Source organism: Panthera onca, chromosome C1 (assembly GCF_046562875.1).
Source record: "Panthera onca isolate mPanOnc1 chromosome C1, mPanOnc1 haplotype 2, whole genome shotgun sequence".
NCBI classification, from domain to species: Eukaryota; Metazoa; Chordata; class Mammalia; order Carnivora; family Felidae; genus Panthera; species Panthera onca.
In genome coordinates, this window is record NC_138346.1 from 110783699 (window position 1) to 110927877 (window position 144179).

Sequence of the window (144179 nt, forward strand, 5' to 3'; positions counted from 1 at the left end):
AAGAGAAAAACAAATTTAATTATATGTGTACAGGAGCCTCATAATAATAGGAGCCCTACAGGCAGTCAGGCAATTGAATATACTATGGCATCATGAGCAGAGGAGAAGGGGTAGGGATCTGGGACTTCAAAGGGAGGAGAGGAAGACAATTTATTGGAAGTTAGGAAGAACAAATGTTTGGTAAACGTATTTGCCATGTTTTGCAGAGAGGTGGGACACAGAAGAATTTGATCTCCAGGCCCTGCCAGCTTCCCCCCCAGTTTAACATGCCTACCCCATATTCTTTGTAGTGATTCCTGGTGACAGTCCTCTTCCTGAACCACACTCTCCATCTAAATTCTTCTAGGTAGTTAAAGGGGAAGTAAATAGGTCTTCCAGAGGGTCTTGATTGACTTCAGCTCAAAATAATCCACATGCCAAAGTGACAGAGTCGTGTATTCTGCTCCCCTTCAAAGGGCAGCTCCAAAAAGAATTAACACCTCTTATACTAAAATTCAGTAATTCCCTCCATTCCATTTTAGTTTTTTCACCTTTAAATTTGAGCAAAATAAAGTTTAATGCTGTTCATATAAAAAAATAGTTTGCATAGCGCAATCCATTCTATAAAAGTGTTATCTGCCTTTCATCTCAATTATCTCCCTCTTATGGTAATGTCTAGAAATATAATCACTGAATGTTAACATTAATTTTTTCCTAAATGGTAGAGTTTGGGCACATTTACTAATTTCTTCTTTATATCTCTCTGCGTGGGTTAATTAAAAACAATAATGAGAATGTATCATTTTTATATAAAAGTAAAGTCATGAGTTCAAAAATTCATCGTAAGTTTTTCAAACACCTTTAAATGGCTTTCAAAGCAATTTCGTTCTTTAATATCACTGCAATGTTGCACTTTACTAATCTTTTTCCCCAATTTTATTGAGATATAATTGAAATATAAAATTGTGTTAGTTTCGAGGATACAGCATAATGGTTTGATATATGCATATGTTGCAAAATCATGAGCACAGTAAGTCTAGTTAAACCCATCTCCTCATATAGTTCTACATTTTTTCCCTTGTGACGAAAACTTTTAAGATCTGCACTCTTAGCAACTGTACAATACAGTGTTGCTAACTGTAATCACCATGCTGTACGTTACATCCCTAAGACTCATTTATAACTGGAAGGTTTGGCCACCTACACCCATTTCTCCTACCCTTTAACACTTATTTCTGATCTAGAGGTCCCTCACCTCTGATGAAAGCAGTGAATGTTCATCGCTGTCTGAATGCCTGGCCCTGTGTTGCTGTCTTAAAGGCTTTGAATAGAATGTCCCATTTAATCATCTCATTAACACCTCAGAAATAGGAACTATGATCCTAATTTGACAGATGTGGCAATTGAGACTTCAGGATGTTAATTAGCTCATCCAGGGTACTTGAATAAACGCATCTATCTATCTATGTATCTATCTATCCATCCATCCATTCATCCATCCATCTGCTTATCTATGTATCTGAGGAGATTTATTGTAAGAATTTGCTCATGTAGTTATGGAGTCCAAGAAGTCCCACAAACTGCCATCTGCAAGCTAGGAAACCAGGAAAGCTGGTGGTATAATTTATTCTGAAGCCAAAGGCCTGGGAACCAGGGGGCTGCTGGTGTAAGTTCCAGAGTCTGAAGGTGCAAAAACCAGGCCAACGTCCAAGGGTAGGAAAAGATGGCCCAGCTCAAGATGGAGAGTGAATTCACTCTTCTTTTGACTTTTTGTTCTGTTTGGGCATTCAATGGATTGGGTGGTATGTGCCCACATTAGTGAGGGTGGATCTCTACTGAATCACGTACTTTATTCCAGAAATACTCTTATAATAGACACAATCGGAAATGTTTATCAGCTATTTGGGTATTCCTTACCCTGGTAAAGTTAACACATAAATTAACCATCACAAGTCCACCCCTTGTCAGCTATACACATCTCCTTAAACCATACTTAATCTCCAAAGAAATATAGTAACAAGGTTATAATTCTCCTTAATGTGATACTACTATCTTGTATACAACCCAAAACCTGCTAACCCCTTTCCTGGAAGAGGAGGTCAAGTCCCTGAGTGATGTTTGTTCTTCTTCTTGATATTCTGTAGCTCAAATAACATGATTTAAAATTAACAGTACCAAGCACCATGATATAAAGTCAGTATATCTCATGTTATATGAGAGAATAAGAGAAGAAAGGAAACAGAGATATTTTCTTAATATATGTATATATCTAAACAAAAGTGTATTCAATACAAAATGAAGAGGAAATACTCATAGCAATTACGGTCCTCGTTTCTGTAACCAGTCATGTGTCACAGCTGGTATTTATAACACCTTCTACTACTAAGCATTTTGTATTCACTTTGTCTTCAGCAAGTACCTCAGCTGGTTGTGGTTCTTTACCTGGTGGGATGACTCAAACCTTCATTTCTGAAGGGTCTGGGTCATTACTAGTCCTGCCTGGATTGGGTTGTTGTAGTTTTCCACCTACCTTAATCACAAGACATGGAACTTATAAGAGACGGCCTGGGGGTGTCCTGTACTCCAGACACACTCTTCTTTCCTTCCATCACGTAGTAGTCCAATTTCCCCCATGGTAGTCAGGACCAATCCGCCAGTCACTCCCTTCCTTGCCTGTTGATTCAGAGGCATGAGAAGCCCAAAGTGACTGGGAGGCAGTCTTAACTTCTGGTTCAATGGAATCACTGTTGTGTCTCTTTGTGGAGGTTTCCCTTCCTTTGGAGTTAAGACCTCTAGGCCAGCAGAGCATAAAGTCACAGGAGTAGGAAGCAAATGTGCTCGTGGGTTGCTATGGGTAGCAGTGAGTGGTTCCACTCCCTTTTCTTCCCCTTGGTTCTTGAATCCTGACTATGGAAGGAATAGCACCAGATACTAGTTGCTGTTTTATGGAACATACAGCCTAATGGAGAACCTTGTCCCAGCACTGCAAGGTACTGCCACCCAGCTCGGGGCTGTTTGTAACTGAGTCTTCAAAAGCCAGCTGCTTCAGGATGGTGGGGACATGGTAAGACAGTGAATTCTATGAGCATAAGCCCATTGCTTCACTTCTCTTGCTGTGAAGTGAATTCTTTGAACTGCAGCAATACTGTGTGGAATACCATGATGGAGGATAAAGCATTCTGTAATTCTATGGATGGTAGTTTTGGCAAAAGTTTTGTATGCAGGGAAGGAGAATCCATATCCAGAGTAAGTGCCTTTTCCAGTAAGAACAAAACACTGTCCCCTCCATGATGGAAGCAGTCCAATGTAATCAACTTGCCACCAGGTAGCTGGCTGATCACCCAGGGGAATGGTGCCATATTGGGGGCTCAGTGTTGGTCCCTGCTGCTGGCAGATTGGGCACTCAGTAGTGGCCATAGCCAGGTCAGTCCTCATGAGTGGAAGGCCATGTTGCTGAGCCCATGCATAACCACTTCTGCCATCATAGCCTCTCTGTTTATGAGCCAGTTAGGTGATGCTAGGGCTGGCTGGGGAAAGGCAGACTGATGTCTACAGAATGGGTCATCCTATCTGCTTACTTATTAACATCCTCCTCTGCTAAGATCATCATTTGGTGAACATAAGATGCAAATATACTTATGGTTTTTTTTTTTTTTTACCCAAAGAGGTCTATTCAAATACCTCTTCCCCAAATTTCTTTGTCATCAATTTTCCAACCATATTCCAAGTCCCCAATCATGAAAGCAAATCATTGGCTCAGCCATGAATCAGTATACAATTACACATCTTGCCACTTCTTCCAAGCAAAGTGGACAAGCAGGCATACTGCCTGAAGTTCTGCCCACTAGGAGGATTTTCCTTCACCACTATTCTTGAGGGATGGCCCAGAAAGGGGCTGCATGGCTACGACCATCCACTTTCAGGTGGTGCTTACATATCACGCAGAACCATCTGTAAACAAGGCCTGAGTCTTTTCTTCCTTTGTCAACTAGTCACAAAAAACTCCCTGTGAGGTGACAGGTGCAGGAACGAAGGGAGAAGACCATGCAGCGGGAGTGGAGAGCATGGGCATTTGGGCCACTTCTTCACGTAATTTACTTGCACCTTCAGGTGCCCGGGTTTGGTCACATATATACCACTTGTCATTTGATGCTGGAGTGTGGTTGTGCACGCCCAACGTTGTGGCTCGGTGGGTCAGATAACACCCAGTTCATGATAGGTAGCTGAGGTCACATGTAATTTGATGGCCCACAGCCAAGCATTCAGTCTCTTCTAGGGCCCAGTAGCAGGCCAAGAGCAATTTCTCAAAAGGAGAGTTGCTATTTGCAGAGGATGTCAGGGCCTTACTCCAAAATCTTAAAGACCTGTAATGCAATAAATCTACAGGGGCCTGTGAAAGGCTCCAGGCAGCATCCCTAGTGCCACTGACACTTCCAGTACTTCCATGGGATCTGTGGGTCACATGGCCCACGTGGCAGAGCAGCTTGCACAGCAGCCTGGAATGTTGCAGAGCCTTCTCTTGTTCTGGGCCCCACTAAAAACTAGCAGCATTTGGGGTCACTTGGCAGATGGGCCAGAGTAACACACCCAAATGAGGAGTACATTGCCTCCAAAATCCAAGGAGGTTGGAGAGTTGATGTCCTCCTGGACAGTGCAGGTGTATTGCTGGTCTTGCCACCCGAAAGCAAACTGCTTTGCTCTGCTGGGCCTTATGGACAGGTTGTGGAGAAAAAGGAATTTACCAGATCAATAGCTGCATGCCAGGCACCAGGGGATGTTAATTTGCACAAGCAACAAAGCCACAGCTGGGACAGCAGCTTCCAATCACTACCTGCTTTAGCTTGTGATAATCTGGTATCATTTCCTAAGACCCACCCGTCTTCTGCAAGGGCCACATAGGGGGGCTTAATGGGGGTGAGGGTGAGCTGGGAGTCACCTTTCACGTCCTTGCACGGATGTCTGCAGTACCTCCAGCAATGCTGAATGGCTTTTTTTTAACAAATATTTTTAAATATTTATTTTGAGAGAGAATGTGAGCAGGGGAGGAGCAGAGAGAGAGAGAGAGAGAAAGAGAGAGAATCCTAAGCAGGCTCTGCGCTGTGAGCACAGAGCTCGATGTGGGGCTCAATCTCATGAACGCTGAGACCATGACCTGAATGAAATCAAGAATCAGATGCTTAACCAACTAAGTCACCCAGGTGTCCCTGAGTTGCTTCTGATGTGCTTTCTAGGTATGCACAGTTCTAAGGGTTTCACTTGGCTTTTCCCACACTGATAGCCCTCACTCCACAGGCTGGAGGGCAAATGTGGCGATTCTGCCAGCTGCTAGCTATGTCTGTTCCATTTATGTATTCTGAACTGGGAAATCACCACAAGATGGGCTTGGGGACCCACTAGGCCCACAGTGAGATGGACCTGAGTTAAAATCTCATTGATCCTTGAGCCCCTACTCTGACCAGAGGGCCACAGTAACGTTTTGGGCTTCCTGTAGTCAATGCCTATTCACAGCCAGTGTCCAGTAATCCATGAGTGGTCTGATTGTTTCCTTTTACCCACTGCACAGTTATCCAGGTAAATGGCTGTAAAGGATCTGGTAAAGGTCAAGGGGACCCATTTCCCTGGTTCGTTCAAGGGGTTCCTGGTCTGGGAACTGGCTCAAGTCTGGGAATTGATCTATTTTATGATTTGAGTTAGACTTTTGTTCACTTGACCTAGAACTTTTCTGCTTATACAGACCAAGTAAGAATTTCATAGGCTTCCTATTTATTTCGTTTCTAGGAACACGATGATTAACCGGCTAGTGCCGTGGGTCTGTGTGAGTCAGACTATTCTGCTTGCTTTGATTCTGCAGTCCTTTGTGGTTACCACACCCACCTTCCCTTTTATGTTGTACAGCCAGAAAAACACTCCTTGGGCCTTGAAAGGGCAAGCCATCTTGAGTTCCATAGGAATGAATTCTGCCAAAAACCTGTGAGGCTGGAGGAGGATTCAGATGGGCTCCCAGCCCTGGCTGGTACCATGATTGCAGCCTTGCGAGACCCTGATCAAGGCCGTGTAGTTCTGTTATACTAGACTCCTGAAGCATGGCAACTGAAATGATAAATGTTGTTTTAACCTGCTAACTTTGCGGTAATTTGTTGTACAGCTTGGAAAACTAAGAGAATATAGGTAGGTGTAATGAGAAGAGAAAGCAGGAATGATTTGTACCCTGAAGGCAATAACTGCAGCAACCTGCTACCCCAAATCCCTGACAGTGCTTTAAAAATACCAACTGCGGGGCGCCTGGGTGGCTCAGTCGGTTAAGCGTCTGACTTCAGCTCAGGTCATGATCTCATGATTTGTGGGTTTGAGCCCCGCATTGGGCTCTGTGCTGACAGCTCAGAGCCTGCTTTGGATCCTCTATCGCCCTCTCTCTGCCCCAACTCCCCTGGTTCTCTCTCTCTCAAAATAAATAAATAAACTTAAAAAAAAATAAGCAGCATGGTACCTTAAAAAAATACCAATTTCATGCTATTGAAATGGTAAAAGTTAATTTATAAGTGAGAGTTTTTTATTAAAAAATTTTTTTTAATGTTTATTCATTCTTGAGAGACAGAGAGACAGAGCATGAGTGGGAAAGGGGCAGAGAGAGAAGGAGACACAGAATCCGAAGCAGGGTCCAGGCTCTGAGCTGTCAGCACAGAGCCCAATGCGGGGCTTGAGCCACGAACTGTGAGATCATGACCTGAGCCGAAGTTGGACGCTTAACCAACTGAGCCACCCAGGTGCCCCTCGATGAGGACTTCTTGAGAAATCTACTAGAGAGGAAGTTTCAGGCAACAAAATGACTACAGAGATATGGACATAAGACTGGTGGTAAGCATTCAATATTTTTTTTTCCCTAGAAATTAATATTAATCACGGGTTAAAAGGGAGAGTATAGTATGCTACCTGCTGTCAGTATGTTCTGACATTGTAGGTACAACACAACTATTTAAAAAGTCAGAGGAGACCCCTAAAGGAGATGGAGATTAATTCCTCACCCCCTTAATGTGAGCTATGTTTAGAGACTTGCTTCCACAGAGTCGATTATGGAAAGGAGGAGGGAGGGATAACTTGACAGTAGACGGACCTAGTAAACACTACTTAAACATGTTTGTGTATCTGTCTACTAAAAGATCCTAGCAATAATTACAAACCCAAAAGCAATGGTCATGCCACACTACCTAGATTATGCTATGAAAATACTGCTTCCTAGTAAATAAAACCAGAGATTCTTGGAAGAATGACTAAAGAGCAGGATATACATAAGATGTGTCTAGAATATCTTGCCATACCAGATAGCAAAATCATATCAGAAAGAATCAAGAGCCAACCTAAGGATGCTCCTATAAAAAGATACAATCAGACAATAAGTAACTCCTAATGAAAGAACACAATACGATAAGTAGTCTTTCAAAAAAAAATATATATATATATGAACTGACCAAGACTCTGTATCCATTGGACAGAAAACCATGTTTGAACTATAGTATTAAGTACAATCAAAAAAATCAAAATGCGGGGAACTTAAAGGATTGAGTGCTTTTACAAATAAATTGTAAGAAGGGCACCTGGGTGGCTCAGTCCATTAAGCATCTGACTTCGGCTCATGTCTATGATCTCACAGTTTGTGAGTTAGAGCCTAGCATTGGGCTCTGTGCTGACAGCTCAGAGCCTGGAGCCTACTTCAGATTCTGTGTCTCCCTCTCTCTCTGCTCTTTCCCCACTCATGCTCTGTCTTTCTCTCTCTCCTTCAAAAATAAATAAACATTAAAAAAATTTTAGAAATAAATTTTAAGAAAAAAACAAGGGCCACCTACTAAAAATTTAAAAGGTATATCAAAGACAGAGAACAGATAAGACAGACTGTAATGTTAAGAGATATACACTGGTTCTTAAAACTATGGGGAAATTTAAAAAATGTGATTACCATAACTGTCAAGATAGGGACATCCATTAATGGCAGAGTAGATTTACTAAGAGCAATCACATTCTGGGCCATAAAATACATCTTAACAAATTTAATACTGTAGAAATCAGTAACATAAAGATGGCTGGAAAATCCCAAAATATTGGGAGATTAAACCACACACTTTTAAATAGCACGTGGGTCAAAAGAGTCTCAAGAGAAGGTAAGACTTTTGAAATAAATGAAAATACAAAACTTCAAAATTTGTGGAATTCAGTGAAAGCAGTGTTTAGAAGGGAATTCATGGCTCTAAACACATATTAGTAGACAAAAAGAAAGATCTAAGATTTAAAAAAATATAAACTTCCAATTTAGGAAACCAGAGAAAGAATAGCAACTTTCTAAAGCAAGTTTCTAAAGGAATAGAAATAATTAAAATCACTGCAGAAATAAATGAAATTGACAACAGGAAATCAATGGAGAAAATCAACAGAGCCAAAATCTGGTTCTTTAAAAATATCAATCAAATTGATAAAACTCTAACTAGGCTGACCAAGGAGAAAACAGAAGTCACAAACTACTATTATCAGAAATTAAAGAGGAAACGTTAAAGTATCAACATTACAGAACTAAAAAGAATCATGAGGGAATACTAGAGGCAACTTTAATCCAAAAAATCTACTTAGAGTAAATGGATGAATTCTTAGAAACACACAAACTATCAATACTGACTCAAGAAGAAACAGATATGAATAGATCAATAGTAAGTAAGCAAACTGAGATAGCAATAAAAAAAAAAAAACTACCCACAAAGAAAATCTCAGGATCAGATGATTTCACTGATGAATTCTAATACATGTTTAAGGAAGAATTAATACAAATCCTTAAAAAAATTTTTTTTAAGTTTATTTATTTTTGACAGTGACAGAGTGTGAGCATGAGCTTGGGAGGGGCAGAGAGAGAGAGGGAGACACAGAATCTGAAGCAGGCTCCAGGCTCTGAGCTGTCAGCACAGAGCCTGACATGGGGTTCAAACTCACAAACTATGAGATCATGACCTGGGCCGAAGTCAGATGCTTAACCAACTGAGCCACACAGGCGCCCCAATACAAATCCTTTACAAACTCTTCCAAAAGTTAGGGGAGCAGAGAACCCTTCCCAATTCATTCTGAGGCCAGTAGTACCCTGATAACAATATGGACAAAGACATCACACACACACACACACACACACACACACACAAAATCTTTCATGACTATACACTAAAAAAACCCAAACAACAACAAAACCCTAAGAACCAAAATTAACAAATCAAATCCATTCACTAATAAAAAGGAGTATACATCATGATCAAATGAGATATACCCAAGGAATGCGAGGCTGATTTAACATCTGAAAATCAATTAACATAATACATCACATTAATAGGATAAAGAACAAAATCCACATGGTCATCTCAATAGATATAGATAAAGCATTTGATAAAATGCAATATTCCTTAAAAAATTGCAATATTCTTTCATGATAAAAACACTCAAGAAACGAGTAACAGAAAAGAACTTACTCAACCTCATAAAGGATATCTATGAAAAACCCATATCTAACCCATTAAGACTTAATGGGTAAATTACTAAATGCCTTTCCCTAAGTTCAGGAACAAGAGAAGGATATCCTCTCTCAACACTTTTATTCAATGTTTACTCAAAGTTACAGCTGGGACAATTAGACAAGAAAATGAAATAAAAGTTGTCCAGACTGGAAAGGAAAGAGCAAAGCTCTCTCTTTGTAGATGACATGGTCTTGTATACAGAAAATCCTAAGGAATCCATTAAAAAAAATTAGAACTAATAAACAAATTTAGCAGGTTTGCAGGACACAAGTTGACTGTACAAAAATCCACTGTAGTGACATCAGGGAAGATGTGAGTGCCAGGAATCCATCTCTCCACTGGCACGATACTCAAGGTTGGCAGGGAACCATCCGAAGCAACTATGTGGTAACTCCAGAGTATGTAGAACACTTGCAGCATCCAGCAGACACTTTGATGAAGAGGCTGGTAAATTTTGTCAGTTGCAACTTTAGTGAGAAAGGGGATACCATTTCCTATCCTTGGAGCAGGCAGCCACAGGGTCAGCAGCTGATGTTCCTAGTGTGGCTTGTTGGAGTCAGAGTAGGCAAGAATGACTCTATCCTCCAAAAGTCAGGGTTGTGCATTCTGATTGCTGTTTTTGATCAATGGGTGGCAGGCACAGAAGTTGGTAATTGTTTCAACTCCCATGGGCTGAAGTGCCTCCCAGCCATGAGAGAATTTAAAGATAGGATGTATTTCTCTCTCTCTCAGGAGCCACATATTTAAGGAAATCTTTGTCAGGTCACTGGATGACTGTAGAGACAACAGAAGGGAAACTTCAGTGAACACACACAACAAAAAAGACACACTTTGCAATAACATATGGAAAAGCCACAAAGGATGATTTCAGCCATCAACAAGCAAAACCCAGCAATCCCTCCTAAGAAGTGAGAGAATTAGATTTCCAGAATTACCACAACATGATGCTCAGAATGTCCACTTCTCAACAAAAAATTACAAAACAAAGAAATAGAAAAATATGATCCATCCACAGGAAATAAAGAGTTTGACAGAAATAATCCCTGTAGAAGCTCCGATATTGGAGCTATTTGTCAAAGATGTTACAATCAAGAGTCTTAAGCGTGTTTATTTTTTTTTAAATTTTTTTTTAACGTTTATTTATTTTTGAGACAGGGAGAGACAGAGCATGAACAAGGGAGGGTCAGAGAGAGGGAGACACAGAATCTGAAGCAGGCTCCAGGCTCTGAGCTGTCAGCACAGAGCCCGACGCGGGGCTAGAACTCACCGACCGCGAGATCATGGCCCGACCCGAAGTCGGCCGCTTAACCGACTGAGCCACCCAGGTGCCCCCTTAAGCGTGTTTAATAAGCTAAAGCAAACCATAGACAAAGAACTGAAGGAAATTAGTAAGACGACGTCTGAACAAAATAAGAATATCAGTAAGGAGATGGAAATTATAAAAAGCAACCAAAAAAAAAAAATCTGGAGCTGAAAAGTACTATAACTGAAATGAAAAACTCATTAGAGGGATTCAATAGTAGATTTAAGCAAGTAGAAGAAAGGATCACTGGACTTGAAGATTAGACATTAATTATCCAGAAGAGTAGAAAGAAAAACAAAATGAAGAAAGTGACCAGTCTAAAGAGCGTGGGACACCACCAAGCACACCATAAATTTGGGATGTTGATTGTAATCCCTAAGGTAACTCCTAGGAAAATAATATATACAGAAACTGAAAGGAGGGAATCCAAATGGTACACTGCAAAAAATACATTTCATAAAATACATGAAGACATAACAATTATAAACATATCCAGAAATAAGTACCACCAAAACTATATGAAGGAAAAATTGACAGAATTGAAGGGGAAATAGTTCAACAATAATAGTTGGAGACTACACTAGCCACTCTCAACAGTGGATAGAAACAACCAGATGGATGAATAAGGAAACCAAGAATGTGAACAACACTATAAACTGAGCTGACCTAACAGACAGATACAGAACACTTAGCAACAGGAGTTGCTACACATCCTTCTCAGGTACATGTGGAATATTCTCCAGAAGAGACCATATGTTAGGCCACAAAACAAGTCTCAATAAATTTAAGTAGCTTCAAACCATATACAATATCTTTTTCAATCGCAATAGAATTAAACTGGAAATGAATAAAAGAAATAAAACTGGACAATTTACAAACAGGTGGGAAGTAAACAAACACTCTTAACTAACCACAAGAACAACTAACAAGGGAAATTAGAAAGCACCTTGAGACAAGTGGAAACACAACACGGCAAAACTTAAAGAATGCAGCACAAGCAGTGCTCAGAGGGAAATTTATAGTTGTAAATGTATATGCTGAAAAAAGGAATATCTCAAGTCAGTAACCTTAATTGTACATCTTAAGGAGCTAGGAAAAAAAAGCGAACTAATCCCAAAGCTAGCAGAAGGAAATAAAAACAGAATAGAGATAAGAGAACAGAAAGAGAAAATCAACAAAACTAAAAGTTGGTTCTTTGAAAAGATCAACAAAATTAACAAAAACCTTTATCTAGATTGACTAAGAATAAAAGAAGATTCAAATTACTAAAATCAGAAATGATGGGGCACTTGGGTGGCTCAGTCAGTTGAGTGTCCAACTTTGGCTCAGGTCATGATCTCATGGCTCGTGAGTTTGAGTCCTGTGTCGGGCTCTGTGCTGACAGCTCGGAGCCTAGAGCCTGCTTCTGATTCTATGTCTCCCTCTCTCTACCTCTCCCCCACTCACTCTCTGTCTCTCTCTCTCTCTCTCTCTCTCTCTCAAAAACAAATAAACATTAAAAAAATTTAAAAAAAATCAGAAATGAATGTAGGGACATTACTATCAATTTTATGGAAATAAAAAGGATATTCTACCCAAACTAATGCAAGAAGAAATGGAGGTGTGCAAGGGTTGCCGTGGGAGGTGAGTGCGCGGCATTGAGGCCTGATGTGGGGAAGGTATCCTACACAATTCTATGGCCAGGTGTAGACACTTCTGTCCAAGGCAAAAACTTCAATGGGAACCTTTGTCTCTAAAGATGGAAACAGTGTGACCACCTGAACAGACACTAAAAATAGCTCTCATCTCAAAGAATCCAGCACTGTGTAACAGTATGAGAACTTAGATGCTGGGGAACAGCATTTGGTGAGTGAATCCTTCTAGCCAGAGACAGTGCTCTCTTTGGACTCATCACCTTGCATTTTTTCTTTTATAATTATTAGTTTTTTAATTTACATCCAAGCATATAGTGCAACAATGATTTCAGGAGTAGGTTCCTTAAAGCCTCTTCCCCATTTAGCCCATCCCGCCTCCCACAACTCCTGCAGTAACCCTCTGTTTGTTCTCCATATTTAAGAGTCTCTTATGTTTCGTACCCCTCCCTGTTTTTATATTGTTTTTGCTTCCCTTCCCTTATGCTCATCTATTTTGTATCTTAAAGTCCTCTTATGAGTGAAGTCATATGATTTTTGTTTTTCTCTAATTTCACTTAGCATAATACCCTCCAGTTCCATCCACGTAGTTGCAAATGGCAAGATTTCATTCTTTTTGATTGCCGAGTAATACTCCATTGTGTGTATGTGTGTGTGTGTGTGTATATATATATATATATATATATATATATATATATATCTGTATCTATCTATACCACATTTTCTTTATCCATTCATTCATCCATTATCATTCATCCATCAATGGACACTTGGGCTCTTTCCATACTTTGGCTATTGTTGATAGAGTTGCTCTAAACATTGGGGTGCATGTGTCCCTTTGAAACAGCACACCATATCCCTTGGATAAATACCTAGTAGTGCAATTTCTGGGTCATAGGGTAGTTCTACTTTTAATTTTTTGAGGAACCTCCATACTGTTTTCCAGAGTGGCTGCACTAGCTTGCATTCCCACCAACGATGCAAAAGAGATCCTCTTTCTCCACATCCTCGCCAACATCTGTTGTTGCCTGAATTGTTAATGTTAGCCATTCTGATAGGTCATCACCTTGCATTTGTAATCAGATCGGATCCCTTCCCATCATGAGGCTCCTGACAATGTTGAACAGGTTTTCAGTGATCCTTGTAGAAAGACACCCTCCCCAAAGAAATGCAGTATTTACATACAGTCCACTGGTATATACTGGATCTCCAGGAAACACCAGAATTACTAGTTAAGAATGTATTACATGGCTCAAGCGTTACAGTGCAAACTTTTCTATGGGTTCACAGTAAAACTCCTAGAAACACTTCCTGTTTCTGCATTGTTAGAGTCAACAATAGTGCAAAAAATCCACAAATGTATGCAGGGCACATTGTGAAGGTTTAACAAAAAAGAAACCCGAAGATGCATTCTGTTGTGGGGAAAACAACAATTGATCTTTACTCAAGAGACTCCTGGAATTTTTTCTTTGGACAGGCCTCTTTGACAGATGGTGTGGGAATATTCAGCTTTGCCAGGTTATGGCAGTGACTTTTTATAGCTCATGATAGGAAGAACAAAGTAAAGAGATCCAGGAAACATCAAGTGACGATTCAATTTCTGATAACTCTTCTATACCTACAGTGACTAGTATTTTGCTGCGTCAGTCTTATAAGACTTTAGTCAATGAGATTACACACAAATATGGACTGCAACGCTGTCAGGGCCTTGTATGTCTAATGTGAGGCTCCAGCCACTTAGAAAAAGCCAACTACCTCTCCTAAATCTTTGCCCCATCAGTTTGCACAAGTTGCAGTTTGCTGGTTTCAACATATTGTAGAAAGATGCAAAGTGCTGGTGAGGTGGACTGATGGTGAATCACTCCAAAACACAGTCAGGAGGATAACGTGAATTTGGCAAAACTTGAGGAAACCTTAATGGAGAAAGTGTGAGCGGGGGAGGGGCAGAGAGAGAGGGAGACACAATCAGAAGCAGGCTCCAGGCTCTGAGCTGTCAGCACAGTGTCCGACATGGGTCTCGAACTCACGAACTGTGAGATCATGACCTGAGCCGAAGTCCAAGGCTTAACCGACTAAACCACCCTGGTGCCCCAACACAGAATTTTCATATGATTCAGAAATCCCACTCCTAAATATATATCCAAAGTGAAGTAAAGCCCTTGAACAGATACTTGTATGCCAGTGTTCACTAGAACATTATTTACAATCCACGGGGAGCCTGGGTGGCTCAGTTGGTTCAGGTCTTGATCTCAGGGTTGTGAGTTCAAGCCCTGGGGATGGAGCCTACTTAAAACAAAAACAAAAACAGAAACAAAAACAAACTAGGAAGTTATTTACAATCCAAAAGGTACAAATAACAATGAAGTGTCCCTTAACAGGTAAATGGATAAAATGTGATATATACATATATATAATGCAACATATAGAAAAACACTTAATTGTACATTTTAATTTTTTTTAATGTTTATTTATTTTGAAAGGGGAGGATGGACAGAAAGGGAGGGAGAGAGAGAATCCTAAGCAGGCTCCGCACTGTCAGTGCAGAGCCCAACATGGGGCTTGATCTCATGAACCGTGAGATCATGATCTGAGCCAAGATCCAGAGTGGGAAGCTTAACCAATGAGCCACCCCAGCACCCCTCAATTGTACTTTTTAAATGGGTCAACTATACAGTGTGTGAATTATATTTCAGTCAAGCTGCTTTAATATAAATAATTAATACCATAAAAAATCAGTTGTATCTGAGTTTAACAAATGAAAAACTTTTACTCTGAATACTACCAAATACTGTTGAAAGAAATTAAATTAGTACAAATAAATGGAAAGACAGTCCATGTTTATAGATGAGAAGATTTAATATTAAGGTGGCAAAATTTCCCAAATTTATCTACAGATTCAACATAGTACCTATCAAAATCCCAGACAGCTTCTTTGCAGAAACTGAGAGGCTAATCCCAAATTGACCTGGAAATTCAAAGGACCTAGGATAGCCAGAACAATCTTGAAAAACAGTAACAAAAAGGAGAACTCACACTTCCCAAATTCAAAACTTCCTATAAAGTTTAGGTAAACAATGGAGCCCCTGGGTGGCTCAGTCAGTTAAGCGTCTGACTTCAGGCCATGATCTCATGGTTTGTGGGCTCAAGCCCTACATCGGGCTCTCTGCTGTCAGTGCAGAGCCTGCTTTGGATCCTCTGTCTCCTTCTCTCTGCTCCTCCCCCACTTGTGTGCATGCTTTCTTTCAAAAATAAATAGAAACATTGAAAACATTTTTTAAAAAGTTGAGGTAAATAAGATAGCATGCCCTAAGTTTAGACATACAGATCAAGGGAATAGAATTGAGAGATCAGGAGCGTCCGGCTGGCTCAGTGGGGTACAGCATAAAACTCTTGATCTTGGAGTTGTAAGTTCGAGCCCCACATTGGGTATAGAGATTAAAAATAAAATCTTAAGAAATAAATTGACAGTTCAGAAGTAATTCTTCACATATATAATTAACTCATCTTTGACAAACTGCCAGGACAATTCAATGAGGTGAAAGAAGCCTTTTCAATACATGGCAGGGAAGACTGGTAAGCCATAGGCAAAAGAAGGAAGTTGGACCCTTTACTTCACATCAGATGCAAAAATTAACTCAAAAATGGATTCAACTCCTAAATTGGAGTAGTGGTTCTGGGTACAGGGCTGATTTTGGGGGCAATGAAAATATTCTCAAATTGATTATGGGATGGATGCACAACTCTGAATATAGTGAAAGTCACTGAGTTATACACTTCAAGTAGGTGAACTGTATGTTATGTGAATTATAATTCAAAGTTTTAAGATTTTATTTTATTAAAAAAATTTTTTTTAATGTTTTATTTATTTTTGAGACAGAGAGAGACAGAGCATAACAGGGGAGGGTCAGCGAGAGGGAGACACAGAATCTGAAACAGGCTCCAGGCTCTGAGCTGTCAGCACAGAGCCCGACGCGGGGCTCGAACTCACGGACCGCGAGATCATGACCTGAGCCGAAGTCGGCCACCCAACCAACTGAGCCACCCAGGCGCCCTAAGATTTTATTTTTAAGTAATCTCTACACACAACATGAGGCTTGAACTCACAACCCTGAGATTGAGAGTCACATGCTCTACTGAGTAGGCCAGTCAGATGCCCCATCTCAAAAAAAAAAAAAAAAAAAAAAAATTTTTGAGAAGGGGGGTGCAGAGGGAAAGAGAGAGGATCTTAAGCAGGCTCCATGCCCAGTGCAGAACCCAACATGGTGCTCAATCCCATGACCTGAGTTGAAATCAAGAGTCAGATGCTTAACCTACTGAGCCACCCAGGCACCCCTCAAAATCCAAACAACAACAAAAAAGGAAAGGTATCACTACTGATCCCATGGACATGAAAAAGATAATAAAGGAATGCTTGGTTAGTTCAGTTGGTGGAGCATGTGACTCTTGATATCAGGATTGTGAGTTCAAGCTCCATGTTGGATGCAGAGATTACTTAAAAATAAAGCCTTATAAAAATTTTTTAGTGTTTATTTTTGAGAGACAGAGTGTCAGCAGGGGAGGGGGAGAAAGAGAGGGAGACACAGAATCCAAAGTAGGCTCTAGGCCCTGAGCTGTCAGCACAGAGCCCGACACTGGGCTTGAACTCACAAACTGTGAGATCATGAACTGAGCTGAAGTTGGATGCTTAACTGACTAAGCCACTCAGGTGCCTCTAAAAATGAAATCTTAAAACGACAAAAACAAAAACCCAAAAAACCCAAAAAGGACGTCTGCAAAAAACTCCATGCCCACAAATTTACTAACTTAGATGAAATAATGAAATTCCTTGAAAGAAATAGCCAAAACTCACACAAGGAGAAATAGGCCTATATCTATTTTAAAAATTGAATCAATAACTGGTAATTTCCAAAAAACAAAGTACCAGATCCAGATGTTTTCACCGGTGAATCTGACCAAACATTTAAGGAAGAAATTATACCAATTCTCTACACTTCTCCCCAAAAAACAGAAGCAGAGAGAACACTTCCTAAATCCTTCTAGGACATCAGCATCACCCTGACACTGATAAAGAGAAGTATAAAAAATAAATCATATGTTCTTTCATGAACATAGATGTAACTAAACGTCAGCAAGTTGAAACTAACAATGTATAAAAAGAACTATACATCATAACCAAGTGGAATTTATTCCAGGTATGCTGGTTTGATTGGCTGGTTCAGCAATTTAAAAAGTCAATTAATGTAATCTATTAAATCAACATGCTAAATAAACTCATATGATTGTACCAGTGATGCAGGAAAACATATGACAAAACCCACCATCCATTCTATGATTGAAAACTCTCAGAAAACTAGCAACAAAGAACTTCCTCAACTTAATCAAGAACTTTTAGAAAAGCCCCTTCTCTCACATCGTACTTAATGGTGAGAAACTGGACACTTTATCCCTAAGATTGGAAACAAAGAAGGATACTCCCTCTTACCACTGTTTGCTGTTGTTGTTGTTGTTTGTTTGTTTTGTTTTTTAATGGCAGAAGAAGCCAATGCAGTCTTTATTGGACCTCTTACCACTCTTATTCAACATCTTGCTGGAAGTCCTATCTACTGCAATATGACAGGAAAAAGAAAGAAAACTTATACAGATTGGGAAAGAAGAAATAAAACTGTATTTGTTTACAGATGGCACTGTTGATGTAGAAAGTCCCAAGAAGTTGGCAAAAGCACTTCTGTTAATATAGGAACACCACAGCATATAAGGTTAATAGTATATAGATGTTGATTGCTTTCTTATACACTACTAGTGAACAATTACAATTTGAAAACACAGTACCATTTATAATAGCATACACATAAAATGAAATACTTAAGTATAAATCTAATGAAATATGTACAAATGTATATGAGGAAAATTACAAAACTCTTATGAAAAAATAAAACACCTAACTAAATGGAGGTATCCGTATTTATGGACTAGAACATCCAACATTATTAGGATGCCAATTCTCTCCCAATTGGATTATAGATTCCATCCAAATTCCAGCAGAGCATTCCATACATATTAACAGATTCTATAATTTATATGAAAAGACAAAAGACCCAGAATAGCTAACACAACAGTGAAGAACCAAGTTGGAGAACCGATACTGCTCAACTTCAGGACTATAAAGCGATGGTGATTAAGGGGTGCCTGGGTGGCTCAGTCGGTTAAGCGTCTGACTCGATTTTGGCTCAGGTCATGATCTCGTGGTTCATGAATTTGAGCCCCACATTGGGGTCTGTACTGACAGCTCAGAGCCTGGAGCCTGCTTCGGATTCTGTGTCTCCCTCTCTCTCCATTCCCCCCCCTGCTCACCCTCTGTCTCTATCTGTATCTCAGAAATAAATTAATTAAAAAATTTTTTAAAAAATATAAAAATTTAAAAAAATTAAAAAAAAAAAGCTATGGTGATTGAAACAGAGCGGTGCTGGTGGTGAGATGATACACAAGTACATGAGAAGAACAGAAGAGAGGGCCCAGAAATAGTGCCACACAAATACAGTCAATTGATCTTTGACAAATGGAGCAAAGGTAATTTAATGGGGATGGTCTTTTCAACAAATGGTGCTGGGATTGGAAATACACAAGCACAAACATGTACACAGACCTTACCACTGTCACAAAAATTACCTCAAAATGGATCACAGACCTAAAATGTAAAACACAAAACTATAAAACTCCTATAACAAAATATTGGAGAAAAATCTAGATGACCTTGGGTTTGGCAGTCTTTAGATATAACCCAAAAGCATGATCCACACACACAAAAAGAAATTGATGTTGTACTTTATTAAAATTGAAAACTTCTGCTCTTCTAAAGGCACTGTTAAGTAAATGGAAAGACATGCTATAGATAGCAATAAACTATTCGCAAAATGCATACCTTTCAGAAAAAGGACTGGTATCCTAAAAATACAGAGAACTCTTAAAACTCAATCTGAAAACAACCTAATTAACATATGGGCAAAGATCTGAACAGACACCTCATCAAAAATGGTATAAAGATGGCAAATGAGCATATGACAAGTGATTATCATGTCATTATGCATAAAGGCAGGAAACCACTATTTATCTATTAGAATGGCTAAAATCCAGAAGGCAACAACACTAAACATTGGAGAGGATGCCAAGCAACAAGAACTGTCACTGATGGCTGATGATAATGTAAAATGGGACAGTCACTTTAGAAGACAGTTTGGGAGTTTCTTACAAAAATAAACAGTTTTACCTCGTGAGCCAGCAATCACATTCTTCGTTTTTTTCCCAACTGATCTGAAAATTTATTTCCACACAAAACCTGTGTGCAAATGTTTATAGCAAGCAGCTTTATTCACAATGGTCAAAAACCAGAAGCAAGCAAGATGTCCTTCAATAGGGACATGAGTAAACTTGCATATTTACACAGCAGAATACCACTCAGCAGTAAAAAGGAACGATTTATGATACGTACAACAAATGGATGAATCTCAAAATAAGACACAAAAAAGCACATACTCTATGACTGCATTTATATGAAGTCAAGGACAGACAAAACTAATCTGTGATAATGTACAGATGAGCTGTTTACCTTGGTAAGGGGCAGAGGTGTGTTGGCTACAAAGGGGTCATCTTTCTGGGGTTATGGTGATGTCACACATACCTGTATTCAGATGTTAGCTAAACGTTTATGTATTTGTCAAAATGCATAAAACTATAAAGCTAAGATTTGGGTATTTTACTCCACATAATTGTATCACAGTAACATTGGTTATTTGAAAAAGTCAAGATAGTGGCTGTTTGCGGGGAGGTAGAGGGTTGTGACTGGGATGGGGCAGTGGTGGGGCTTCTGAGGTGACCAACAGAGTTCTAGTTTTTACCCTGGGTGGTAATTTCAAAGCTGTTTTTTTAAAAAATTTATGAAGCTATACACTTGTTTCATGTAGTTTTCTTTATCTGTGTTGTATTTTACAATAAAAAAGTACCAAAAAATAATCCTTTCAAAAGGTGTCCATTTTTTCCCAGGTTGAGAATCTTTAAATAGCTTTTAAACTCTAAAATTGTGTGATTCTATATTATTACTGTGATAAAAACACTGAAAATGAAAATACTATAAGGCATATTTCTATTTAACGGGGTTTTGAAATATCTGTGTTAAAAAATATATATGAAAGATTTTCTAGACAAAGCAGATAGGTTAAAACTTTTTTTCCCCAGTTTTATGTTTCTTTGATTTTCCAATGTAGAGAACAGGAGCCAAATTCAAGCCTTACCCCAAATATATTTCCAATTCTTTCTAATCTTTAAGTTTGTGAATGATAGTTTTCTGGAACAAAAGCCTGGTCTCTGGATTATCTCTTGCTTATAAACCCCTGGAAAGCAGAAGTACTTTAATATTAAAACATATGTCCATACAAAGAAATGTACAGAACAGTTGTATCTATAATATCAAAACCTGCTAACAACTCGAAAGTCTTCCTACAGGTGAACGGATAAAACAACTTGTGAAACATCCATGCAGTGGAGAGCTTGGTACTCAGCAACAAAAAGCAATGACCTATAGAAACATGGATGAATTTCAGGAAAAATTTCCATTATGCTGAGTAAAGCACGCAGACACCCTCCCTCGAAAAAGAATATATTGTATGATTTCACTCATATACAATTCCAGAAAACACAAACGAATCCAGCGACAAGAGGGCAGACTCGTGTTTGTCTAAAGATAGGGAGGCAGGTAGGGGTGAGAGGGAAGAAATCAGAGGCATGAGGAGAAACTACTGGGTCTGATGGATATGACCTTGACTGTGGGAATGGTGAAATGGGCAAATACACGTGACAAGACTCATCCCCCTGCCTCTCCCAACTTCTGACAGTATAAGGCAAGGAAGTACTGAAAACACTATTGTTCTAACCTGCATTGACAAGCTCCTTTGACCAGGGTTAAGTTTTGTTTAAAGTGAGGTGACAATACTTTTAGACAGAACAGGTCTGTAATGCAGGATCCCAAGTACATGAATCACAGCCAGCACACCACATGAAACCATGGGGGCAATGTGTGCACAGAAGAGAAACTGAGGCAAAGGAACATGCTTCCAGCACTGGTGTCTAGCAAGCAACCAATAATACCTTTTAAAGTTGGCTCCATACCTCTAGTGGAATAGCCTTGATTATTCTGAGGGCTTCTTGGCCTAGGCTACCCAGGCCTATGTGGCCTAACCAGAAGCCTGCTTTGTTTCTTCTCCAGTGCCATAGCAGATGGGAGCTTACCATTCCAACTGGAGGAAGCTTGTTGCAGGTGAGGCAGAGTGTTAGTCCCAAAGACCAGGGCAGAACTGGCACAGACTCCCCATCTTAAATCTATTTGGGTCGGGGCAAAGAGGTGAGCTTCAGGCTCAAGTTGGCAACCCATGTCCTAAGGAAGAACATCCAGCTGGAAGGGACAGAGGTGGCGGCTGGTGCTCAAAGGAAGCAGGCCTAGCCACTACACCACTCAGGTGGCTCGGAGGAAGCAAGAGCAAATGTGTGAAGAAAATCCACCATCGTTGGCAGCCCTACCCCACTCCTGCAGCCTCAGTCCTGTAATTTGACCAATTTGTGCCTGCAATGGGACAAAACAGAGTCTTGTATTTATGACAACCAAGAGCCATTGTGACCTCTTCAAAACACCAGGATAAGAGGAACTCACTCATACGGAAGAACAAAACTTTAGCAGAGTCAACTCTCAACAATGTGTGAGAAATTACAGTAGGATACACACATGGTGGACAGCACAGCCCTGATTCACTTGATAAAAAGATGCAAACTGCTCATGTACAAAAACCTCTTTGAGTCCTTTATTAACATTGGGAGATGTGCGGTACATACAATCAACAGCATCACACCAGCTACGCGAAGTACAGATAACTGAGAGTGTACTTCAGAACAAGGATCTCAGAGCAACTTCAGATGTTGCTTGCTCGGAACCTCCACAAAAACCCAACTCTGACACACGCAGGACAGACAATATAACAATTTCACTTTGAAATGGTTCTTTAAAAAAATGACAAGAATTAATAGTTCAAACCCTTTAGAGTGTGAGATGTGGCAAGTCTCTTGGTGCCATATGACACTGCTGTAAAAGGCCAGCTCAGGCATTTGAAGGTCAGACAGGTAAGAACTGGCTGGGCTGAGGGGAAGAGGTTTGATTTTTCAGTGTAGAGAGATAACAGATGGTCCAAGTGGATACTTTCAGTCCAGGCTCAGTATGGGTCCTGCAGGAATCCGTCAGATAAATACAATTTATAAACCAGAAGGCTGAAAACTGCCAGCCACTCATTTGTGTCACTGATTCTCACTGGCAGACACCGATGCATCAGGAGTCGTTTGTGACACAGCGAGTTTAAGAGGGATATGCCTGAAAGAGAGAATGGAGTTCACTGCATCAGAACAGCTCTGATCCATTTGTGCCATTGGGTACCATGGGTCCCTCTGCTTTCTTGTGTGAATTAAGGAACACTTCCTTTTTTTCAATGTTCCATTTTGAAAAGAACCAAAACCCTCCCCCCACCCGCACCATCATTCTTCATAAAGTCTGTTTCCAAAGTCCTGATTCTTCTGGGTCTAGACTTTCTCCTTTCGCTTCAATTTTGACACCTTCTTGACAGTCCCATTCTTGTTTAGAAGCTTCAGGACACGGTCTTTATGATCTAAAACCTTAAGCATGGAGTCTCTGGCCTCACTGATCTGGTCCATCACAAGTTTACACCGCTGCATATTTCCCTGCAACAGAAGACATCATCACCAATTGGTAATCAGGAGACCACCAGGCTTTTAAATAACTTTTCACCTTTGGACTGAGGCCATTCTGAGGCTGTCATATAAAAAAACGTTTTAGTCTTTCTTGGTATTGCAGGCTGAAGTAAACAGTAGGTTTTTACTAAATAAGTTAGTGAAAGAGGTAGGGAAATGGGAGAAGTAAGACCATTGCGTAGGGATAACCCCCTAAACTGGATGGTCAGAGGGAAGGGCTCAATCAAACCTGTATCAGTTCGTTTATTCGGTGCAGATCATCATCAGTGGCCGCCTTTTTCTTTGGGATAATCCCTTCCTGTAGGTTGGTGAGTCTTTCATAAACATCATGCTCCAGATTTGTCTGCAACACACAAGAGGAAGGGCATCATGACCTCAGAGGTACTTTTCCTGAGTAACGTCAGGCAGATGCACCCACCTTGAATCACTTCTGTAAACTGGTGTGAGAACTGTGTGGGTGATAGGATCCTTTCTCCCGAGGACTAGGGCGCTAATGTAGAGCAAGGGAAACTGTTCAACAACGATTAACAGAACACTGCGTCACAGAGTCCATCTTCAAGGATAACTTTTAAATACTGCCCTGAATTCACAACTGCTCTAAAAAAAAAGTCTAAAGGTTTCAGAGAATATGCTTTTCTAAAGTACAAAAAGTAGCCACAGCACTACTTTATTTTTAGATACTCATAATAGACCATGTTCTTCACATCAGTGCTACTCCAAAGATGGAAAACTTCATGAGGTTGTTTTGACTGGTGCCCCTTCACCTTCTTGGTGAAGAAGGACTCCCGCCCTAGGGTGATGGAAATGGACACGTAATACCAGCCAACACTGGACACACATGAGATCAACAGCAGTTTACTAGTCGATATACTCACAGCCCAGGGGAGGAGGACATCACACACCATGCAGGGCCACGCAGGGGCTGCACTCAGGAACAGAGTGAACAAGCAGGGGCTGTAGGAGGCAGGCTTTGTAGTATCAAGAGGGAGAGGTGTCCCCTAGTTCCCATGGGAGGACGGGACAGCTTATTTGAACAATATTGCAAACTGGCAGGGAAATAAATCCCACTAATCAGGAAGAGGTGGGAGCTGAGCCTGGTTCCCGTGATAAGGAGCATTGTAGGCAGCAAGGGTTTACAGTCAGGTCACTCGAGGCTCTCTGTTTCAGATTCATGGCAACACAAAATACTGAAGCTTAACTGTGGGTCTTACACCCACAGTTGTTCAATATATTTTGGTTCCGGGCATCAGACTAAGATATGTTTGAACTCTATCTCTGGGATAGATATAATAATTATAATATTACGTATTATACGTAAAAACTCTGCCATCACCCAGATGGAAATGCTTCAGAATTACTCAAAAGGAAACACTATGAATACGGATGCCTCTGGCACCTGTTCCTCATGTCAGCAGGACATAACAACTTTACTAGAACTCCACCTACCAGCTGTAGCAACTGAGCGGCACAGAGGTGAACTTTCCAGCCTTGAGCACGACAGGACACCCCTTTCTGGTTAGCTATTTCCTGCAGCATAGCTTTCTTCTCTTCTGGAGCCATAAAAAAATAAAAAGTGTATTTCAATTTTTATAAAGCTAAAAGAATTCGGGTTCAAGCTGCTGAGGTGCTACTATGTTATCAAGAATGTCTTCACTTAAATATCTTTACTTAAATAACTCCTTTGCATTGAAGTCATTAGGAATAGAGGTCACAACATGAATCAAAGGTTCTCCTTTTGTTCATCCCCGAAGAATGCCATAATGACGTACTCTGCTAATCTAGAGAGTTCAAAAGAGAGCAAATTAATGTTTTAATCTCTTAAAGGAAGGGAACTGGTCTGTGGTTGCTTAGAGCCCTTGCTCATGTGTGATGCTTCCAAGCCTGTGGAGAACTGGGCATGAAGTTTTAGAAGAGTTTTGCTGTTATCTAGATGTTGGAGAAATGAAAGGAATCAAATTTGTATAACATTTCACATTTGGATAGAAAAGTCCAGTAACCAGAACTGTAGTAAAATAAATATGAAACGTATCATCTGGACTGGGGAGGGATAAACTAGGATAGAGGGGTACTTGTCAAAGATGAGTCTAGCTGTGTATGTGAAGTTTTAATTACTGTTTAGCTATAACTTAAAATGTATTTACAGATTAACAGATCATTAAAAATTATTTTAAAATATTTTAAAAATTTTACTTTATTTAAAAAAATATTCTTGAAAAGACTGTCTATGTATTTGTCAAAACCCACAGAATATAGAACACCAATACTAAGCCTTAATGTAAGTGATGAACTTTAGGTGATAATGATGTGTTCATGTATGTTCATCAAACAAACCAAATCTACCATTGTGGTGGGGATGTTGATAGTGCAGGAGGCTGTGCATGTGTGGAGCTGAGGGTACATGGGAATCCCCGTACCTTCCATTCAATTTTGTTGTGAACCTAAAACTGCTTTAAGAAGTTTATCAATTAACCACCCCCCCCCCCCCCCCCATGGCACCTGAGTGGCTCAGTGGGTTAAGCATTCAACTTTTGCTCATGATCTTGCGGTTCACAAGTTCGAGCCCGGCATTGGGCTCTGTGCTGATGGCTCAGAGCCTGGAGCCTTCTTTGGATTCTCTGTCTCCCTCTTTATCTGCCCCTTCCCCACTTGTACTCTGTCTCTTTCAAAAATAAACCTTAAAAAAAAAAAAAAACTACCTAGTAGGTAAATATTAGCGTGCATATGATTTAAAGACTTTTTAAACTTTTGAGGCAATTGGAGATTCACATGAAGTTGTAAGAAATAACACAGAGATCCTAAGTACTCTACCTGGTTTCCCCCAGTGGTAACATCTTGTAAAACCACAGTACAATGCCACAACCATGATGATGATGCAGCCTATTTAGATTTCACCAGTACTTGGGTGTACTGTACTTGGGTATTTCATTTTAGACATTAAAAAAAACTCTTTACTTTGAAATAATGATGGACTCAGAGGAAACTGCAAAGATGGTACAGGGATACATCTGATAAGAGACTTGTATGTAGAACATATGAAAAATTCTTACAACTCCATAATACAGAGATAAATCGTGTAAAAAGTCGAAGGATCCAAACAGACATTTCTCAGAAAAAGATATACAAATGGCCAATAAGTACGTTCTAGTTTCTGGCTACTCCAACAAAAGTTGCTATGAACAGCTGTGCAGATTTTTGTGTGGACACAGGTTTTCACTTTTCTGGGTAAATGCCCAGGAGTGTAAGGTCATATGGTAAGTGTATGTTCCGGTTTTTATGACACTGGCAAATTGCCTTCCTGAGCAGCTAGCTGGGCAAAGTGTGCAAGACAACTGACTTGTGGAATGACAGTGCACCACTGATCTCTCCAGTGAAAGAGAAAATTTTAGTAACTATTTAAACCTCTGGGAAGGCACATTAAGGGAAAACAGAAATGCAACTCTACTCATGCAACATATATTTAAGCACATCTGCGATAAGAACAGAGAGTGCGTGGTATCTGAATCAAGACCATTTCTCTGTTTCTCTCCCAGCTCAGTGAGGTGGATACCCCATGCAGACTGTAGCAGCCCAGAACATGGGGTTCCCTTCCCTCCAGCTACCAGGTGGAAGGCGATCTTCCCAGGAGAAGCAGGTCATCAGGATTTCCCATCCTGACCCCTGCTACCTGCTGCTGACGCTAAGTACTAGGTGTGTACAACTGAGATGCAGGGGTTCTCTTCTGTTCAATCCCTAGTCCAGAATGGAGACTGTACCCAAGGCAAGTGTGCTAAGAACACTGGGGCCCTGGGAACCCTTTTCCCGCTTTTTGAAGTGATGGTTTTATGCTAGGAGAAGCAAGCCAAGAGGACCCCAGGCTGCTCACTCCTCTTCCCTTCCACTGGATGCTCACCTCCTAGAGAAGGTTGCTCACCTTCAGAGAGAAGGTTGCCATTGTCCCCACCCCACCTCCAGAGTCCTTGCTCAGAGATTCTACCTGGGGCGGGGGGTGGGGAACAGGCCATAAAACAGGTAGTTTCTAATCTTTTTCCAAAGCAACAGGCTCCATGTGCCACAGACTATGAAGCTGAAACCTAAAGGCACTCCTAGGAACAGTGGGTTCCCATAGTATAGGAATAAATGTTATGGAGGTGTCTTGGTGGTTTAGTCTGTTAAGCGTCTGACTCTTGGTTTCTGCTCAGGTCTCATGATCTCATGCTTTGTGGGTTCTGTGCTGGCAGTGTGAAGCATGCTTAGGATTCCCTCTCTCTCTTTCTCTCTGACCTTCCCCCACTCACACTCTGTCTTTCAAAATAAACAAACAAACAAATACATTTTATGGTCATTTTCCATTCTAGGACCTAATGAAAATATTATGTCTCCTTAGCTCTTGGCTTGACAGTTTCTCAGACTGTCCTTGATTCTGATGACCTTGACAGTTTTGAAGGGTACTGGTCAAGGAATTTTGAAAGATGCCTTTCTATGTGGATCTGTCTGATGTTTCTCAGGATTAGAATGCAGTTATGAGAGGAGATACAGAGGGGAAGTGACAACGCCATCAAAGACTATGAGGGGTACACACTCCAGTATAATTAACATACAGTTATATTAGTATTAGGTGTACAATATAGTGGTTCAACAATTCTATACATTTCTCAGTGCTCATCAGAAGTGTACTCTTTTTTTTTTTTTTTAACGTTTATTTATTTCTGAGACAGAGCATGAGTGGGGGAGGGGCAGAGAGAGAGGGAGACACAGAATCTGAAGCAGGCTCCAGGCTCTGAGCTGTCAGCACAGAGCCCTACGCGGGGCTTGAACTCAGACCATGAGATCATGACCTGAGCTGAAGTCGGATGTATAACCGACTGAGCCACCCAGGCAGCCCAGAAGTGTACTCTTAATCCCCTGTACCTACTTCATCCATCCCTCCTCCCCAACTTCCCTCTAGTAACAATCTGTTTCATCAGTTTGTTCTAGAATTATAATTAAGAGTCTGTTTCTTGGTTTGTCTCTTTCTTTGTTGTTATTGTTTTTTTTAACATTTATTTATTTTTGAGAGTGAGAGAGACAGAGCATGAACGGGGGAGGGGCAGAGAGAGAGGGAGACACAGAATCTGAAGCAGGCTCCGGGCTCTGAGCTGTCAGCGCAGAGCCCAACGCGGGGCCTGAACTCACGAACTGTGAGATCACGACCTGAGCTGAAGTCAGATGCTTAACCGACTGAGCCACTCAGGCGCCCCTGTTTTGTGTTTTTAAATTCCACATGAGTGAAATCATATGGCACTTAGCATTGTCTTAGCATTATACCCTCTAGATTCATCCATGTTGTTACAAATGGCAAGCTTTCAATCATTTTTATGGCTGAGTAATATTCCCTTGGGTATATATCTCACATCTTTATCCATTCCTCTATCAATGGACACCTTGGTTGCTTCCATAATTCAGCTATTGTAAATAATGCTGCAATAAATATAGGAGTGCATAAATCTTCTCAAATTAGTGTTTTCATACTCTTTGGGTAAATACCCAATAGTGGAATTACATGATATGATAATTCTTCTAATTTTTTTTAATGTTTATTTTTGAGAGAGACAGAGTACGAGTGGAGGAGGGGCAGAGAGAGAGGGAGACACAGAATCCAAAGCAGGCTCCAGGCTCTAAGCTGTCAGCACAGAGCCCAACGCGGGGCACAAACTCTGGAACTATGAGATCATGACCTGAGATGAAGTCAGATGCCTAACTGACTGAGCCACCCAGACGCCCTATTTCTAATTAAAAAAAAAAAAAAAAAAAAAAAAGGTTTATTTATTTATTTTTGAGAGAGCAGGAGAACGAGCGAGCGTGTGTGAACAGGGGAAGGGCAGAGAGAAAGGAGAGAATCTCAAGCAGGCTCTGCACCATCAGTGCAGAGCCTGATGCAGGGCCTGAACCCACAAACCATGAGATCATGAGACTTGAGCTGAAATCAAGAGTCAGTGGCTCAACCGACTGAGCCACCCAGGTGCCCTTCTATTTTTAATTTTTTAAGGAACCTCTATACTATTTTCCACAAGGGCTACACCAGTTTGCTTTCCCAAGAACAGTGCACAAGGGTTGCTTTTTCTCCACATTCTCCCCAACATTTGCTTCTTTTGTTTTTGATTTTAGCCATTCTGACAGGCGTGAGGTGTGGTAGCTCACTGTGGTTTTGACTTGCATTTCCCTGGTGATGAGAGATGTTGAGCATCTTGCCATGTGTCTGCTGGCCACCTGGATGTCTTCTTTGGAGAAATGTCTGTTCATGTCTTCTGCTCATTTGTTGCTTACATTATTTAGGTGTTTTTGGTGTTGAGTTATAAAAGCTTTTAACCTTTTATCAGATAGGTCATTTGCAAATATCTTCTACCATCCAGTACACTGTCTTTTAGTTTTGTTGTTTCCTTCACTGTGCAGATTTTTATTTTGATAGGGTCCCATAGTTTTTGATTTTGCTTCTCTTGCCTCAGGAGACCTATCTAGAAAAATGTTGCTATGGCCCATGTCAGAGAAATTACTGCCTGTGTTCTCCTCTAGGATTTTTATGATCTCACATTTAGATCCTTAATCAATTTTGAGTTTATTTTTGTGTATGGTGTTAAGAAAGTGGCTCAGTTTCATTCCTTTTTAAAAAAAATTTTTAAAAATGTTTATTTATTTTTGAGAGAGAGAGAGAGAGACACAGTGAGTGGGGGAGGGACAGAGGGAGGGAGATACAGAATCTGAAGCAGGTTCCAGGCTCTGAGTTGTCAGCACAGAGTCTGACATGGGGCTTGAACTCCCGAACCATGAGATCATGACCTAAGCCAACGTCAGACACTTACTGAGCCACCCAGGTGCTCCAACAGTTTCATTCTTTTGCATGCAGATGTCCAGTTTTCCCAACATCATTTGTTGAATGGACTGTCTTCTTCCCATTGGATAGTCTTGCTTCCTTTGTCAAAGACTAATTGACCATATAATTATGGACTTATGTCTGGGCTATTTTGTTCCATTAATCTAGGTTTCTATTTTTATGCCAGTACCATACTGTTTTGATTACTATAGCTTTGTATTCTATCTTGAAATCTGGAATTGTGGTAACCTCTAGTTTTTCTTTTTCAAGACAGCATTGGGTATTCAGGGTCTTTTGCGATTCCATACAAATTTCAGAATTATTTGTTATAGTTGTGAAAAATGCTGTTGTATTTTGATAGATATTGCATTAAATCTGTAGACTGCCCTGGGTAGTAATGGCATTTTAACAATATTTGTTCTTCCAATCCATAAGCATCTTTCCATTTTTGTCATATTCAATTTCTCTTATTAATGTTTTATAGTTTTCAGAGTACAGGTCTTTCACCTCCTCGTTTAAGTTTATTCCTAGGTATTTTACTATTTTCGGTACACCAGTAAATGGAACTGTTTTCTTAATTTTTCTTTCTGGTATTTCATTAATAGTACATAGAAATGCAACAGATTTCTGTATAATTATTTTGTATCCTGAAAACTCACTGAATTCATTTGTTAGTTCTAATAGTTTTTTGGTGGAGTCTTTTGGGTTTTCTCTATATGCGTCATCTGCAATTAGTGAAATTTTTCCTTCTTCCTTCCCAATTTGGATGCCTTTTATTTCTTTTTCTTGTCTGACTGCTGTGGCTAGAACTGCCAGTTATATGTTAAATAAAAGTGGTGAGAGTGGACATCCTTGTCTTGTTCCTGTTCTTAGGGGAAAAACTCAGTTTTTACCACTGACTGTGATGTTAGCTATAGGTTCATATATGGCCTTTATTATGTTGAGATATGTTCCCTCTAACTTACTTTGTTGGAAGGTTTTATGATGAATGGAGGTTGCATTTTGCCAAATGCTTTTTCTACATCTATTAAAATATTCACATGGTTCTTATTCTTTCTTTTATTAAGGTGATGTATCACGTTGATTGATTTGTAAATAATGAGCCACCCTTGCAAGCCAGGAATAAATCTCACTTGATTATGGTGAATGACTTTTTAAAATATATTGTTGGATTTGGCTTGCTAGTATTTTGTTGAAGATTTTTGCGTCTATGTTCATCAGAGATACTGGCCTATCCTTTTTTTTTTTTGTGGTGTCTTTATCTGATTTTGGTATCAGGGTAATGCTGGCTTCATAGAATGAATTTGGAAGTTTTCTTCCCTCTTCTATTTTCTGGGATAGGTTGAGAATAGGTATTAACTCTTCTTTAAATGTTTGGTAGAGGGTGCCTGGCTGGCTCAGTCGGTAGGGCATGCAACTCTTGATCTCGGGGTTGTGAGTTCAAGTCCCACATTGAGCATGGAGTCTACTTAAAACTAAAAAAAATTTTTACATGTGAATGTTGAATAGAATTCACCTGTGGAGGCATCTGGTCCTGGACTTTTGTTTGTTGGCAGTTTTTTGATTACTGATTCAATTTCATTGGTGGTAACCGGTCTGTTCAAATTTTCTATTTCTTCCTGACTCAGTTTTGGGAAGTTACAGGTTTCTAGGAATTTATCCACTTCTTCTATGTTGTCCAATTTGTTAGCACATAATTTTTCATAATATTCTCTTATACTCCTTTGTATTCTTATACTCCTGTGGTGTTGGGTTATTCTTTGTCCTGTTTCATTTGTTTTTGTTTATTCAAGTCCTCTCTTTTGATGATTCTGGCTAAAGGTTTATTAATTTTGTTGACGTTTTCAAAGAACTAGCTACTGGTTTCATTAATCTGTTCTATCGTGGTTGTTTTTTTTTTTTTAGCTTCTCATTTATTTCTGCTCTAATCTTTATTTCTTCCCTTGTACTGGTTTCAGGTTTTTCTTCTTTTTCTAGCTCCTTTAGGAGTAAGACTTACTTGAGATTTTTCTTGCTTCTTGAGGTTGGCCTGTATTACTATGAGCTTCCCTCTTAGAACACCTTTTAATGCATTCCAAAGATTTTGGATTGTGTTTGTTTTCATTTTCATTTGTCTCCATGTATTTTTTGATTTCCTCTTTCATTTCTTAGTCGACCCATTCATTTTTTTAGTATTATGCTATTTAACCTCCATGTATTTATATTCTTTCCAGCTTTTTTCTTGTGGTTGATTTCTAGTTTCACAGCGCTGTGGTCAGAAGAGATACAGGGTATGACTTCAATCTTTTTTACTTTGTTGACACTTGTTTTGTGGCCCAACATGTGATCTGTTTTGAAGAATGTTCCATGTGCACTTGAAAACAATGTGTATTGTGCTGTTTTGAGATGGAATGTTCTGAATGTATCTGTTAGATCCACCTGGTCCAATGTGTCATTCAAAGCCACTGTTTCCTTGTTGATTTTCTGTTTGCACGATCCACTGATGTAAGTGGGATGAAGTCCCCTACTATTATTGTATTACTATTGACTATTTCCTTTATGTTTGTTATTAGCTGCTGTATGTATTTGTGTGCTCCCATGCAGGGTACACAAATATTTACAACTGTTATATCTTCTTATTGGATTGTTCCCTTTTACGATTATATAGTGTCCTTCTTTGTCTCTTTGTTTTAAAGTCGCTTTTGTCCAATATAAGCATTGCTACTCCGGCTTTCTTTTCACTTCCATCTGCATGATCAATGCCTTTTCAACTCTTCACTTTCAATCTGCATGTGTCTTTAGGTCTGAAATAGGTCTTGCTTTTTAATCTATTCTGTCATCCTATGTCTTTTGGTTGGAGCATTTAGTTCATTTACATTCAAAGTCATTATGGACAGGTATCTATTTGCCATTTTGTTACTTGTTCTATGGTTGTTTTTGTAGTTTTTCTCTGTTCCTTTTCTTTTGCTCTCTTCTCTCATGGTTTGCTGGCTTTCTTCAGTGATATACTTGGATTCCTATATTTGTTGCATATCTACTACTAGTTGTTGACTTGTGGTTATCATCAGTTTTATATATAACATCTAATGCATACAGCAGTCTACACTGACAGTCACTTATGTTTGAACAGAAGAGTGCATACTATTAGCACGATGTGTCATTATTCATATTGACCTTGAACACCTGACTGAGGTGGTGTTTGTAGGGTGTGTCCACTGTAAAGTTACTCTTTTCCCCACCAAAGTACACTTTGTAAGAAAGTCTCTATGTGCAGATCCCACTTAAAGACTGGAAATTTCTGTCCCCTTGAACATCTTTTTGTGCATGCCATCCGTGTTATCCTCTTTGGTAAAGTGTCTCTTCATGCCTTTGTCCATTTTCTAATTGGATTATTGTTTTTATTTACTGTTAAGTACTGAAAGTTCCTAATACATATATTCTAAATATGAACCCTTTATCAGATATGTGGTTTGCTAGTATTTTCTCCTGGTCTATACTTTATCTTTTTATCCTGACAGAGTCTTTCAGTGATAAGAAGTTTTTATTAAGTCCAATTTATTTTCCTTTCCTTTTGTGGACAGTGTTTTTGGTGTCGTGTCTAGGAGCTGTTCACCATGCCTTAGGTCCTGAAGACTTTATCCTAGGTTTTCTTCTAAAAGTTTTACAGTTTTACATTTAATATTTAAATCTATTATCCATTTTGAGTTAACTTTTGTATAAGGTGTGAGGATTAAGTTGAGGCTATTTCTCTCTTTTTTTACACTTATGGATGTCCACCACCATTTGTTAAAAATAAGAAGATTCTCCTTCCTCCACTTAATTATTTTTCCATTTGGTCAAAAATCAGTTGAGCATATTTGTATGGGTCTATTTCTGCATTTTCCATTCCATTCCAGGCACTTACATGTATATTCCTCTGCAAATACCACCCTGTTTAAACTACTATAGATAAACTATATGCTTTAATATCAGAAAAAACGATTTCTCTTTTTTTTCAAGATTTTAGCTATTCTACTTTTTATACCTTTCATGTAAAGTTGAGAATAAGATTTACTATGTCTACAAAAATCTTTCTGTGAGTCTGTTAGGAACTGTATCAAACAAACCTACTGATCTAGGGAAAACTGACATCTTATGTTGAGTTTCAAATCCATGCATGCTGCACGTCTCTTCATTTATTCAGATCATTTTTTTTTAATATTTATTTTTGGGAGAGGGCAAGTGGGGGAGGAGCAGAGAGAGGGGGCCAAAGGATCGAAAGTGGGCTCTGCGCTGAAAGGCTGACAGCAGTGAGCCCAATGTGGGGCTCAAACTCACAAACCGCAGATATTCAGATCTCTTTAGTCAGCATTTCATAGTTATCAGCAAACATGTATGTTTTGCTAGATTTATACGAGAATTACAATTTTAGTATAAAATTGTATCTAAAATTACAATTGATTTGTGTGTTGACATTGTATTCTGCGACCTTGCTGAACTCATTTACTACTTCCAGGAGTTTTTTGTATGGAATCCTTGAGATTTTCTATGTAGACAATGATGTCACTTGCAAACAGAGATAGTTTTATTTATTCTTTTCCAACCCATATAGTCTTTTTATCTCTTCCTTGACTTATGGCGTGTCTAGAACTTCCACTACTAATCGTGAGTTTGTTTCCTGTGTTGCTTATTGTTCTGTTTTTTTTTTCTTCTTCCTGTGAATTACCTGACCAATTTTCAATATTCCATCTTGATTTATGTATATGAACATGATTTTAAAGCTTGGGCAAAGTAGATCAATAAAGTTTAATAGTCAAGAGACCATCTGAATCAACACTTTCAGTGGTCAGATTACCTTTCCTGGGATAAATTTTTGCACAGCGAGTCCCAGGCAGTAGTAACAATCCTTCCATATGGCATAAATGTTATCAGGCTATACTTTACAGTACTTTCCTGCTATGACATGGAACTCCTGTGTCGTGAAGAGATGTTTATTACTGGGCCACTCCCTGCTTCCACCAAAGGCCACCACTCTGGTATCTGGAAATCGAGCCTCTTTCCAGACCTCAAAGTCCACTCATAAGAACTGCTGGACATGCAGCCACCTCTGGAGTTCCCTTCAGAGACTGAACTAACAGAAGCTTTACCCCTGCTCGCAGACATTATAGTCCATACCATCTGACTCATCTTGAGGATTCAAGGAAACCATCAGAGATGTTTCCAAGTAGAATTTATTTGAGGGAAGGGGAAATGTGATCAATTCTCTGAAAACTTACACTTCTCTGTGCCATGATTATACCGGAGATTAGTGATGCTTTTAAAGTCTACCGTCTCGTACAAATATTTGCAGATATTTGCAAGTACTATCAGCTATTTTTACTATATGTGGGTTTATGAAAAAGTAATTCTCAAGTACAACCACAACAAAACGTTTGCTGAAGGCTTGCCCTAGACCATTTCAGGAGATTCACATGTTAAACAAAAGGTGTTTTGGAAAATAAATTTCCTGGGGCTTACAATGTATCTCTCAGCATCCTAGGGACTAATGTGGACTATGTCCAATAACAATAAAGCTTTTCCATAACTACCCTGGGGGCTAAGGAGGTCACTGTGTCACCCCCTGGGTTTTCTGGAAACTAGAAAACTGTAATTCTGTCTTTCTACTCTACTATGATTACCATACAGTCAACTGAGACCAATTTCATGCATTCACAATGGATGTTTCTGGGGAAACTAACCTTTGACCCGGACATCACTGTACCGCTGAAAGTGGTGGTAAGCAGCTTTCCAAGGGTTCCGATAGTGACGGAGCAAAGTAATGGGAGGTCTTGGACGCACTGGGACATACCTCACACCTTCTTCATCTATTCAGAAGAAAAGAAAAGGAAGACATTAAATAACTTATTATATATTGTCAAGAATCCTCAAGATGTAACTTTAAGAAGGATTATGGGAACAGCCTTGGGGATGGACTCCCAACTTAAGTGGGAAAGCTTCACGTGACAATAACTAGCCCAAGTGACCATTACCAATATACTCCTTGGGTGGAGACTTGCGCTTCTCAGCCTTCACCAAAAGACTCTTGGCAGTGGACTTCTCGTCGTCAGTGCTGTTCGTCTCCATCATATCCCCTTCTTCTGTAGAAATCACGTGCTGTTGCTTTCGAGGCTTTTTCCTTGGAGAGGCACCAGGTGGTAGGTCACTTGTAGGCATGGACAGGTTGTTAGCCAGCAATGTGAGAGATGGAGACACAGTGCTGGTAGCCAGGGGGGGAACTGCTGTCATAGGAAAAAGAGCACATACATGTGTGAGAGAACCCATGCATTATGGGAAGCTTCACTGGATTTGCAACCAATGAGAATGGCTAAGACAGAAAAGAGAAGTAACATTTACTGAATCTTCCTATGTGGCTGGTAGTGTGCTAAGCACCCTACTTGTGGCAGAGGGTGCCGACTGCTCCCTAATACATCATGATTTCACCATCCTTAAATGAGGACCCTTACACCTGTAGATGGGCACTCTGCCACTCAGCTGAAAGACTATTTACTAGCCTCCTTTATAGATGGGTGTGGCCATATGAAATGAAAACAGAAGTGTTTTGTAGCATTTTTTATAAGTGTCCTTAAATGAAGGTGTGACCTTCTACTCCTTGTCTTCTGTCACCCTGGAACTCAGATACGATAGCTGGAGTTCTAGCAGCTCTCTTGAATCTAAAGCACGAGGTCAAACTAGGGGTGGTAGGACCTTGGATCTCTGACCCTATGGAGTCCAGTACTATCCCTGGACTGTCTGCTTGAACCGTCTCTGCTATGGAGGACACCAGGCATGTTCCTCAGGCCTGGAGTGCTCCTTTTCCAGATATCCGAACAGCTGGCACTTCATCTTTTTAATGCCTCTATTCAAAGATGACTTCCTCAGTGAGGCCCTCCCTTTAAAACTCTTCTTAAATTCATAGCTCTGACTTTCCCTCACATAGCCACACCTCACTTTACTGTGCTTTGCAGATACTGTGCTTTTTGAAAATTGATGGTCTGTGGCAACCCTGTGTTAAGCAAGTCTACCAGCACCGTTTTCCCAACAGCATCTGCTTGCTTTGTGTCTGTGTCACATTTTGGTAACACTTTTTCATTATTATTATATTTGTTATGGTGATCGTGATCAGTGATCATGACTCACTGAAAGCTCAGATGATGGTTAGCATTTGTTAGTAATAAGGTATTTTTAAAAAAAGTTTATTTTGAGAGAGAGAGAGAGAGAGAGAATGAGTGGGGGAAGGGCAACGGCAAAGAGACAGGGTGGACAGAGGATCCAAAGTGGGCTCCATGCTGACAGCAGAGAACCCATGTGGGGCTCGAACTCACGAATGGTGAGATCATGACCTGAGCTGGATGCTTAAATGACTGAGCCTCCCATATGCCCCAGCAATAAAGTATTTTTAAATTAAGGTATGTATATTGTTTTTAAAGACATAATGCTATCACAGGGTGCCTGGATAGCTCAGTTGGTAAAGTGTCTGGCTCTTGATTTCGGCTTGGGTCATGATCTCATGGTTTCTGGGATGGAGCCCCGTGTCAGGCTTTGCACTGACTCTGCCCCTCCCCTGCTTGTGAGTGCATGCTCCCTTAAATAAATAAACATTAAAAAAAAAAAAAAAAGACCTAATGCTATTGCACACTTATTGTGTAAACATAACTTTTACATAAAATTCATTTGACTTGATTTATTGTGATATTCATTTTACTTTATTATTATTATTTTTTAAATGTTTATTTTTGAGAGACAGTCAGAGTACAAGTGGCGGAGGGGCAGAGAGGGAGACACAGAATCTGAAGCAGGCTCCAGGCTCTGAGCTGTCAGCACAGAGCCCGACACGGGGCTTGAACCTATGAACCTCGAGATCATGAGGTTGGACACTTAACCTACTGAGCCACCTACGCGTCCCTTATTTTTTTAATCAAAAAAAATTTTTTTAGCATTTATTTCTTTGAGAGACCGTGCATGCAAGTAGGGGAGGGGCAGAGAGAGGGAGACAAAAGATTTGAAGCAGGCTCTGTGCTGTGAGCACAGAGCCTGATGTGGGGCTCGAATTCACAAACAGTGAGATCATAACCTGAACTGAAATCAAGAGTCAACCACTCAACTGACTGAGTTACCCAGGCGCCGTGATACTCACTTTACTGCAATACTTGCTTTATTGTGGTGGTCTGGAAATGAACCCACAATTTCTCTGAGGTATGCCTGTATCTGTCATTGCTTTTCTTAACTGTTTCTCTCCCCTGCTAAAACGTAAGCTCCAAGAGGATGGAGATGTACTTGTTTTGTACAAGGATGTGTCACAGTACCTGGTGTCAAGCCCTACAATTTGAGGCAGGATTACCATCAGTTTTCCAGTACAGAGAGGTAAGAGGAACTATCCAAATCAAGAGAGAACAGTAAAATGGAAAACATTTAATTTCCCATGCTGGGTTATCCACGGTGTCTTTCAACGGAGTACTGAGGCTGAATGTGGGTAAGAATAATATTGTGGGTATTATATATATAAAATAATGGGTAAGAAGAATATTTCATGGCATACTAAATACAAATAAACAGCAGGTTTAATAACTGCAGACACAGCACAACCATACCCCTTACTGAACAAACAGCATGGGGGATGGAGGCCTTTATGCCAAAATGCTAAGAGGGCAACGCCCGGTAACGGGAGTACAAAATGACTTGCCTTCCACCTGGGCTTTATCGGCATTTCATAAATACTGTACATGATATGTTATTTTTGCAGTCGGGGGAAGCAACGTTCCTCAATAAATTATTAACAAGTATACAAACAATCAGAAAACCTCCAAAGTAACCTGCATTTCACACACTGGAAGTTCAGAGTCAAGGAGAGGAGGGAAAGAAAGTAGCGAGTAATTTCAAGATTTAACTAATCACATGTAAGTTTATCAAGAGAGTATTTTCAACAACATAGATCTTACTTCACTGCATAATAAGGCAACACAAACTGGCAGGGAATAAACTGTTAGATAATTAGCCCTTGGCTTGATTTATCTTGACCCTTATTTTCTATTTTTAATTTTATTTTTTTCTATTTTTATTTTTTTAATGCTATAAATGTTTGTATTAAGAAATAAGTTCAAATAAACCTTATACCACAAGAAACTAGAAAAAAAAAGAAACTAATCTGAAATTTAGTAGAGGAAGGAGATAACAAAGAAAAATCCGAAAGAGATAAACAGTAACATTACTGAAAGTAATGATCAGTTTTTCCAAAATAAATAAATAACACTGGCAATGTTTTAACTACATTAAGAAAAAAAGAGATAAGACTCAGAAACCAAAATGAGAAATGGAAAAGAAAATACAACAGATAGCCACAGAAGCTCTAGTTCAGGATATTCTTGGAGAAATGTTAATCCTTTTCATGATTCTGTTGAAGAAAGAAAATTAGTGCTAAAAGGGAAGCAAAAATGGGTTGTTTTCAAAAGGAGCCTTGTTAGGGAGTCTTCTCTTTCTTAAAAGGAATGAAATGCAAACAGTGCACCCCAAGGGATCGGGCTCTGCGGCTGAGGGTCCCAGGAGTCCGGCCCAAGGAGTGTCATGTGCCAATGAAGAGTGCTCCGGGAATGAACCTACCAGAGACCGGCCTCATGATGTCCATTGGCTCCACTTCTTCTTTAACTTTTATCTCAGGTACCGGAGGGCCCAACACAGAGGAGAGATTGCCGGCCACAGCGGCTGATGGCGGAGGGGCAGCTGCGATGGTAGTGACAGGAGGAGTGACGGGGACCGCTCCGGGAATGGTTGAGAGGGCGACGGCTGGCTGTGATGGGGGGCTCGTGGCTGCGATCATGGTTGGGATGGTCGGTGGAGGCTGCTGAGCCGTGGGAGGGACTGCAATGGTGGGCTGGTCGTTGCTTTGACTGGACACGGTCTCCATGGACACAGTGACTGGAGTGGTCATTGATACGTGGATTTCTGACTTAGGCTTGGCACTGAAACACGAAAATGAAGATAATGTAGCAAACATCTCGGAGGATGGGTGTTTGTCCAGTTCTTTTTGTACAATGCACAGCACAACCCTAACTCTATTAGTTTGATTCTAGATATTGAACTTTAAGGTAAGTTTTAAAAATATCCCCACCTGGGCCCACCCTACCAAATTTTATAAGCAGTGATAAAATTAACTTAGAAAATAGCATTCACTTAAAGTCACATCATCAAAAGTCAAAGAACTTTTACTACATTAGTCTTTTTCTCCCCCAATTCCTTAACGCAAATGTTGCCTTATGAAGTTTTGTTTTGAAATCACAATCATACTCACTTTGTCTGTAGTTTCTTGTAAACCTATTTCTTATAGAAGAGGAAGCTCACACACATGGTAATGATTCAAAAGAACACAAATTGAAGATAATTTTCTTCCACTTCACATACCCAGCCCCTTACCCAGAGGCATCACAACTTTCCAGCTATTTTACCAGAATACTTCAGGCCTCTAATGTAGCTATACATTTAATGTTTAAAACTGTTTATCTGAGGCGCCTGGGTGGCTCTGTCGGTTAAGTGTCCGACTTCGGCTCAGTTCTCATGAGTTCGAGCCCCACAATGGGCTCTGTGCTGACAGCTTGGAGCCTGGAGCCTGCTTCAGATTCTGTGTCTCCCTCTCTCTATGCCCCTCCCCTGCTCATGCTCTGTCTCTCTTTCAAAAAATTAATAAACATTAAAAAAAAATTAGAAAAAAACTATATATCCTATTTTTTTCAGTTTTATCAGAAGTAGTTCCTCATGTCATTACAAATTCTTCTTAAACATTATTTTTTAAAGTAAAAAAAAATATTTTTAAAGACTTTATTTTTGAATAATCACTACACCCAGCATGGGGCTCGAACTCAGGATCAAGGGTCACATGCTCTACCGACAGAGCTGGCCAGGTATCCCAGTAAAATATTTCATTTAATAGCTGTAAAGGTTTACATACTAATGCTGAAAATTCAGGATATGAAAAGCAGTACTTTTCAAGGTATGAAAAGTACCCCCTCAAGTTCAAGGCCAAAAACAATTGGATTTCCATAGGCAAAAAATTCAACATCAAACCAAATCTCATACCATATACAAAATTGAATTCCACATGGATCATAAATCTGAGTTTAAAATGTAAAACTATAAAAGTTTTATAAAAATACAACTCCCTCCCCCCAGGATTTAGTCAAGAGTTCTTAGACATGATACCAAAAGTACACTCCAAAGAAAAAAATGATAAATTGAGTTTTAGCAAAGTAAAGGCTTTTGCTAAAAAAAAGAAAATAAAATTAAGACTTTTGCTTTGCTAAAGACCACTTTAAGAAGTAAAAGACAAGGCACAGACTGAAAAAAAAATATTTGTGAAACACATTATGTTGATTCCACTTACATGAGGTACCCAGAGTAGTCAAATTCACTGAAAAAAGAAAAGTACAACAGTGGCCCCCGTCGGCTGGGAGGAGGGAAAATGGAAGTGGCTGAATAATGGGCATAGAGAGTTGCAGTTCTGCATAGATCTGGAGAGGGCTGCCCGAGAGTGAGAATATGCTTAACACCGATGAAATGTACACTTAAAAATGGTTAAGACAAACAAACCAAAACACATTATTATCTATGATAAAAGAATGATATTCACAATATATAAACAACTCTGTAAACTCAATACTGGGAAAACATACAGTCTCAATAGAAGACAACATGAATAAGGAACAAACTTATATGAATAAGGAACAAACACTAGAGAAAATATCCAGGAGGCAAACAGGCACATGAAAAGATGTTCAATACCATCAGCCATTAGAGTCGTGCAAATTAAAGTCTTGATGATATCCTACCACACCCCAATCAGACGGTGAAAATAAAACTTAAGATTTTATAATAGCAAGCACAGGAAAGGATGTAGAGCAACTTGATATACCAAAAACCTCCTAGCACTAATAAATGAGGTTAGCAAGGTTTTAGGATACAAGGATCTCACATGTTGCCGGTGGAAATTTGAAACGGTACAGCCAGTCTGCAAAACAGTTAGGAAGTTCCTTATAAAATGAAAAATACATGGACCATGTAACTTAGCAACTATACTCGGGATTTTTATCCCAGAGAAGTGAAAATATATGTCTACCAAGGAAGCTGTACCTGAATGTTCATAGCAGCTTTATTTCTAATAACCCCAAACCAGAACAATCCCAATGAACCTCAATAAGCAAACGGGTAAATAAGCATACGGGTATACCCATGTGATGTAACATTACTCACCCTAAAAAGAAGAAATTATTGATATATACTACAATTTGGATGGGTCTCAAAAGTACAACATTTGGTGAAAAAATAAGCCAGCATCATTAGGTATGAAAAAATATATATATTACATATATAGAGTATATATTTAATTTGAGATTCCATTTACATAAAACTCTCAAAATGAAAAAATTCTGGTGGGGCACAGCTAAGTGGCAAGGTATTATTAGGTTTGCAGGAAAGGTATGACTGTGAATAAGGGAATATCTTGGTGGCAACAAAAGAGGTTCACAATCTGATCATGATAATGGTTATATAAATCTATTCATGGATGAGATTTCAAATATACACCAAAGGGGGGAAAAAACTGGTGACATTTTAATAAGGTCTGTAGTTGGTCAACAGCATTGTACTAATGCCAATTTTTTCACTTTGAAAAAATACGAGGGTTATGTAAGACGTAATCATTGGGGGAAGCTGGGTAAGGGTACATGGGAACTTTCTGCACTATTTTATAACTTTTTGTGAGTCTTAAATTATTTCAAAATAAGTAAATAAAGGTGGGGTACAGGAAAAGATTATTCTGGAATAAAAGAGAATTAATGTGGGAGTAATGATCTCTGAAAATTCTCTTTCATAAAAGCAACAAAAACTTGGCATTAACAATGTTTTCAGAACTCTGGAAATGAACAATGTAGCAAAATTATTCAAGAAAATCAGCCAAACCTCAGTAAGACCAATAAAGTCTGTGGTGTTTAACTTGCCCTATTTTTAACTGTTTTTTTTTTTTTTTTTTTTTTTTTTTTTAAAGAGAGAGAGAGAGAGAATGGGAGAGTGTGTAGGAGAACGTGTGCAAGCAGGGGAGGGGCAGAGGGAGAGGGGGACAGATCTGAAATGGGCTCAGTGCTGACAGTAGAGAGCCTGATACGGGGTTCAAATCCACGAACCATGAGATCATGACCTGAACTGAAGTCGGATGTTTAATCCACTGAGCCACCCAGGCACCCCTGCCCTATTTCTCTCTCTCCCTTTCCACCGCCAATGGTAGGCTTGCTAACCACCAGTCCATGCTTACAGCAAAAACCATCAGCCTGGCCGCTACCAGAGGGGCTAGAGGCCCTTCAAACCCTCTTGACCAGAGAACTATCATTATACAAACTAGCTGCTCCCATTTGCAAGACTGTCTTATCTACCAGACCTGCTCAGTGTGAACACCTTTTACTTCTAGAGTACTGGAACAAATCAGACACAAGTGATCAGCTTCCCAGCTAACTGATAGGATGGTAACAAGTGGGGCAAACAATAAGCTACCCAAAAAGCTTTAAAGGAAAAGTTGGAGAATGAAATGTCCACAGGGGCTTCAAAAAGCTCCAACGTATTTCTGGCAAATTCAGGAAGCAATATATACATGTAGGACTGTGTGCGTACCTTGGGCTGTGCAGAGCCCAGGAAAGAACCAAGAAGGACACAGGTTCTCACCTCTGGCTCTGTGTAAGCGAAAAGAAAAAAGAGATGTAAAACCGCCTGCCTCAGTGTTGATGGGCTACCCCAAGACACACAAGGCCCTTAGCAAACACAGAGACTTACTGGTTCCAGGCATTCAGGCATTCAAGGAAATCGGTTTAATCATTAGATGACTACAAAGCTAAGAGTGTATTCAGTGGCCACACTAGACAAAGACAGTGATTTTAAAGAATTATTTTACAAAAGTCCCTAAACAACCAAAACCCAACAACAAACCCCAGCAGCAACAACAAACCCCAGGGAAGTGTGGGAATCTGATTTCCAGAGTTGCCACACACCGTTTAAAATGTCAAGTTTTCAACAATAATTCTGAGGTATGTAAAGAAACAAAGCAATGTTTGAACATGGCGGGGGGAAGCAAAACGGTCACTAAGGATGCACAGGTGTTAGGCTTACTAGTCAGAGAATTTAAGTTAGCTATTGTAAATATGCTTAAAGAACTAAAGGAGATCATGGTTATAAGAACAGCCTAAAAATCATGTCTCAGCAAACTGAGATTAATAAAGAGACAGAAATTATTAAAAAAAAGACCAAAAAGCAATTCTGCACTTGAAAAATATAAGAGTTGAAAGGAAAACAGAAAATCACTAACAAGACTCAAAAGTGTATTTCTGGGGCACCCAGCTACCTCAGTTGGTACAGCATGTGACTCTTCATCTCGGGGTCATGAGTTGGAGCCCCACATTGGGCAAAGAGATTATATATACAAAAAAAAAATATATATATATATATATGTATGTATGTGTGTGTGTGTGTATGTATGTATATATATATATATATATATATATATGTTTATATATATATGTTTATATATATATATGTTATATATATATGTTTATATATATATGTTATATATATATATGTTATATATATATATATGTTATATATATATATATGTTATATATATATATATATGCTGCATCGGATTCTGTGTCTCCCTCTCTCTCTGCCCCTCTCCTCCTCATGCCCTGTCTCTCTCTCTCTCAAAAATAAATAAACATTAAAAAAAAAAAACTTAAAAAAAGGGTGGGTACACAGGAGGAAAAATAAACAGAGCCTCAGAGAACTTTGGGACAGCAATAACTGTATCAACATACACATACATAATGGGAGTCCCAGAAGCAAAGAGAGAATGGGGCAGAAACAATATCTGAAGAAACTGTGCCAAAGACTCCCCAGATTTGATGAAAAACATCAATCAACCAACTTGTGTAGGAAAAGGTGAAAAAACGTACACCTAGACACATAATTGTCAAAATGCACGAATATATATATTAAAAAAAATTTTTAAGTAGACTCCACACCCAATGTGGGACTTGAACTCATGACCCAGAGATCAAGAGTCACATGCTCTACCAACTGAGCCAGTCAAGGTACCCCCCAAGGAATTACTTAAAAGTGAAATTCTGTAATTTGATCGCACCAAAAAAGGGAATATATGGCAAAATACTAAAAGTTAAATCTAGTTGAATAATACTGTGTTCTCTATTTTGTTCTACATTTACAGGTTTTCATATTAAGAACTCCAAAAAAGAACGTTATGAGATAAAGTTGAAGATATCGTCTGCAAAGAAAAAGAGATTTTCAATTTAAACTTCTCCCAGCCATTGTATTATTTAAGAGTGTAAGCAGGAATTCTGTTTATGGAAAGATGGCCTGGACATACTTTTTCATATTCTTCCTAGTTAATTATAGCTGAAATCATGAGTATTACATATAAAACCAACAAAACAGCTGCTGAGAGATGAAGGCAGACTGGCTAGGGCGCTCAGGACCAAAGGAAGACATAGCAGTGAGTTCCCTGGGTTTCCTTTCTGACTGTGCTCCAGTCTGGGTCCTGGAAGGCCATAATACAGAAATGTCAAAGGGCACAGACAAAAATCCCAAGAAAAATCTGCTCAAGGAACCAAGACAGGAGCAGCTGAGCAAGACAGGAGACTTCTAGACAATAACTGCTCTCCCAGTGAAACACCACAGAAACGACTGTGGTCCCAATTCCCACGCTCTCCGGCAAAGGCTGTGGAGAACCTAGACTTCTACACTTGCCAGGCTGTAATGAGGCAGCGTGATTCTCTTTCCGCCATCTCACTATTGAAGTGGTGTCAAAAGAGGTCAAGCAGGGAACCTGGCCTTCAACTCTCCACTTGGCAGTGAGAAGGCAATGCTTTCCCTTCCCCAGTTGCGGCCATGTGAGAGGAGGACTGCCAAAACATTAAGCTAGAAATAAACTCCAGGGTCTTCTAAGACCATAAAGGTCCAGGTCCAAACAGAAAACCACTTGTCTAACCAAGAGCCAAGAAAATCACAACTTGAACAGGAGATGAATGATGTCGGGTAGCATCTGACAAGGACGTAGAGATCATAAAAATGCTTCAACAAGCAATGACAAATTCAAAAGATGAAAAACAAATTTAAAAGATAAAAAAAACCAGAAAAATCTCAGCAAAGCAATCAAAGTTATAAAAAGATCCAAATTTAAATTACAGAAGTGAAAAACAATAACTGACCAAATATACTCACTGGACATTCTCAGGAGCACAGTGGAGATAGAATCAGTGGGGTTGAGGACAGATCAATATAATTTACCTAATCTCAACAACAGAGAGAAAGGAGACTTAGACTCCAGAGTGATGGCTCTGCCCACTGTTAGAGTTTGGAGTTGAGGCCACTGGCTGGCCAATGAACTCACAAGTGTAGGTAGTGTGCCACATGAGGGGCAAGTCTTTTGCTACCACCACAAGGGTCCGTGGCCCAGTGAATGGAGTTTGATAGTAATTCTTGCTACAAATAAAAACAAAAAGAGTAAGGGCAGAAAAAGGACATTTCCTGATTTGCAAAGGGTCAAAAATTGACATCTTACGTACTGTTTGTCTGCTGCAAAAGAGATGCTCTAACAAATCAGAAAGTAAATCAAGAAAAAAGGAAATATACGTCACCAGGGATGAGATGAAGGGAATTCAGACTGTGAAGGACAAAGGAAACACAAGGGATAACAGCTGGGCACCGAGTCCAGAGAGCAACCAGTGAAGACTGGAGTAGGTGGAAGCAAGGCTTTAAGGAGGGAGGGATGTAAACTAGAAAAAAATGGAACTGACAGAGATCTGATAGGTCTGCCTGTATTTGGAGAATTTCTATAGGTTTCGGGGAGAGTCTGAGGATGAATTAGTACTATGTGATTTGTTTTAAAGTTCATATTTTAAATTTATTTTAACAGCTTTTGGATTTACTTTCTAAATCTGTTTTCTATTTTATAACATTAAAAAAATTTTTTTAATGTTTATTCATCTTTGAGAGAAAGAGACAGAGCATGACTGGGGGAGGGGCAGAGAGAGAAGGAGACACAGAATCCGAAGCAGGACCCAGGCGCCAAGCTGTTAGCAGAGCCAGATGCAGGGCCCGAACCCATGAACTGCAAGATCATGACCCGAGCTGAAGTTAGACGTTCAACTGACTCAGACACCCAGGTGCCTCTCTATTAAAAGAAAACTTTTTAATGTTTATTTTTGAGAGACAGAGAGACAGAGTGTGAACAGAGGAAGGGCAGAGAGAGAGGGAGACAGAATCCGAAGCAGGCTCCAGGCTCTGAGCCGACAGCACAGAGCTTGATGCGGGGCTTGAACTCAAGAACCAAGAGATCATGAGCTGAGCTGATCAGACGCTGAACTGACTGAGCCACCCAGGTGCTACCCCCTCCCCCATTTTATATTTTAATCTTCCTTAATCTTTTGGCTTGGAATTGGTAATATAGTCACGTTTCATTTTCTTTTTTTTTAAGCTCTATGTCCAATGTAGGGCTTGAACCCATAATCTTAAGATCAAGAGTCGCATGCTCTGCGCAAGCCAGCCAGGTGCCCCAGTGATACATTCATGTTTCAAAGGATGTACTGGGAACTCTTGTTCCCTCCCTTAACCCTCCACTATCTCCACACAACACCACTCTACTGCAGTGTTTCACTGAATCTAAGCTGCCAGTAATTATACACCCATGTCGTGTAGCACTTAAAAATAATTAATGACAACATTAACACATCCTTACTTTTAACTCACATATTGGTTTCTGAGATGTTGACATGTATATGTTTGATCTTGTATCATAGTATATTTTGTATGGTTTTTGTTTTATATTTATTTCTTTTAAAAATTTTGCTTTTTCGGGGCAACTGGGTGGCTCAGTTGGTTGCGTGTCCAACTTTGGCTCAGGTCATGATCTCGCAGTCTGTGAGTTTGAGCCCCGCATCAGGCTCTATGCTGACAGCTCAGAGCCTGGAGCCTGCTTCGGATTCTGTGTCTCCCTCTCTCTCTGCCCCTCCCCTGCTCATGCTCTGTCTCTCTCTGTCAAAAATAAATAAACATTAAAAAAATTTTTTTTAATTTTGCTTCTTCCATTTTTATCCTCTATGTCTACACTGTTTTCTATTTTAATTTTACCTTCATTCTGTGGTTTCTTCTAGATCTTTACTGAGTTCTATCCCTTCACATGTCATCCCTTTATGTCCTGTCACTTAGTCTGCATTTCATCCTTTGTGTGTTTTCCATCAGTGAGGTGGTGCTAACGTCATTAAGTAATTTAAATTCACAGTCAGAATTTTAAAATAAGTTTCACACTTATTCTGTAGCACTTTTCTGGTGCATGTTCTTACTGAACAAATGAGTATATTTTGTTGCTCTTTTCCTACGTTTTAATTTTAGTTATCTTCACATGAATATCCTTTTATTACTCATCAGTGAATGAGGTGGGCTATTCCTAAAAGCAGCAATTTCCATGAGATTCCTTTCACTTGGGCGTGGGAGTGTGGGGAGACTGCTCTGGTTTCAGCTAGTTATTTTTCACCGTCCAAATGCTCCCTTCTTTCAGGTGGCACAGAAACAGACTGCCCACTGCAAGGAAGGCCATCTGGGTGCCTGCATGCGCGGGGCCCTACCTCCACAATCTACCTCGGAACCATATTAAGTCTGGGAAAGACTCTGCAAATAGCCCCTGCTCACCTAAGTTTCTGCACATACAGTTGCTTACAAGGAATGTACTTTTGTATGTCACAGACGCTTCAGTTACTGTATTTTTTTCCCAGCGCTTTAAAAGTTAACTCTAGTGCTACTTAAAAAAAACAAACAAAAAAAACACTTGAAAAACAAAGATAATGTATTAAATTTGTAAAGTTCAGTATCTAATGTTGGCAACAATGTGGAGAAAATGGGAACACATTTCATGAGGATATAAACAGATACAGTGACTGGAAATCAGAATTTAATCCCCACATTTAATTTGACCCAGTAACGCTACTTCCAGAAATGTATTCCAGAGAAATGTTTGCGAAGGGGCTCAATGATAAAGATTCACTGCAGTATTTATTACAGTGATAAATGGAAATAATTTAAATGTTCATTAATGGAGGACTGATTATGGCACCAACACTTCTGAGAACATCACACAGTAAAGGAATAGGAATACAGTCTCTTTTTCTGGTTTTTCGTTTTTCTGATCTCCTAAGAGGACATGTCTGAACACGTGGTCTTTGTACCAGGTCTATTCTCTATACTCACTGTCGATGGGCTCTCTTCCACTCTCACGGTGTTAGAAACATGTATCTGCCAAAACTTAATCACCAGCATAGACCTCTATCTTCAATTCTAGGACTGTATCTACTTCAGAATTTTATATCCAACTATACATTTGATATCTCCACTTGGCTGTGTCTAACCACCTGGAGATCTCAAGAGTAAAATATTTAGAACTAAACTTAAAAAGTTTTTTCTCTCGGAGTGCCTGGGTGGCTCAGTTGGTTAAGTGTCTGACTTCGGCTCAGGTCATGATCTCACGGTTTGTGAGTTCAAACCCCGCGTCAGGCCCTGTGCTGACAGCTCAGAGCCTGGAACCTGCTTCAGATTCTGTGTCTCCCTCTATCTCTGCCCCTCCCCTGCTTACGCTCTGTCTCTGTCTCTCAATAATAAATAAACATTAAAAAAATTTTTTTAAAGAAAAAGTTTTTTCTCTCCTATTCCCATAGGCTTCCTTACTTCAGAAAGAATAATTCCTTATCTGCAGTCGCTCAGGCAAAACCTCCTAGCCGGACTTCTCCCTTTCTGTCAGAAAATTCTGTCAGCTGTACCTTCAAGATACAACCAGAATCTGAACTCTTTTGAAGACTTTTACTACCTCCACAGTGGTCCATGCCTCTATGATAGTCTAAGGTTGTATTATTTCTCACTTGGTCTCCCTGCTTCCACTCTTACTTCCTTGCAGTTTATTCCCAGCACAGTAGCCAGAGCAGTTCTTGTAAAAAAATGTCAAATCATGTCACTCCTATGCCTTAGACCTCTGATGGCTCAGTCTTACCCAGAATAAAATCGAAAGGACACTGAATGATCCACAAAGCCCTACATCATCTGGCCCTCAGTTATATCTCTGAACCATGCTGTGCAACTCTCCTCTCGTTCTAGGCTGGTTTCTCTTGCTGTTCCTTGTATATACCTAACATATAGATAGTTCTGACTTTGTGCAGTGTGTGAATCATACGTATATATGTGTAACTACATTATACCAGTCTCCCACAAATGCAGTTCAAATTTGAGCTACCACTCACTATAATATTAACTGTGAGTAGTTATATAAACTTTAAGCAATTTTATGCAAACTTTGCTGCTGCCTCCTCAGTCCATAAATCACTATGTAACTAACAGATGTGCATCAGGATCTATGACCAATCACATCACTTCCTTCGAAATTTGTCCATGAGTGGTTACTGAATCTGTTATTCAGTTTATGCGGACAGCAAAGTGTGGAGCTGTGCAGTCTCTTATTTCCCAGAGACAAACCCAGGTGAAATTTTATAATAATGGATGACAGAGAGCAAAAACTGGCCAATGCAGATAAAAATGCAGAGAAAAAAACAGTCATTCTGGAAGTGAAATTGGATGTGATTAGAAGATTTGAAACCAGCAACAGCAAAGAGAAGACAGGATGAGCGCTAGGCCTGTATGAAGATACGGCATGGACCACACAGACAGAATCCAATGAATTGGACTTTGACTTTACCGACAAAGACGGTAAAGTCGCTTATCATCTTTTAGTTTAAATTGCACTGGGCACAGAAAGCTGCTGTGGCAAAATGTAGTATTGACTTCTACTTTGGACTGAGGACTATTCAATCCTATTCAGGTCTAAGTGGTAAAGTTAGCTGGCACAATGAAAGAAAAAGGCCAATTTCAAGGAGAATGGGAAAAAAAAAAACCAACCCATGAAAACAAAACAACAAATCCTTTCCTGGCCAATAAAGGCTGGTTTACTTCAAAGTTAAGTAATTAATTAACTTTAATTTAACGAATTAATGTTAAGCTATCTGATGAAGCTGCTAGCACAGTGAAAAGATTCTGCTTTGAAATGTGCACTTGTACTCCACGTGTTAGGCAGAGGGTTTTGATAAAAAGGATGAAGATATCCCTAGAAGTGAGGCTGGCAAAAAATTTCACATTAAATGAACTCTTGGAGACAATTTGCCAACACTGAAAAGATACAGGATACAATGTCAGAAGCAGACCGAAACTTAGAAAGGAGTATGACAATTCACCAACACACGGAAGGACTGTCGCTCTGCGTCAAGTTACACAATGTGAAGGCGGCAAGCGCTGTTCAAACTACTTTTGATTAGTTTTTAGAAGACACTTTAGTTCTCAATGTTTCTCATGTTTAAATTACAGTGTACCAAGTAAGTGTTAGTTTTACTACTTTTTTCACTTCCTTATATATAACTGACAATGAGAGAGTTTTGAGTATTTTCAGTGTTTTTAAAGATCCTAGAGTAAGTACAATCCCACCCCCTACAATTATGATTATTTTTCACAGCTGCCCCTTGAATGGTTATTTGTACTTTTCTGCACTACTGCGTAAAGTAATGACCGCATGTCCTCCCACATAATTTCTGGCCCCGCTCTTTGCTCTGACTCATGCAGCTGGACATCAGGCAGCATGTGGCGCTTCCTTCCTGCCCTTCAACCTCTGCTCAGAGAAGGCTTTCTGGATGGTGTCACCTCTGCCTCCCATCGCTTTACGTTCCCTTCACACTGCCTCCTTTTCCTTCACATATTTGTTTCTCTACACCCACTAGAAAATAAGCTTAAGGAGAATGGACACTTTGTCTTAGTCACTCTTCTATATTCCCAGATTCTAAAACAGTACCTGGCACATACAAGGCATTCATAATTTTCTTCTTGAATGAAGTTTTATGAAGTACATCTAAATATATTAACATGGCAAGCTGTTACTGACAGAAGTAAAAATGGCAAGATACAGAACACTCTAATCAGCAAGATCCTGTTTTTAAGACTCAATCTATCTACCTGTGTACATAGACAAAAGATGCAGAAAGATACTTAATACTGTTACCAATCAATATTAATTCTAGCTAGTGGGACTGGCAAGGTGGGTGGGGAACAGGACAATGATTTTAACTTTACACTTTAAATGTTCTTACATTGCCTCTCTTTCCCAAAATAGTGTTACTGGTGGAATGAAGAACAAAGAAAGCAGCATGTATTAACTACTGACATGATGCCATTTTTTTTTTTTAATTTTTTTTAACGTTTATTTATTTTTGAGACAGAGAGAGACAGAGCATGAACAGGGGAGGGGCAGAGAGAGAGGGAGACACAGAATCCGAAATGGGCTCCAGGCTCTGAGCTGTCAGCACAGAGCCCGACGCGGGGCTCCAACCCACAGACCGCGAGATATGACCTGAGCCGAAGTTGGACGCTTAACCGACTGAGGCACCCAGGCACCCCAACATGATGCCATTTTTGATAGCAACGATAACTGTGTGTTTACTATGAGGCAGGCTCTGTTCTAAACACTTTAAATGCATCATTTCATTTAAATACACAAGAATCCAATGAAGCAGATATTATAAGTACGGCTATTTCATAAATAAGAATCAGAGAGGCTGAGAAATATGTCCAGGTCACAGAGCTAGAATGTGGATATAAAAAGATGCACACAGGCAAATTATGTAAAATTTGTCACATGTTAGACTCTTTCCTCCTCAACTGTGTGCAGTTGGAACCAAGAGTGATAACATTTATGTGCTCACCCTGCAGGCCTAGGTGACCCAGATGTACTCCGCATAGAGCTTTCCACTCGAGGGCTAGCCACTTCAGGAGGCTGAGGAGGAATGAGGGTTTTCCGAACTGCCATTCTGAAAGAGACCAGACAAACCCAGAAAACAACAGTCCGAGGGCATTAAAGGATAAGAAGTAAATATTTGCTAGGCATAACTATGGCAAAATAAAAACACTACATTTGCTAGGCATTTTTTAAAATGGTTTTTAAAATTTTATCCAAATACTATAGATATGTTATTGAAAATGCCGAATTGCACTAAAAAGCTTTTAACAAAACACAGGTCCCCTCCATCTCTCCCCATTTCCTGCCCATCTCTCTCCAGGAAGCAACCACTGTGACTCTTTTAGCTGCTGCTTCGACCACGCCACATCTCCTTTCTACTTATTATCAAACTTAACATCCATATTAAGTGTTCCCGATCACTGTTGTGTTTACATGTTTATGTTGACCTGAGAAAAAGTTCCTGGAAGTCAAGTGAAAGAAAGGTGACCAAGTTAGCGTCACTGTGCCATCCAGTAGAGGCCATGTGTGGCTCAGATGGGAACCAGCGGGCTCAGCAATGTGGAAGCTGTAAGCATGACATGGGCAGTGTCGGCAGAGTGCTGGAAGCAAATGCCAGATGAGTGGGCTGAGAGAAAATGGCTTGAACCAGAATACACCATTTTGCAAAGCCTAATTAACGGATCCAGACAGTGATCACCAAGTCTGCTAACATCTCAAAATGGGGGACTACCAGACATTTTAATTTATAAACTGGTCTTGCCAAAAATAAAAAATAATAAAAAAAGAATCTATTCAAGCTTTAGATTCAAGTAACAAGAGACAACGTGGTGGGGACAAGAACAGCAAAACCAAACTACAGGGGTAGTGGGCTAAATTGATATCCAAGTCCTAATCCCTGTACCTGTGAATGTAATAGAGTCTTTGTGAGTGTAATTTAGTTAGAGATCTCAAGGTTAAGATCTTTCTGGTGTGGAGGGTAGACCCTAAATCCAATGACTGGTATCCTTATCACGGAAAGGAGAGATATTTGAGACAGAGAGACACAGGAAAGGTCATGTGAATACAGAAGAAGAGACTGGCGTGATATTCCCACAGCCAAAGGATTGCCAATAGCCACCAGAAGTTAGCAAGGAGGCATGGAATGGATTCTCCCTGGTGCATACACAAGGGAACACCCTGCTGACATCCTGATTTTAGATTTCTAGCCATCAGAACTGTGAGGGTAAGTTTTTTTTTTAAAGATTTGATTTTTATTTATTTTTGAGAGAGAGAGAGAGAAAGAGACAGAAGGCACAAATGAGTGAGGGACAGAGAGAGAGAGAGAGAGAAGTGGGGCTCAAGCTCACCCAAAGTAGGGCTCAAGCTTACCCGATGTGGGACTTGAATTCATGAACCGTGAGATCATGACCTGAGCTGAAGTCAGATGCTTAATGACTGAGCCTCCCAGGCGCCCTAAAAGATTTATTTTTAAGCAATCTCTACACTCAACATGGGGCTCGAACTCACAACCCTGAGATCAAGAGTTGCATGCTCCACCGACTGAGCCAGCCAGGCACCTCTGTGAGAATAAATTTCTGTTGTTTTAAGCCACCAGATTTGTGGTAATTTGTTATAGCAGTTCTAAGAAACACAAAGGGGATGTAACTGACAAAACCCTGGGAAAGACAGGGAAGGAGAGGAAAAAGTTTACAGGACAAAAGACCAAGTTTCTTCAACAAATAAATCGCAAGGTAAAAAGAGATGAATGAAATCTATATATAGAAGAGCCTTAGGAGACATATCAACTAAATACAATGTGGGCACCTTATCAGAATACTGATTCAAATAAATTAAAACAAAAAAGTTGTGACCTCTGAGACCCCTAGAGATTTGAACTAGATATTTGATATTATGAGGTTATACTTTTTCATAAGTATCTCTCAATAGACACATGCCGAAATGTATACAAATGAGAAGATGTACTATTTAGGATTTGCTTCAAAATAATATAGTAGAAGGGGGTGGGTAGGCATCTAGATTAAACATAATTGATTGGCCATGAGGTGATAAGCTGATAACTGAAATTGAATGATGGGTATAACATTCATATGTTCAAAATTTTGTTACGTTTAAAGTTTCCCATAATAAAAAGTAAGACATAAGACCAATTCCACTAACTACCCCCGCAGAAAACGAAGAAAACAATTAAACATAGTGAGATACACCACTCTATATCCACAGACTAACCAAACTTAAAGAGTGTCAACAACAAGTGCCGGTGATGATGAATGCGATGACCCCCCTCCCTCCCTGCCTGCTTGGAGCATACGTAGGTACCTACCAGAGTTGCACATAAAGCATAGCCTACAACCCAGCCAATCCCCTCCTAGGTATGTAACAAATACATTTAGCTATGTGTCAAAGGTCATGCACAAAAATGTTCAGGATAACATATGGCCCCAAACTGGAAACAACCCAAACATCCATGGATAAACTATGGTACTGTTATTTAATGGCATCTCACATAGCAATAAAAATACTACAATCACATACAATTAACGTGGATGAACTAAACAAAGGGAAGGAAGATGGAGTCATACAAAAACACGTAATATATGAGTCAACACAAATGCCACAAGAAGCAAAGCAAGTCAACAAGGTCAAAAGATAAACTGCTTAATTCCCTTTGGGAGAAAGTATTGGTAGTATTCTGTTTCTTGCCTAGATAGTGGTTGCATGCTGTGTTCACTCGGTGCTAAATTACCCCATACCTGCATTATCTATGCAGTTTTCTATACCTCAGTGAAAACGTGGAGAGAGAAAGAAACTGGAAGAAAAAATGGAGTTAGCAAACTCCTTTATTTTCTTTGGAAATAGGAGCAAAAAAACCCGTGAGAGCATATTTTTGCTTTCTATGTGAAGGAAACACCAGCGAGAACACACTGGTAAACAGGTGAGAGGGAGGAGAGCTACAGCACTGTTCTCAGCAGGCTAGAAAGGCAGCGGTCAGGGGCTCCAGAGCGAAGGGCTAAGAGTCTGTCCACAGTAAAAGATGAGATGAGTAGAGTGTGGGATACAGATGCCGGCAGGTAGGGAGATTGAAAGCTAGAGTTGTTCTCTTTTGGGTGTTTCCATTTTTCTCAAAAAAGTAGGGATCAAGTTCATTAGCTGGTAGTGAACATGGGTAAGGAAGTGTGGGAGTTCTGAGAGGAACAGGGGGCAACTGTCCAGGAGAGTGGCTTAGGACAGCATCCTATGCTGTTCTTCAAGATCCTAGTGGAGGTCTCTGAGGTTAAGCAAGGCCAGTCAACACGGTTGTTTACCCCACCACAATGTGCTGCGCAAATTCAGCAGAAAGTTGGATTTGACTCTGGTTTTGACAAAGTGAAGAGGGGTGCAAGGAAGTGGGGGCCATATGCAAGGAAGTGATTGCAGCAGACCCCAAAAACTGAGGCAAGGAGAGGAGAGAAAGGTCATGAAAGGGGGTAGCATCAACGGGTGGAAGGCTCCCTGGTGGGTAGTGTGCTCACCACTGCTGGTGAGGTGGGAAGACAGAAGGTAGGCTGTGGGACACCGGAGGACAGAAGAAAAGGTCAAGGAAGGCTTGTGCTTGTGGGTTTGTGCTGATGGATGGGGGAAGACGGAGAGGCATTTAAGCAACTGAGAAATCAGAGACCTGGGATATCATTTCAGACAGAATGACAGCCAGATGTTAGGTACCTTCTGAAGGACATACAAACATACCCCCAAATTGAACTGGAATCTGATCTTGAGCTGCTCTGACCAACAAGGTAGTCTCTGGCCATACGGGGCTACTAAGTACTTGGAATGATGGGCAAGTGCAACCAGGAGCAAAATTTATACCGGTATTTCATTTAAATAATTTGAATTTAAAACTGATATTTGATTCAGTTATTAGAAAACTTTTCAGTGGGCCTGGAATGACTTGGCTATGTGAAAGTATACTCTTCAAGTGCAAATTTTATGAAATCTGAATACAAACTGAGTGCTTTCGAAGAGGGATGGCTTGAAAGTGGCAGTGAGGCACCAAGAGGACATGGACCCCAGCACCAGGAGGATCAGGAAGAGAGACAGCCATTACTTTGGGGAGAGTGCAGGAGTCGAGATCCTGAGGAAGAGCCAAGTTCCACTTAAAGAAGGCAGACACACTCAAAGAGGAAGGAATTCCGATGATGACAACTCAGCTATGGGGGCACAGCAGAAAGGTTAAAGGGAGGTAGCCAAGTGGAGGAGAAGGGGGCAGATCTTTTTGTCTCCAGGGTTGTGAGATTTCAACATGTTTATCTAAGTGCCAGTTTAAAAAAAGTTTTTTTTAACGTTTATTCATTTTTTGGTAGAGACAGAGAGTGAGTGGGTGAGGGGCAGAGAGAGGGAGACACAGAATCGGAAGCAGGCTCCAGACTCTGAACTGACAGCACAGAGCCCAACACGGGGCTTGAACTTACGGACCGTGAGATCATGACCTGAGCTGAAGTCAGACGCTTAACTGACTGAGCCACCCAGGCGCCCCTCTCAGTGCTGGTTTATTAACACGCACTGCATCTACTTGTGCTGGGCATGTTGCGGTTCTTTAAATCAGGAAACTCATGCCCTTTAGGTTTGGAAATTTTCTAGGAGTTATTTTTTAAGTGATCTTCCTCCTTTTCTCAGATCTCTCACTGAAACAACATTACTTGGGAGGTGGGATCTCCTGAGCTGATTCTTTGATTTTCTTGCCTTTCCTCTTCTATCTTATTTTTGTGTTCTTATTTTTCAATCTACTTTTGAGAGATTTCCTCAACTATACTTTTTAAGTTTTTTTTTTTTTTAAGTTTATTTATTTTGAGAAAGAGAGAGAACAGGGGAAAGGAAGGGCAGAGAGAGAGAGAGGGAGTGACAGAATCCCAAGCAGGCTCTGCACTGTTAGCAGAGCTGGATGAGGGGCTCGAACTCACAAACCGTGAGATCATGACCTGATCATGACCTGATAAGTCAGATGCTTAACTGACTGAGCCATCCAGGCACTCCTGTATTTTTTTTTTTCCAATTTTAAGTAGGCTCCACGCTGGGTGTGGAGCCCAAATGCAGGGCTTGAACTCACAACCCTGAGATCAAGACCTGAACTGAGATCAAGTTGGACCCTTAACGGACTTAGCCACCAAAGAGCTCCTCCTCAACTATATTTTCCAACTCCTCTGAGTTCAATTTCTGCTGTTGTAGTTTAAATTTCAGGACACACTCTTTTGTTCTCTAAATGTTCCTTTTCGATAGCACTGCCTTCTTGTTGCACAGATACATCTTTTTTTGTCCTTTGAAGACAGCATTCAGTTTTGGTCTTTATTTGCTTTCACTTTTTGTTTTTGTTCTCCTTGCCTTGCTTTATGTTCCAAGCTGCGTTTTTCAGTATGTCTAGTGGTTTGCCAGAAGGCCCTCAGAAACCTGCTTGGATGTGTGTTCATGATTAGGAACAGGGGACTAACGTTGGCTGGAAGCTCTGAGCTCATGGAAGAACTTGTCTACTTTAAATTTCACGTAAGGGGGATCTGATTCCTGACCTTAGGAAACCCCTAGTGCTGGTATCTGCATCTTTTCCCTTCGGCTGGACAAGCCCAGAAAGAAAGTGGAGTCAACATCTCACTTTTTGTCAACAGCGTTCAACTGCCAGGGTTCTGCCGGCTAAAAGGGAGAAGGGGACTGGTAAGTCTCAGCACTCTGCAAATCTGTTTCTGGTATAATACTCCTGCCCTCCCTCCTTGTGCTACTTGATCTCAGTGGACCATCTGCAGTGTTAAACTCTCCAGGTGCATGCTGGGGTTGGGAAGGGCAGTGCACTGCAAAGTATGGGTAGGGAAGGGGATGCAGGGCTCTGATCCTCTCAAACACATTTCAACCCTGCTTCTGTTTAACCCAGTCTTCTATTCTCTCCTCATTCTTGTGTGTTTATATCTTTCTAAAAAGCCTCTTTGCTAAAAGTTCTATGGGGTTTTGAGAGGATAAGAAATTTAGAAGTGCATGTTCAACCTGCCATGTTTAGTACAAGCTTTGCCCTGCATTTTCATTGATAAAGCTCCTTTGCCACAGACTGATTTATCCTTAAAAGAGAGTCTGGTCTAGGCAAAGCTCCACACGTCAGGAAACCCTGTATGGACCCAGCAGCTTATGTTCTCACTATGCTTTAACCTTTATAATCTTTTGTAGACACACATCAGCTCAGTGCAGCCACAGAAACTCTGCTCTATGAAGTGTGACTGCCCATCTCCCACCTCCCAAGTTTTCAAGTTAAGTTTCAGAGCACAGCACATACTTTCCTGCCCATCACCCACCAACTCAGGTTCTATGGCAACACAGTACACTTCTGCTGCTGAATAGGATCCTTACTTAACACACCTGGGAAACTGCTTGTCCTGAACAACAATGCATGCTGGCTGATGAGGAAAAAAAAAACAAAAATGCAGTACACATTAATGTGCTTACCTAGACAAGCCTGAAGGGTCTGTTAGAAGCGACTTAGGGAGTCTAGGATTAAACTCCACAAAATAGAGAGAACTCCTAAAGTAGTATGCAATGGCTGTTTATAAACTAACCCCCCACAGACTCCTGGATTCTTACTGTCCCACAGTCTGGGCTTGGCAAGGCTCTACTGGACAAGCCTGGGGTGAGGTTATTTTGAGAGAGATTAAAAATGTCACAGAAGATGAGAGATTTAGAGTTTGCTACCAGCACAATAGAGAGCCTAATGTTTCTACCAATTATACTCAGAACTAGAGGTGTCATGTGGCACTACTGGGTCTACCTACCCATCCGTGGCGGGCTTCTTCCGGAGGATACTTGGCCGGGGGGACGAGCCCTGGGCCGGAGCGTTGGTGCTAGCACTCTGGCTGTGGGTCTGCACCACAGTTGTTGCTGCTGGAGCAGCACTGAATGGACTGCTAATAGGGTTGGCTACAATTGTGGCTCCATCCGCCAATACCACTGCTGGAGGACAGGGAGAGGGCAGAAGAGAACAATGAAGAAAGGGAAACAAAAGCGAACATTACTAAAATGTCACGTAAGGCAAAAACAATTAGACCACCAGAATTAGAGTACCCGTGTTATAACTGATCAACTTCAAGAAAGTAAGGTTTAGAGCACAATGTTCATCTGCCTAAAAGCAGATGGCAAAGTGGGAGGTTACTAAGTCTATTGATGCATGATCAGTAACAACTTCTCTTTGCTTTGGAATCATAATTACTAATGAATCAGATAAAATACATAAAGTACATAGTAGACTTCAAGAAATGGTCTCCTACAATTCTTGTGAAATACCATTGCCTCTCAACCCCTAAAAATGATACCAACATTCCAGTCCACTTTAATTTTACAACTTTACATACAACTCGGAAGAAACAGCAGAATGAGAACACTGTGGAAAGATGAATCGGCTCTCTCAACTTTACAGAGTGCTTCCTAACATGTGCAAATGCATATTAGGCTGTTTGTATATATAGTTTCTAATGTTTACAATGACCCTGACAGATAAGTTCTAGGCAATGTTATAAGGAGGAAACTAAGGCACAGAGAAATTACTTTAAACCACCAAGCCAGCAAGAGGCAGAACCAGGATTTTAAACAATTTTTTTTTAAAGTTTATTTTTTTTTGAGAGAGACAGACAGACAGACAGACACCAACGGAGAGAGGGAGACAGAGAATCCCAAGCAGGCTCCACACTGTCAGCACAGAGCCTGATGCAGGGCTTGAACTTATGAACTGCAAGATCATGACCTGAGCTGAAACCAAGAGTTGGACACTTAACCATCTGAGCCACTGAGGTGCCCCAGAACCAGGATTTTAAACCCAGTATATCTCTTTCTTCCACACCAACCTCCCTGCAAAAAACTCAAATTACCTGAAGTCTTTCCTTCAGGCTGAGGCTGCTGAGTACCCATTGGAGCAGGCTGGAGTCCCTGTGTGCTGATTGGGGTTGCTGAGTGAATTCCCTGTGTGCCCATTGGTGCCGGCTGTATTCCTGGAGTCCCGATGGGGGCTGGCTGTATCCCCTGTGTACTGATAGGTGCTGGCTGGATCCCTTGGATATGTCGAGCATGAGAAGCATCCACGGTCATCAACTGCATGGGGTTTAGGTGGACTGTGGATGCCACCCCAACGCCAGTCTGGGCTGTAATGGCAGAGTTTGGAGCCTGAGCAGAAACTGAAAATGAGACAGAAAGTGACTATAAGAATGTTAGCTCTGATTGGACATAGTCCACATAAAGAGAAAAACACTAAAATGAAAACAGAATTTTCCACTGTAAAATTTCTAAATCCTGTTTTTTTTTTTAAAGTTTATTTATTTAGTTTGAGAAAGCAAGAGCAAATGAGGGAGGGCCAGAGAGAGAGGGAGAGAGAGAATCCCAAGCAGGCAGGGAGCTCGATCCCACAAACCCTGAGAACATGACCTGAGCCTAAATCAACAATCAGATGCTTAACTGACTAAGCCACTCAGATGCTCCCAAATTCTGTTGTTTTTTGGTTTTTTTAAAAGCACTACATAAAGCTCTATACATTGGAGTTTCCCCCCTCATTTCCTATCAATTTGATTTGATCTTGCTGCAGGTAACTACTAGAAATAGCATTAAAAGCAGGAAAGGCAATCATCCATTAAGTTCCAAACATGAGCTAGGGAACTGTGCTAAATAATTAAAATAAACCTTCTGAAATACATCTGTAGCTCCCAGGTCAAGAATCTTTGCTTTAATTGACAGAACCACCATCACAAGCATTTCTGATAAACAGTAGTTATGAATTTTAAATTCCATATATCCACTGAAGAGAGAGAAAACAAGCAAGTTTCCTTTCTTTTCTATCACGTATAATAAGAACAAACTCTGTAACATAAAAATGAAAACAACAGCATTCCCAGGAAACCACAGAGAAGGGATTTTTCACGTTTTGTGAAAAGAAAAATACAAAAGATGTTTCTTCTCTGGAGTGCCTGGGTGGCTCATGGTTGAGCATCTGACTCTTGATTTTGGCTCAGGTCATGATCTCACGGTTCGTGAGTTCAAGCTCCACACTGGGTCAGCACAGAGCCTGCTTGGGATTCTCTCTCTCCCTCTCTCTGCCCCTCCTCCCCCCACATGCCCTCTCTGTCTCAAAATAAAACATAAAAAAAAAGATGTTTCTTCTCAGTCATCAAAACAATCCCGAAAAAAATATATGCACCCTGTGTTCATTGAAACATTATTTATTATAGCCAAGATATAGAAACAAACCTAAGGTTCCATTGACAGATAAGTGGGTAAATAAAATGTGATATCTATATCTACACACACACACACACACACACACACACATACACACACAATTATTTAGCCTTAAAAAGGAATGAAACCTTGCCATCTGTGACAACATGGGTGGACCCTGAGAATATTAAGCTAAGTGAAATAAGTCAGACAAAAACAGAAAAAAACTTGCTATGATGTCACTTGCACGTGGAATCTAAAAACAAACAAAACCAAACCGAATTCACAGATATGAAGAACAGATTGGTGGTTGCCAGAGGCAGGGAATGCAGGGTGGGAGACATATGTGAAGGAGTCAAAAGTACAAACTTCCAGTTATAAAATAAATAAGTCACAAGGATGTAACGCACAGCATGGTGACTAGAGTCAATACTACGTTGTACACTGGAAGTTACTAGGAGGGTAGGTCTTTAAGTTCTCCTCACAACAAACAATAATCTGTAATTATTTGAGGTGATAGATGTTAATTAATTAGACTTATTATGGTGCTCATTTCATAAATACACAAATATCAAATCATCACATGTTGTACACCTGAAACTAAGATAATGTCATGTCAATTATACAGCAATTAAAAAAAGGAAATAATGTAATTTAAGTTCTATAAACTACAGACTGGTTAAAAAGAGATTATTATTATGAATGAGAAAATCACAGCAAAATGTTAGGACGTATAAATTTATAATCATTGCTATATTGCAATTCTTCCTTTGCTGTAAAAGAAAGAAGAAAAAATCAACACCCACCAAATTATTAGTTTCTTCTTGAGAAGTGAGTGAACCTTTGTTGTTTCTGTTCAGTGACGGCTGTGGTCTCCTGCCTGAACATGCAGTCCAGTCACCACCCCAACCCTTTCAAGGGCTGATCTCATTCCACGTGCAGCATCCTCACTCACACTACACTCCTGCCCACACCAAACCACTCTGTTCCAAGAGCATATTCTGTGCACTTTCTTCACAGACAGAAAAGTGCTTTCCCCCAGTCCCACCATGGCTCTGTGCTACTCATTCTGAGAGATGCTTTCCAAATGTCACTTCTTTTAGGAAGTCACTCCTGACCTCTAAGCCTACCCTCTCAAAGTAGAAATAACCTTAGCTCAGAAGCAGCCTGGCTTTGCTCAAGCCTTTTTTGTTGGGATTAGCACATTCTCTCCAGTAATGGTTCTTCATGTCTTATCTCCCCATGTGGCTCTAAGCTTGATCAAAGTAAGATGTTTAAGAGTCAACTTTAAAAATAGAGCCTAGAATAGGACTTTACATACAACAATAGGGTTCAATAAATATTTGTGAAATTAACGCATGAATGAATAAATGAATGAAATGGAAAACATCTCTACAACAAGTGAAATTTCGGGAACAATTTGAGATGGATCAATTACTTACAGAGTATATAGATTATGTGTATATATTCATAATTACATATTTGTATCTACACCTAATAACTAAATAACCGAAAAGATTCTATCTTTATACACAACCAGAGCCCACGAACAACTAGTCTAATCTATCATAAACTACGTATTACAGTAATCTCATATTTTGCAAGATCGGAGGCTATTATACACAAATTTTCCTGTCCTCTTTCTGATTTGGAAACATCTGCTTTATAATCATTTACAAAGGAGCCACTTGAAAACACGATATTGTAAGCTGGTTAATAAATCATTCCTTCAGCTGTGTCCATCCATGCAAAGATCCACATGTCTGAGAAATAATATATTACCCCTCCTGTGGACCAACAATGACAGCACTGATACTGGAAGAAGTAAGTGCTGTTGACTGGACTACTCATTTTTCTGTGTTTGTATCCATTAGGAGTACTGCAGTGGTAAAAGAAGACACTTGGAAAAATAATAATGTAGAGAAACAGATGGTTGGCAGGATCCCCAATACTTCTGACAGTCCTCTTCTGATGGATGTTTACAAATAAACATTTATATAAAATGATAGTGTCTGCAGAGATGGTTCTAGCTCAAGAGGGACTCTGCATGTCCTTTACAGTTGGACAGCATTCAGAAAAATACATATTGGTCATGAGTTATCTTTTCCAGAAAGGCAACCATGACTGCACTGTTACAGAAGTATCAACTGGCTGAGGTAGATGAAGAAACTTTAAGTGTTGTTACTAATGGAGACTTAAGAATTCTCAGCATTAAATGTAACACACACACACACACACACACACACACACACACACACACACGTGAAGTTTACTTAACTGTCAACGCGATTCTACCATACTTTTTGCATCCTACTTTTTTTTTTTAACGTTTGTTTTTGAGAGAGAGAGAGAAAGAGAGAAAGAACAAGCAGGGGAGGGGCAGAGAGAGAGAGGGAGACACAGAATCTGAAGCAGGCTCCAGGCTCCGAGCTATCAGCACAGAGCCTGATGTAGGGCTCAAACTCACGAACCATGAGATCATGACAGGAGCCAGTCAGACGCTTAACTGACTGAGCCACCCAGGCGCCCCTTGCATCCTACTCTGACATCAGGTAAACACGTTTTATCTTTATAGGACTGTTAATAAAGAATAGTTAGAAGTTTCTTTTGAACAGATGTTATTACTCTCTCTCCCTCTCTCTGCCCCTCCCTTGCTCGTGCTCTCTCTCAAGATAAATAAACGTTAAAAAAAAAGATGTTATTACTTTGATGTACAGCAAAATAGGAAAGAAAACTCAGAACATTTCATCAGCTACTTCCCCACATTAAAATAAGCGTTGGAGAAAGTTTCGTGGGGAAAGAAAAAAACAAACAATAAAAAACCCAAAGCAGAGACTGAGGAACCTGTTTTCAAAGCTATTTAAATTAAACCTGAGAATCTGAAAGTTTTAGACCAATGTTGTCCAATGGAGATGTTAAGTCCATTGCAACTATAAATTTTCCAGTAGCTACATTAGTAAAGTAAAAAGCAGGCCAAATTAATTTTAATGATATATTTTGTTTAAACCAATATACCCCGAATATTACGATTTCAAAATATAATCACTATAAAATAATTAATAAGCTATTTTACATTCTCTTTTCCATACTACGTTTTCAAAATTCAGGGTAAGTTTCACTTTTTAAAAAAAAATTTGTTTTTTAATCTTTATTTATTTTTGAGAGAGAGAGAAACAGAATACGAGCTGGGGGGAGGAACAGAGAGAGGGAGACACAGAATTTGAAGCAGGCTCCAGGCTCCGAGCTGTCAGCACAGAGCCCGATGAGAGGGGCTCGAACTCACGAACCATGAGATCATGACCTGAGCCGAAGTCAGACCCTTAACCGAGTGAGTCACCCAGGCACCCCAGGTAAGTTTCACTTTTTAAACATTTTTTTAAATTCAAACATTTTTATTTGAGAGAGAGAGAGAGAGAGAGAGAGAGAGAGAAAGCGTGAGAGGGGTAGAGGGGCAAAGAGAGAGAATCTTAAGCAGGTTCCACGCTCAGTATAGAGCCCAACATGGGGCTTGATCCCATGACCCCATGGATTATGACCTGAGCCAAAAGCAAGAGCCAGACACTGAACTGAAGCCATCCAGGCACCCCAGGGTATGTTTTGTTCTTAAAGCGCATCTCAAATCAGATACTGACTTCAATTTTTATCAGGTAAGTTTTTATCAAAAATATTTCATTTGTATTTTGATTCAATATAATCTACAGTTTTGAAACAGTAGTTTCATGATCACTAAATTGTTCCAAACATATTCAAAATATCTCTAATTTTCATTAAGTAAAACAGAAAAAAATCAGTTTTTCATTTGTGCTGGGTCCCCATTCAAGTGCTCAATGGCTCCATGTAGCCCTGGCTGCAGTCCCAGGTCACACAGTAGAAAGGCAACACCCACAGTCTGGTCTCTTATGCCTAAAGCAAGCTGAGGGTCTCATGCGAAAAGAAAACACAAACCCTGAGGATTAAGTATTATTTTTTCTGGATTAGCAAAAAGAACACTATTTACAAGTGAGGATGGTGAGTGTTGAGCATAACTGGACTGATATTACAAACACAACAGATATCCCACAAAACAACAGAAGCTCCATAAAAGTACAGCTTTTACCATTTTAACCATACTGCCATTTTAAGATAAACTGTTAACATAATTATCCTCAAGGTGGGATAAAACCATGCAAATATACTAATAAGCAGCAACTTTTTTATAGATCACACAGATGTGATCTAAAACCTTAAAGCCTGAGATTATCACCTTATCTGAATCTGAAAAGAGAAGGTGGAGTAAGAAAACCCATTCTAGAAATACTCACTCGGCAACTTTCACTTCATTGCTTACAAAAATCGGCAAGTTAAAAGTCCCCTAGCAGGGCTTGTACCTGGATACTGTCGGATGGTGGACACAGAGCTGGTGATTGGGGTGTACGTGTGCGCAGCCAGTGGGTATGCAGAAGGTGGGTATGTTGGCAAAAAGTACTGGAACTGAACGGGAACAGACGGTCTATAGGTGGAAGACAGATAATATGAGCCAAAATGGATCTATTTTCTTCTTCACTTTCAAATGATCCTATCCCCCAGATCATCTTCATACCCTTATATGCCATACCGACATTTCCCCAATTGTGTACCAAATAAACTGTCAGATCAAAGGACACACACCAAGAGAGTAAGATTTTTAAAAATACATGGGTACTATAAATAACCATTATCAACAAACATAAAAATGTACACAGAGTACTAATTACCAAAACTGACTCAAAAGAAAAACTCACAATCAAAGGTTTGCTCAGCTCAATTCCATTTGAAAGACTCTTAAGTTCAGACTGTTTTTACTGGAAATCTTATCAAACACACATAATACAGATAACCCCAAACTTCTACAGACTGATTCAGAGACGAGAAAAAGAAGAAACAAGATCTAACTTACTTTTTTTTAGCTTAATGTAGTCCTGATACCAAAACTGGACAGGGAGAATAGTAGAAAAGATAAACAAATCTCGCTCTCTACATCAATACAAAAATTTCTAAATAAAACTCAATAGAGTACTATGTAAAATAAAATACATCATGATCAAATAAGGTTTATCACAGGAAGAATGACCCACTATCAGAATTTCTACTACTGTTTTAGATGCTATTAAAAAATTAAGAGGACAATCATTTGAAGTATCACAAAAGATACACAAAAAATATTTAATAGAAACTAAGATAACACTAAATGTTAACTAGAATAGAATTAAAAAAATACTCCCCCTCCAAATTTTAATCGCGTTCAATACTTATTCATGATATAAATACCTAAAAAATAGGAATAGGAAAAAACTTGGTTCCTCAATCTGAAAATAGCATCTACCAAAATCTATAATGAAATTTCACAAGAATTCCCATTCAGGTGAGGAATAAGTTAAGAATGTTCACTATCTCTGCTCTATTCAACACCACATTGGAAGCTCTAGTTAATGAGAAAAAAATAGGTATGTGAAATGGAAATGAAAAAAATCCCTCATACACCTACATACGAAATCCAAGAGAATCTACCAGTTTTAGAGCTAACAGATGTGTTTAGCAAGGTGAATGGGACAGAAGACCAACATATTAAAACCTATAAAAGCATTCCTACACACAAGAACACACAGTCCTCAAACAAGAACACTTAAAAATGATCTAATTCTGAAATTACTTCATAAGTACTGTATGTACCAGCTTCTCACTGGGGAAGAAGAGATACAAATACGGAATGGCGGAAGAAATGGGGTCGAACTAGAAGTATCAAGTGTACTAAAGAGTTTTTACAACATCACATACTTCCTATTTCTGTCTGCTAAAAGGGCCTGTCATTACAATCCAGTAGCAATGAACAGAGCTACGGCCTAGATCCAGATTTCTAAATGATGAAAAGGAGCCAGGTCTCCCTGGGGAAATGGGAGATGCCAGGGCTCAGACACTATTGAGGAGCGTGGAGTATCTTGTTACAGTGGAAAGTAAGGAAGGGCTAGAATGTATGGGACATGACAAAACCCACAGGAACTGGTCTCAAGAAGCTCCCAGAGAAAATCTGAGCATCAAAACAGAGGACAGCAAAGGATTATAATAGTGAATAGTCCAAATCCATGAGCGCATGCTGATTTAAAAAAATAAGATGCACAACAAAACAAATAAATGGGTGTAAATAAGAAAAAACTTATTTACCTAAGAATGCCAACTGACAAATGTGAAAGAAATGACTTGGAAAAAGTCACTTTTTTGCAACCATCATACTGCAAGCATCAAGTGATTCAGCCAAGCATCAACAGATGCTAACACCACTGAGACGAAGTTTACTGAGGAGCAGGGTATTTACAGTCTCAAAGTATTTCCACACGGATCAGTGGTTTACAAAGGAGAAAAATATACCTTTATGGAAAAATCTGGCAACCACCACCTTCATTACATAACCAGCATTGCCATGGCTAATGGTGAGACACAAGGGCGTCATAAGCTCTCTGCTGTGGTGACAGTGAGAAGAATGCATCACCTAAGTGGTATTTGCTCCAAAAATGCATAACCTGAATCTAATGATGAAGAAAGTATCCAACAAGCCCAAACTGAAGAACGTTCTACAAAAACAACTGGCCTGTCCATAGTCTTAAAAAATGTCACTGAACGGGAATGGAAGACTAAAGAATCATTTTGGGTAATTGCACTGTGGTTATGAGAAGGTCTCTGTTCTTTGGGGCTGAAAAGGAAAGTACTTAGGGAGAAAGGGTCACGATGCTGCAATCCATATGGTCAGACTGCCTCAAAATAAATCAAACACAGAAACACACCAAACAAAAAAAGCAGATACTAGCAGAACATCTATCAAAAGGAGAATAGCTAAATAAACACAGCACATTTTCACAAAATGAAAAAATAAATTGTACAACATATTATTTTCAGGAGCAAATTTGAAAATAAGTGTATATATACTATATTGTGAGACATTTTGTTACTGAAAAATCAAACCAACTAATGACACAATGGGGCAGTGTAACCAGCACATTCCCTCCTACCTATTGTCACTTCGGGTTTCCATGGCCACAGGATTTGGAGAGGCCCGATGACCTGAAATGGGAATCAGGCTACTCCTCTCCGCAGGGTAATCAGGCTGGATCCGAGGAGAAGTGTGTGTGATCTGCTGAGGCACCACCTTAGCTACAAATGCAAAATCCAATCACATTACCTCTCATATGCTTTTATTGGCATGCCAAAACATTCTTGGCCAGCAACAATCTTAAGAATGCAAACAGTAATAAGAAGCCTGGCTTTTTAGTTTTCATAATAAAAGAAGAGGAGTACATAAAATTCAACTGAATTATTTCAATCCAATACTCCACTGATACGTTCATATATTTATTTGTCAAAAAGGGTTCAACATCATCAGTACTTTAACAAAAATACCAGTAATCAGGTCCTTTCCCCTGGACCTGGCTTCTTGGAGGCCTTTTTTTTAAAAGGAGAAAAAATTTTAATTAGGAAAAAAAAAATCAAAATTTTGAATACAGACATGGCAAAGATCTTAGCTTCTACTTAGCAGAGAGAGAGGGAGGGAGAGACAAACAGAATCCCATGCAGACTCTGCACTAACAACACAGAGCCTTGATGTGGGGCTTGAACTCACAAACCGTGAGATCATGACCTGAGCCAAAACCAAGAGTCAGATGCTCAACTGACTGAGCCACCCAAGCGCCCTGATAATCACTTTATTTCTTAGGTCCTCTGAACATCTTGTGATTTTACATAATGCTTTCGTTTTTGAAAGAAATGCATAATGCTCTCTTTTTTTGTGAGAGACAGCGCGCACACGTGAGAGAGAGAGAGAGAGAGAGAGAGAGAGAAAGAGAGAGCGAGTGAGCGAGCAGGGGAAGAGCAGAAAAAGAGGGAGAGACAGCATCCCAAGCAAGCTCCGTGCTGTCAGTATAGAGCCTGACTTGGGGCTCAAACTCACGAACCATGAGATCATGACCTGAGCCAAGACTGAGTTGGATGCTTAGTTGACTGAGCCACCCAGGCGCCCCTCCATAATGCTTTACAGCAAAATCAAGATGACTACATACGGTTTTCAAATCTAATGTGAGGCTCAAAGTTTGTTCTCCTCTAGTATTTGCAATCAAGTTTTGTTTAGACGGTACAGCTGAACTGGGACCTACTTTAGTGTTCTTACAGATCTGTTAATTCTATGTGAGGGAATTTGGAAAGGAGAGCTGCAGGCTACATCAGAGAGACAGAAGGACAGCTACCATCCGTGTGAGACCCAAGTCACAGCAGTGACTGGCACATAAACACTGGTGACGAGGATGATGCCACTACATTATCCAAAGTGCAGCGCACTGAACACCGACAGTAAGCAGCACAAACCCACCACGATCCCCAGCTATTTCCCAAGGGAGGCAGCTGGAGAAATTTCTGCAGGAGGATACTGGAATGCCCAGTTCAACCACTGATGATGACATTTAATGGCTACTGAATGGAGAAGCTGGCATGACACATCTTCCACTGGTGGTAAGGAGAGGGGGAGCAACCAAGCCTTGTTTTCCCACTGTGCCCATAAAAGGTAGGAGAAAAGAATGCTTCCAATAGGAATACAGTTGTCATTAGGCAGAGCAGCTAACCACTGGTTGGTAAACCATACACACACCCATAAATTTATTGCTGTACCTTTGTTTCTAATTAAAAAAAGCTACAAGGGCCCCTGGGAGGCTCAGTTGGTTAGGGTTCATCTTTGGCTCAGGTCATGATTTCACGGTTCATGGGTTTGAGTGCTGCATTGGGCTCTGTGCTGACAGCTCAGAGCCTGAGGCCTGCTTCAGATTCTGTGTCTCCATTCCTCTCTGCCCCTCCCCCCCCCCACTCTCTCTCAAAAATAAACATTCAAAAAATTAAAATAAGCCACATATTATCAATTATCTAAAACCCAAAACACAACAAAACAAAAAAAACACCCAAACACTTCAGGAAAAACATAATGCAAAAATCATAAGTTGAACATAATGCCACCTCCAAAGAGAATCCCTGGTTTTCTGAATGCTGTGATCATCCGATTCTGCTTTTTATAATTCCAACACCTCTGTCATATGTAGGCCAGAGCATGGAGAAAATAAAGACAGTATTCTACTGGAAATGAGCACTCCTTAAAGGCAGAAACTGTGCTCATGGTTAATTAGGCTTTTTTCCCCCTGACTCAACACATTTCTATTAGTAAAAATGGTTGAATTCAGTATTTAATCTCACCTGGAGAAAGCAAGTGTTACTTAGAAAAAGCTGCTTAAGTGATTTTAATATATCCCCTAAAACCCTACTTGAAAACCAATGCTGTAGGGTTAATATCAGGTTTCCTTTCTCAACTGAGGTACCTCTGCACAGGGATCATCTAGTAATGTAACAGGAAAGTATTTGGCTTACCGTAAAACAGGAAAAGAAAACTAGAATATGAGCCTAGTGGGACTTAGACGAAATCAGTCACATTAAGTAGCAGATGTTAAATATGGACACTTCTGTCAAATGGTTTTCTTATCTAGAATTTACGAAATGGCTAAAAATCAAAGATTAAATAGCTGGGAGATGTAGAATACTGCCCTGTAACTTAAGACAGGTAAAAAGTTAATTGTTTTAGCCAAATGAATGCACATATTTCTTTCTCCTGGTACTCTGAGTTTACTTCCACAGTGTGACCGCTTGGGAAGATACAGTGACATTAACAGGGACTTATGTCTAAATAACTCTTTACAGAAAGGATTCAAGATGAAACCAGAGAGCCCCTATAGGGGCACACTGTCCTCTCTTTACTGGTCTAACTTTCTTCGTAGCTATAGATATGCTAGTGAGGCTCTTGACTATAAAGATGGCAAGAATAAACCTGGATCTGTTGTTACAGTGCTGAGGAGACACAATCAGAAAATGGTGTGAGGTGACAATATGGAATAAGCAACGTTCTTTTCCAATAAAAGTGTGTCAATGCTAAAATCATACCCTCCGAACTTCTTTTCAAAGGAGGGAATTAAATTCAGAGGGGTGTGAAAGAAGTATGGTCTCTCCAATGCCAAGATGCAGTGAGCAGTAACGTGAGAAAGAGGCAGTAGCAGTGTTTTTTCACTGCTAAAAGCCTACTGTGGGACTTACTACCAAGTTAAGGACTGGTGTGGCCAAATTATCTAAGGGAGGGGGAAGGACTTCCTGGGTCCCACCATCATTCCGGAAAAGTGTCCTCCAAGTTTTCCCAGAGGGATGTGAAGCTGTCTGACGTGGGAAGAAAGGAAGGAATCACAGAGGGAAGGAACACTGGAATGTAGCAGTAGGGAAGCCATTCTTCCGTGTCTGCTCACCAGACTTCTGGCAGGTAAGTATGTCAGTGTGTCATCTCACAGAAAGCACTCTTCCAAAAGTTTATGAAAAACATGGCAGCTGTCCCATGTCTCTGGGAATAAACAGTAAAATGACATGCTTAATTTCATACAACCAAATCAAAGCTAACCCTGGAAACTAAACCTGGGGCAGTGCTCTGCCTCACAGGTCAGTCTCTGCTTTGGAAGCTGTGACAGTGAGACCTCAGCCCCCAGGACAGGTGTTGGCAGCCTGTGGGCAACTCCTGCCTGATGCTGGTTCTGTATGGCCCATGGGCTGTACATGGGTTCATACTTTGTCATGGTGGGGCGGGGAGGGCAGAAATCAAAAGAAGAACATTTCATGACACATGAAAATTATATGAAATCCAAATTTCTGTGTCCATAAAAAGACTGAACTATAGTCACACTCATTTATTTGTTTACATATTATCCACAACTCAGCAGTTGTGACACAGACCTATGAAGCTTGCAAAGCCTAAAATATTTATAATCTGGCGCTACACAGAAAGACGCTCGATCCTTGCTCTTAATGATTAAAGTTTGGCTGCCAGAAATGTTTCAAAGATTTTTTCTTCTTCTTTTTTAAAAATTTCTTTAATGTTTATTTTTGAGAGAAAGTGAGAAAGAGCATGAGCGGGAGAGGGACAGAGAAAGAGGGAGACACAGAATCTGAAGCAGGCTCCAGGCTCCAAGCTGTTAGCAGAGAGCCTAATGCGGAGCTCGAACCCACAAACCATGAGACTGTGACCTGAGCCAAAGTCAGACGCTTAACCGACTAAGCCACCCAGGTGTCCCTCATAGATCTGCTTCTTAATATTCAAGGCATATACAAATTTAAAAGGGGAACAAACAAAGCTTAGAAGAAATTTTATGACGGTTGTGAAGTATCTTGAGGTACCAGTCAGATGAGAACCTAAGGTAATCAACTTGAGGGTTATCACCCTTCCTGCTGTGCATCATCCAGAGATTTTTCCTAAACAATCCAGCCGTGTACAAGTTCTCTTCATTCCAGATCCGTGCTTCTTTCCTGTTTTTCCTGTGAATCTTGTCTATGTCTGTGAAGTTAACTTATTTCTTAATAGGTACACACAGAAGAGGTAAAGTCTGATGAATGAGGAAGTCAAAGTTGTGTTAAAATAATGTTTACTTTGAGCTCTCAAACATTATTATCCTCTTTTTCCCCCTTACTCTCAATGCCAAATCTGTATGACAAAGACATTTAAGAGTTAAATTCAGCATTGCCTTGAAAATCAACAACAATAATTAGAAAGAAAAAAAAAAAACCCTACCAATACTAGCCTTGTATATGAAGACCTGGTCAGAGGGGCAGAAAAATCCCTTTCAAGCTCTGTGTGAAGGTTGCAGGACACTTACCGACTGGGATGTTTGAGGTGGTCACAGCGGTAGCATGGGACGAATGTGAGGGCATTGTCATGGTAACAATTGTACTTGTGGGAGCTTGTGTGTGTGACACAGAGCCTGAAATTGGAGAAAAAAAACCTTTTCAACAATGATCTCTTTACACACATTACAGATTCTCCAAAACCTGACAAAAGGTCTTAGGAAAAGATAAGAAAATTCTTCTAGCCTATTCGTTTCCTCTGACTGAAGCTGAGAAATGAAAAATTAACTCAACACTTAAGACTCACACTTCCCTAGCAGGAGAGCAGGGCTGCCAACTTACCGGCTGTAGTCGCTGAAGGAATGGTGTTGGTTGCCAAAATAGGTGCTACTGTGGCCGCAGCCACTGGTGTACCGGTGCTGAAGATAGTTTTCTGGCGGGGGGAGATCCACAACACAGTTATAAACAAGAACAGCTCAACCTCAATGCAGTTAAAAGCAATTGCTGCCTTCCATACTGCGAGGTTCTTATCAAGTTTTGCACAACTCTGGTTTTAACCCACAGCCTACATGGGTGGTTTTGCCTCTGGTTTTACCTGAGCCATGGTGTGAAGCTGCTGTTTTGGAGTCCCTAATGCAGGATGAGATGGCAGTGTGATTCTTGTTGTTACATCCCGTGACTGGGCAGGACGCTGAATGCTAATTGCTGCAGATGGTGGATGCTGGATAGACAAAGTTGGCCGACTGAAAAGGGAAGAAAAGACATTGTGACTTCTAACTTGCCTCTAGACTTGATGCAGGCAGTCAAGGCCATTTACTGTCTTTTTTTTTTTTTAATGTTATTTTTGAGAGAGAGACAGTGTGAGCAGGGGAAGGGCAGAGAAAGAGAGGGAGACACAGAATCCAAAGCAAGCTTCAGGCTCTGAGCTGTCAGCACAGAGCCCAATGTGGGGCTGGAACTCGAATCGCCAGATCATGACCTGAGCCAAAGTTGGATGCCCAATTGACTGAGCCACCCAGGAGATTCCATTTACTATCTTGTACTAGACCACTGTCATACAGTTGTATTTTTTGTAGGTCTGTAAAGTGTACAGATGAACCTAGGACGTAAATGGCCTGTTAAGTTTCTCTCCTGAAAGTCCCATAAACCTCATTTCCAAAGGTATCAATATGCACCATGAACCAAATCAATTAATTCTTAGTCCTTCTCAGCACTCTTAGTGTAGCTAATCAACACTCTAGGACAATCTTAGGTAAGCATTATTATAATCAATACACTTCACTCTGCGGACAAAACTGGAGATACACACTAAGGTTTTCACGTTATGAGGGAGGATTACAGACAACCTCGATTAACAGCAGCCTATGTCAGGGCCCTTAAAGCACTGACCTGCTCCCAATTTTGTATTATTCCTTTCCATGTCATTCCTTAAAGTGTTAGTTATGAGTGCCTAATGATGAAAGGGATATCCACACAGAGAGCAGGTCAAATTAACTGGCAATAAGCTATTGAAATTCCAACAGTGGCAGGAGAACTTGACATTATAACAAAGTTGGCATCTCAAGTCAGAGGGGGAAGAATGGACTACTTGATAATAAATGATGCTGGGAAGACTAGGTAGCCATTTGGAAAAAATAAAATTGGATCCCTGCTTCACATATTACACCAGGATACATAGGAAAAGGATCAAAGATTTTATAAGAAATTTAAAAAAAGCATGTGAAAAAAAAAAAAGAATTCTTTCATAACTTTGGAGTGGAAGAGAGTTTTTTAACTACTAGAAGCTTTGAAAATCCAAAACTTATAAAAAGATCAATAAATTTTACTCTGTGAACAAATAAGCAAACCTACATAGAGCAAAACACACTATAAACATAGTCAAAAGAGTCATAAATGAAAGTGTGATCTTTATATACTAAGATCTCCTTGTAGTCAATGAGAAAAATAATTCCCCAAAAGAAAACAAGCAAGGGATATGCATAGCCAGTTCCGTTTCACTAACGGAAAATGCAAACGGCCCCTTAATAAAGAAAAGACGCTCGCCCCCACTCATAGGAAGAGAAATACAATTTAAAATACACTGAGACATCACTGTTCACCTATCAGAATGGCCAAAAAAATCCCCCAAATGGATACTATTGTTCAAGGTGCAAGGAAACAGACACTTCTTTTTTTCAATATATGAAGTTTATTGTCAAATTGGTTTCCATACAACACCCAGTGCTCATACCGAAAGGTGCCCTCCTCAATACCCATCACCCACCCTCCCCACCCTCCCACCCCCCATCAACCCTCAGTTTGTTCTCAGTTTTTAAGAGTCTCTTATGCTTTGGCTCTCTCCCACTCTAACCTCCTTTTTTTTTTTCCTTCCCCTCCCCCATGGGTTTCTGTTAAGTTTCTCAGGATCCACGTAAGAGTGAAACCATATGGTATCTGTCTTTCTCTGTATGGCTTATTTCACTTAGCATAATACTCTCCAGTTCCATCCATGTTGCTACAAAGGGCCATATTTCATTCTTTCTCATTGCCACGTAGTACTCCATTGTGTATATAAACCACAATTTCTTTATCCATTCATCAGTTGATGGACATTTAGGCTCTTTCCATAATTTGGCTATTGTTGAGAGTGCTGCTATAAACATTGGGGTACAAGTGCCCCTATGCATCAGCACTCCTGTATCCCTTGGGTAAATTCCTAGCAGTGCTATTGCTGGGTCATAGGGTAGGTCTATTTTTAATTTTTTGAGGAACCTCCACACTGTTTTCCAGAGTGGCTGCACCAGTTTGCATTCCCACCAACAGTGCAAGAGGGTTCCCGTTTCTCCACATCCTCTCCAGCATCTATAGTCTCCTGATTTGTTCATTTTGGCCACTCTGACTGGCGTGAGGTGATATCTGAGTGTGGTTTTGATTTGTATTTCCCTGATGAGGAGTGACGTTGAGCATCTTTTCATGTGCCTGGAAACAGACACTTCTTAAACATTCTGGATGGAGTATAAACTGGTATAAACCCTAAGGAAGGCAATTAGTAGATATCAAAATTATAACTGTATATAATTGCTGATTACTTTTGGGAATCTATCTATACTTTGGGAATATAGATATTCTTGCACACGTTATTGACTGCAGTATTACTTATGATAGGAAAAGTATTGGAAACAACCTCAAACCCATTCATACATACAATGGCTCACTATACTGCTACTAAGAGAACAATGAAACGGTCTATGAATGTGGGAAACTTTTGATGTATATTCCTATATGAAAAGAAAGAGAATCTATGAGTTAATTTTTGGTTAAAAAGGACAGAAGTAAGAACTGCATGTGAATCTGACTATATATATTTTATTTACATATTTATTTTTTGGGAGAGCGCAAGCGGGGAGGGGCAGAAAGAGGGGGCAGAGGATCTGAAGCAGGCTTTGCGCTGATAGGCTGACAGCAGCGAGCCTGATGTGGGGCTTGAACTCCTGAACTGGGAGATCATGACCTGAGCCAAAGTCGGGTGCTCAACCAACTGAGCTACCCAGGTGCCCCTGAATCTGACCATATTTAAGAAACCCTGGAAGGATAGCCAGTAAGTTATTATCAGGTAATTTAGAAAAGCAAAGGGAAAGGAACATAGGATCTTGGTGGACGGGGGACAGATGAGAGAACAACACTCCTTACTACACATCTTTTTTTATGCTTTTGTATTATGAAAACATGTGACTACAAATTAAAAAGAAGTTGGTAAGTTGAGCTGTAAGGGTAGACTTGATTGGGACTGTATATATCTAAAAAATTTTTTTTAATGTTTATTTATTTTTGAAAGAGAGAGAAAGAGAGAGAAAGAACATGAGCAGGGGAGGGACAGAGAGGGAGACACAGAATCCAAAGCAGATTCCAGGCTCTGAGCTGTCAGCACAGCTGGGGCTTGAACTCATGAATTGTGAGATTATGACCTGAGCTGAAGTCAGACACTCAACCAACTGAGCCAGCCAGGTGCCCCAGGACTGCATGTATCTAAACTAAGCAATGGTTAATTTCATCATAAGAATCCTGTCTCAAAATTCTTAAAAAACAGACATGGGGGATATTAGTGTATAAAGTGTTAAAACTGAATGAAGGATGGTTTTCTTTCTGAAAAGAAAACTAAATGCCTATCATTTGAGTTTAAAGGAAAGCTGAAAAGACTGGCCACAAACACAACTATGCAACTTGGTAGAACTCACTGAAGAGAAAGCCTACTACCGGAGACTGGATTTTCATGTTTGGATTTTTGTTTTTTCCAGGATGAGCCATTTCCCCAAACCCATTCCCTATGTTCACCCAAGATGTAAAGGACCCCAAAAGATTTCCTCTTAAGTGACTCTCATGTTCTCAAGCCAGAAAAAAAAAACTAGAAACATAAAAACCTGGATAGTCCTAAAAAGTCTTTTGGTCATTCATTTCAAGCCTTTATTATGCCTCTTCTGTTAGTCATCTAAAAAAGGGTGGGAATGAGAAATGGATGTTCTCTTGATAATTTAAATGACCACTTTGAGATTTTGTTTCTGTTTCATTTTCTCTCTCCATTATTATGGTAGAATCCAATTTTTTTTATAAGTCATAGAGCCCAAAAGTTATATCCAGAAACACAAAGAAGAAAAATACAAGCTGTGCCTATTTCACAGCCTGGTTAGTCACCACCGGAGAAATGGCACGCTGGTGGGAATATTGGACTAGATTAGCACATACATGGTAGACCAATTCTGACCAGGATGTAGAGATCCACACTGTGCAAGATACCACACTGCAAACCGAAGTACTTCTGTGGCTCCTAACATTACCAACGATGACCATTTGGACCCACTGTCCTGAGGGTCCAAATGCGGGCTGCAGGGTCAGATGTTTGGTACAATCTCTGCTGAATCTGCCTAAAGATATTATTCTTGATGCAGCAAGTGGAGACTCAGTCCTTGCTCAAATTAACAGGATTCTGAACACCACTGGTCCAGTGAATGAACAGTAATTATGACTTTGTTTTACAGCCTGGATTCTTCCCTACGTGGCTTTCACACCCTCTTCGAAGGTGACTTTAGAATAACCTGAGAAGAGCAGATATTTGGGGACACAGACCACCTGCATAAACTTGTTGCTCCAGCTATCAGGACGTCTCTGCAGCTTTATCAGGTAAAAATCCATTTGGAGACTGGATTTTTTAATGTTTACTTTTGAGAGAGAGGGGTGAGAAGCGGCAAAGAAGGAAGGAGACACAGAATCCAAAGCAGGCTCCAGGCTCTGAGCTGTCAGCTTAGAGCCTAATGTGGGGCTTAAACTCACATGACCTGAGCCGAAGTTAGACACTTAACTGAGTGAGCCACCCAGGCGCCCTGGAGACTGGATTTTTAATAGTTGACAACATAATGTGCTGAATACAGCGTCACATAAGATACCTGCTCCTAGCATTTATAATGAAAACCATTCAGAGAGATACATGTATATATAATTAAAATAAGGACAAATTTTAGGATGGATGAACTTAATTATAAAAGTATTTCTGAAAAACCTCATAACAAAGAATAACGCCAACATTTGGATAACTGGGAAAGGGTCTCCTCAATTCACCTTGAATGCATTGACATTTAAGAGGTCCAGCACATGCAAAAAATACCCAAAAAAGAATATCTGTATTAAGGATTCAAATATGGTTTTAAGTGGTTTTGAAAGCACAGACTATAGTGTATAGTAATCTTTGACTTTTCGTGTACTCTTAATAAAAAATGATAAATATTAACATTTCTATAACATATATTACATGCTAGGCATATTCTAAGTCCTTTACATGTATTAATATGATTTATTTAAAAAAATTTTTTTTAACATTTTTAATGTTTATTTTTGAGACAGAGAGAGAGAGACAGAGTGCGAGTGAGGAAGGGGCAGAGAGAGAGGGAGACACGGAATCCAAAGCAGGCTCCAGGCTCTCAGCTGTCAGCACAGAGCCCAACGTGGGGCTGTAACTCATGGACTGCGAGATCACGACCTGATCCAAAGTCATATGCTTAACTGAGCCACTCAGGTACCCCTATAATCACTTTTTATAATGATCTCTGAGGTAGCTAATATTATTGCCATTTTCTAGGTGAGGAAATTGAGGTATTAACTCTTTGACCTAGCACTCTCACTTCCACAAACAGACTTTGAAAATACACCATCTAAAACATGGAACAGCACATGTGTCAAAATGTCCAACACAACATCCATAAGATGAGGTACAATGCAGCCAAAGATAAAAGGAATGAATAAGATATCTCTAGGTACTGATTTGGAGTCCTCTCCAGAATATATTGTTAAGAGAAAAATGCAAGATACAAAACAGTATATATAAATACAACGTGCTAGATTTTCTGTAAGAAAGGAGTGGAACAAACAAACAAACAAAATGTATGGGTTTATCTATGCATATACTTACTTCATAAAAAGAAACCCTGAGACACCAAATCAGAGAGTAATAAAATGCGGACTCACCAAAGAGCAAATGGCAAGTTAGGTGTAGCCACAGACACTTAAGAGTCCATCTTTTTATATAGCTTTGACTTTTGAACCAAATAAATATTTTCCATGTTTTTTAAAAAGTTAAATCAAAAAGTAAATTCTAGGGGTGCCTGGGTGGCTTAGTCAGTTGAGCATCCAACTCTTGATTTTGGCTCAGATCATGATCTCACAGTTCGTGAAATCAAGCTTGAAGCTCACAGCACAGAGCCTGCTTGGGACTCTTTTCCTCCCTCTTTCTCTTCCCCTCCCATGCTTGCATGCATGCTCTCTCTTAAAAAAAACTAAATCCTTAAAATTAAAAAACAAATTTAAACAAACAGTCCTAACTATGTATTAAATTATAATAAACATGCACTAAAAAGATAACCAAAAAACTAGGAACAGGTTATCTTAAAAAGCAAAGGGATAGGAACATGGGAAATTGGTACCTGAGGGACAGAGAAGAGAATGATACTTCTCACTGTATACCTTTTTATATATTTACATTTTGGATATCCCACAGAGAAAATAATCAAGTGACTTTTGAACACATTCTCACTTTGTTTAGTGGGATCCAGTTTGAGGACAAAAGAACTGTGAAGAAGTCTTAAACTTCATTCAGTCTTATTGTGAGCAAATCTACAGAAAATAAGGGGTTGATTTTCGACGGTGGACTTGGGACTCTGAAGTGTTACTATGAAACTATTTTTTTAATATTATAGATCAGAAAACCCAACTAGTTATGCTAATGTCTTGAGGACACAAGGTTTTCAGTATGAAAGATGCACAAGTGTAAAATTGAGGAGGGAGTCTGGGTGGCTCAGTTGGTCAAGTGTCTGACTCTTGATTTTGGCTCAGGTCATGATCTTACAGTTTGTGAGATTGAGCCTGAGGAGGGGCTCCACGTTGACTGCGTGGAGACTGCTTGAGATATTCTCTCACCCTCTCAAAATAAATAAACTTAAAAAAACAAAAACAAAAAACAAAATATATATATATATATATATACACATATATATATACACATACACACATACATATACGTATACATGTACGTATATGTACATGTGTATATATATGTGGCGCCTGTGTGACTCAGTTGTTTAAGTGGCCAACTCTTGATTTCAGCTCAGGTTGTGATCTCACAGTTCGTGAGTTTGAGCCCCGCATCTGGCTCTGCACTCATAGCACAGAGCCTGCTTTGGATCCTCTTGTCACCCTCCCTGCCCCTTCCCCACTTGTGCTTACTCTCTCTCTCAAAAATAAATAAATGTTAGAAAAATTAAAAAAAATATATATATATGTAAAATCGAGGAAAGAAAAAATTTATAATGTTAAATTTCATTTGGAGATATCAGCATGAAGCCATGACTATGTTTACTATATTGATTACCTCTGTCCACAGAAAGAGCCCAAAAGGAATGATACCTCAAGAGCAATGTGTACCCCTAGCACCCAGATCTTGGGTTCTAATTCCCATTCTCCACTAAAGAGAACCAAGAATCTTTGCAGAAATGGCTGATTTCAAGACCAGGGAAGCAGAAAAAATAAAAAAGGGCCTCATTTATCATGTACCAGAAATAGGAAAGTATGTGAAGTCCAAAAGGAGATATCAAAATGACACTCAAGCCAGTTTGTAGGGGTTCTCACTAGCCAAATTTGGGGCAGCTAGGAAAGAAAGGGATTTTCATTAAAATACACCGAGTAAAGAAAATATCCCTGATCCATAGTAGCAACACCCTCCTATACAAAAAAAGATCAAAGAGATTAAGTAAGGTCAGCCAGCTAGAAAGTGCTCCCAAGTCTGTTGTCTTAATCACTATACTATTTCTTTTTAATGGCCTCAGAGGCAGCTCTAGGAATAGACACCCAATTTAGACAAATACAGAAAATATGTGGTTAATTTACAATGAGTAGACTAATGAGCATCCTCCAGTGTTAAACTGGATGTTTGCTTCACTTTAGAGTGAGGACAAACAAGAAGTACTGTAGGCAGAGACTGCTGGTTTGGGATTTTCTCACCTCTCAGAAAACAGTAACAAGGAAAAGAAAATGGAATTCAGTCTCCATCTTTGGCAAAACTAGGAGAGACCTGAAAACTCAAACCACAGAAGGGGTAGCAGAACGGCCAAGGCAGTGATACTCAAACATGAGCCAATACAGACAGGATTTCTGCGGCTACAATTTAAGGGACAAGATCCAGTCAAGTATAATTCTCCAAAGTGAGGAGCATACTCTGACACAGGAAACCATAATCTTTTGTTTGTAACAATCAGAGGGGTCACTGAAGCAGAACCTGGACTCGGACCAGTTCCAAGATCCAAGAATCAACGATGTAGGGTTAAACTATTAACCACACACACAAATAAGTGCCATGTGAAAAACAGGGTGTGGTGAGGGGCACCTGGCTGGCTCAGTTGGTAGAGCATGTGACCCTTCATCTCAGGGTCATGAGTTCAAGTCCCATGTTGGGTACAGAGTTTACTTTAAAAACAAACAAACAAACAAACAAACAAACAAACAAACAAACAGCATGTGGTGAGATGCAGGGAAGAGAAAAACTGCCATTTGGGACAATCTATCTTCACTAGCAGGAGAGAAGTAATGACCAAGAAAATACAAACATAGGATTCTGAGCCATTAGGAAAATCTCCCCTAATCCAGTACACAGCCCAGCCTACAACAAGAACCAATTACAAATAGATGACGCAGAATACATTCAACTCCATTCAAAGACGAGTAGTCAGAATGCAACCAGCACAGGATCTATCTCATGATGCTATAAGAAAAATGGTGGACAGAAAAAGGGAAGTTCATTAGAAATACTTTCACTAAGCAGATGAAAATTGTGCCATGAATGAAGAAACCTGATGCAATAACTGCTTCTAGAAATGAAAACACAAAACAAAGATGTAAGAGCTCACTGGACATGATTAGACAACAGAAGGGGCTAAAATAAGCATAGCTCAAGAGAAAAACAGAAGAAAATATTCAGCTGCATCAGGACTGAAAGCAAAACTAAAAAGTAGAGCATGCCAGACAATGGTAGAAACTCAGTAAGAAACAGAAGATTGTGAGAAAAGTAAGCAGAACCAAAAGGGGGAAAAGTTAATAAGGCTTAGATAAGGAAGTCATGCAAAAAAGATCCAACAAACACATAACTGGGTGCCCCTCCCACTAAAATGGAATAGAATAAAGACACAATCCAAGAAAACTGTTCATAAATATGGTGTCATGCTGCAGATTAAAAACATACACCATGTTTCAGAACAGAACAATACACAATGGTCACTACAAAACAAATCCCATTTAAATCATCGAAATTCAAAGATAGAGAGCCTTAGGGGCGCCTGAGTGGCTCAGTTGGTTGAGCTTCCAGCTCTTGGTTTCAGCTCAGGCCATGATCCTAGAGTCAAGACTGAGCCCCATACTGGGCTCAGTGCATAGGGTGGAGCTTGCTTAAGATTCTCTCTTCCCTTCCCGACCCCTTCCCCTGTTCATGCTCTCTCTCTCTCTAAAAAAACAAAACAAAAACAAAACACAACAAAACAAAAAACAAAGAAAAAAATCTTAGGCAATCAGGCAAAAATATCAAGATCCTTTTAAGGTGTTTAAAAAAAGAAATAAAGCTGGCCTTACTTCTCTACGTCATCTGGTTCTGGAAGGCAGAGAAAAAACACTTGATAAAGTACTCACAGAAAGAATACAGAAACAAAAGAATTATCAGTTAAACTACTGCTTAGGTATAGCGATAACTGCAAAATGATTCTGAACATGTGAAAACTCAAAATACTGGTCCTGTAAGTTCTTTTTGAGGAAGGTAATAGAGTTCATTCAATCAAGCAACGAACAATAAAAAATGATTTAAAAAATTGGCAGATAAGATTACTCTGTTTAACAAAAAGAATAAGACTTAAAATTTTTTTGGAACTTTCCTTTGTTTCTATGCCTTAAGCCAATTTAATTATCATTGGTTTATCTGGTCTTTGAGAGTTTGACAGAGTTCAGTGAAACCGTCTGGGCCGAGTGCTTTTCTGGGAGATGTTGCTTTGAAATTTTTTTCTATTTCTCCAATAGAAATTGGTCTATTTAAGCTTTCTGGCTTCAGGGGCACCTGGGTGGCTCAGCTGGTTGCGCATCTGGCTCTTAGCTTTGGCTCAGGTCACAATTTCACAGTTTGTGAGTTCAAGCTCTCCGTTGGGCTCTATGCTGACAGCACACAGCCTGCTTGAGATTCTCCCTCTCTCTCTCTGTGCCCCTCCCCCACTCACATGTTCTCTGTCTCTCTCAAAATAAACAAAATTAAAAAAATAAATAAACTTTCTGGCTCAATTCAAAGGGAGCTAAATATTAGAAATTTATCATTGTTATAGATTTTTTAAACTTAAAAAAAAATATTTATTTTGAAAGACAGAAATAGTGTGAGCAGGGGAGGGACAGAGAGAGAGGGTGAGAGACAGAATCTAAAGTAGGCTCTGTACTGTCAATGTATAGCTTGATGCAGGGCTTGAACTCATGAGCTATGAGATCATGATCTGAGCCGAACACTTAACTGACTGAGTCAGCCAGGTGCCCCTATCACTGTTATAGATTTAAGTAGAAAAATCATCTGGTCATTAGGGTTTTTGCCTGTTTAATTCACTGGTGTATTTCTAGCGCCCAGAGTACTGAGACTGGCAAAATGCTCAAAGTACACCTCACAAAATTCAACAACCAGTTTTTAATTAAAAATTCAATACAATGGAGGGGCGCCTGGGTAGCTCAGTTAAGCGTCCGACTTCAGCTCAGGTCACCATCTCACGGTCCGTGAGTTCGAGCCTTGCGTCGGGCTCTGGGCTGATGGCTCGGAGCCTGGAGCCTGCTTCCGATTCTGTGTCTCCCTCTCTCTCTGCCCCTCCCCTATTCATGCTCTGTCTCTCTCAGTCTCAAAAATAAATAAACATTAAAAAAAAAAAATTAAAAAAAAAATTCAATACAATGGAAAAGATACTTTGATAACATGGTTTAAAAAAAAAAAAACTCTAGTTTTCATTGTCTGCACCTTTCTAACTTTCAAATTTCCTCATACCATCTGAATATATTAACTTTTTTTTTTTTTAAGTTTATTTACTGATTTTGAGAGTAAGAGAGAAAGAGAGCGAGCAAGGAGAGGGAGAGGGAGAGAGAGTATCTCAAGCAGGCTCTGTGCTGTCAGTGCAGAGCCCAACACAGGGCTCAATCCTACGAACTGTGAAATCATGACCTGAGCTGAAATCAAGAGTTGGGACACTCAACCGACTGAGCCACCCAGGCACCCCTGAATACATTAACTTCTTCAAGGTAATACAAAATTAAAATGAACAACATATAATCTGTTTTATGTTGGGCAGTTGTGTCTCTCTATACCTCAGGCAATATTTTAAATTACCAAAAGGTAAAGTATGCTCATTTTACTGAAGAGGAAACTAAGGATCAGTAATGTTGAGAAACTTGCCTAATGCCACACAGCTAGTGAATGACAGAGCTAATGGTTAAATAGAAGTCCTAGGCACTCTTCTACATTTAAAAGTTACTTTCTTTAGAGTTCTGTTCCAGACCCTCTTCTCACTGTATTTATTCCCCCTGGTGAGACTCATACCCCCAACCTTGAACTGTAGCCCACAGGCTGATATCTTCCAAACCCATTATCTCTGGCTCTGACATCTCTTCAACCACCTGCTGACAACAGCCACTGGATTGTTCCATGGATAAACTCAGTATCCCAAAAATCAAAATTATTTCTAACATTCGCTTTCTTTCCCTTGTTTCCTTTTTACTTACTTGGTCAAACAAGGAAAAAAACCAAGGAGACATCTAGACTTCTTCCTCACCACTCTGCCCTGCCTCCAGCTGGTAATCAAGACTTACGGATGGTCTCGTCTGACTGTTTTGGTCTTCATGCCTACTACCCCTTCTTCTGTTCAGTGAATCACTTCTTGTTTATATTGCCAAAGGCAACACATAACCAAAGGTATTAATCAAGAAAGACTTCCTGGCAAGACTCACATCCCATTGTCTCCGCCCAACTTTCACAACCTTCCCACAATGCAATACAATGCAATATGCCTTGGGGATCAGGAGGACAAATACCATCATGTCTTCACCCAACGGTGTACTTCCTTAGAGGCACCCCAGATCATTCCTCATCAACCAGACTTTATCCCTGTAGGGCCCTGTTGATCTCTCCCTTTTCAGATACCCAAACCTTCCAATACAGCCTAGAGACTTACAGTCTATCTCTAGCAAATCCGCAATCTCTAATCTGAATATATCCTTTACCTCCCTGCCCTAATGAATCTCGGCTCTCCCCTGAGAATACTCCTTCCCCCTTCAGCCCTCTCACCTGGGAGACCTTTTCTCTCAAAAACCTCTTCCCCATCTATATGGTCTTCCTGAATTATCTCCTTCAGAACTCTTACCTGGACTCCAAACTCCTCTATTAACCTATCTCAACATCTCCACTTCAGTGCTCAGAAGTCAACACCATCTTCCAGTGCTCAAAACCAATCAGGGATTCCTCCCCAAAGCTAGTCCTCCCACTGTTCTTCATCACACGTTACTGCAGCATCACCTTCCTAGCCACATGATGTCACCTTCCTAGCCACATGATGTCACCTTCCTAGCCACGCAGTATTACTGCTGCGAAACCTTCCTAGCTACACAACTGGCAGGGCCAAAATCCTGACTCTTCCTATTCTCTCACTGCCCCTATATAATTCTTCAGAAGTCCTCAACCAACTTCAAACCTCTACTCTGGATCTAACCAGGTTCCACCTCCAGCAATCCTCTTTCCTGGATTCCTGACACACCCTTCTAAACCATCTCTCTGTTTCCCACTTTGCCTCTCCACAGCTGATCCACCAAAAACTTCAGATCATGCTGCTGCTCTGCTCAAAACTCTGGTAAGGCTTCCCGCTGCACCCCAGCAAAGTCTAAATCTGTAAAGGGCTTCCTAAGGCCCTAAGTGATATGGAGACCCTGTTACTTCCTAAAATAATCTCTGGCCGTTCTCCTCCCATCAGCCTCTTGCTTCTCCTTAGGCGTGGCAAACACACTACAATCTCAGGCCTTTGCACTTACTGTTCCCACTGCTTAGAATGCTCTTATCCTACACAGCCATATGGCTCACTTCATTACATCTTTCAACTGTTGGCTCCAATCTGTTCTTATCAACAGTTCTCCCGGATCATCTTACATGAAGTGGTAGGCCTGCACTGCCTACACTGTTGCTCCAAATCTCACCCTATCTAATTTTTCCCCAAAGCACTTTGCACCATCTAGGACACTTTGTTTTTGTGTGTCTCCAGCCCCTAAAAATAGAAACTCTATGAGGGCAGGAATGTCTCGTTGTTCACTGCTTTACCTCTAGTATCTAGAACACTACAGAGTTCATAGAAAAGCACTCAAGGAGTATTTACTGAGGTAAATGAAAGGATGAAGGAAAGAAAAAGGTAAAGAAGGAGGGCTAGATCTTTAAGCCCCAAATATACCTGAGTGCTGAATCAGTAGCATGTGCTGCTGTTGTAGTAATGACTGGAGATTGAGCTCTGGTGGCTGAAACAGTTGCTACCACAGCAGGAGGGATGGTATTAGAGGTGGTCACAGGTGGACGAGACTACCAAGAGAAGAGAAAAAAATATTTCATTTAAAACAAAAAGCAAAATAAAATACAATAAGCCAAACACTGTAAGTGTAATTTAAAACCTGGGCCTCCAAACAAGTATGTTGTTCAAATGAAAGGAGATTCTCACCATTCTGACTAAGGAATTCTATGTTCAGATAGGTAATTTTAAGACCAAGAGTCAGAATTACAAAAAAAATTCCCATTTTGGCTGGATAGAGTATATAAATTCCTCCTTTCCAAATATGACTAGATTCAACATTTTATCCTATGGGGAGTAGTTGGGATCCAACCCTTCAGATCTAGAGTGCCCACAGATTTGTTGTTGGTTCTGACATAGACATTCTATACTCCCACACAACCAAGTGCTTTCCACAGAGGGCTCTAAGCCGTCGGATGGAGATGCTGGCTCTCGGGCCCTCTAAGCCAGCAAACACGTGAAAACAGCATTTGCTTATGGAAGATTCAGGGTGCCCAGCTGCTCTCTGGCTGTTTTCACATGGATGTACTTCTCTTACCTTCCCTTATCTACATCTGTGTATAAAATCTTCACCAGACAAGTTCCACCCTGGGCTTCACTGGCTTGTCCACTGTCATTTCTTTCGATCATCTGAGCTCTTCTGAGTAGTCCCTTTCTTGACCCTGATACATGCAGTTCAATTCGCAAATGCTGCCCATTTGGATCTGCCTCTTATCTCCAGACCTTCGATCTGCAGTGCCTACGCCTACTGCTACAGCTTGTTTCACACCAGGTCATCACACTAGCTTTAGAACTCCCTGTTTGGGTTCTTTCTCCTGTCCTTCCTGTATACCATTTACACTCCGGGGGCCGAATGAGTCTCCAAGTGTGCTTTGTTAGCCAGCAAGCCCTCTTATTTTGTTTTAAATTGAAAACTCTAGGCTGGACATGTACTACCCAGTGTCCTACCCAGCAATCTTCCTGATTGTGTTAAACCCAGCTGTTCCATATATGTGACCAGTCTGGCCCCCAAAAGTATTTGAACATGCATCTACCCTCTGTGGTTCAGCTACATTAATCTTTCAAAGAGATTTCTGTGATCTCATATTACTATGTTCAAAAAACTTAGTGGCTCTCTGCTGTGTATAAAATCAAGTTTACACTCTGTATCTTCAAGCTCTGAATTCAGAGACATCACAGTATACCTCATAACACAGTATACTTCAGTACAATTGAGGCCATAGATTTCCTTGGAAAAAAGTTGAAAGGCACAGACTGTCTTTCTTGAAAAGCACACACACATGTATAAAAATGTGCACGAAGTATTTAGGGGCTCATACATCCCTATGTGAATTAAAACTTCTCTGTTCTGGCTCACCTTTACTAAACCCAGTATACAAGTGCCATGGTCTTCCTTGCCACTGTGCAGTCTCACTCCCTTTCGCCGCCTCTTCACTTCTCTGAATCTCCCTCTACACCCATCCCTACGACAGCTTCTCTTGGCCCCACTCTTCTAAATCTCCGTGGCTGATCATCTCACACCGTATAGAACTCAACCTTCTGGACACCTTGGCGACTATATCAAAAGTCACGTGAGGTCAAAGGACTCTCCCAGGCTCTAGCAGAGTCAAGAACTCTGAGTAGGCACTTGATACTTGCTGGCTGACTACCCACAAGCTGACATGCCTGGATAGGTTGGTGAATGATATGCTGTACTGCCGGCTGAGCTGTAGCAGTATTTGGCAACTGGGAAGTCGGCCTCAGGACCGTGGTTACTTTAGAACTGGACATCACAGCAGCAGCGGCTGCACCTGGAAAATAATTTTTGTCATTAGTATGGCTTATGGGCTCACCATTTAAATATTCCAATCATATGCCCTAGGAAAAGAGTGCAGATATGTTCTAAAACTCAGTATGTCAGTAATTTAGCTGACATGCCGTATTGTATACTTCCCTTTTGTCACATAGAAAATTTTAAAAAGTGCACTCATGGGTTGTGATTTGTTAAGATTAGTAAACTGTTTTGCTTCTTTAAGGACACTATGAAATGAAACTGTTTTCTGTTTTGTTAACTGCAAGGATACAGAAGAGAGGCACACACTGAATAGCACAGCGCGGGGCTGCTGCCTTCATTTAGGCCAAGGCTCCAGCGGTTTAACCATCAGCGAGGGTTCACCTGAACTACCTCTGCCTTTGTATTGTCAAATACAGGCAAATGACATCTTAGTATTTTCACGAAAGTACTTTCGATCTAACACAGACGCCCTTGCAATCTGTGAACTTTGCTCTGGGGACCAATGAATTACGTTATGACCAAGTAAACCTGGTTTTGTACTTGTTAGCCTGATTTTGCCAACAATGATTTTACACTCTCCAACATAAGGCTGATGAAGTAGCTGAGAAAAGTCACTGAATTTAATACTTGACAACCTATCAGAATTTAACTGTAAGAATAAATCCATCTTACAGCTGTATTGCTTGAGTTACCATTATCACTAAACCTTTAAAATATTCAGTATTCGTATCTGTGACTTTATTCTAAACATCAAGATCATTTTGGACTGTCATAGGTCTGAGGCGTTCCTCATTATAAAGGACAATCTTTAGACCCTACTAAAAATCTGAATTGTTTTAAGTTTACACCCAAAAGCATACACACATGCTTGTTGGGGTATGACGATAATTAGCACATATTTGACCATGCCAAAAATGTGTATTGCTCTAAGTTTATTTCTGCTGTCCTATAACTTTAATAAGCTGATTCTAGATACATTTTTTATTACTGTATCTCTTACCAAATGTGTATCTGCCAATGCATTTTGAGAACATAAGCAAAACGTACAGTTTTTACCTCGAGGTAAATGAGAAGCTCCAATGTGAAGAGGGGGCCCAGGAGCATTGCTGCGGATAATAGACATCTGTACATTTGTGGTCATGATATGATGCAGGTTACTGGGATGTCCCTGCAAGAAACAAGACACAATGTTATTTTCATGTGCTTGGTCTTAGCCATTGATGCTTAGCCATTGCTTCTAGGAGGTCAGCTGCCTCCAAATGTGGGTCAGGGTGTTCCTTTTAGACAGTGAGTACCCCAAGGAAAAGGATGTTTAGTTTTTTTTATGCAACATACTACATGAAGACCCATGCCCGCAAGCGTGGGGTAAGTGACTGTGAGGACACTTCAACTGCCTTGAGCCACAGTAGGTGCTAGATCTCTAACAGATGGACTCATTTGACTGCCCACTTTGGGACACTCTCATCTCCAATATTAGTCTTTCACACTTGTTCTCTCTGCGTTGGCAAAAAGCTTATTCTATTTTAGAATAAGCCAAAAGCTTACTCTATTTTATTCTTATTTCCTATTCTATTTTCTTTTTTTTTTGTTTTTTTTTTTTTTCCTATTCTATTTTCTTTACGTGCCACTGCATTCACCCACTCTTTATGTTATGCAGGACTTCTAAGTAAATGTCAATTAGCACTCAGCAGGTACTCCCATACAAGTTCCTCAACTCCTCCCCTCCTTAGAGGACCTTCCTCAGAGGCTCCCAACCCTTATGCCAGTGATACCGAAGTGGGGGTTCCAGTATTTCTGGGAGTACTCAGCAGTATGACAAGAGAAAAAACAAAAAACAAAAAACATAGTGTCTTCTTGGAATACCAATTTTTTTCTTAAAAACTGGAAGGGAAAGTTTTTAGATTCAGGTTTTTTCACTGGTCAATAATTCAAAATATTTAAATAAATCATATACATATTATAGAGTAGGAGTAGAATTTCAGCCAAAAAACATAAGCTAAAACATGAGACTACAAAATAAATGTTCATGACTGATGAGCTGCTTGAGGGCACATGCTAGGTGCCCAAGACATACACCATCATCCTCCTCAGAGAAAAATCCTAAAGAAGCATTACTGCCACGAGGCTGTTCTCCACCCCCCAAAGCTAACCAGCACAAGTGGACTCTGAGCACCTCAAGGATACGGACGGTCTTGTCTAGACTTGTATCTCACATGGACGGTGGTGCCTCACACATAGCAGATGCTCAATACATACTGGCCAAATGACAAAGACCACTGTGCATGTTGGTTTTACTCCCTGCAGATATCCTTCTCTCTCAAACCTGCTATCCTCCCCTTGCAGATACCAGTGACCATTTAATTTTTTAATTTAATACAGTGCCTAATGTACTGCTGGCATTCAATAAATAATGATCAACAGTTTGGCATCTCAGTTTGAAAATCAGCAAATTAAGAGGAGAAAAACCTGTTGTCCACTGATTGTTGCCACAGGAATGGCTGAAGCTTGAGGGATGCTACTCTCCATGGTAACGGTAACCTGCCCTGGAACCTTGGGGGGAAGTGACAAGGTAGAAGGTGGAGCAGGAGCAATGGGACGGCTAGGCATGGTGGGCTTCGGGGGCGGCTGCGAACAGAAAACCACACGAAACAATCAATAGCTTTTTACGAGTGATGCATTTCCTTCTATAGTTAAAAAAGTACACAAATCAAACCTGGAGAGGGCCAGGAAAGATCCAGAAGCCTTATATATTTTATCTCTTAGCATCACAGCTCTTCCATTCAAGTACCAGCATTTCCATTTTACAGATGAGGAAGCATACAAAGCAAGGCTATGTCACTTGCTCCAAGCCACACAGACAGTAAAAACTGGAACTGGGACTGAAGCCCAGACTTGGATGGCTCACAGCCCACATTCTTTCTTCTGTACAATGCTGTATCCCAAGTTTGGGCGGAAGTAAACAAAACTCCCAGTAACTAAAACATTGCGACAAGGTAATACACAAGGCGATATTCTCAGATACCCCCAAATTAGTGAGCTTTAAAACAAAACCTTGGAGAAGAGTGCCACTCCAAGATAAAAACTAAGTCAGCATGCCCATTAACTTGAATAAAGTCAATGTCAAAATGGATACTAGAAAAGATCCTGTGATGCCAACTGCCCAGCGGCACAAGATAGGCACTGCAGAACAGCAGAGCTCTGAGCGACAGAAAAGAGCTGAACTGATGGGTCAAAAAGAGAACGCTGTGATATCCTGGATGCGGCCTAAGACTCTGTGAATACTGTCAGGAATATGAGCCAGTCCTTAGCTGTGGTTTAATGTGAAATTTTAAACCTCTCCATTACCTTCATAAGTCCCTCCGAAAAGGAGAGTGGCACTGCTGGCGTCAGATGTGCTGGTGGGGCTGTCACTGTGACGGGTGTGCCCGATGCAACAGCATGGTGTGTAGACAACATCTGCACCTGCGGATAGGGCCTTACCACAACAGGCTCTTGCTTCTCTTCACGGGACTGGAGGGAGCCGCCGGAACCCATGTGCTCCCTGGCAGTGACTTCAGCCTCTCGACTAGATTCATCATTGACTAGTAAGGGCATTAAGGGAGAAACCACATGTCATATGCTTTCAGTGTTAAATAATACTAATGAAGTAAACAGCACATACAGCGGTCAGCTAGGCTGATAGCTCAGAACCTGGAGCCTGCTTTGCATTCCGTGTCTCCCTCTCTCTCTCTCTCTCTCTCTGCCCCTCACCCACTTACTCTCTCTCAAAAATAAGAAGGCATTAAAAAAAATAAAAAAAAAAAATGATCTCAAACAGCTGGAAGAGCAATGCAAGACAGGATGCTTTCATTTAAGGTATTTATTTAAAAAGTTATAAAAACCTAACATTAAAAAGATAACATAAATATTCTTAAGCCCAAGAACATACAGCTTTTCAAAACAAATTTCCTACAAAACAAACATGGAGATCTCTATCATTATTACAATCCTATCATCATTATGTACACCTTTTGAAACTCAACAATTCCACTTGCAGCAATGTATCCTATAAAATACATAGTACATGTGTAAAATGACTTGTGTACCTTATTTGTTTCACCATTTTTATTCCAGTAAAGGAATTTTTAAAACCTACGTATCTATCAACAGGTGACTGGATGTATAAATTCCGGTATACTCCCAGACTACCATGCAACTATAAAAATAAGACAAGGAAGCTTTTTAGGTATTCTTATTAAAAAATCGGTAATGTGCATTATGCAAAAACATATCTAAAGGAAAAAAGCAAGGTACAGAACAGTGAAAAAGTAATCATACATGCCTTTATTTTCTTATGTAGAAACATAACTCCCAAAGTATCTTGATTTCTTGATGGGAAAGAAAGTAGATTCTGAGAGAATAGGGATAGGAGAGATACTTTTTGCTATACACTCTTTCTTTGGGAATTCTGGACCGGAACAACATGTAACTATTTAAAAACAATTTAAAAATTGAGGGAATTCGAGTCCCACATTGGGTTCTATACTGACAGGGCAGAGCCTGCTTAGGATTCTCTCTCTCCCTCTCTCTCTGCCCCTCCCATGCATGCCTTCTCTCTCTCTCAAAATAAATAAATAAAATTTTTAAAAAAGCTAAATGAAATCCCATTGGATATACCATAGCTTTTTTAACCATTATATCACTGATGGGCTTTTAGGTTATTTCCAAATTTTTGCTATTATCAACAACTCTGGGATAAACATCCATATGTATTTTGAGTTCTTGTCCAGCGATTTCCTCAGGAAAAAAATCTCTGAGTACAGGTGTTACGTGAAAAGACAGATGTACATTTTACATTTTGTTAATGTTGGTTTTTCTCCCTGGTCATTCAGATTTTTTTTACTTTGATTTTTAAAACCACTCTATTGATGTACAATTTACATACAATAAAATGGCTATTCGAAGACTAGAGAGTTCAACAACAGTTTTGTTTTTTTTTTTTTACGTTCTTAACCAACAGGCTAGGAGTAGAACTGCTGGGTCAAATGGTAAGTAAATGTTTATAGGAGACTGCCAAAATACCTTCCAAAGTGGTTGTACCGTGTTACAGTCCCATCAGCCAGCGGATCAGAGTTCTAGCAGCTCCTTATCCTTACAATTCTTGATACACAGACATTCCAGTGGGTGTTTAGCAGGGTTCTCATGGTGATTTCAGTTAGCATCTCCATGATGACTAGTGATGTGCAACTTCTTTTTATGTGATCACAGGTCATTCATAAGTATCTTCCTTTGTGAAGTATATGTTTCTTTTCAAAAAAATATTTTTTTTTTACATTTATTTATTTTTGAGAGACCGATAGAGTGCGAGTGGGGAAGGGGCAGAGACAGGAGACAGAATCCGAAGCAGACTCCAGGCTCTGAGCTGTCAGCACAGAGCCCAACATGGGGCTCGAACCCACGAGCCGTGAGATCATGACCTGAGCCGATGTCGGATGCTTAACTGACTAAGCCATGCAGATGCCCCATGAAGTGTATGTTTCTATATTTTGTCCATTTTTTAGTCAGTCAGCTTTACTGAGGTATAATTTACATAGAAAATCCACTAAGCCTTTGTATAAAATTAGATGAGTTTTTGCAGGAGTATACAGTATTCTAACCACAATACAATCACGATGGAGAACATTTTCCATTACTCTTACCGGTTCATTCATGCCCCTTTGCAGTCAGTTCCCTCCCTCAGACCCTCCTACCCCTTAGAAACCATTAATTTGCTTTCTAACACTATAGCTTTGTGTTTCCTGGAATTTCATACAAATAGAATCATACAATATTTGGTCTGTTGTGTCGGTTTCTTTCTCTTAGTATAGTCAGTCCTTGAACAACATGGATTTGAATTGCACAGCTGTACTTACACGTGGCTTTTGATACAGTACAGTGCTGTAAATGATTTTTTCTTCCATATGCTGTTCTTTCTTTCTTTCTTTATTTTAGAAAGAGAGAGACCGTGCATGTGCGTAAGCAGGTTCCACACTCAGCATGGAGCCTGACACGGGCACTGATCCCACAACCCTGGAATCATGACCTGAGCAGAAATCAAGAATCACACCCTCAACCAACTGAGCCACCCAGGTGCACCTCTTCCTTAGGCTTTTCTCTGTAACATTATCTTTTCTCTAGCTTACTTCATTATAAAAATACAGTATATGATATATAAAACACAAATATGTATCCATTGTTTATGTCATCAGTAAGCCTTCTGCTCAACACTAGGCTATTAGTAAAGTTTTGGGGGAGTCAAAGTTATACTCAAATTGACTCAGAGGGCCAGTGACCCTAACCCTCAGGTTGTTCAAGGGTTAACTGTTTTTGAGGTTCATCTATGTTGTTCTATATGCTAGCAGTCTGTTCCTTTTTATTAAGTAGTTTTCCACTGTATGTATAAACCAAACTTTATCTAGTCACCAGCTGATAAATTCTGGGTTGTTTTCAGTTTATGGCTATTGCTTCTAGGAACACTGATTCTAGGAACACTGAAGTATGAACATTGCTTCTAGGAACACTGAAGTATGAGTCTTTGAACATACATTTCCATTTATCTTGGGGAAATATCTAGGAATGGGATTGCTAGGTTGTATGGTCAAGTTTATATTTAACTCTATGAAGTACTGCCAAACTGTTTCAAAAGTAGCTAGATTATCTGGCGTTCCCAACAAGAAGGTATGGATTCTACTTGCTCCATGAACACCTCAAACTTGGTATTGCTGGTATTTAATTTTAGTCAGTATAGTAGATATGTAGTATTTTCTGTGGTTTAGTTTGCATAGCCTTGAGGAAATAACACAATTGAGTATCCTTCATGTGCTTATTGGACATTCTTATAGTGTCTTTGGTGATCGGTCTATTCAAAGTTTGCCCATTAAAAAAAATCAGAGTGTCTCAAATAGCAAAAGCTATTAAGTTACAAGAGTTCTTTATATATTTAGGATATAAGTCCTCTGCAGATATATTTATCCAAATGTCTTTGTGGTTTGCATTTTTGTTAATGGTGTCTTTTGAAGAACAGGCATTTTTAATTTTGATGAAGTACAATGTATCAGTTGTTTCTTTCATAATTAGTGTTTTTTGTGACCTAAACAGTATTTGGTCACTGCAGTTTCCATGTTTTCTTTTAGAAATTTTAAGTTTTACGTTTAGGTCCATAATGATACATTGTGAGTTAATTTTCGTGTAAGGCAAAAGTAAAGGTTAAGGTTCATTTTTTCCATATGGATATTCTGGTGTTCAAGCACTATTTTGTTGAAAAGACTATCATTTCCCTATTGAATTATCTATGTACATTTGTCAGAAATCAGTTGACCATTATTATGTATGGGTCTGTTTCTGGATCCTCCACTTTCAATGATCTATATTTCTATCTTTATGCCAATACTACACTGTCTTGATTAGTGTAAGCTTACAGCAAGTCTTAAAATAACGTAGTAGAGTCCTCCAACTTTCTTTTCTTTTTAGGGGGATCAAAATTGCTTTGTCTATTGTAGATCCTTTGGTTTCTACATAAATATAGATTCAGGCTGGCAAGTTTTACAAAAGGACATGAAAGGATTTTCATCAGGATTTTTAAAAATCTACAGATCCCCTTGGGTAGAACTATTATTTTAAAAATATTGAGTGTTCCAATCCATAGGCATGATTGATCATTTCATTTATCTAGGTTAAAAAAAAATTTTTTTTAATGTTTATTTATTTTTGAGAGAGAGAGAAACAGAGTGTGAGCAGAGGAGGGGCAATGAAACAGGGAGACACAGAATCCAAAGCAGGCTCCAGGCTCTGAGCAGTCAGCACAGAGCCTGTTGAGGGGCTGGAACTCACGTACCGTGACATCATGACCTGAACAGAAGTCAGAGACTTAACTGACTGAGCCACCTAGGTGCCCCACTTTTATCTAGGTTTTTAATTATTCTCAGCCATGTTTTTCATAGGTTTTTAACCCTAAGTCTTACACACGTTTTGTTAGTTTATCCTTAAATATTTTCTGTTTTTTTTTTATGCTCTTGCAAATGACATTTTAAAAACTTCATTTTTCAAAAAAATTGCTAGTATTTAAAAATATAATTGGTTTCTATACATTGAACTTTTATCCTGAAACCTTTACTAATTTCACTTACTAGTTCTAAGAGCTTTTTTCTTTTTTTTAAAGTTTATTTATTTTGAGAGAGAGTGTATGTGCACTCATGTATGCAAGCTGGGAGAGGAAGAGAGAGAGAGAGAGAGAGAGAGAGAGAGAGAGAGAGAGAGAGAGAGAGAATCCCAAGCAGGTTCTGTGCTATCAGCACAGAGCCCGACATAGGGCTAGATTTCACTAAGTGTGAGATGAAGACCTGAGCCGAAATCAAGAGTTGGATGCTCAAGTGACTGAGCCACCTGGCTCCCCCCTTTTTTTCTTTAAAGGGCTTTACAAATTTTTTTTAAGTAATCTCTATACCCAATGTGGGCCTCAAACTTACCACCCCAAGATCAAGAGTCACATGCTATTCTGATTAAGCCAGGCAGGCACCCTAGTATTTTCTTTATATATGATGTTTTGAACCTTCCCTGTTATCCAAACAGATCTTCCCATAATTAAATTTTTGAGGGAATGGACAATTTAACAACTTTCCCCAAACCTATTTGTCCAGGAAGACTTTGATTTTTGACAATTTCATTAAGATACACTTTACTGAGCATTTCCTGTTAAGATCTTTTTGAAACCATTTATCATTTCCTTCCAGATATCTGAGTTCTTCATTTCAGCTTATTTTTACCTGAAAAGAATCCTGAAAGGGTAGTTAAGAACACTGGTTGTAGTCTACACTTCTGAAATTTGAACGTGTTTGAGATCCTGATATGCTTTTACTTCTGATAAAAGCGATAGGAAATATCAAGAAAATATTTAATTCCTCATGGAAAACTTTTGTTTCCTTCTCTGAGAGCAATAGAAGGAAAAAACACACACTATTCACAAGTAAAATTACAGACAATTTTAAGTCAATGATTTCCTCAACAAAATCTGAGGGCAATTATTCCTAAATGACACCATTTTTAATAAGCAGCATAATTCTCTGCAAATAGACATTCAAAAATACTCCCTTTAAACTATGCTCCTTTATTCATTCATTCATTCATTTATTTATTTTAAAAGAGAGAGAGAGAGAGAGAGAGAGAGAGAGAGCGCGCACGCATGCAAGTCAGGGAGGGGCAGAGAGAGGGGTGGAGAGAGAGAATCCCAAGCCAGCTCTGCACTGTCAGTGCAGCGCCTGATGCGGGGCTCAAACTCACAAACCATGAGATCGTGACCTGTGCCAAAGTTGGACACTTAACTGCCTGAGCCACCAGGTGCCCCTAAGCTATGTTTCTTTAAATTATTCTATGAATTTATATCAAAGACAAAATACTGTCAAAAATATTTATTAAAAAGCAAAGAACTTTAAGTGGCTCTGTAAGGACTTGATGACCACTACTTTGTGTCCTATGATGGAGCAAGTACAGCAAATATAAAGGTACCCAAGGTGGACGTGGTTCTAGCCCTCATTCCAGGAGGTCCAACCCCTGACTTGCGGATGGTGGAATCAGTAAACACCTCCTAGAGAAAGTGACATCTGAGATGAAACCTCAAGGAAGAACAGGAACTAACCAGATAAGTGAGTGTGAAAAGGAAGAAGGAAGATTGTGGCAAAAGGAACAGAATGTATAAAGTCTCAGAGTCAAGAAAATTGGGAACTTTTTGTCATTCATTTAGAAAATGAGTAGCTACTATTAAGCAGCAGACATAAAGTAGCTTAAAGTTATTTCAAGACTAAAGAGAACTGAAATGAATTTGTAACAAAAAAAAAGTTGGCAGGAGGGAAGCAAAGGGATAATGAGGTTGAAACACTAGACAAAGGGCCATAGCTCACAGATAAGAGAGAGAGACAAAGCAATTAAAGACGAGGCCATGTTCCTGGTTTGAGCAGACAGTGGTACCATGAGCAGACAGTGGTACCATTTACCACGATAAGGAACTTAGGAAGCAGGAGGTGAAGAAAACGGAATAGAAAAAGAAATACTCCACTTTGCAGTGCCAACTTTTTTCTTGACACATTTAGAGAAAAGACCACTTGAAGGAGTTCCTCAACTTCAGCACTACTGACTGGACTGGATACTTTGGGGCACCGGGGCAGGGGAAGCTCTAAGGCCCATTTAGCAGCATCCCTGACATTTAACTATCAGATGTCAATAGCACCCCCTAGTTGTGACAACCAAAAATGTATCCAGACATTGCCAAATTATTCCCTGGAATGCAAAATCATCCCTGCTGAGGACCACTGACCTATAGCACTCAAAGGGTATACAACCAAAAACTAAGTGCATATATGTGTGCATATTCCGTTGATCCTTGAACAATGTAGGGGTTAGGTGATGGCCACACCTGCAGTCAAAAATCTGCATATAACTTTTGATTCCCTTAAACTTAACTACTAATAGTCTATTGTTGAGTAGAAACCTTACCTGTAACAGTTGACTAATACATATTTTGTATGTTATAAGTATTATATATCATATTCTTGCAATAAATGAAGCTACAAAAAAAAATGCTAGTAAGAAAATCATAAGGAAGAGGCACCTGGGTGGCTCAGTCAGTTGAGCAGCCCAGTCTTGACTTTGCTTTAGGTCATGATCTCATGGTTGTGAGATCGAGCCCCGCTTCAGGCTCTACACTGAGTGTGGAGCCTGCTTGGGATTCTCTCTTTCCCCTCTCTCACTCTGTCCTTCCCCCACATTCACCTACCTTCTATCTCTAAAAATAAATTTTTAAAAAATTATTGAAAAAAGAAAATCATAAGGAAGACAAAATACATTTACAGTACTTTACTATTTTTTTCAGAAAAAATCCACATGTTAATGGAGTTCAAACCCATATTTTTCAAGGGTCAAATGTACTTTTTTTTTTCAAACCTTTTTCCTAGTTCATAGGCTCATAAAAGGCAAGAACTATGCCTTACATAGTTTGGACTCTCTCATGGCACTATAATACTCTGGGCATTAATTAAAGGAGAACACACTACTGTATTAAAAATATAGTTCTTGTAGGAATGCATTAACGTAGGTTTCTGGTATACTCTAGTACAAGTGAAAGAATTAAAAAAGGAATTTAAAAAGCCTTGTTTAGATTAGAATTGTAATATATCCTTTATTCAAATTTGATAACCTAGTATTTACTAAAATCCCACAAGGAATTTGCTAATTAAAAAAATTTTTTTTAAAATGTTTATTTATTTTTGAGAAAAAGAGAAACAGAGTGTGAGCAGAGGAGGAGCAGAGAGGGAAGGAGACACAGAATCGGAAGCAAGCTCCAGGCTCTGAGCTGTCAGCACAGAGCTTGATGTGGGGCTTGAACCCATGAACTGTGAGATCACGACCTGAGCTGAAATCGGATACTGAACTAACTGAGTCATCCAGGCACCCCCCCAAAACTGGCAACATTCTTAAAACAAGAAGCAATATAGGAGAACATCGCATATCTCACCTGTGGCAGCTGGGTTTATCAATCCTGCAGAACCACTGTTTGCAATCTGTGAAGGAGCCTGGCTTAGCCCAGTGGATGGGGTTCCTAACCGAGGAAACTGTTGAGAACTCATTTCCACCTGCAGTGCATACAGTCATATGGTTATTATAAATTCTCACGTTAGAATCAATAATGAGAAATTAAAGCATCTCCAGTACCTATACTTTCCTTTAGAAAAGCAAATGCAGCATCATTCACCTAGAACAATTATTTGTGATCAATATACAGTGCAGAAGTAAACTAAATTCTGTTAAGTTTTTAGTGGACATAGGTTCAATAATAAAATCATTTGTGTGGTGTTGGGGGATACTATGACACTCCATAAATACAGCTTACCACTCTAAAAAATCGACACTGAATTCTGTACAACAGCCACATGACAGGTATTAACACAATACATATACATCGGTATAAAGTTTTATGGAAAATAGCATGTCCCTTTGAAAGACTAAAGCTTACACCAAGGTGACCACAACTGTCATGTATATGTCATAGGAGGAATCTGAGGGGAGATGCCTTGTTCTAAGATATCAGAAAGCTGACATCAAGACCTACTTCAAAAGAACTCTCAAATGATTTTCTGCACAGGCTTCCGTTTACCGATTTCCTCCCCCTTTCTCTCACAGACCACCCCCACCCCCCACTAAGCCAGAGGAACCAGAGACCTTCACCACTTTCTCTAAATCGACCCCCACTTTTCCCTCAAGAGCCAAGCTCTACCGGTCTTTCGATTCGCACGCAACCCCACCCCCACCCCAAAGCCCACCGCTGAGATTGGAGAACACAGGTTTCCAGACACACTTCGGGTGTCTGAGACTCTCGGGGAAGAGGGAGGACGGCATTCTAGGGATCCCTAGCACAAGCGGCGTGCCTCTTTACCTGCAGCCGCCGCCCGCCGCCCGCACCTCCCGCTTCCATCTCGCCGGGCTGGGGGTGCCGCGGAGGGCCCATCTCGGTGGCAGCGCTGGGCTCCGGAGTCGTGGAGACGGATCCTACCGGAGCCCACTTCGGGCCCGCCGCTGTCCAGCCCAGCCGGCCCCGCTCACCCCCGCCACCCCACCGGGGCTCCGCTCCAGTACTCTGCCCCCGAACCTGCCCCTACCTCCCCCGCCCGCCCATTGGCCCCACGCCGGGCGCGTCATTCGAGGGCCCGCACCAATCCGCAGAGGCCTGAGCGCTCTGATCCCGCCCCACCCTCCCGCCGACTCCCAGCCAATCAGGCGCGAGCCTCGCCGGGGCAGCCCAAACCCCTCGAGGCTGAGCCAATGGCAGAGGAAGACAAGCGCTCCCGGCGAGAGGGGCGGAGAGGTGGGAGGCCCCGCCTCGGTCGGGGTCTGAAAGCGGCGGGCGCAGGGCCCGGATGTGGAGAGTCACTTTAAACTGCTCCAGGAGCCAAACTCCCTGGGCCGCCCGCCCGCCGGCGTTCCCCCAGCCGCTCTACTTCCCCGCCAGGGCCCACGCCCGCCACGCCCCCAAGCCCGAAACAGCCCACCCCTCCTGGAGCCTCTCTCTTCCTTGCCGCAGGACACCGGGTCCCTGCCGCCGGCCCAACTGCCAAGCCCAGCTCATGGAAAAGCGTAGATCTGAGCCGCAGGAGACGAGGCACCGCTGCCCTTCCCCAGGGACGCTCAGCGGGACGGACGCTGCAGCCCGGCTCAGCCGCCCCGCCCCCTCGTCTCCTCCCCTCTCCTCCCCTCCCCTCCCGGGCGCCCGTCCCGCCATTACCTGGGTGCTGCGCCGAGGGGCCGCCGCGCCGCCTCGAGCTCGCTCCTGTGCGCTCTCTGCTTTTGGGGCCGACGTCCTCAGGCTCTGGACCCGCCGCCACCGCCGGGGCGCTAGCACTCTGCCCCCCACCCCTCAGCCCAGCGCCGCTGCTTCCGCCGCCGTAACGAGCCTCTCATCTATTGGCTGGGGTAGACCCCTCCTCCCTCTGGGGAAGCCAGTCACCGCCCAGTATGAGCCGGAGAGCGGACGAGCCTGCCCCTCGGAGCCGCGGGGTCCTGTGGGAAATGTAGTCTCAGGTGCCAGGAGGGCGGGCCTGGGCGGGACCTCCGGGCGACCCGGCCCGTGTAACACACCCCTTTGCTGCCTAGAGTGGATTCTGCCTTTTCTCTTTGCTTAGTAAAAAGGTAGTGAATCCCACCCCTTTGCCTCAGCTGATGGCACTAGGTTGCATTTTCCCCATGGAGGTGCGGCACGGGAAAAGGGTAATGGAGACCGACTGCAGCGGGCCGAAGAGGCCGCAGGCAGGGCCGAGGGTTTTCCTGACTGTGCTCACTTCCCCGCGCGGTGTGTGGGACTTGATGTCACCACCGAAGGCCAACCACGGCTAGCAAAGCCTAAGCATCGTGGGAGAATCGGGTGCGCTGAACTGGAGCTATTCTGTGGGGTTTGCGCCGAGCGCGCCGCCTCAGGCACTGCGCACCGGGCTGGGCCGCCCCAGAGCGGTACACCCTCGGGTTGAATCAGGCCGGCTAGAGAGGGGATCCTGACGCAAGGCTCGGGCACTGTGCACTTGCTCAGTTTTTTCCAGATTACAAAGAAGCCAAGGGGGATGGTGTTGCTTTGTTGTTTTGTTTGGGGTGGAAGATTGGAGTTTGTACACCTGTAGAAGTCTTAGCGAAAACTGGGGAAGCAAAATTTGGATCTGTATTATGTTCCCCTCCTCCTTTCCCAGATGGTAATTTAGGCCTGGACTTTTGTGACAAGTTAGAAATAAGAGGGGCTTAAATCTCTCCTTTCTATCGTGCACAGTTCTGTAAGATAACTGATTGGTAGGACGATAGTAGCTCAAGGCAACAAAGATGAGCCTCAAGTACCCCTCTCCTTCCTCAAGCCATTTTCTCACTTTCTTCCCTTCTCAGATTTCTTCTGAAAGTAACTGATGTGATATACTTTAGTCTGCTCTCTCCTTAGGCAGTCTCTACCCCTTGTTGGATTCTGCTCCTGCCACTCTTCTCAAACTACTCCCCAAAAGTTGCCAGTGACCTACTTCACCCAGTGGTCCTTGCTTAGTTCTCATCTCCTCTACCTTGTTGACAGTAATTCCTCCTTAAAGTGTTCTTCCCTTGGCCTCTATAACCACGCTTTCTCCTTGTTCTACTCCTATCCTTATCAAACTCCATGGTACCTCTTCTTTCTTACAAATACAGCCTTCTCCAAGGCTCCAATCATCTTCTGATTTATACTATCTTCCTAACTGGTTTAATGCACTCTCACACTTTCAAATATCATTCTTGAAAATGACTCAAAATCTTATCTACACAATGTGACTTCTCTCATAGTTGTACACTTACAGGTCCACAAATATGTCTTACAACCCCCTGAAAAGTAACCGATAGAACACCTTTATTGATTTGTCTCATGTATGTACTCCTGATTTCTGGGTTTGATGAATGGCATCACCATCCTCTCTGCCTGTGGTTTTATTGTTGTTATTTTCCACTTTTCCATCTCCTAACATCACCATATGTACCTCTATACCCCTTTTCCAATGGTTACCATAGCCTTGGCTCAAGCTTTCACTATTTCTTGTCTGGATTAGAGCAGTGCTGTAATGAGTGCCCCCATGTGAATCTCATCCTGCCCCCAATCTGTCCTCCACAGTTATTTTTCTAAAACATTAATCTGAGTCCATTCTTCCCATCCTTGGCGTTCAGTAACTTCAGAATAAATCTCTAAATCCAGTATTCAAGGTCTTAATAATTTAATCCCTCCTACCCAAACATAGGATACTCTCTCAACAGTAGTTTCCACCAAATCTCCAAACAGCTTGACTTCCAGAGTTTTGCTCAAGACTGACATGCCTTCTATAAAGGCCTCAACCTTCAGTGATCATCCGGTAGAGTCCTGCTGATTCTACGCTACCTAACTGGAAAGAAAAGGATTTATTATCTACTACAAGCCTTCCCTGAATTCCTCTCCTCCCTTCTCCTCCACAGGATACTTCCTGGAACTTCTTCAGTACCTCTAATGTAGCACTGTCTACTCTGTATTTCTCCTGGAGTAGGCAAAGAAACCACTGATCTTTATATCTCCAATAAACAGGAAGAATTCAATAAATGTTTGCTGAGTCTAGTCACAAACAAGTCAGAGTACATGAGTGAAATCTGAGTTTTCTTTAGTTACTAGGGATAGTCTCTGCTGCTGTATTCATGCATATCTCCAATCCTTCATATCATGTACACTTGAAGGAAAATCCATGGTTGTGTTGCTAGGTTTTAGAATCCCCATCTACTGGGCTTGGTGTGCTGAAGACAACCTCCTGTTGCCCTGGCTGGGATGAATCTTCCATATATCTCAGGTATTCAAGCCCCCTATCAGTTTCAGGGACTCATTACTCTCTTGGATTCTTGAAAATGATGTTGCCCATACAAGACAGTTTTGATGGATTGAGCAGAGACACCAACAGGTATGCATCTACTAGGTGGTTATCTAAAGAAGGGGAAGTAACTACTCCCCTCTGCCAACAAAGGGCACAGGTTCTCAATGCAAGTGTCCTGTGGTGGTCAGTCAAGTGTCAGCAGGTGGCCTATACGTGTTTGTGATGTAAACAATGCCTTTGGCACTGGACCCCAATGGTTCTCAGTCTGTAAGAGCCTCAGTGGTCCAATGATACTCTTTGCAGTTCCTCTAAGTCCAGAAACTCCCATTGGCCCAGCTCTTCATACAGAGAAACCTAGTCCCTTCTTGTTTGCTCATCTGTAAAGGGAGAATACCGTTACCTATCTCAATCTTTTTGTATAGATTAAATGAACTATAGATATAAAGGATGTGATGTTTTTGAACTTTCTTATATCCATTGTCTTTATGACCTTCATCTGTTTATTACTGAGGCCAGACTCAGCATCTGTCTCCTCCTGGCACCACATTCTGTACCACTGTCCCTACCCCAAATGCATGTATGCTAGGTGTGGTGGGCAGACACTAGAATGACCTCTCATGATCCTCCTCCTGGTGTTTATTCCCTTGTATAATTCCTTTCCCTTGAGTATGAGGAGGACCCGTGATTTGTTGTAACCAATAGAATATGACAAAGGTGACGAAATGCCACTCCATGACATGTCATATTCTATGAGACTGTCTTGCTGCCACACCTGATCTAGAGGCTCCTACCTGGGCTGATGAAACAGCCAAGCGACATGGCAAGGGACTGTAGGTGGCTTGTAGGAATTGTAAGCAACCTCTAGGATTTGAGGGTGGCCTCCAGAAAACACTTGCAAGGGCTTAGACCTTCAAGCCTACACACCGAGGGAATTAATTCTGCCAACAACCTGGGTGAGCTTTGAAGCTGATTCTTACTTAGTCAAGCTTCTGGATGAGAACTTAGTCCAGCTGATACTTGTAATTGTAGACTTTGAAACTATAAGCAGAGAATGAAGCTAAGATACACCTGGGCTCCTGACCCACAGAAATTGAGATAACACATGTGTTGTTTTAAGCTGCTGAGTTTGTGGTGATTTGTTATTCAGCAATAGCTAACTAATACACTCAGAGTAGAGTGGCATCTGATCCTAGGGCATCTATTCTATAGGCTGTCCTGAAGGAATATACTGTCCAAACTAGAAGGAATGTAATTGACCAAACGTCTCAATTCTCCAGAATTTGAAAGTAGAATTTGAAATATATAGAAGAAGAGAAGGAACAGAAGCTGAAAAGCTTGAGCATCAATGAAAACCATAAGAAAACTGAGCCAGAAACAGGCTGCAGCCATAGACAGAAAAGAGCAGCATAGAGTTCCCAAGGACAACTGGAAGTAGGGAGAAACCATAGAAGCAGAAACAGATAAGGGCCAATTCATTAGGCAGTGGGTGGGAGATGGACAATTACCTCTTAGAAAGTCAGAGCAACCAGAGCACCTGGGTGGCTCAGTTGGTTAAGCGTCTGACTCTTGATTTCAGCTCAGGTCGTGATCTGACGATCATTGAGTTCAAGCCCCAGCACTGGGCTCTGTGCTGACAGGATAGAGCCTGCTTGGGATTCTCTGTGTCCTTCTCTCTCTTCCCCTCCCTGCGGTATCTCTCTCTCTCTCTCTCTCTCTCTCTCTCTCTCTCTCTCTCAAAAATAAATAAATAAACATTAAAGAAGAAAAAGAAAGCCAGAGCAACCAGCTGACTCAGTCTCTAGAACTGACCCAGAGGAGGTTTGTGTGTCTTCAACTACAGCATCTGCATATACAGATGAGCCAGAGTGAACCCATCTTCTTTACAGCCATGCCCAACCTGTTGATAAATTCACATTAACTTGAGTGAGTCTCACTGTAGCAGCCTAACCCTGTCAAGGTGAGGTGTGAACCTGAAGGCAGGCAGTTGAGAGGTGATACAGTGGCCATGCCATCTACAAAGATCCCAGTTGCTGTCTCCTGCTTTGTCAAATTTCATGATCCAAGTTGGCAGCACCAGCTCTAGCCATCTATTACTCTGGTTCCACCCCAGCTGGTCTAGTGCTAAGTGGACTGCAATTCAGTCGAGACACTAACCACCCATTAGTGTAGGCCTCCCCAGGTTGGGGGCAGAGTCCTCCCCAGACTGCCCTCACTTATTGCCCCCAGCAATAAATTTCAGGGGGTCCCCAGGCCACTCGCACCTCTAATTGGCTACAAATTTGGGGGGTTCCCACAAATTTGTTTAAAAACTCACCAGAATGACTCATGAAACTCAGGAAAGCACTGTAGTTACAATTACAGTTTTATTGTCAAGGACACACATAGGGTGAGATCTGAGAGGAAATGCAGATCTTGTATGCCCTCTTCTCACAGAATTGGGGTGCATCACCCTCCTAGCACATCAGTGTGTTCATCAGCCAGGAAACTTCTCTGAACTTCAATGTCTAGAATCTATAGTCGTATTTCACTATGTAAGCATGAGCAATGAAATCATTGGCCAGATGACTGAACTCAATCTCCAGCCCCTTTTCCAACACCAGAGCTGAAAGCCCCAGCCCTCTGCCCCATCCTAGAGCTATCTAAAGGCCCACCAGGAATCATCTCATTAACATAACAAAGTCACCCTCCTCATCCAGGAGATCCCAAACTTTTTTGAAGCTTGATGCCAGGAACCCAGCACAAAGACCAGACAAATTATTTATTGTACCACACCATCACATCTGTATTTTAGCCAGGAGTAAGGAGCAAAAAAGGCCCCATCTTTACTGGAAGCTGCACAGGACTATTCCACTAATATCTCAGTGGCTGGAACACAGACACTGTGTTGCAAAAGAGTCTGGGGACTGCAGGTGTTTTCCTTGACAGAAATGTGTCTAGCTAAAAATTGAAGACACTATTTTTAGGAAGGAAGGGAAGATTGGTCATTCAGTAGGCAACTAGTGGTATTTCACAGAACTCATGCAAAGGGTAGAGAGAAACACAAAAGGCAGAAAGAATGTTTTTTTCATTTCAGCCTCTGTGGGAGGTTGAGATGTCAAAGAACCACTAACACAGCTGTGAATAGTTTCCATAGTAACAAATGCCAATGTCATTTGTTACCCCCAACCCTGAGATCTCGCGGTGGCTGCCAGAAGCAGAGCTGTGAGTGTGCCCACATTAGAGGCTAGGTTACTGTCTGTGGTGTTACAAAGGACAAGAGAGATCACCCCGGCAGCCAGAGGAGAAGACAATGGCACATGTCCTTTGGACATGTGGACAGACAGGAAGAATGGCCTATGGAGCAGACAGGAAGAATGGGCCACTCATTCCACCGATAGACTAAGTGACAGGCACTCCACAGAGGCTAGTTACACAGAACCCAATGAAACACTTCCATCACCACCCTCAGAGAACATTATATAAATACAATAAAACTTCCCTGCAGAAGGGTAGAGGCAGAGTCACAGAACAAATAAGTGGTGACCATTATTATGACAATATCTTTACTCCCAGGCCTGTGTGACCATAGAAATCCCAGTGAAGAACCATCATTCAAACACTTTTTATAGAAGAATGTGCCTGAACACTACCAGTGAGCAACTGGTGTTTTGGCTAATCCATAGTCCTTCCTCCTAGGAAAGACTCATCTCCACAACCCCACATATGGTGATGACAATCACATGGTCCTGTCCCCTGACCACCAGGATTGGTATGGGCCCTGCTGGAAGAGTGAATTCTCTCTCATGAACTGGAAACTTATGTGGAGACATGGCAGACATTGAATGAGAATGTAGCCCAGTCATCTCATGGCACCCTTCAAGGTTCTGGTACATAGGATGCCAGAGATGTCTGGGCTCCTACCCTTTCTGGAGTCTGCTCTTTGGGCTCTTCTTTGGGTGCTGTGAACCTTTGAGTATGTATCTGAATTAGTTTTCTGTGGCTGTTATAAAAAATTACCACAAACCGAAAGAACCCACATTTATTGTCTTATTGTTTCTCAGCTCATTCGTCCAATGTAAATCTCACCTGCTGTCAGGCAGGCTGTTTTCTGGAGGCTTTCCTTGCTCATGTGCCTTGTTGGCAGAATTCAGATCCCTGCGTTTGTAGGACCAAGGTCTTCTTTTCTTGCTGCTGTCAGCTGAGGGCTCACATTTCTTGGATCTGGGCTCCTTCTTCATCTTTAAAGCCAGCAATACAAGGGTCCCGCTCATGTTTTGAATCTCTTCTTCTTCTTCCATTTCATCTCTCTGAGCAAGCCGGGAGAAGCTCTCTGCTTTTAGAGACTCATGTGATTAAACTGTACCCACCAGAATAATGCAGGATAATCTCCCCATCTCAGGATTTATAACTTTAATTACATCTGCAAATCCCCTTTTGCCATGTAAGGTTCTAGGGATCGGAGGGTGGGCATCTTTGGTAGGCCACTATTCTATGTACCATGCTACATGTCTAATTAAGTCCTGGGGTTTGGGGATCTGATTTCTACCCTGACTCTGCTTCTAGTCAGCTGTCCGACACCAGACAAGACATTTCCTATCTTTATGCTCTCAGGTCACACCAGGAGTTCATGTTCTGGTAAGCCATGTTGGCAGACCTGCCATACAGGCTGACACAGGGCAGACGGAACAGGTCAGCTCCCTGGAGGAATCAGGGTAGATCGAGTATGAGGGTAAAAGCAGAGTTGCTCCCGAGGAGCCATGGGGGCAACTGGAAAAGCCAGAGAGGAGCAGAAGCATTGGAGCTGGGGCATCTCCATGGAGGAAGGAAGAAGCTGGGGCACACCAAAAACCATAAATTACCTAGGAATAAATCCAACCAAAGTGGTGAAAAATCTATACACTGAAAATTATAGAAAGCTTATGAAAGAAATTGAAGAAGACACACACAAAAAAAGGAAAAATATTCCATGCTCTTGGATAGGAAGAACAAAGATTGTCAAAATGTCAACACTACCCAAAGCAATCTACATATTCAATGCAATCCCTGTCAAAATAACACCAGCATTCTTCATAGAGCTAGAACAAATAATCCTACAATTTGTATAGAAGCAAAAAAGACCCTGAATAGCCAAAGCAATCTTGAAAAAGAAAACCAAAGCAGGAGGCATCACAATCCCGGACTTCAAGCTGTATTACAAACCTGTAATCATCAAGACAGTATGGTACTGGCACAAAAACAGACACTCAGACTAATGGAACAGAATAGAGAACCCAGAAATGGACCCACAAATACATGGCCAACTAATTTTTGACAAAGCAGGAGATAATATCGAATGAAATAAACACAGTCTCTTCAGCAAGTGGTGCTGGGAAAACTGGACAGTGACATGCAGAAAAATGAACCTGCTCCACTTTCTTACACCATACACAAAAATAAACTCACAATGGACAAAAGACCTAAATGTAAGACAGGAAGCCATCAAAATCCTCGAGGAGATAGCAGGCAAAAACCTCTTTGACCTAGGCCGCAGCAACTTCTTACTGAACATGTCTCTGGAGGCAAGGGAAACAAAAGCAAAAATGAACTATTGGGACCTCATCAAAATGAAAAGCTTCTGCATAGAGAAGGAAACAATCAGCAGAAGTAAAAAGCAACCGACGGAATGGGAGAAGATATTTGCAAATGACATATCAGATAAAGGGTTAGTATCCAAAATCTATAAAGAAGTTATCAAACTCAACACCCAAAAAACAAATAATCCAGTGAAGAAATGGGCAAAAGACATGAATAGACACTTCTCCAAGAAGACATCCTGATGGCTGACAGACACATGAAAAAGTGCTCAACATCACTCATCATCAGGGAAAAACAAATCAAAAGCACAATGAGATACCACGTCACGCCTGTCAGAATGGCTAACATTAACAACTCAGGCAACAACAGATGTTGTCGAGGATACAGAGAAAGTGGATCTCTTTTGCACTGTTGGTGGGAATGCAAACTGGTGCAGCCACTCTGGAAAACAGTATGGAGGTTCCTCAAAAAATTAAAAATAGAACTACCCTATGACCCAGCAATTGCACTACTAAGTATTTACCTAAGGGATACAGGTGTGTTGTTTCGAAGGGACACATGCACCCCAATGCTTAGAGCAGCACTATCAACAATAGCCAAAGTATGGAAAGAGCCCAAACGTCCATCGATGGATGAATGGATAAAGAAGATGTGGTACATAGGGGCGCCTGGGTGGCGCAGTCGGTTAAGCGTCCGACTTCAGCCAGGTCACGATCTCGCGGTCCGTGAGTTCGAGCCCCGCGTCGGGCTCTGGGCTGATGGCCCAGAGCCTGGAGCCTGTTTCCGATTCTGTGTCTCCCTCTCTCTGCCCCTCCCCCGTTCATGCTCTGTCTGTCTCTCTCTGTCCCAAAAATAAATAAAAAACGTTGAAAAAAAAAAAAAAAAAAAAAAAAAAAAAAAAAAAGAAGATGTGGTACATATAGACAATGGAGTATTACTCGGCAATCAAAAAGAATGAAATCTTGCCATTTGCAACTATGTGGATGGAACTGGAGGGTATTATGCTAAGCAAAATTAGTCAGTCAGAGAAAGACAAATATCATATGACTTCACTCATAATGAGAACTTTAAGATACAAAAAAGATGAACATAAGGGAAGGGAAACAAAAATAATATAAAAACAGGGAGGGGGAAGAAACATAAGAGACTCTTAAATATAGAGAACAAAAAGAGGGTTACTGGAGGGGTTGTGGGAGGGGGGATGGGCTAAATGGGGAAGAGGCATTAAGGAATCTACTCCTGAAATCATTGTTGCACCATATGCTCACTCACTTGGATGTAAATTAAAGAATAAATTAAATTTTTAAAAAGTAAGCTATAAAACGACTTTAGTTTGATATCTATTGGCAATGATAACCCAATAAATTTTTTAAAAACCAAATTCACAAATACATATAGGAACATACCTTAGAGACATTGTGGGTTTGGTCCCAGACCACTTCAATAAAGTGAGCATCTTAATAAAAAAAAAAAAAAAAAAAAAAAAAAAAAGATGCTAGGCTACTATGCTGAGTGCCAGTACAATGTTAGTGGGAAGTCAAGCAGTATCAGGGCATAGCCATCCTGACAGTCTGCAGAATCAGATCTCATACCTACTCCCTCTCCCTAAGGCCTTTTGTGGACTCCATGGGCCTTTTTTTCAGATGCTCAGTCTGGACCCTTTTGACTCTTGGTGGCCTCAGACCCTCTGAAAAGTTGGCATATGATTCCATTCCTGGACACATTCCCTACCGCCTCTTTCACCTGCCACACAGAAGCCATGGGCCATATAAAAAAGTCCAGTGGGCACTCTCTCCAGGTGCAGAGACTTGCTCCTGCCCCTTCTACAAAGCTTTGTTTGGCAAATCCCCTGGAGTCCCCACTGCTTAACTACTTCCACTGATAATACCTTTGATCAGCTAAGCCAGTTGGAGTCCAGCCCCTTCAGGAAGGAGGTGATCCACAAAATCTACTGGGTCACTGCAGCCTCTCTTGGATCTGGAATAGGGAAAAGCACAGGTGGCTTGCCAGACCTGTCTGGGCCCTTTTTTCCTTCCTGATCCACACATCTCGAAATCACCTGGCTTTCTCTCACACTAGATTGAGCCATCTAGCTCAAAGACCTCTGTTCTAGAGCCTCTTTTTCCAGCAAGCTAGCCTTGAGAAAAACTATCTGCTTTGGTAAAAGGAACTCTTCACCATAGAGGTCACCTTTGGAGGCCTGACTCTCTGGAGTCTAGCATCCTTGTGAAGAATCCTCAGATGGCTCTAGAGCTGGCAGTCCTGCTTTTCAGCATTTGAGTATACTTTCCTATTTGCTTTTAATCATTTAAAGTTGAAAATTTTAATTCCACATAGATAATATATAGTGTTATATTGGTTTCAGGTATGCAGTATAGTGATTCAACCAGTCCATACATTACTCAGAGCTTTTCAAGATAAGTGTATTCTTGATCTCCTTCACTTATTTCATCCATCCCCCTACCCACCTCCCCTCTGATAACCATCAGTTTGTTCTCTACAGTAAGAGTCTGTGTTGGTTTGTCTCTCTTTTTGTTCCTTTGTTCATTTGTTTTGTTTCTTAAAATTCCATATATGAGTGAAATCATATGGTATTTGTCTTTCTCTTGACTGGCTTGTTTCGCTTAGCATTATACTCTCTAGATCCATTCATGTTGTTGCAAATGGCAAGGTTTCCTTCTTTTTTATGGCTGAATTATACTACACTGCATATATATACTATATCTTCTTTATCCATTCATCTATTGATGGGCACTTAGGTTGCTCCCATAATTTGGCTATCGTAAACAATGTTGCAATAAATACAGGGATCCATGTATCCCTTTGAATTAGTGTTTTTGTATTCTTTGAGTGCATACCCAGTAGTATGATTACTGGGTCACCGGGTAGTTCTTTTTTTTTATTTTTTGAGAAACCTCTATAATATCTTCCATAGTGGCTGCATCAGTTTACATTCCCATCAACAATGCACGAGGGTTCTATTTCTCCACATCCTCACCAACACTTGTGTTTCTTGTGTTGTTGATTTTAGCTATTCTGACAGGTGTGAGGTGAAATCTCATTGTAGTTTTGATTTGCATTTCCCTGATGATGAGTGATGTTGAGTATTTTTTCATGTGTCGGTTGGCCATCTGGATGTTTTCTTTGGAGAAATGTCTCTTCATGTCTCCCACCTATTTTTTAATCGGATTCTTTGTTTTATGGATGTTGGGTTGTATAACTTTAAAATATATTTGGGATACTATTTGCTGTGCAGGAACTTTTTATTTTGATGTAGTCCCAATAGTTTGTTTTGCTTTTGTTTCCCTTCCCCCAGAAGACATATCTAGGGAGAAGTTGCTATGGCCCATGTCAAAGAGGTTACTGCTTGTGTTCTCCTCTAGGATTTTTGTGGTTTCAGGTCTCACATTTGGCCCTTAATCCATTTTGAGTTTACTCTTGTGTATGGTGTAAGAAAGTGGTCCAGTTTCATTCTTCTGCATGTTGCTGTCCAGTTTTCTCAACACTATTTGTCAAAGACACTGCCTTTTCCCCCACTGCATATTCTTTCTTGCTATGTTGAAAATTAATTGGCCACATAACTGTAGGTTTATTTCTGAGCTTTCTATTATTATGCTCCATTGATCTATGCATCTATTTTTTTGTGCCAATACTATTTTGTTTTAACTACTATAGTTTTGTCTGGAAGTCTGAAATTTTATCATGACATTTTAATCTATGTCAATAAGAGCGTTTTTGTGTATATAAACAGCTAATTCAGGCATTGGTCAGCTGTTCTGTTTACCCTTCTTGACTTAGTCTCTCCTTTCTTCACTGTTCCTTCATTATCCCTGATGCTCTTCTGATTCCTCTTTTTCCCGCAGCTCTGACAATGTCCCAGGCCCTCCCATCTACTATGCCCTTACTCCACCACCCCTCCCCCAAAAGCTGAGCAGGGACCTGACAGACAAGTCTTTTGTGCAAGAAGAATTATCAGAATAATCACGAGCGAGAATATGTCCCACGTTGGCAAGAAAGAAATGGAAATTACTTCAGTTTTGTCCTTGGCCAGATTGGGGTTGCCACCCTGAGGTAGTGTGGCACCAAGGGAATCACAGAGGGAGAGGCAGAGAAGACCTCTGGACACCAGAAGTCACAGCTCCCAAGGGTCTCCTGGATAGAGAAGCTGAAGTAAAAGGAAATAGAAAATTCCAGAGGGGTCAGAGAGACTTTTAAAAATATTTCCAAGTGTTGATATTAAATTTTTTTCTTATTTTATGAATTCTGTGCAGTTAAACAGTTCTAACACAAGTATTCCTGTCTGATCCCAAATAAAAGTGACAATACTGGACTTGTCATCTTGTTCCACTATTGCAACCACTTCACCACTACAGCCTTGGATAGCTGAGATGCCTGTAAAGTCAGCACAAATGGGACTAGGAATCTGCCTCTTTCAGGTATTTTTGGACAGTGAAGGAAAGTCAAATGGGCCTATATCCTGGAAAGCTAGAGAACCAGAGAACAACAACAACCAAGTTAGTGAATGTAGCAAGGTCATAGAATATATGGTCAATATATAAACATCAATTCTGTGTCTATGTAATAGTGATGAACTTTTAAGAAAATGAAATTTAGAAATAATACCATTTATGATAGCAATAAAAATAAAATACTTATGGGTAAACTTAACAAAATACGTATTTACAAAACACTGTATATAAAAAATCTCCAAAGATTGCTGATAGAAACTGAAAAATGAAATAAGTGGAGATACATGCCATGAGTTTGGATTAGTAGACTAAATGTTAAAGTGACAATTTTGCCCACATCAATCTATGGATTCAACATAATCCCAATCAAAATCCCAGCAAGCTCTTGCAGAAATTGACAAGCTGGTTCTAAAGTGTACAAAGAGATACGTATGTTTGTATACACATGTAATGGATATACACATTTTAGAATCAGGAGATGCAAAAGACCTAAAACAATCTTTTTTTTTTTTAAATATGCATTTTTGAGAGAGGGAGAGAGGGAGAAAGAGCATGCACATGCACGTGTGCAAACTGGGGAGGGGCAGAAAAAGGGGGACAGAGGATCTAAAGCGGGCTTCATGCTGACAGCAGAGAGCCTATGTAGGGCTTATACTTGCAAACCATAAAATCATGACTTGGGCCAAAGTTAGATGCTTAACCAGTTGAGCCACACAGGGTCCCCAAGACCTAAAAAAATCTTAAAAACAAAGGATAAAGTCAGAAGACCTATACTACCTGATTTCAAGTCTTTCAAGACTTAGTGTAAAGCTACAGTCATCAGGACAACGAAGTATTGCAGTAAGGATAGCTATGTCATTCAATGGAACAGAATAGAAAATGTAGAAACAAATCCCCCTTCTGTACAATAAATTGCATTTCCAAATTGTGCAAAGGTAATTCAATGGGAATAAAATTATCTTTTCAATAACTGTTGTGAGAGCAGTTGCATATTTGAATGGAAAGAAAAAGAATGTTCACTTTTACCTGAAAGTACATATAAGAATTAACTCATGCTGAACTTATAAAAAAGCCCATTAAATGTGTTCAAAGAAATAAAAATGAAATAAAACTATTATTCCAATGTCTTAGTTGTTATATAAATATTAATGAAAATGCCTCAGTGTCATATTTAATGGCATATTGTGTGTCAAAGTAGACATTTAAGAAATACTCACCTATCATGCATGGATATAGAATATGTCCTAGTTTTTAATTGCAGTGTAGTTGACATATAGTATATTAGTTTCAGGCATACAATATAGTGATGCTATAATTATGTATACTACAAAATGGTCACCACAATATAGTTACCATTTGTCATCATACAAAGTTATCACAATATTATTGACTATATTCCCTATGCCATACTTTTCATCTTTGAGATTTATTTATTTTTGTAACTAGAAGTTTGTACCCTTTACCTACTTCACCTATACACCTATTGCCCATTTGGCAACCATCAGTTTGTTTTCTGTATTTATGAATCTCTTTTCTGTTTTGGTGGTGGTGGTTTTGTTTTTTGGTTCCCACATACAGGTGAAATAATCTGATATTTGTCTTTTACAGTCTTATTTGTTTCACTTAGCATAATACCTTCTAGGTCCATCCAGGTTGTCATGAATGACAAGATTTCATTCATTTTTATGGCTGAGTAATATTCCATTGTGTATATACACCATATCTTCTTTATCTATTCATCTGTTGATGGGCACATATGTTGCTTCCATATATTGACTCTTATAAATAATGCTGCAATGAACATAGGGTTGCAAGTATCTTTTTGAGTTAGTGTTTTCATTTTCTTCTGATAAATACCCAGAAGTAGAATTTCTGGGTCATATGATATTCTATTTTTAATTTTTTATTAAAAATTTTTTAATGTTTATTTATTTTTGAGAGACAGAGCATGAGCAGGAGAGGGGCAGAGAGAGAGGGAGATATAGAATCCGAAGCAGGCTCTAGGCTCTGAGCTGTCATTACAGAGCCCAACGTGGGGCTTGAACTCACAAACCACGAGATCATGAGCTGAAGTCAGACCCTCAACTGACTGAGCCACCCAGGTGCCCCTATTTTGAATATTTTAAAAGTTTATTTATTTATTTTGAGACAGAGAGAGAGCATGGGAGGGGCAGAGAGAGAGAGGGAGAATCTCAAGCAGGCTCTACACTGCCAGCACAGAGCCTGAAGCAGGGCTGGAACTTATAAACTGTGAAATCGTGACCTGAGCCAAAATCAAAAGTTGGATGCCTAACCGACTGAGCCACCCAGGCGCCCCTGTTTTTAATTTTTTGAGGAACCTCCATACTATTTTTTGTAGTGGCTGAAGCAAATTACATTTCCACCAACAGTGCATGAGGGTTCCCCTTTCTCCACATCCTCACCAACACTCATTATTTCTTGTGTTGTTGATTTTAGCCATCCTGACAGATGTGAGGTGATATCTTATTGTGGTTTTGATTTGTATTTCCCTGATGAAAGTGATGTTGAACATCTTTTCATGGGTTTGTTGGCCATCTGGATGTCTTCTTTGTAAAAATGTCTATTTATGTCTTCCGACTATTTTTTAATTGGATTATTCGTTTTTTGAGTGTTGAGTTTTGTTTTTAAGTAAACTCTACATCAAATGTGGAGCTCAAACTCAATACCCCCACGATCAAGAGTCACATCAGCTACAGACTGAGACAGCCAGGTGCTCCTGGGTGTTGAGTTTTATAAGTTCTTTATATATTTTGGACACTAATCCTTTATTGGGTATGTCATTTGCAAATACCTTCTCCCAGTCTTTAGGCTGCCTTTTAGTTTTGTTGATTATTTCCTTCACTGTGCAGAAGATTTATTTATTTTTTTATTAAAATTTTTTAAAAGTTTATTTACTTTGAAAGAGAGAGAAAGCAAATGAGCTGGGGAGGAGCAGAGAGAGGCAGAGAGGGAGAGAATCCCAAGCAGGCTCCATACTGCAAGCACAGAACCCTATGTAGGGCTTGAACCCTTGAACCATGAGATCATGACCTCAGTTGAAATCAGAAGTTGGAGGCCGAAGCCACCCAGGTGCCACAGAAGATTTTTATTTTGATGTAGTCCCAATAGTTTATTTTTGCTTTTGTTTCCTTTCCCTCGGGAGACATATCTAGGAAGAAATTGCCAAAGCCCATGTCAAAGAGGTTACTGTCTGTGTTCTTTTCTAGAGTTTTTATGTTTTTAGGTCTCACATTTAGGTCTTTCATCCATTTTGAGGTTACTTTTGTGTATGGTGTAAGAAAGTGGTCCAGTTTCATTCTTCTGCATGTTGTGGTCCAGTTTTCCCAACATCATTTATTGAAGAGACAGTCTTTTTCCAATTGGATACTCTTTCCTGCTTTGTCAAAGATTAATTGACCATGTATTGTGGGTTCATTTCTGGCTTTCTATTCTATTCTATTGATCTATGTGTCTATTTTTGTGCCAGTACCATACTGTTTTGATTACTACAGTTTTGTAATATAACTTGAAGTCTGGAATTGTGATGACTCTGGCTTTCCTTTTCTTTTTCAAGATTGCTTTGGTATGCAGGGTCTTTTGTGGTACCATATACATCTTAGGATTTATTCTAGCTTTGTGAAAAATGCTCATGTTATTTTGATAGGGATTACACTGAATGTGTAGATGGCTTTGGGTAGTGTAGACATTTTAACAGTATGTTCTTCCAACCCATGAGTATGGAATGTCTTTCCATTTCTTTGTGTCATCTTCAATTTCTTTCATGAGTGTTTTATAGTTTTCAGGGTACAGGTCTTTCAAATATTTGGTTAGGTTTATTCCTAGGTGTTTTGTGTTCTTGGTGCAATTGTAAATGGGATTGATTCCTTAATTTCTCTTTCTGCTGCTTCATTATTGGTTTATAGAAATGCAACAGATTTCTGTATGTTGATTTTGTATCTTATGACTTTACTGAATTCATTTATCAATTCTATCAGTTTTTTGGTAGAGATTTTCAGGTTTTCTATGTATAGCATCATGTTACCTGCAAATAGTGAAAGTTTCACACTTCCTTGCCATTTTGGATGCCTTTGATTTTTTAAAATGATTTATTATTTCTTAAGTTATTTTTATTTAAAAAAATTTTTTTAAATGTTTATTTATTTTGTACAGAGAAAGAGAGAGAGAGAGAGAGAGAGACAGAGTGTGAGTGGGGGAGGGGCACAGAGAGTGGGAGACACAGAATCTGAAGCAGGCTCCAGACTCCAAGCTGTCAGCATAGAGCCTGATGCAGGGATTGAACTCACAAATCATGAGATCATGACTTGAGCCGAAAACAGATGCTCAATCAAGTGAGCCACCCAGGCACCCCTAAGTTATTGGTTTTTTTTTTTTCATTTATTTATTTATTTATTTATTTATTTATTTATTTATTTATTTGATATTGGTTTTTTTTACACACAAGAAATAATTCCTTCTAACCACCCACTACTGTGACTCAACTTGTCTATTACCTTAGAAATACTGCATTAGTAGAAAGAAAGGGAGAAATTCATTTGGGCAATTAGCTAACAATCATTATACTAATCCATTTCCACAAACCTTTATAATACATCTTAAGATATCCCCCACAGAAGTACACCAGAAATTTGGGCTACAAAACAAACATTTATATTGATGCCATATTTTTTACTAATCATCCAGAGTTGTTGTTGTTGTTGTTGTTTTTTTTTTTTTTTTAATTTACATCCAAGTTAGCATGTAGTGCAATAATGATTTCAGGAGTAGATTCCAGTGATTCATCCCTATGTATAACACCCAGTGCTCATCCCAACAAGTGTCGACCTTGATGCCCCTTACCCACTTAGCCCATCCCCCCCCTCTACAACCCCTCTGGCAAACTTCAGTTTGTTCTCTGTATTTAAGAGTCTCTTGTGTTTTGTTCTCCTTCTTGTTTTTATATTATTTTTATTTCCCTTCCCTTATGTTCATCGGTTTTGTATTTTAATTTCCACATATGAGTGAAGTCATTGATATTTGTCTTTCTCTAATTTTGCTTAGCATGATATACTTTAGCTCTATCCACTTTGTTGCAAATGGCAAGATTTCATTCTTTTTGCTTTCAAGTAATATTCCATTGTCTATATATACACCACATCTTTTTTTTTTTTTTTTAAATGATTCTTTTTTTGAGAGACAGAGTGTGAACAGGGGAGGGGAAGAGAGAGAAAGGGAGACACAGAATCTGAAGCAGGCTCCAGGCTCTTATCTGTCAGCACAGAGCCCCATGCGGGGCTCGAACCCACAAACTGTGAGATCATGACCTGAGCCTAAGTCGGACACTTAACTGAATGAGCCATCCAGGAGCCCCTATACCACATCTTCTTTATCCTTTCATCAGTTGATGGACATTTGGGCTCTTTCCATACTTTGGCTATTGTTGACAGTGCCGTTATAAACATTGGGGTGCATGTGCCCTTTCGAAACAGCACACCTGTATCCTTTGGATAAATACCTAGTAGTGTAATTGCTGGGTCGTAGGGTTCTACTTATTTTTTAATTAAAAAAATGTTTATTTATTTTTGAGAGACAGAGAGACAGACAGCAAGAGGGGGAGGGGCAGAGAGAGATGGAGACACAGAATCTGAAGCAGGATCCAGGCTCTGAGTTGTCAGAACAGAGCCCGTCACAGGTCTCAAATCCATGAGCTGTGAGATCATTACCTGAGCCGAAGTTTACTGATGCTTAACCGACTGAGCCACGTACCCCAGGGTAGTTCTATTTTTAATTTTTTGAGGAACCTCCATACTGTTTTCCAGAGTGTCTGGCTGCACCAGTTTGCATTCACACCAGCAGTGCAAAAGGGTTCCTTTCTCCGCATCCTCGCCAGCGTCTGTTGTTGCCTGAATTGTTAATGTTAGCCATTCTGACAGGTGTGAGGTGGTATCCATTGTGGTTTAATTTCTATTTCCCTGTGATAGGTGATGTTGACCATCTTTTCATGTGTCTGTCGGCCATCTGGATGTCTTCTCTATTCATGTCTTGCCCATTTCTTCACTGGATTATTTGTTTTTTGGGTGTTGAGTTTGATAACTTCTTTATAGATTTTGGATAGTAACAAAGGTATGTGTCATTTGCAAATATCTTCTCCCGTTCCATCAGTTGCCTTTTAGTTTTGCTGATTGTTTCCTTTGCCGTGCAGAAGCTTTTTGTTTTGATGAGGTCCCAATAGTTCATTTTTGCTTTTGTTTCCCTTGCCTCCAGAGACATGTTCAGTAAGAAGTTGCTGCGGCCTAGGTCAAAGAGGTTTTTGCCCTCTTTCTCCTCGAGGATTTTGATGGCTTCCTGTCTTACATTTAGGTCTTTTGTCTATTTTGAGTTTATTTTTGTGTATGGTGTAAGAAAGTGGAGCAGGTTCATTTTTCTGCATGTCACTGTCCAGTTTTCCCAGCACCACTTGCTGAAAGAGACTCTATTCCATTGGATATTCTTTCTTGCTTTGTCAAAAATTAGTTGGCCATTGTTTGTGGGTCCATTTCTGAGCTCTATTCTGTTCCATTGATCTGAGTGTCTGTTTTTGTGCCAGTACCATACTGTCTTAATGATTACAGCTTTGTAATGCATCTTAAAGTCCAGAATTGTGATGCGTCCACCTTCAGTTTTCTTTTTCAGGATTGCTTTCGCTATTCGAGGTCTTTTCTGGTTTCGTACAAATTTTAGGATTGTTTGCTCTAGCTCTGTGAAGAATGCTGGTGTTATTTTTATAGGGATTGCATCAAATATGTAGATTGCTTTGGGTAGTATCAATCTTTAATAATGTTTGTTCTTCCAATTCAGGAGCATGGAATTTTTTTTCATTTTTTTGTGTCTTCTTCAATTTCTTTCATAAGCTTTTTATAGTTTTCAGTGCATAGATTTTTCACCTCTTTGGTTATGTTTATTCCTAGGTATTTTATGGTTTTTGGTGCAATTGTAAATGGGATCAATTCATTGATTTCTTTTTCTGCTGTTTCATTATTGGTGTATAGAAATGCAACCGATATCTGTGCATTAATTTTATATCCTGCGACTTTGCTGAATTCATGGATCAGTTCTAGCAGTTTTTTGGTGGAATCTTTTGGGTTTTCCACATAGAATATCATGCTGACTTTAAAGAGTGAAAGTTTGACTGAACCTTGCTGACTGGGAGGCCTTTCATTTCTTTGTGTTGTCTGATTGCTGAGGCTAAGACTGCCAATACTATGTTGAATAACAGTGGCAATACTGGACATCCCTGTCGTGTTCCTGACCTTAGGGGGAAAGCTCTGTTTTTCCCCACTGAGGATGATATTAGCGGTGGGTCTTTCATATATGGCTTTTATGGTCTTGAGGTGTGATCCTTCTATCTCTATTCTCTCGAGGGTTTTTGTCAAGAAACGATGCTGTATTTTGCCAAATGCTTTCTCTGCATCTATTGAGAGGGTCATGTGGTTCTTGTCCTTTCTTTTATTAATGTTATGTATCACATTGATTGATTCATGGATATTGAACCAGCCCTGCATCCCAGGTATAAATCCCACTTTATTGTGGTGATTAATTCTTTTACTGTATTGTTAGATCCAGTTGGCTAGTATCTTGTTGAGAATTTTTGCATCCATGTTCATAAGGGAAATTGGTCTGAGTTCTCCTTTTTAGTGGGGACTTTGTCTGGTTTTGGAATCAAGGTAATGTTGGCCTTGTAGATTCAGTTTGAAGTTTTCCTTCCTTTTCTATTTTTTGGAACAGCTTCAAAAGAATAGGTGTTTGACTAATTTTTAAATGTTTGGTAGAATTCCCCTGGAAAGCCATCCGGTCCTGGACTCTTGTTTTTGGGGAGAGTTTTGATTCCTAATTCAATTTCTTTACTTGTTATGGGTTTGGTCAAATTTTCTATTTCTTCCTGTTTCAGTTTCAGTAGTTTATATGTTTCTAGGAATTTGTCCATTTCTTCCAGATTGCCCAATTTATTGGCATATTGGCTCATAATATCTCATTATTGTTTGTGTTTCTACAGTGTTGGTTGTGACTTCTCCTCTTTCATTCTTGATTTTATTTATTTGGGTCCTTTTCTTTTTCTTTTTGATCAATCTGGCTAGAGGTTTGTCAATTTTGTTAATTCTTTCAAAGAACCAGCTCCTGATTTCATTGATTTGTTCTATTGCTCTTTTGATTTTGATATCATTGATTTCTGCTCTAATTTCTATTATTTCCCATCCTCTGATGGTTTTGGGTTTTATTTGCTGTTCTTTTTTCAGCTTTTTAAGGTGTAAAGTTTTTTTGTGTGTCTGAGACCTTTCTTTCCTCTTTAGGAAGGCCTGGATTGCTATATACTTCCTTCTTATGACTGCCGTTGCTGCATCCCAGAGGTTTTGGGCTGTGGTGTTATCACTGTCATTTTATTCCATGTACTTTTTAATTTCCTCTTTACGTTCTTGGTTAACTCATATATTCTTTTTTTTTTTCAACTTTATTTTTTTATTTTTGGGACAGAGAGAGACAGAGCATGAACGGGGGAGGGGCAGAGAGAGAGGGAGACACAGAATCGGAAACAGGCTCCAGGCTCCGAGCCATCAGCCCAGAGCCTGACACGGGGCTCGAACTCACGGACCACGAGATCGTGACCTGGCTGAAGTCGGACGCTTAACCGACTGCGCCACCCAGGCGCCCCTAACTCATATATTTTTTAGTAGGATGTTCTTTAATCTCCAAGTATTTGTGGTCTTTCCGAATTTTTTCTTGTCATTGATTTTGAGTTTCATAATTAATTGGTTTATATATTTGGGTGTCTTCATGTTGGGGACGTAAATCTTTACAATGTTAGATCTTGGTGGATAGACCCCTTAATTATGATATAACGCCCTTCTTCATCTCTTGTTACAGTCTTTATTTAAAAATCTAGTTTGTCTGATATAAGTAAGTATGACTACTCCAGTTTTCTTTTGGTGACCATTAGCATGATAGATGGTTCTCTGTCCCCTTAATTTCATTCTGAAGGTGACTTAAGGTCTAAAATAGGTCTCTTGTAAACAGCATATAGATGCATCTTGTTTTCTTATCCATTCTGATACTCTATGTCTTTTGACTGGAGTGTTTAGTCCATTGACATTTAGAGTGAGTACTGAAAGATATGAATTTATTGCCATTGTGTTGCCTGTAGAGTTGGAGTTTCTGGTGGTATTCTCTTGTTCTTTCTAGTCTTTGTTGCTTTTGGTCTTTTTGTTTTGTTTCATCTTTTCTTCCCTCAGAGAGTCCTCCTTAAAATTTCTTGGTCACAAACTCCTTTATTTTTTGTTTGGGAATCTCTTTTTTTCATTAAATTTTTAAAAAATGTTTGTTAGTTAATTTATTTATTTTTGAGAGAGAGAGAGAGAGAAAGAGAGAGAGAGAGACAGAACATGAGCAGGGAGGAGCAGAAAGAGAGGGAGATATAGAATCTGAAGCAGGCTTCGAGCTGTCAGCATAGAGCCTAATGCAGGGCTGAAACTCACAAACTGAGATCATGACCTGAGCCAAAGTCAGATGCTTAACCAACTGAACCACTCAGGCACCCCTTGTCTGGGAAACTCTTTATCTCTCCTTCTATTTTGAATGATAGCCTTGCTTGATAAAGAATTCTTGGCTGCATATTTTTCTGATTCAGCAAGTTGAATATATCCTGCCACTCCTTGCTGGCCTGCCAAGTTTCTGTGGATAGGTCTGCTGTGAACCTGATCTGTCTTCCCTTGTATGGTAAGAACCTTTTTTCCTTTGTTGCTTTCATAATTCTTTCCTTGTCTGTTTATTTTGTGAATTTGACTATGATATGCCTTGTTGATGGTTGTTTTTTGTTGAATCTAATGGGAGTTCTCAGTGCTTCTTGGATTTTGATGTCTGTGTCTTTCCCCAGATTAGAAAAGTTTTCAGCTGTAATTTGTTCACATAAACCTTCTCCCCTTTTTTCTCTGTCTTCATCTTCTGGGACTCTTATGATTTGGATGTTATTCCTTTTTAATAAGTCACTGAGTTCTCTAATTCTTGTATCATGTTCTTTTGCCTTAGTTTCCCTCTTTTTTCTGCTTCATTATTCTCCATAATTTTGTCTTCTATGTCACTTACTCGCTGCTCTGCTTCATCCATCCTTGCCGTCGTGGCAAAAACCCCTATCTTTGATTTCTTTTGTTGTCTGTTGTGGGTAGGACTTCCAGCATTATGTTGAATAAAAGTGGTGAGAATGGACATCATTCCTGTCTTGTTCCTGACCATAGAGGAAAAGCTCTCAGTTTTCCTCCATTTAGTATGATGTTACCTGTGGGTTTTTCATATATGGCCTTTATTATGTTGAGATATGTTGCCTCTAAACCTACTTTATTGTGTTTTTTCATCGTGAATGCATGTTGTCCTTTGTCAAATGTTTTTTCTGCATCTATTGAAATGATCATATAGTTCTTATTCTTTCTTCTATTAATGTGATGTATCACATTGGTTGATTAGCAAATATTGAACCTCAATGGCAACCCAGGAATAAATCCCACATGATCACGGTGAATGATTTTTTTTAATGTATCGTTGGGTTCTGTTTGCTAGTATTTTGTTGAGGATTTTTGCATTGATATTCATCAGAGTTATTGGCCTATAGTTCTCTTTTATGTGTGTGTGTGTCTTTATCTGGTTTTGGTATCAGGGTAATGCTGGCCTCATAGAATGAATTTGGAAGTTTTCCTTCCTTTTCTATCTTTTGGAATAGTTTGAGAAGAAAAGATATTAACTCTTCTTTGTTTTTTATGCTTTTGTTTGTTTATTTTGAGAGAGAGAGAGAGAGAGAGAGAGAGAGAACATGCAAGTGGGGGAGGGACAGAAAGAGAGGGGAATAGAGAATCCCAAGCAGTCTCTGCATTGACAGCACAGAGCCTGATGCAGGGATTGATCTCATGACAATGAGATCATTACCTGAACCAAAATCAAGAGTTGGACACTTAACCCACAGAGCCAGCCAGGAGCCCCTGACTTTTCAAATGTTTGGTAAAATTCTTCTGTGAAGCCAACTGGTCCTGGACTTTTGTTTGTTAGGTGTTTTTTGATTACTAACTCAATTTCTTGCTAGTTATTATTCTGTTCAAGTTTTCTATTTCTTCCTGTTTCAGTTTTGGGAAGTTATATGTTTCTAGAAATTTACCCATTTCTTCTAGTTTGTCCAATTTGTTGGCATATGGCATTTCATAATATTCTCTTATAATTGTTTGTATTTCTGTGGTGTTGGTTGTTATTTCTTTTCTCTCTTCTGTTGGTTCCTTTCTCTTTCCTTTTTGATAAGTTTGGTTAGAGGGCTATCAACTTTATTAATTTTTTCAAAGAACAACCCCTTGTTTCATTGATCTGTTTTATTGTTTTTTAGTTTCTGTATCATTTGTGTCTTCTCTAATCTTTATTATTTCCTTCCTTCTTCTGGCTTTAGATTTTGTTTGTTTTTCTTTTTCCAGCTCCTTTAGGTGTAAAGTTAGGTTATTTGAGACTTTTCTTGCTTCTTGAAGTAGTCCTGTATTGCTCTATAATTCCCTCTTAGGGCTGCTTTTGCTGCATCCAAAACATTTTGGATTGTTGTGTTTTTATTTTCGTTTGTTTCCATGTATTTTTTCATTTCTTCTCTTATTTCCTGGCTTACCCATTCATTGTTTAGTAGCATGTTATTTAACTTCCATGTATTTGTGGTCTTTCCGGATTTTTTCTTGTGGTTGACATCTAGTTTCGTAACATTGTGGTCAGAAAAGGAACATGGTAGAACTTCAATCTTCTTATATTGCCTAAGGCCTGTTTTGTGAACCAATATATGATCTATTCTGGAGAATATTGCATGTGCACTTGAAAAGAATGTGCATTCATTCTGCTGTTTTGGGATGGGAAGTTCTGAATGTATCTGTCAAGTCTATCTGATCCAGTGTGTCATTCAAAGCCATTGTTTCCTTGCTGATTTTCTGTTTAAAGATTTTCCTTTCTAAATTTTTTTATTTTTATTTTTTTATTAAAAATTTTTTTTTTTAATTTTTTTTTCAACGTTTTTTATTTATTTTTGGGACAGAGAGAGACAGAGCATGAACGGGGGAGGGGCAGAGAGAGAGGGAGACACAGAATCGGAAACAGGCTCCAGGCTCCGAGCCGTCAGCCCAGAGCCCGACGCGGGGCTCGAACTCACGGACCGCGAGATCGTGACCTGGCTGAAGTCGGACGCTTAACCGACTGCGCCACCCAGGCGCCCCTTATTAAAAATTTTTTTAATGTTCATTTATTTTTGACAGAGAGAGAGAGAGAGAGAGAGACAGAGACAGAGCATGAGTGGGGGGGAGGGGCAGAGAGAGGGAGACACAGAATCCGAAGCAGGCCCCAGGCTCTGAGCTGTCAGCACAGGCGCTGACATGGGGCTTGAACTCACGGACTGCAAGATCAAGACCCAAGGTGAAGTCGGACGCTCAACCAACTGAGCCACCCAGGCGCCTCTCTAAATTTTTTTTTTTAAACGGTTATTCATTTTTTGATGCAGAGAGACAGAGCACGAGTGGGGGAGGGGCAGAGAGAGAGGGAGACATAGAATCTGAAGCAGGCTCCAGGCTCCGAACTGACAGCACAGAGCCCCACGCGGGGCTCGAACTCATGGACTGCGAGACCATGACCTGAGCTGAAGTTGGATGCCCAATGGCTGAGCCACCCAGGTGCCCCAAAAGATTTTACTTTAAGTAATCTCTGCACCCAACTTGGGGCTTTAACTTACAACCTGAAGATCAAGAGTCGAATGCTTTACCAACTGAGGCAGCTAGGTACCCCCGATTTTTTGTTTAGATGACATGTCCATTGATATAAGTGGTGTATTAAATCCCCTTACTATTATTGTGTTAATATCAATTAGTTCCTTTATGTTTGCTATTAATTGTTTTATATATTTGAGGGCTCTCCTGTTGGGTGCCTAAATGTTTACAATTGTTACTTGTTTTTGTTGGGTTGTCTCCTTTATAATTATATAGTGCCCTTTTCTGTCTCTTGTTATGGTCTTTTTTTTTTAATTAAAAATTATTTTTACATTTATTTATTTTTGGGAGACAGAGAAAGACAGAGCACAAGTGGGGGAGGGGCAGAGAGAGAATGAGACACAGAATCCAAAGCAGGCTCCATGCTCTCAGCTCTGAGGTTGCACTTTGTGCTTTTTTTCTTTTTTCGCATAAAAACATATCCTGGAAATAACACCAGCATTCTTCACAGAGCTAGAGCAAACAATCCTGAAATTTGTATGGAACAAGAAAAGACCCTGAATAGCCAAAGAAACCTTGAAAAAGGAAACCAAAGCTGGAGGCATAACAATCCCAGGCTTCAAGATGTATTATAAAGCTGCAATCATCAAGACAGTATGGTACTGACACAAAAACTGTATCTAAAGGAACAGAATAGACAACCCAGAAAGGGACCCACAAATGTATAGCCAACTAATCTTTGACAAAGCAGGAAAGAATATCCAATGGAATAAAGACAGTTTTTTTAGCAAATGATGTTGGGAAAACTGGACAGTGACATGCAGAAAAATGAACCTGCTCCACTTTCTTACACCATACACAAAAATAAACTCATAACAGATGAAAGACCTAAATGTCAGACAGGAAGCCATCAAAATCCTAGAGGAGAAAGCAGGCAAAAACCTCTTTGACCTAGGCCGCAGCGACTTCTTACTCAACATGTCTCTGGAGGCAAGGGAAACAAAAGCAAAAATGAACTATTGAGACCTCATCAAAATGAAAAGCTTCTGCATAGCGAAGGAAACAATCAGCAAAAGTAAAAAGCAACAGACAGAATGGGAGAAGATATTTACAAATGACATTTCAGATGAAGGGTTAGTGTCCAAAATCTATAAAGAAGTTATCAAACTCAACACCCAAAAAACAAATAATCCCGTGAGGAAATGGGCAAAAGACATGAATAGACACTTCTCCAAGAAGACATCCTGATGGCCGACAGACACATGAAAAAGTGCTCAACATCACTCATCATCAGGGAAATACAAACCAAAAGCACAATGAGATACCACCTCACACCTGTCAGAATGGCTAACATTAACAACTCAGGCAACAACAGATGTTGGCGAGGATGTGGAGAAAGCGCATCTCTTTTGCACTGTTGGTGGGAATGCAAACTGGTGCAGCCACTCTGGAAAACAGTATGGAGGTTCCTTAAAAGATTAAAAATAGAAGTACCCTATGACCCAGCAATTGCACTACTAGGTATTTACCCAAGGGATACAGGTGTGCTGTTTCGAAGGGGCGCATGCACCCCAATGTTTATAGCAACGCAATTGACAATAGCCAAAGTATGGAAAGAGCCCAAGTGTCCACCAATGGATGAATGGATAAAGAAGAAGTGGTATATCTACACAATGGAGTATTACTCGACAATCAAAAAGAATGAAATCTTGCCATTTGCAACTACATGGATGGAAGTGGAGAGTATTAGGCTAAGCAAAATTAGTCAGCCAGAGAAAGACCACTATCGTATGAGTCCACTTATATGAGGACTTTAAGATACAAAACAGATGAACATAAGGGAAGGGAAGCAAAAATAATGTAAACACAGGGAGGGGGACAAAACCTAAAAGTTTCTTAAATATAAAGAACAAACTGCTGGTTGCTGGAGGGGTTTTGGGAGGGGTGATGATCTAAATGGGTAAGGGACATTAAGGAATCTGCTCCTGAAATCATCGTTACACTGTATGCTAACTTGCCTGTAAATTAAACAATAAATAGATAACAAAATATATTAAAAATAAATCTATACTAAATAATAAGGTCTATTAATTAAAAAATAATAAGGCATCTATTTTGGCTAATGTTAAAAAAATGTTTTTTAATGTTTATTTATTTTTGAGACAGAGAGAGACAGAGCATGAACAGGGGAGGGTCAGAGAGAGAGGGAGACACAGAATCTGAAGCAGGCTCCAGGCTCTGAGCTGTCAGCATAGAGCCTGACGCGGGGCTCAAACTCAGGGACCGCGAGATCATGACCTGAGCCGAAGTCGGACGCTCAACCAACTGAGCCACCCAGGCGCCCCTATTTTGGCTAATGTTTAACAAAAGACTAATGTCCAAATATTAGCTCCACAATATCTAGCATTAAATGTGATGAAATTTGAGTTGTAAATGCAATTTTACTCCTGTGGCTGTAAACTAATGTTTGACCAGGCAAATTAAAATGTCACTTTTGAAAAATAAATAAATAAATTCTCTATCAGTTATGTTATTTATATCTGTTTTGCTTGGATCTCTGGCTGTGACCTTATAGTGTTTTTTCATTTGGAATAAATTCCTCTGTCTGCTCATTTTGTCTAAGTCTCTGCCATCTTCTCTGTGTTAGAAATCCCAGTTATGTCTCCTCTTCCTGAAAGTAATGGCCTTATGAAGAAGAGAGCCTGTAGTGTGCAGGGTCTGGCACTTCAGGGAATGCCTCTAGCATGTGTTACATGGGCTCTGCTGTTGTGTTCTGGCTGCTCTGTCCTCCAGGCCAGTCATCTGCAGAGGCTCTCCCTGCCTGCTGTGGGCAATGCTTGTTCCTGGCCTGGATGTAGTGACTTTTAACTAGGTATGCTATGGTCTGCTTGTGAAATGAGACCTGTTACCACCTCTCCTGGAACTGAGGACCTGCAAAATTCTGTTGTTAGGAGACGTGTTGTGGGCAGGAGTTTGTGTGGTCTTCTACAGGAGGGGCCTGCCTTGCTGGGACTGAGCAGGGCAGTTCTATCAGAGCCTAAGGCAGTGGGACTTGGTGTAAGCACGTTAGGTAGCCAATGTCTACACTGTGTTGCTTCCTGCAGGTGGATCTGCGTTTCTATTGAGGGCCATCAGAGAAGAATGGCACTATTCAGCTCCCTTGTTCCCAGAGAGGTGCCCCTGTGAGCACTGCCTCTCAGGGACACTCTCCAAGAAGAGAAGAATGAATAATCTCTCCACTGTGTGTCCCATGTGTTCTTCAGATGGACATTTCCATGCTGTTGTCACCCATCCCCCAGGGTTGTTTGCCTGCCTTCTCTGTAAGAGCAGTGCAGTGCCTGCAGGGCTCAATCCCAGCCAAGTCTGGGGACCTTTACTTCTCCAGGCTTTAAGCTGCCCTATTTGCAAGGAGGCATGAATTCAGCCCCTCTTGCTTTCCAAGCCAATGGCTATGGGGAAATATTCTCCCTGTGTATTCGCCTGTGTGCTTCTCACTCTCGCCCTTCTAATGTGACCACAGCTCCCCTCCCTCAACAGCAGCCAGGATCCATCTCTTCTCTAAGCTGCTTCACCATACTTTCTACCTTCTTCAACGTGGACTCTTGTCTCCCTTTAGTTCTGGAGCTTGTTCTGTCAGTCTTCAGGCTGATTTCTGGGGTATTTAGGATGATTTGATAGTTACCTAGTTATATTGCTGGGATGAGGTGAGCCTAGGGTCCTCCTTGTCTGTCACCATTTTCCTCTCTGACTAGGCTTATTGGGATTTTTTTTCCTCAATTTCTTTTCTGCTACTTTGTTATTAGCATTTGGAAATGCAACAGATTTTTATAGATTAATTTTGTATCATATGACTTTATTAGTTTTAATAATTTTCTTTGGTGGAGTCTCTAAGGTTTTCTACTTATGCTAATGTGTCACATACAAATACTGACAGTTTTATTTCTTCCTTAACAATTTGGATACTTTTATTTCTTTTTCTTGTCTGACTGCTGTGACTAGGACTTTCAGTAGTATGTTGAATAAAAGTGGTGAGAGGCGACATCCTTGTCTTGTCCCTGACCTTAGGGGAAAAGCTTTCTGTTTTTCACTGATTTTAGTTGTGATTTGTCATATATGACCTTTATTATGTTGAGCTTGTTCCCTCTAAATGTGCTTTGTTGAGAATTTTTGAATTTTTTATTATTTATTATTTTTTCAAAACATTATTTATTATTGAGAGACAGAGAGACACAGAGCGTGAGCAGGGGAGGGTCAGAGAGAGGGGGAGACACAGAATCTGAAGCAGGCTCCAGGCTCTGAGCTTCCTGCACAGAGCCTGAGGCGGGGCTCGAATTCACAAACATGAGATCATGAACTGAGACGCTTAACCATCTGAGCCACCCAGCTGTCCTGAGTTTACTTTTTATCATGAACAGATGTTGAATTTTGTCAAAAGCTTTTTCTGCATCTGTTGAGATGATTATATGATTTCTATCCTTCATTTGTTAATTGATTTGCTGATGCTGAACCATCCTTGCATCTCTGGAATTGATCCCACTTGATTGTGGTGGATGACTTTTTAAAATGTATTGTTGAATTTCATTTGTTAATATTTTGTTGAGGATTTTTGCACCTGTGCTCATCAGGGATATTGGCTTGTAGTTTTTTGTTTTGTTTTGTTTTGTTTTTGTAGTGTCCTTGTCTGGTTTTGGTATCAGGGTAATGCTGGCCTCCTAGAATGAATTTGGAAGTTTTCCTTACTCTCCTATTTTTTGGAATAGTTTGAGAAGGAAAGGTATTAACTTATCTTTAAATGTTTAGTGGAATTCAGATGTGAAGCCATCTGGTCCTGAACTCTTATTTTTTTTTTTTTTAATTTTTTTAACATTTATTCATTTTTGTGAGACAGAGAGAGACAGAGCATGAGTGGGGGAGGGGCAGAAAGAATTCAAAGCAGTCTCCAGGCTCTGAGCTGTCAGCACAGAGCCCAATGTGGGGCTCGCATCCATGAACTGTGAGACCATGACCTGAGCTGAAGGCAGACGCTTCACCGACTGAGCCACCCAGGTGCCCCACTGAACTCTTGTTTGTTGGGAGTTTTTTGTACTGATTCAATTTTGTCAGTAGCAATCTGTTCAGATTTTCTTTTTTTTTTTTTTTAACGTTTATTTATTTTTGAGACAGAGAGAGACAGAGCATGAACGGGGGTGGGGCAGAGAGAGAGGGAGACACAGAACCGGAAGCAGGTTCCAGGCTCTGAGCCATCAGCCCAGAGCCCGACACGGGGCTCGAACTCACGGACCGCAAGATCGTGACCTGAGCTGAAGTCGGACGCCCAACTGACTGAGCCACCCAGGCGCCCCCAGATTTTCTATTCCTTCCTGATTTAGCCTTGGAAGATTGTGTGTTTCTAGGAATTTATCCATTTCTTCTAGGCTTTTATTTATTGGCATACAATTTATCCTAGTAATATCTTATAAAACTTTGTATTTGTGTAGTGTTAGTTGTAATTTCTCCTCTTTCATTACTGATATGATTTATTTTGGTTCTCTTTCTCTCTCTGATGAATCTTTCTAAAGTTTTATCAATTTTGTTTATAGTTTTGAAGAACCTCTCTTAATTCTAGTGATTTTTTCTATTTTTTTTTTTGTTGTTTCTATTTAATTTATTTCCACTCTGATTTTCATTATTTTCTTCCTTCTGTTAGCTTTGGCTTTGTTTGTTCCTTTTTTTCTAGTTACTTTCAGTGTAAGTTTAGATTTTTTTTGAGATTTTTCTTGTTGCTTGAATTAGCCTTCTGTCACTATAAATTTCCCTCCTAGAATTGCTTTTGCTGTATCTCAAAGATTTTGAACCATGTGTTTCCATTTTCACTTCTCAAGGTATTATTCACTTCCTTTTTGATTCTTAATTGACCTATTGGCTGTTTAGCAGCATGTTGTTTAGCCTCCATGTGTTTGTGTGTGCGTGTTTTTTTTTTCTTTAGGATTTCTTCTTATAATTGATTTCTAGTTTGAATCTGTTATGGTAAAAAAGATACTTGATATGATTTCAATCTTTTATGGAGACTTGTTTCATCTTTTTATGGAGACATGTGACCTGTTCTGGAGAATGTTCCATGTGCACTTGAAAAGAGTGTGTATGATGCTGTTTTTTTGGGTGGAATGTTCTGTATACATCTATTAAATCCATCTAGTCTAATGTGTGATTCACAGCCACTCTTTCCTTATTGATTTTCTATCTGGATGATATATCAAAATTGATATGTGAGGTGTTAGAGTCACCCATTATTATTGTATGACCGTCAAGTTCTCCCTTTATGTCTGTTAATAGTTTCTTTATGCATTTAGGTGCTTTTATGTTGGGCGCATAGATATTTACAATTGTTAGATCCTCTATTTGGATTGATTACTTTATCATTATGTGTTACCATTCTTTGTCTATTGTTAGCCTTTGTTTTAAGGTCTATTTTGTCAGATATAAGTTTACCTACCCAAGCTTTTTGTCACTTCCATTTGTATGGAGTAGCTTTTCTATCTCTTCTCTTTCAATATGTGTGGGTCTTTAGGTTTGAAGTGAGTGTCTTATAAACAGCATAGAGGTGATTTTTTTTTTTCTTAATCCATTCAGCCACCCTATGTTGTTTTTTTAAAATTTTTTAATGTTTATTTATTTTTGAGAGAGACAGAGAGACAGAGTGCAAGCAGGGGAGGGGCAGAGAGAGGGAGACACAGAATCTGAAGCAGGCTTCAGGCTCTGAACTGTCTGCACAGAGCCCGACTTGGGGCTCAAACTCACGAACTGCAAGACCATGACCTGAGCGGAAGTCAGATGCTTAACCAACTGAGCCACCCAGGCTCCCCCACCCTATGTTTTTTGATTGGAACTTTTAGACCATTTATATTTGAATTAATTATTAATAAGTATGTACTTAGCCATTTTGTTAATTGTTTTCTGGTTGTTTTTGTAGTTCTTCTCTATTCCTCTCTTCTTGCTCTTTTCCATTGTGATTTGATGACTTTTTTAGTGTTATGCTTGGATCTCTTTCTTTTTATTTTTGTGTGTACCTATTATAGGTTTTGGGTTTGTGGTTATGATGAGGTTATGATGAGGTTCATCATGAGTATATAATATCCTATGTGTATAGCAATCTATATTAAGTTGATGGTTTTAAAATTTTGAATTCATCCAAAAAGCACTGTATTATTACTCCCTGCCTTCTACAAAAGTACATTTTTTTAGTTGAATAGAAATCTCATTTAGAAAAAAACATTTTTCAAATGTTTATTTGTTTTTGAGAGAGAATGTGCACACATGTGCACGCAAGTGGGGGAGGGACAGAGAGAGAGGGAGACAGAGGATCCGAAGCAGGCTTTGCACTGATAGTAGAGAGCCTGATGTGGGGCTTAAACTCATGAACCTTGAGATCATGACCTTATCTCACTGCACTGATAGTGTGGAAGTTGCTTGGGATTCTTTCTCTCTCTCTCTCTCTCCCACTTTCTCTGCTCCTCCCCTGCTTGTGCACTTACTCTCTCTCTCTCTGTCTCTCTCAAAAATAAATAAATAAACTAAGTTTGAAATCAGAGGAGAAGCATGATTTCAACACATTTAGGATATTGAAGTGTTCAAAAGACATTAATGTTATAGCAAGTAAAAATCAAGTGATTGCCCTAACTACAATATGAAGAAAATGTTACAATGAAGATAGTTTGAACAAACGCTATTGGAGGTATTGTTATATCTCACATTCTGTATCTCAAACTTATGTTCCTTATTTTCCACAAAAAATTGAAACAGTAAAGAAATGTAGTTAGGGAAAATATACATGTGCTGATAATTGAATTAGACTTGAAGCTTGAAGAATGATCTGGTTTCTCCTTTACATTGAAGGATGATGGTAAGATATTGAGATGAAGACAATTCATTTGTCTAGGAAAAGGAATGTATTGTTTCTGTAATCACAGTTCTATTGGTGTGAACTACAATTCACAATCCAGACCTGATAAAACTCAAAAGACAGACTTGAATGTGAGCTAGCTGTGCACACTGCATTGTAACTTGTATTTGAAGCCATCCTAAACCTACAACTAGCAAGCACACACATTGCAATGTAGTCTTCTTAATTCTGGCAGGAGGGTTATGTGTTACATTTAAATATTAGCAAATAACATTTTAGGAAAGCGTGGTTATGATTTTACTTTACTATGTGTTATGGGCCGATTTGTGTTCTCCACCAAATTCATATATCTTGGAGTCTCAACAGCCGGTCCCTCAGGATGTGACTATATTCAGAGATAGGGTCTTTAAAGCGGTGATATTGTTAAAATGAGGCCATTTAGGGTGGATTCCTGATCCAGACTGATTGGTATCCTTACAAGAAGTGGGGATTAGATCAGAGACACCAAAGGTGCAGGTGCACTGAGGAAAGTTATGTGAAGACACATCTGCCACCCAAGGGGAGAGCCTTCAGGAGAAAACAAACCTGCTTATACTTTGATCTTGGACTTCCAGCCTCCAAAATTGTGAGATAATAAATCTCTGCTATTTCATCCCTGACGTCAGTGATATTTTGTTTGGCAGCCCGAACAAACTATATGCAATATATACATAATAGGTGGTAGAGTTTGTGAAATTTTAGTTTCTGTTGCATGTGTGGGTACTGAGTCTCAATGCAAGATGCATTTCTTATTATGGGTTATAGGTCAAAGTGTTGGAAAAACATTGAATTGGAAGAAATGAAGGATTGTTGCCTCTCAGCTCTGAAACAAGCCAGTTGAACCAGAAACTTGCACTATGCAGACCTGGAGAAACTCTGGCCCTGCCTTTCACAGGGAGAAGCTTAAGTTAGAGAAATGGTCTCCAAAGCTTTGTGCTTCTTCCAAAAATAAGTCTAGAATAGGGTTCCAGGGTGGAGTTTGGGGATGGAATTCACAGGGCCTGTGAACTTGGATAGGAAAAAGATACATATTTATTTTCACTAATGTGTATCTGAAAATGACCTTTTCTATCAATTACAGATGGAAGCAACAGATTTCAGTAATATTAGCAGTACTGGTAACTTTGTCACCAATTGAAATCACCCATGTTTCCACACCATGTCACACAAACTGAACCTTGATATATAGACTACGACCATCATTATATCAAAAGTATATGGGTTTGTAGGTTATCTCCCTGGATCTCGGCTTTCCCTTCTGCATTTGCTGGCTGGCTCTTACCCTGTGATGCCGGAGCAGGCTACAACTTGCTCCTGGGCTCCGTCTGTAGCTGCGTCGTTCGAGGCACACCTGGTCCAGGCATCATCCTGAAGAAGGTGCTGGAGGCGCTTAAGGATCTCATCAACGAGGCCTGCTGGGACGTGAGCTCTGCACAGCCTGGACTCCTCCCACGTCTCCCTGGTGCAGCTCACCCTGCCTTCTGAGGACTTCAACATGTACCACTGCTACCGCAACTTGGCCTTGGGTGTGAACCTCACCAGCATGTCCAAAACACTAAGATGTGCTGGCATTGAAGACATCATTATCCTAAGGGCTGGAGATAATACGGACACCCTGGCACTTGTATTCGAAGCTCCAAACCAAGAAAAGTTTTCAGACTATGAATGAAGTTAATGGATTTAGCTGTTGAACAACTTGGAGTTCCAGAACAAGAGGAGCTATGTAGTAAATATGCCTTCTGGTGAATCTGCACGTGTATGCCGAGATCTCAGTCATATTGGAGATGCTGTTGTAATTTCCTGTGCAAAATATGGAGTGAAGTTTTCTGCAAGTGGAGAAAGAGGAAATAGAAATAGTAAGTTGTCACAAACAAGTAATGTCGATAAAGAGGAGGAAGCTGTTACCATAGAGATGAATCAGCCTGTTCAGCTAACTTTTGCACTGAGATACCTGAACTTCTTTACAAAAGCCCAGCACTCTCTCCTACAGTAACACTCAGTATGTCTGCAGATGAACCCCTGCAGCAGAGTATAAAATTGCAGACATGGGACACTTAAAGTACTATTTGGCTCCCAAGATAGAGGATGAAGAAGGATCTTAGGCATTCTTAAAATCCAAGAAAATAAAATTAAGCTCTTCGAGAACTGCTTCTGAGATGCCAGCACATACTCAAGTCTCTTCTGTCTCCGAATTTGTACCTCTCAGTACATATGTAGATATTTTATGTAAATAACCTTTTTCTTCCTCCATTCTGTACAGTTTGTTTAAAGAATAAAGTCCGAAGTCAAATCTGGTCTTGTTAACCTAGAAATATCTCTGCCTTAACCTAGAAATACCCATGATTTTCATAACAAAAGGGTTTTGACTCTAAATGCAGTTTTAATTTTTTCAATTTAAATAAAAGTTGTTTGAATTTCAAACATCACAACACAGTGCCTCCATTTGGACCGTGACTGTTGCAAGTATCCTAGGGAATTCAGTTCAAGCTACTGTTTTCTAGAAATGTGTTTATTTTTTCTGCCTAGAGGAGCCTGATAAATAATACATTAGATACGGCATTAAAAGTATTCCAAATACAGTAGGTGACAAGATATCTGGGGGGAGAGGATTCATTTGCCAAAATTACTTTGGTGTTCTTCTATCTTTACTCAAGAAATGAACAGAAGTATAGACCAAATCCTATATATTTAGTTATTTTGCCAATTTTGTTAGCAAAACTAAAACTTTAAGAAGCTTCATGAACCCAAAGCCATGTGTGTTTTAGAAGCCTAGCAGTGCTATAGGGCAGTGTTTCTTTAGCCTAGGGAACATTTTCAAAGAATCTTGAAAGATTTAGTAGATATGAATTAAGGCCCAAGGAGTATGTTTGTGCAAAAATAATTTTTCTAGGATAACTAGCCTTTTTGGGGACTTAATCCTAGCAGTTGTGAAACAGATTGTTGAAATGTTCTTACTAATGGTGCCACAAGGCCACAAACTGGCATACTACATATTGAGAATTGCTTCATTAAAGTCCTTTTTCCCTGTGTATTTTGGCCTTCGTGGTTTAAATGACTGGTTTCTTTGGTGTAATACCTGGAAGAACTCACAATCCAGTAGGTTACTGTTCATTACCTTCTGTGTGCCTGGGGGGTGGGGAAGGAGATGGAAAAGGGGCCTGATGGGAGTTTTGGGAGTGATGTAACTAACGTATGTAGAATGTGGTGATGGTTCCAAGACTATGCACTTGTCAAACTCCTCCAATTGTACTTTATTGTATGTAAATTATACTTTAATAAATCTGGCTTTTGAAAAGCTTAAAAAACAAAGTATATGGGTTATTAGATTTACTGATTGAACTTGTTATTTAATATATTAATAAAGAAGCACCTATATTACTATGCACAGATTTTAAAAATACATTTTGATAATAACCATATTTGTATATAGTTTGCTCCCTTTGGAGCCCTGTGCATTTTGTCTTAAACCATTTAAGAACATTTTTCTGGCAATGCCCTACAGGCTTCATGAGACTGTCAAAGGGAATCTGTGGCAGATAAATGGTTAACAAAATCTTCTCTACAGGTATATTCTTTTTTTTTTAAGTTTATTTATTCTGAGAGAGACAGAGCATGAGTGGGGGAGGGGCAGAGAGCGAGGAGAGGGAGAATCCCAAGTAGGCTCCATGTGGTCAGTGTGCAGAGGTCCAATTAGGGACTCAAACCAACAAAACCGTGAGATCATGACCTGAGCCCAAGTCAAGAGTCAGACACTTAACCTACGACAGGCGCCCCTACAGCTATATTCTTATAGCCTCACAGCCTCCCTGCTACACTTTCCCTGAGTCTTTTTCATCTGTTTCTTTCAGCTTCTACCCTTTTGGTTACCACCAGTTCTCTCCTTCTGACCAGTTTCTTTTAACCGAGTACTTCCTTGTTCTAACTTTGACTTGATATCTTCCCACAGCCTGCCTCTTCATTTGCCACCTCTTCCAGTGCAGCTCTTGGGTAGTGTCCTGAACTGGTAACTGGGCCAGGAAACTGACCCCCGGACTATAACTTCAGGATGGCTGAGCACCTGCCAGAAGAAGGTGCCTTACTCCCAGGGCCAGAAGGCCACCCAAGGAGCTGATGGTCATTTTGAAAAACAGCTAATATTGTCAGCAGCAGAAATGGAAACCCTTCTGTTCCAGGCCCCATTGACCTGTTCCTGCCTCCTGAGGATGTTTGGCTTACTTTTGTGGCTTCCCTGATCACATCATTTCATCTTTAGGCACCACCTCCCCCACCCACCCCAACTCTAGCTCATGACCTGAATGTGCAGCCCCATCCATAGCTCTCTAGACTCCAGATGTCCACATTTCCATGGCTTACTTGCATCATCAGTGGCCATATAGAGCGTGTTCATCTCCCACAATGCATCCTTGTACAGCCTGTCTGCCAGTTTCCAGTAATTTGGATCTTCAGCCACTGGGGTTTCCCTCTGCATACAGCATTTCTGTTCTGGCTTGCCCACCTGACAGACACGTGGTGAATTCCACGTTGCACAAAGAACAGAGTGATACCTTCTAGTGGTATCAACCGCCCTTTTTGTGGGAGAGAAGGAGGGCAATTCTACTCCGGCACCACCCCATGTGTAAGTGGCACACTCTGGCCTCTAGAGGGATCCCCGTGAATGAGGGAGAGGAGGAGAAGCAGCCTGAGCCTTCTGGGAGTAAGAATCTGGAACATTGAATCACTAGCTGTTTCGGAGAATGGGGCTCAGGTCTTGGCGACATATCCTTATTTCATTGATATCCTTTAGTGTCATCGATATCCTTTACTTGATGTCACCTGTCTGGTTTGTCCTCCCACCAGCCTTTGGCCACTTTCGACATTTATCTATGTGAGGGGCACAGTGTAGATTCTTGATGGCTTAGGCTCAGCCTGGCCTAAGTACCCAAGTACTTGGTACTCAAGGATTCCCTCAATGGAGACTCCAGATTGTGGTCTATAGGTGTCATGGATGTACCAAGAAAGCAACCAGTCAGGACAAATGCATATCCTTAGTCTCATCTGGGCTTCCATCTGGCAATAAACAATGCTCTGTATCATGTTTAGTTGTGTTTTCCTTTTACACTGATTGTTAAAAGCACTTTAATATATTATTTTTTTTCTCACCTTTTCACTCAGAAATCCTTCAAACACACAGAAAAGTTGAAAGAGCCCGTAATGAACAGCTGTATTCCATCCACCTAAATTCAAACAATATTTAACATTTTTGTAGGACAGTTTTTACCTTTCTACTGTCTTTGCTCCCTCAACCATCCCCTTGTTTGTGGGTAAGGGATTGTGTTTGCTTGTATATGCCCACTTTCTTCCCCCTGGACCATTGGAAGTTAAGTTCAGACATCAAGATACTAAATACTTTATCCTAAAATACTTCCTAAAATACTCCATCCTAAAATACTTCAGTATGCATCTCCTAAGAATAAGAGCTGTCTCTTACAAAACTTCCAAACCATAAAGGTTGCTCTGATGAGCTCCATATCCCCAAAGGACACAGGCCCTTTGTTATTCGGTAGGGAGACTGGTTTTCTCAGAGGCATGTCAGCATTGGTGGGCCCCAGGTGCCAGGCTGTTGCCTCTGGTTGCTCCCAAGGGCCAGGCACTGGGCCTGACTTTTATGTTCTCTTGGTCCTGGTCCTGATTCCGATTCAGAAGCCAGACACTCAGGGTCTGGGCTTCCCAGGCACAAATAACCCACCCATCCTTCTATCTTATGTTTTAAATGTTATCATTTTGAGTAGGAAATACATTCACATGTTGTAAAAGGGTGAATAGTGAGAAGTTCCACCCCCCCCCCCCCAATAACCTCTCTATGCTCCTCCCTCAAGGGAAGCAATCTTATCAGCTTCTTGCAAGCCTGTCCCCAGATTGCTTATATGTTTATAAGCCAATATGTGTATATCAGTGGTTCCCTTTCATTACAGAAATAACACATTATGCCTACTGCTCTGTACCTATGTTTATCAGTAACTCTGAAAATATATAATTAAAAGATAAATACAGCTTTAGTTTTTCGAAAACTGTGCTTAAATTCAAACTGCTCTGCTGTACTCAAGTGTCAACAGTTATGTATCTGTAAATATGACAGAGAGTGGTGTTTGCTCAGGGAGCCTTCACCTTACAAAAGGTTTTCCCCAGAGACTCCCGCCAAGCACCACCAACAGAAATCCAATCTCTATCTAATATGAAAGACAATCCTATCTAGTTCCAAACATAATCCTAACTAATACAATACTATCTATTCCTAGCATGATATATACCACATTAGGTACCCTTTCTAATATGTAATTTAACATATTAGAAGTAGTAGTAGACAGGTCCTACATTTTGGAGCCTGCTGAAATTATTCAAATTTGAAAATCCTAAGCCTGCTTAACCTGCTTACCCTGACTTGTTTCTTCCTTCCCTGGAAACCACAATAAAAGCTCTTGTCCAAGTTTTCCTCTTGTTCTCTTTGTGTCCTGACTGACCCGGTGCTTCCCACATGGCCCTGGAGGGCATAGCATGCTCCTTCCTCTTGGAAACTATGAGAAACTATCTTTTCAATGGTAATAATTTCCTGGTCTGTTGGCCTCACTATACCTAAATAATATTTAAACTTTCATTACAAATTTTTTTTTAAATGTTTATTTATTTTTGAGAGAGAGAGACAGCAGAAGAGGGGCAGAGAGAGAGGGAGACACAGAATCTAAAGCAGGGTCCAGGCTCCAAGCTGTCAGCACAGAGCCCTATGCGGGGCTTAAACTCACGAACCGTGAGATCATGACCTGAGCCGAAGTTGGACGCTTAACCTACTGAGCCACCTAGGCGTCCCTAAACTTACATTTTAAAACAAGTGTGAGGTTTATATAATTAAAGGAAGGCATGGTAACATCTCAACTGAATGTTACTTAGAAGTTATATATCTGTGTAGGTGGGGTACAAGGGAGAATTGCAATGGCCTGTCAACGTATTCGAGATAAATTAAGTTAGATTATTCCCAAGACAAAATGGCAAAATGAGATTCAAAGTCAATGAATCTAATTCATGCTGATTTATCAGGTAAACTGGTCATTTAAAATTGAAAAAGCAGAACTAACCAATTGATTTCTTTACTCGTAGAAGGGAAATTTACCTATTTTTCTGGTAGTCTTCAGACATTCCTTCTGTTACAGGCAGTAAAGAGCATGGCATCTAGTTTCATCTAGAAAAAGGTATAACTTACAGATTCAACACAGTTTCTATCAAAATCCTGGCTAGGTTTTTTCAGAAATCGATATGCCAAAATTTATATGTAAATACAAGGGGCTCACAATATCCAAAGCAACCTTAAAAAGAACAAGGCTAGAGGACTTGCATTTCCCTATTTTATTTATTTAAAAACAATTTTTTAACGTTTATTTATTGAGTACGAGAGAGAAAGGGCGAGCCGGGGAGGGGCAGAGAGAGAATCCCAAGCAGGTTCTGCACTGTCAGTGTAAGCTTGATGCAGGGCTCAGTCCCATGAACCACAAGATCATGACCTGAAATCAAGAGTCGGATGCTTAACAGACTGAGCCACCCAGATGTCCCTGCATTTCCTTATTTTAAAACTTACTACAAAGCTATGGTGATCAAACTGTGTGGTACTGGCTTAGGATAGGCATATACATCAACGGAGTAGAATTGAGAATCTAAGAATAACCCCTTTCATTGTGGTCAGTTGATTTCTGAAAAGGAAAAGGATGCCGAGATAATTCAATGGGAGAAAGAATAGTCTTTTCAACAAATGGTGCTGGGACACCGGATACCCACATGCTAAAGAATGAAGTTTGGACCCTTTGCTAATATCATACGCAAAAATTAACTCCCAATGGGTCATAAGGCTAAAACTATAAAACTCTTAGATGGAGAGGTCTGAGAAATATA

At 40.3% G+C, this 144179-nt stretch overlaps 1 protein-coding gene, 1 non-coding gene and 2 pseudogenes across 10 annotated transcripts; 3 read left to right on the forward strand and 1 right to left on the reverse strand.

Annotated features, from left to right (window-relative positions):
* Positions 1-5764: 5764 nt before the first annotated feature.
* Positions 5765-14508, forward strand: LOC132670946 (archaemetzincin-2-like; annotated as a pseudogene).
* A 7767-nt stretch (positions 14509-22275) lies between these two features.
* On the reverse strand, positions 22276-103156 carry SAP130 (Sin3A associated protein 130). 9 transcript variants are annotated; one of them, XM_060624772.3, is made up of 21 exons: positions 102999-103156; positions 101235-101352; positions 93059-93294; positions 92180-92338; positions 90770-90881; positions 89605-89729; positions 87829-87953; positions 74418-74565; positions 74165-74255; positions 73855-73959; positions 69151-69292; positions 66499-66620; positions 60796-61098; positions 59707-59884; positions 52896-53000; positions 39670-40028; positions 36066-36314; positions 35775-35900; positions 24699-24802; positions 23482-23595; positions 22276-23222 (listed from the first exon to the last, which is right to left on the reverse strand). In XM_060624772.3, exons 2-21 carry the CDS (start codon positions 101344-101346, stop codon positions 23064-23066), a joined length of 3174 nt encoding a protein of 1057 aa, XP_060480755.1. In that variant the 5' UTR covers positions 101347-101352; positions 102999-103156; the 3' UTR covers positions 22276-23063. The 9 variants fall into 9 exon arrangements, with proteins under 9 accessions (XP_060480755.1, XP_060480759.1, XP_060480753.1 ...); XM_060624776.3 differs by lacking the exon at positions 102999-103156 and adding an exon at positions 102153-102343 and having other exon boundaries at positions 93194-93294; XM_060624770.3 differs by lacking the exon at positions 102999-103156 and adding an exon at positions 102153-102343 and having other exon boundaries at positions 59707-59881.
* On the forward strand, positions 46451-46604 carry LOC132674069 (small nucleolar RNA SNORA62/SNORA6 family). The gene has a single exon (XR_009608382.1). It is a non-coding gene; the product is annotated as a small nucleolar RNA SNORA62/SNORA6 family (small nucleolar RNA).
* A 7143-nt stretch (positions 103157-110299) lies between the features above and the next one.
* Positions 110300-138424, forward strand: LOC144617020 (DNA sliding clamp PCNA pseudogene; annotated as a pseudogene).
* Positions 138425-144179: the final 5755 nt, after the last annotated feature.

Excerpts from the sequence above, each read along its gene's own strand:
- SAP130 (XM_060624769.3), bottom strand. The coding sequence starts at position 102,224 with ATGGGCCCTCCGCGGCACCCCCAGCCCGGCGAGATGGAAGCGGGAGGT. Across the intron at positions 40,029-52,895 it reads GGGTCACCTAGGCCTGCAGG|TGCCAAGCCTAAGTCAGAAA; the intron begins GTGAGCACATAA and ends TTCGTGTTTCAG. Across the intron at positions 35,901-36,065 it reads TCCACCCAAGGAGTATATTG|ATGAAGAAGGTGTGAGGTAT; the intron begins GTAATGGTCACT and ends TCTTCTGAATAG.